The sequence below is a fragment of the Phragmites australis genome, chromosome 7 (genome assembly GCF_958298935.1).
Source record: "Phragmites australis chromosome 7, lpPhrAust1.1, whole genome shotgun sequence".
NCBI lineage: Eukaryota > Viridiplantae > Streptophyta > Magnoliopsida > Poales > Poaceae > Phragmites > Phragmites australis.
Genome location: NC_084927.1, coordinates 1,162,540 through 1,304,444, shown reverse-complemented (window position 1 = coordinate 1,304,444; position 141,905 = coordinate 1,162,540). Strand labels below are relative to the sequence as shown.

Genomic DNA, 141,905 nt, shown 5'->3' with positions numbered 1-141,905 from the left:
CATGGGATGACATGTAGACCCGTCATTTCGGTGGGCCTGCTTGCCAGCGACAGAGGCACACCCACCGCGAGTCTGGTTGACAAGCGCCCCCGTTCCCGCCTCCGCGTGTGCTCTTCGCAGGTACGTACCCGGACCCGGTCCATGTGGACCACGGGCTTTCAAGCGGGCAGGGCCCATGCATCAGCCGGCGAGGTCGCCCGTTCCTCGGTCGCGATCCACCGTGCACCTGCCCGAGCGAGGATCCCATGCTCGCCGCGCCGCCGCCACTGGCCTACACGCCGGCGGTTCGGGTTTGATGAGATGGCCTGCGTCTGCGTGCATGGAGCATCACGGCACATGGTTTTAGTTTTACTCACCCGTTGAGAGCACCCAGACACAAACTAGGCCTTGAGGACTCGTATCCTGCAGCGCTATTTATTTGTTCTCCACAAGCATACACACTGCGGTTACCAAGCATCAAATACCTCCTCATCCTCCTTGTGTATGTTTGAATCAAGTGCCAAATACTGGGGTGGAGTGCGAGAAAATTTCTTCCATCAAAATTGCTATTAACCTCACTTGATATTAATTTATAGCGTACAATGTAAAATGCTGGATGTCTCATGCTACTCTAGCTATGGGACGAGAGTTAAATCAGCGAAAAAATATTATATCGATAGATGGGAAATACAGTTAGAGTCGTGTTTGCACGACAAAATAGACATTCTCTTATTATAATTCTTTATTATGCCAAATCATCTACGTTAATTATGGATTTTATAATCATCAAGACGCTCGAATAAGGATATAAATCCTATATATAATATAACGTGAATAACCACCATAAACGTATATCACTCCAACTTACGTACTAAGATTACTAGAGTAACTTAAAATTTTCAACCGACAATGACACAAAGACCCACCTGTTCCAATTCGGCATGCCAACTCAAACATATTTTGTACATGAATCAACTCCCACACACAAGATTATGCGTAAAGAAATACATCTCAAAATAAGAAGAATATCCACGATAAAAACCCCTAATGAGAGACGAAAAATACAATAGCACGAGAGGGAGAGAGAGAAAGTTGCCGAGTTGTTTTCCCTCTCTCCCCCGCCCGCAAGCTTCCCCGCCTCCGCTCCCGCTTCGCTTCCCTCCCCCCGACCAACTCGCGAATCAAACCCTACTCCCCGCCGGCCACCGCCATGGACGGCGGCTCCTCCAGCCTCCCCCTCTCCCCGCCGCCGCCTCCGCCGCAGGCATACCTCCGCCGCCCCGTGCCGCCGCCCGCCCCTGCTCCTCCCAAGGTCCACTTCATCCGCGCCGCGGCGCCCATCCCCATCTTCTCCTCTCGAGCCCCCGGGACCCGCGCCGCCTCCAAGCCCCCGATGCCTCCTCCTCCCGCTCCCGCTCCCCACGCGCCCACCGCGCAGGCTCCACCTCGACCGCCGCCACCGCCACCGCCAGCCCCCGCCGCCACCGACCAGCCACCTCCTCGGCCGCCCCAACCGGGTGCGATGCTGCCGCCTCCGGCTCCGAAGGCGGTGGCAAGGGGGAAGCCGAAGGCCAAGGCACCGGTGAGTCAATGAAGCTTCGCGGGTTTCTTTTTCCTCTTTGTTTTCATTTTCAGCTATTGTTCGAGTAAATTACTAGCTCATTTGTCTTTGGTCTGCTGTGATACTTGTGGTGGCTCATAGTGTTCGATCACCACACGGGATCATGTGATTATGGATGCCATGTATTGGTATGCGGCAAGTGAATTGGGGAGCCAGCGTGATTGGGAAATTTTCTGGAAATATAGGTTTGTTTGATAACGAATATAGCTAGCATATTCGACGTGCAATGCCTGGATCACTCAAATTCATTCATTGGCTGCATAGTTTGTTGCGATGTTTTGGGCGGTAAAGGCGATGCACTAAAACAATCGTTTCAGGGGTAGCAGCTAGGAAGCTAACTGAAACCTTAGGTTTGCTCTATGATGGATATGAGTAGTATTTTCAGCGCGCAATAGCTGATGCAGTCGAGTTCGTTGGCTGCATCAGCAGGTCTATTGGTGATGTGTGCAGTTGACCATTTCAGGAATAACATTAACGGCTGTATGGTTTGTACAAGCCTGTGTCAGATCATGCTCTGTTAGGTGCATGCCATTTTCGAATTAAGCTGCACGCTACCTTGCTCATCTTTATGCAAAGCTTCTGTATGCCATTTGCTTTGAGCATATCGTCGAAACTTGTTCAGCAGGAGTATGTGCATAAACAATTGTTATTTGTTATGTGTTAAAGTTTAGAGGGATCCCAAGTTTAGATCATTTACTGCATATGTGTCTAGGGCTGTGGGCTATATACCTTTGCTACTTGCCATTGTGAGATTGTCCTGGTACTAGGAGGACTTACCCACCCATAATTTGCAAGATCTGGCAACTATATGTGCACGGATTTTTATGCGCTTAACCTAATATGGTGGCCACTCTTTAGATTGAGGGCTTCATACTTAGAGACATTGCTTTGCTTCATTTCTCTTCTTTTAATCATCTTTAACATAATGTACCAGTTCCAGAATCATGGATGTATTGGTTGATCTTCAGGAATAACTTAATATTCTAAGATGGTTTGGTGATTGGGTACATTCTGTTAGCGTGTTATTATTGTAGTATGTTTGTTGACATTATCTTCTTGTGCATGCTCCTAATATTGTAGTCCATTGAACAAAGCAACGGGAGAGAAAATTCCCAAGCTGAAGTCAACAATGGAGAGACTGTGAAAGGACATGATAAGGAGAGTACCATTGGACCAGTAAAAGCTATCAAGCGGTCAAAAAAACTAAAAGCTTCAAAACACACCTTGGGCACCTCAGATAGTTTCAAAGCCATTGAAGGTGCGCTATTGCCAATTTCTTTACTCAGCTTACATAATGTGCATTACAGTGATTGTAGAAGTTCCATGTTGTCATTTCAAACCAGATTAGTTCATTCAGTGGCCATTTATAGCTTTTACTTATAACTGACCGGCTCAATTTTTCTGTTCAGGAGATGCTGGGCCTTCTTTGTTTTTGTCGAACCACTGCCGCTATGACAGCTCACTAAGTAAGATTGCTACGTTTTCCCCTAAAAATTAAGATGGTATCTTTTCTTGTTTACTTATTATTAGCTTGATGCCAGGTCTGCTGACAAAGAAGTTCATCAACCTGCTTGAAGGAGCAGAAGATGGGACCCTTGATTTAAATAAAGCAGCTGAGACATTGGAGGTCTGGATCAGTATAACAACAATAATAATACTAAAAACCCTGTTTTGCACTCTCCTCAGGTTCCTGGTCTTATTTCGTAATTTGGGGGTGAAGTTCCTTGATGTATTGTACTTTTCTTAATTGCAGGTGCAAAAGAGGAGGATATATGATATAACAAATGTTCTCGAAGGTGTTGATTTAATTGAAAAGACGCTTAAGAATATGATTCGCTGGAAGTGAGTATCACCTGTCTCTGTTTTCCAACACATTTTACAGTTATTTTAGCATTTTACTCATGAAATAAATACATTGAAAGGGGATTTGACATGTCAAAGCCTAAGGAGATAGAACGCCGAATTTCTGCATTGAAGGTACACTATGCTACTTGATTGTATGATCTCCGCTAACTCTTTTCTGCATATGTTAGTTCCCTGATTATGTTTATACTATAATTTTTTAACTAATAGAGGGAAGTTGTGTTGCTTATTTTTTGGTGTTGTGTTTTGTTCACAAATCTGAAATTCGGGTAACAAAAATCAAATCATGAACTAAGAGTAGAGTAGGTTAGACTGGCTTCACCAGAACTTCCCCCCTTTCTTTGTACAGTTAAGCTAACAGAACAATAATTGTATATAAATAATTCTTTTAGTATCAATCTTCATTAAAGTGTCATTTATATGCAAACAAAATATATTGAGCCAAGATACATATTGCTAAGCTTGGACAATTGCACCGTGGCTTAACTAATATTTGTTTTTTTACTATGTTAAGTAAAATAGATAAGTCAGAATAGTTACAAGTTTGCTGAAAGTGAAGTCAGTCATCATCACTGTTTCAGTACAATTTTATCTGACATACGTTGAAGCTTGCTACGCTGTCTGCTTTCTGCTAGTATTTTTGGGCACGTATATAGGATGACAGATCAAATGACAAATGTGGCCTCATCTCAATATTCTGAATAGCATGTGAATATTCAGTAGTGGATAGTGTATAGCGATGATTTAGTGGATGCAACTTACTCTGTTATGTCTATAAAGAAAGAAAGAAGCCATCAGCCCATCTTAAAGTAAACATCCAGAAGATTCAAGCCAATATGAGCACATCAAGTATCTTACGTAACCTCAAAACATGTTCTGTAAACATATTTTCTTTTTTGAGGGCATTCAGTTCAGAGTATTGGCAATGCGTTGCAAGTTAACATACCCATCTCCTGACAGTTTGCACGTCATTACATTTGAACATTAGCATTTCCCCCCAGATTTATCTAAGTTTCCATCTAATTATATATTTATAACTACCTGGTGGGTTTTGATAATCTGCAGGAAGAACTTGAATCTCTTTATGATGAAGATGACAGGTTGGAGGATGAAATAAGGTAATTTCTATCATTAAAGTAATAAAAAAATATGAGCTGCCTCCCCCTCCCCCCCCCCCCCCCCCCCTCCTTTTTCCCTTCCTTTTCATTAGCAGTTGCTTGTCCGCAGGGAAGCACAAGAGAAACTACAAGCCCTCACAGTAGATGAAGACAAAAGAAAGTAAAATTCTCATCTCTTGTATCTGCAATTATTTTTAGTGTTGCTACGGTTAGCTGAGTCCTTCTATCTGTCTGATTAGGTTCTTATATCTTTTGAAGGAAGATATCAATAAGATTCCTCACTTTCAGGTTAGAACTCTTCAGACCTAATATTTGTCTCTTCTTCTTGCAAATTTAAAGTTATGTCATAAGTTCCCCATTTACTGCAGGAATCCACTCTTATTGCTATAAACGCTCCTCATGGAACATCTGTTGAAGTTCCAGACCCTAATGCGGTACAAAATCTTGATTTTCCATTTGCTACGTGGTCGTAGACTTGTAGATGATGGAACTTTGTGATTTCTAACACTTATATCTTTTCCAGGATCTATACTTGTACGGCAACCTGGGGTTGCAAGAGAAGCATTACCAAATTCTCTTGAGAAGTTCAATGGGCCCCATTGATTGCTATTTAATAAGGTAAGCTCCCATCAGCATTTCAATTGTAGACTTCTTTCCTATGACGTATGTCTTGAAAATACTAATTGTTAGCCAATTTTTAATGTTCCTCACTAGTGACCATCAGGAGATATTCAACCCAGACCACCCGGTGGCACCAGACAACTCAGAACCTGCGGTCGCTTCTGGAAGTTCTCAAGCTGCGGATCGGATGGATTGTGATCCAAATCAGGCACCAGAGAAGGGAGAGAGCAATGCTGCATGCACGCATACAGTGGAGCCGTCCAGAAACCATGAAATCATGTCTGGCATTCTGAGAATTGTTCCATCAGATGCTGATGTAAGGAATCCTACTAAACCACCTCAGAAATCAAGGCTGTATCGTTGACACTTACAGTTCTTGCTTTTGCAGGTTGATGCTGATTACTGGTTCACTTCTGACCTTGATGTTAGTGTGACAGATGCATGGGGCACTTAATGGATTGATCCTCAGACTCAGGGCTCTTAATCTGTCTCATACATAGACAAAATAGAATGACTCCACAGTACACATTTGCATTGAGGAAGGAGCTGGATCAGTAGGACACCTTCAGCTATGTTCATGTCTCGGTAGCTGCGAATTTTATTCTTCCCTGTCCATGTTCTGGCCCCATTAACCAACAAGGCACAGGATACATCGTAGGAAGTAGATCTTGTACATTTTAGCAGCATGATGGTAGTTGTTAATCTGCTTCATCGATAATTCAGATAGGATCGGCAACTGCAGTAGGTCTCAGCTTAAATCTCACTGGCCTTTGCCTTCCTTTGAACGGACTGTGTATGTATATCGAGTTAGAAGGCAACACAGTCCGAAATAAGGCCATCCGGTTTTCTTGCCTTTCGAGGGCAGTAATATTGTATATCCTGACTATCACCAATAGCATATCTATAGAGGCTATAAAATTGCTGTACTTTTTGGTTTTTCTCTCCCCTGTTTCTTCATTCATGCGGCCTACAGTTCTCCTTTGGTGCCTTCAAAAAAATATCAATATAAGTTATTTTATTTCCTTCTATGGATCTCCAAATTATATACTTGAATGAATTTGCCTTTGGTGCCTTCAAAAAAATATCAATATAAGTTATTTTATTTCCTTCTATGGATCTCCAACTTATATACTTGAATGAATTTGAGTGCCACTGTTCACGTGTTTCTTTATTCATGCGGCTCTAGTTGGAACACTGCTAATAAGCGCGCACGAGTAGTCGTCCGTATGAACCAACCCGCACCCCGACAGTCCTCACTTTTTCTTTTTTGGAAACTTTTTCTTTCACCTTTTTTTTCTTTTTTGGAAAATTTTCTTAAAAGCTTTTTAGTTAAAACTTTATAAAGAAACGTTTTTTTTCAAACTTTTAAGGAAAAACTTTTGAGAAAAAAATTAGCTCACAACTTTGAAGAAAAAAGATTGTGAGAAAAAGGTTTTAAAAAAAGTTAATAAGAAAAGTTTATATCAAACCATTAGTATGCTCTGTGGGCATCTTGGTTGGCTGCACGTAAGTTGGATTGCTCGCGTGCAACCGCGAAACAGGAATTTCGCTCTAGTTGTCTTGTCGAGGAGCTAGGATGTTAATCCAAACTTTGTTGGTGTGTCATCATGAGGAATCGGGCTCCTGTATTAAAGATTTGCTGCTCGGGCCCATCCAATGGAGGCTCCGGGCCCGAATTTCCTTCTAAGTTACCCATTAGTTTTTCTTCCACGCTCTACTGCTATATCAAATGATTGTCGAGTTTTAGCCCGACCTTACGAATTTAGCATATCTGGGCCTGGGCCTAGGCCTGGGCCGACCTTGGTGGACCTAGCAGATCTGGTGGCGGCCCTGGTTTTAGCCCGGCTTACCAATTTAGCATCAAACCAAATGATTGTCGAGTTGTAACAAAAAATATATATGCAAACTATACATGTCCCTATTTTCTTTTTCTTCTTTGTTTGGTCGGGCGTGTGTGCTTCTTGGCTGCTGCCCCTAGGTGCGAAAACGTAGTAACACCACCCGTGACAAAAAAAAAAGGCAATCCATTCACTTCGCACCCTCTTAGCCTTTGCGCCCAGCCTACAATTTCGTTGCTTGGCGCAGCTGTAAAGGACCAGCTATGATCGCTAGCGAGAAATCGGAAAAAGAAAGTGGATTGAGATCTGGAAGAGAGGAAGGAGGGAGAATCAGGTAGAGGAGCACGCCAACAAGACGTCTCCGATCATCTCAGTTCATCCACGATGCCGTCGTTTTCCCAGCTCGGATGCAAGGCACGCTTACAGATGGGCCCAACTTCCTTCGCTCTCTTACATGTGGGCCAAACTCAAACCACATCATTCTCCTGCCACCCGTGGTCCTGACATTCTCCTCCCCTTCAAATCCGTCTTGCCCTCAAGCCGTTGAATTGGGAAACCGACGACGCAGAGCAGCAACGTCTTCCCATGTTGCCATGTTCGGCGCCAAACCGCGCCATTGTACCAGTAGCCTTGGAACGGTGGCATCTCCATGCTTCACCAACTTGTGATCCAGAAAACGCTCGGGTTCCTTGCTTGCCTGCAAAATAGATGGAGTCGGTGGCAAAACTGTACTTGCAGGTGTTGATGGACTCACCGCACGCTTCAACTGGGAGACATGAACGACAGTGTGCATCAGTGATCCCTCCGGCAACTTCAATCTGTATGCAACGGTGCCCACGCGCTCAGTGATCAGGTAATTAAGGACCATAATAGCGGAATGAAAGATTCTGGTTAGAATGTTGAGCGGCCGACGACTGGATGTATGGTTGTAGTTTCAGGTAGACATGATCGCCGACGCCCAACACACGTTCTATGTGATGCTTATAGGCCTGATATTTCATTTCCGGTGAAGTTGTTGATGCAATAGTAAGTTCATGATCTTCCGCTCTTTCAGCCAAGAGAGCAAGTTGGGTACCGTAGCCTCCACCAACTGAATTATGCCAAAGTCACACGGTTTCCTGCCATATATAACTTCAAAAGGGGTCATTTTCAGAGATGTATGATACGAAGTATTGTATGAATACTCCGCGTGAGGTAGCCAATGGAACCAATTGTTTGGGCATGAATGAACGGAGTAGCGGAGGTAGGATTCTAAATATTGATTCACATGCTCCGTCTGACCGTTTGTGGGTGATATGAAGAGCTGAGGTGCAATTGCGTGTGTGATAACTTGAACCATTCCTGCCATAGTTAGCTTGTGAGTATCATGTCCCTGTTCAACACAATCGCTTGCGGCAAGCCATGTAATTTGAAAATGTTGTTGATGCAGAGCTTGGCGACTTGCAGTGACGTGAAGGGGTGAGTGAGGGCTAAGAAATGTGCATACTTGGAGAATAGGGAAAAACTTACCGCCGGTAAACCGCCGGTAAACCACCGGTAAACCCGGTTTACCTCTGGTCCCCGGTAAAAAAACCAAGCGGACAAAAAATTTCGGCCAAATATTCATTTTGCCGCCAGCCGGCCCAACCAGATCCTGCGCGCGGCCTGACCCAAAAAAAATTAGGTTAGGTGCTCTGTCCAGTGCCCAATCGTCCATCTCGTTCCCAGCAACCCATTATCGTGCTCTCGCACACCCAGCCACTGGCCCGCCGCCACCCGTGTGCCTCTGCCTCCTCCGCAGCTCTGCGCCCTGCTCCGTGCCTTCGCCTCCGGGAGGCCTCCGCACGCCGCGGCTCCAGGCTCCAGCAGGCCTCTGCGCGGCTCCACGTCCTGCTCCGTGCCTTCGCCTCCGGGTGGCATCCGCATGCCACGGCTCTGCACACTTCTCCTCGCCGCGCCTCCAAGCTCCAGCAGGCCTCTGCGCGCCCGGCAACCCGTAGGTCGCTACCTTGCTCCCAACTGGAAGAGCACGGATCCTGGCTGAGGATTTGATTTTTCAGTGGTTCATGCTGCTGAAATGAATTGACTCGTGTTCTTGCAGTGTTTCAGGATGTCAACCGGGCTTTCCCATTGTTCACGGATGCCGAGAGGGAGCGTTTGTACCGAATACTCACCCACGTGAGTCTCTTGATCTACTCCGGTTTAGGATTCAAAATAAAATGTAAATCTGTCAATCCTTGTAATACCAACCAATTTCAATGCCGTGCAAAAGTTAAGTTTTGTATTTGAAGATGAATGCGTGCGAATCCTATAACTTTATTTTCAACTAGTGTGATTCTTATACATTTATCCCCCTTTTCGTGTGTTTTTCAAGTGATCAAGTCTATGCATGCCAGCATAACAGTACAAATTTTGTTCCAAGCTGTTTTCTGTTGTATTATAAAGAGTTAAAGACTGAAGACTCGTTTCAAAAATAAACAAGGAATTAAAGACTCGTTTAAAAAGTACAAAAAGAAGTTAAAGACTGAAGACTGCATTGCACAATTAACATTTTTAGATATGTGGAAATTGGGGTGGATGCAGCATTACCTTCAGAGAGATAAATATTCCTTTCAACTGTTCTCAGCTACTTTTTCATTACTTGCTTTGTTCCTGAAGGAGTCTGTTTCTGAATAACGTATCATCTTAGTATTCAGATTTTGTTCCAAATGCATGTCTTTCTACAATTTTGACACACCTCCCTTTCATAATGTTATGGACATTGCATTCCTAACTATAACTAATAACAAGGACATTTCAAAGGCTAAAAATAAAATTATGAGCTAATGATTCTCTCTATTGTTAGTTTATTATTCAGTGCCTTGATATTTTGAGCTCACTCGTTAATACCTTCCTTCCTCTATAACCTTTCCATCTGCCTATTGCGATGTTTTGTGCTGCTGACTTGCACAGTTAAACACTTGTATCTTATTAGCATGCATTGTTGAATTACGAAATTGGTATAACTTCTGTTATGTTTTCCAAACCTGATACTGTCAGTGTAGTATTTAGTTGGTAGGTTGCTGAGAGAAACTGAAACCAATTGTTATTCTGTTGTCATTCAGATATATGTCAACCTTTGTCTGTTACTTCCCATTTAAGTTCATTTTACTTTCCAGTTATATTAATGCATGCTTTGACTATGCAAATCCTCCCTCCCCAGAAGATAATTGAAGGATCTTAATTTGGCCGATACCTAGAATTTCCATTGAGCATCTGCTATATATATATAAGGGGGACCGCCATGGAGGGAGCAAGGGGAAGGATGTCATTGGTGCCAGCGGGTCGTCTATTGATGGTGCCAACACAGGCACAACAGTGATCACTAAATCAGGTGAATAATGTGGCAATTTAGTTCTTGTAAATTTTGAATGAGGTTAAGTAATTTAATGTGATTGCTTTGTTGTACTTGGTTGTTACATGTTTTCTATTTCTTTTATTGCAGGGAGACATAGGCAAATATTAGGACCCATTGAGAATCCATGGAGTCATGGTGAGAAGTGGGGTGCTGGCTTCAAGTGCGGTTATTGCCCTGTTACCAACAAGGGTGGAGGTTCGACCCGTTTAAGGTTCCATCTAGCTGGATTACAAGGAGATGTAGTGCCGTGCAGAAATGTGCCTACAAATATTCAGGAGATAATGTTGACTCAAGTAGCACTAGGGAAACAAAAGAGGAAGGAAACCAAGGAGCATCGACTCTTTGTTGACACTTATGGAGAATGATTATGGGATGGGTAGGAGGATAACTGATATTCATCTTGATGAAGAGGAGCAGATACATATGGCAATGAGAGAGTCATTAAGGGATCTTGGCATGCAAGGTTGCAACACTTCGCAATTTAGTAGAGCAAGTGGCAGTGGTAGTGTGAATGCAAGTTGCTCTAATCAAACTACACTTGATAGGTTCTGCCGAAGTCCAAGTGTTTCAAAAGCTCCATTTGATATCCATATCTATATATATATATATATTATATATATATATGAAGATTGACTTATATTTAACATTGTAGGTGATAGTGGTGAAGGTCATGGTGAAGGAGCAAGTGGTAGTGGAGCTTGTGTTGGTGGAGTTGATGGTTCAAGTGAAATAATTAAATGGTATTTGTGACATAGAAAATTATATAGTGTTGGTGGAATTAATGATTGTTTTATATTTGACATTGTAGGTAAAAAGAAGGAGGAAACAACCTCTTTACGCCCAAGATCAACTAGGAATAAGAGGAAGCCAACTATTCTCAAGAGCGTATAACAATGCTAAAAGGTAATTCCTTTGCAAACATTGCTTTGAGATTTGATTTTGTGACTACATTTTGAACATTTTACATGTTAACCTTTGTAGTGATGCAAGTCTTCAAGGAGAAGATATGTCAACCTTATTGGTGGATGCTTATGTGAATGTTTTATTGGTTCTTAAGGGGACTACTATATTTTGTAATGTGATTGATGTATAATTTGGTCTATGTCCATCATTTTGCTTAAACATATCCAACAACTTTTGCATGAAGGGTGATATTGTTATGATTGATGTAATGAACCTTTTTAATGTGTTATTAGTTTGTGATATTATCTTATTTGTTTGTTTTTATGTGTAATTTGTGATGTTAAATGGATTGGAACCAAATTCAAGGGAAATCATGCTGAAATTTTTTTTTAAAAATATTTTTTTTGAATTTGTTCGGTAAATTTCCGGTAAATCCGATATCTTCTAGAAATCGGGTTTACTGGTGATCTTCGGTAAATTTTATTTATCGGTAAATTTCCGGTAAATCCGATATCTTCTAGAAATCGGGTTTACTGGTGATCTCCGGTAAATTTTATTTATCGGTAAGGTTTTCCTTGTTGGAGAATCGATCGACCACTACCAAGATTGTGTCATGATTGGCTGACCTAGCCAGTCCCTTGACAAGATTGAGTTGGACAACAGTCCATGCTTGTTCAGGAACGCTAAGAGGTTGAAGAAGGCTCGATGGTGCGACGTGTTCTGTCTTAGCCTGTTAACAGATACAACACTGTTGAACAAAAGCTCGAATTTGAGATTTCATACCTTGCTGTCGGTGGATGAACACCGCGAGCAGGGATCCTGAGGGACCTCCTTTGAGATTCGGCCGGGGGACTGGTCTTGGAACTACCTCGTATGTGAGATTAATGCGAGTGGGACTTAGGCGGGATGGATCATCGTTGGTTAGTAGAAATGAATGCACCAAGAATTAGACAGCTTCAGGCCGCACGGAGGCGTAATACCCTACTCCTGTGTGTCCAGTATGTTATCAATGTTCCTCTCCTTTCGTCCCTCCTTTTCCAAAGTGCTCCCCCCCTTTATCTACCGGGGGAGGCCCTTTAGGGAGTGCTCAGAACGAGGGCACAAGTTTCCGTAAACAATAAATAGAAAGTGACCATAATTGGTCTACAATTGATGTTAAAGAGGGTTGAAAATATATCCTTCGGACAGTTCCATCGGTCTTCGCGTTCCAGCTTTAGCAAGCGCAGGGGCGCCCACTAGCCAGCTTCTGAGTACTCTCTCATGCCCATTTGATCAGAGTAAGTCTGATGCGGTCTGATGTAACAGGGCGATAAGCGATAAGCCTCAATCCCATCAAAGATATCTTCAAGCCATCTTTCTTCATGGGCCCCACGAGGGGACATACAATGGAACCCGACGTATTAATTGTGCCCACGCCTTCCTGCCAGGTGGTGGCAGGGACTGGCGTATTCAGTACGGCAGACGTGGGGGAGAGTGGTTGGATGTGACCGTCCACGCTCCCCATTAAATGCGGCATCGGGCCTCCCACCGACCGACACCTCGTCGTGGAGTCCCTGGGGGGTCCACCGACATGGGGCTTGCCGGGTGCTCGGGGCTCTCTGGGTGCTCGGGGACCACCTGTTCTTGGCCCCGAGCACCCACTCCCGGATCTTGCTTCTCTCGGGTCCTCGGGGAGGTGGTCCCCGAGGGAAGGCACCATGTGGCACCGCACTGTCCTGGCCTCGAGACTCGAGAACCCCCGGATCCTATATCACCGACACTTGCCAAGCAAAGAGATGTTTAACTCGATAATATGTTGCATAAAATCTGGAGTGACCTCCTAAAGCACTATCATGCAATGCTCCAATGATGTTTTTCTAAATCTCAACATCTTGCTCCCACCCACACGCGGCCTTTATATCTCACCACACCATCTATTAGAGTAAAGTCCTGATGAGTCCCACCCGAGGTGGATAACGTGATTAGGATGTTCTTGGTATACTCATCTTTCTTGTAATTGAGTTGGACAACCTCTAGCCATGACGGTCGACAGATAGGTGTTGCAAATGGGGCCGGCAAGATAGGGCATCAGCCACCTTGTTGAAATGCCCTTGCTTGTACTGAATGATGAAGTTCAATCCTAATAACTTTCTCTTATACTGATAGTCCTTGATTCTTGACACAAAGTGCCTTACTCAGAAAAGAAGTTGGGTGATCTTCCTGCATAAGCACCGCACTGATCCCTTTTTCACTTGCATCGGTCTCAATCACAAATCTTTTGTTGAAATTAGGTAATGCGAGAACGGAGCATTTGTCATTCTCATCTGCAGTTCCTGAAAAGATGCTGCTTCCACTATTGTCTAAATGAAAACAACAATTTTCTTCAGTACATCGGTGAGAGGTTTGCTGATCAGTCTGTAATCACGCACAAACTTGCGGTAATACCTCGCTTGCCCCAAAAAGCTACGCAATTCCTTAGTGTTGTGCGGAGTTGGCCAGTTCTTGACTTCAGCGAACTTGTCGCCCGGCAATACACCGTCTGAAGAAATGACATGCCCCAAATACGATATAAGTTGGCTGGCAAACAAACATTTGGACAGTTTTACCTTCAAGCCATTCTGATGTAGTAGTTCTAGCACTGATTTCACATCCTTCACGTGTTGTTTCAACGTCGGGCTATAGATCAGAATATCGTCGATGAAGACGAGCAAACACACGTGTAACAGTGTGCCAGAATCTCATTCATAGCTGCCTGAAACATAGTCAGCGCATTGCATGGCCCAAATGGCATTACCCGAAACTCATAGTGACCGTGATGGGTTTGAAATGCAGTCTTACACTCATTCTGCTCCTGCAAACGAAATTGGTGATAGTCCGCTCAGAGATCCAGCTTGGTGAACCACTTGGCTTCAGTCAGCTCGTCTAGAAGCTCATCAATGATCAGAAGAGGATATTTGTTTTTCACCGTGATAGCATTCAGACAGCGAAAATCCACATAAAAACACCAGGATCCGTCCTCCTTATTAACTGGAAGCATCGGAGATGAAAAGGGGCTAGAACTGGTCTTATCAGACCTGACTTCAACATTTCAGTGACTTGTTTAATTTCGTTCTTCCATCCCAAGGACATCATCATAACACCCCAATTTCAGCACTCAAAAGTCCGTGGTGAACGAAATTCCTTGAACCCACCACTCACAACTAGTCAACTCGAGATGACCGCTTAATGGCCCTTCATCGGCAATTCTGACAGAGCTATGAGGAATAGGTGTCTTTGGATGTTTCAGCTGAGTAGCCAAGGCTTCGTTGATGAAATTGTGGGAGCTACCGGAGTCCACCAAAATCAACACCTCTTTGTTTTCCATCATGCCCCCACAATCTTACTGTGCAGGGACCCTCAGCTCCTTGCAGTGCCAATTTAGAAATGGTCATCAAATTTCCCTCTACTGCATTTTCCATCGGGGTATTTTGAATTGCTTCGTCCGGCTCTCGTAACATCTCCAATAGCTCTTCCACCATGTTTAATTGAACATGAGCGGCACATTGGTGTTGCTGATTCCAACGCTCGCCGCATTTGAAGCACAAACCCCGCGCTCGGCGATAAGCACGCAGGGCCGCCAGTCGATCGTCAGATGAGCGACGGTCTGTTACCCATGCATTGTCCAGGCCTCGTCTGTCCACAGTTGATTGTGTTGTAATATTTGCGATATAATGAGCATATATATATATATATATATATATATATATATATATATATATATATATATATATATATCCCAGATAACAAATAAAATGAGCAGAAGGAACCTCTGAACAAATACAAGAATATAGCAATAATTTCTGTCATACTGAAATAACAGAACATAATAAAAATGTATCTGAATCTGAACTGAACTGGATGCATTATTGCAATGGCTCTCAGATTATTATTATCAGGTGGCCTCAAATCTTTAAAGATTTGTACCATAACTGATCTAGACAGCATTTCATCGATTAAATTAGAACATGAGATCACACCTAGATAGTATTCTTGATCTACTAAGCTCTGAAAATTGCATACACTTGGGCAAAAAAACAGTACCAGAATAAACTGATGACAGAACAGTATATTAACAAAAGGTCTCTCAACAGCATAAGCCATAGGCGCATGGAACATACAAGGACAGAGATGAATCCATGATATGCTGTGATCTAAAGCAAGGTCATCAAAGCTCATATCACAGAACAGAACATATTATGATGTTCCTGCCCAAGTGTATCTCTCAAGACAGTGACAGCAATTGAACAAATCAAAATCTATAGACAGATAGTGATCTTGACAACCAAACTCAAAACAGGTCACTGCATATGATTTAAGCAGAGCTTCAAGAATACATCTATTGTACTCAACATCCTAATTTAATATCATCTAACTAAATCATCACAGAGCATGGTATATATAGGCATCCAACAGTTCAGATCTGAGAGGAAAACTCACAGGGAGAATGATGCAATCGAATCAGTCACAGAGGATAAGCACGGCGAGGAAGCCGCTGCCCTAGAAATCCAATTCGCCGACGTAGACGCCGACGTGGAAGACGGAGGTACAAATCCTCACCGCACCGCGGACGGCGCGTGCGGACGAGCCTTGACAATCGCAGCACCAGAGAGCACCAAAACAAGGAACTCACTCACCAATTCCTTCCTGTATCACTATCATCAACACTTAACCCAAGCTTCACTCGGATTGTGCTCGGGAGATGATTCCCAGGACCAAAGAGGTGAACCAGTGAGAAAGAACAGGAGTATGGAGGGGAAAAAACTCATCTACACAGAGGAGTTCGGCGCCCCTTTAAAGCAACGACAGCCATGGCGCCCTCCAGCCCTCGTTCCCGAAGGAATCGGAGGCAGTTGCGCCTTCCGCCGCCCCTGCCGAGCAGCCGCCAGCTCTCTCCCTCGCGCAACCCTCATCTTCCAGGGATGCCGAATGTGCTAGAAGCCCTAGCCAGCTCCCTTTAGCAGGCCATACAAAGAGCTCGGCCCAAATGGAAGAGGAAAGCCCGTCGGTCAAAGCAAAATGAGCCCATGAAAGGAATATTAAAATTTTCAAGAAAATACAACAGATTGTTCTGTCTGTGCTCGGCTCAACGTGTTCTGAACAGCAGGCACACGCTGTGGTTGGCGCGGTGTCGAAGATGCCCCTTGAGACCAGTCCCCACGAACCCGAGAGAACGTTGCTATGCTCTCCTGCAGAGTAGATAACGAGCAGACGGTGTCCAAATCCTTGGGGCGATGAAGAAGCATTGCCGATCGAATATCCTCTCGCAGCCCATCAATGAACCTGGTGGTGAAAAACGCCATGCTAGAATCAAATGCATCAAGGGTTCAAACGCTTCTCGGTACTCAGCCACTGATTGAGTTTGCCGGATTTCAAACAATTGTCGGATGTGGTATTCGTATTGCTCTCGACCGAATCTATCCACTAACCGAGCACATAAATCCTCGCATGAACATGAACGACCTTGACTTTGCAACCAAATTGCAGTGGATCCCGAGAAATGGTACGAAGCAATTCGAACACACTGCTCCATGAGCCAATCTCCGGTGATCTGAAGCCTCGCGGTGGCCAACTGGCCCGGACCGGTTGTCCTTGGGTGGCGATCCCAATACGGAGGAAGCCGGCACAGCCGCTGACGCTGAAGCTCCCATGATTCCCGGTGTCACCTTACCGTTCAACGCCGGATGATCCTCGAGGTGCTTCACTTGAGCTCGAAGTTCGTCCACAGCTTGATGGAGATGGTGTACGTGAGCTTCGAGACCCCGGCTTCCATGACTCGAACAACTGCTGGATCGCCTCGAGGCGCTCCTGCATCATCCGATTGCAAGCCTTCTGTTCCGCGCCATCTTCATCATGTCAGCAGCCCGTGGTCCTGACAGCAGCCCTGGACTGGGGCTGCACCATTTTTTCTCGAGACTTGCCTGTTGCCCTAGGTGTCAAAACAAACAGATGAGCATCACCCATGACAAAGAAATCCAACGACCAACTTCCTGAAAGGAGAAAAGGTCAAGCAAAAAGAAGCATTTCAAAAAGACCACAATAGCCGTCCATTTAGACAAATTGAAGGGCTAAGAACGTGAGGTACCTCTTGAAAAGTACTTTAAGTTGTGGGCTGATACCTAAAAGCGTGGGTCAGATATCAAGTTAAAGAATAAGTCACAGGGTAGATTAGTAATTTTGTTACTAAGATCAATTAGACACAAGGGTAGTTTAGTAATAGCGCATATATGGATATCAACTTATTTCGGTTCGTGCCCGTGTCGTTTAAGACTAAAAATATCCCGATCCGGCACGTCCCGCTGCCACCACCGCGTACGCCACCCTCTTGCCTCCTCCACCTCCACCTCTTCTTCCGTTCCTTCTCAGAACCCCTTCTCAGCCCCCCAGTGTCCCGTCGCCACAGTTCTTGGACGACCATGGACAAGGACATGCTGGTGTCGGGACAGGGGATCGGCGTAGGCGTCGGCTTGTTCGCGAGCCTGCGCGCATACGGGCGTGCGCTGGTGCAGACGCCGTGGCAGGTGGTGCAGTGAGCGTGCGTGGCGACGGTGCTGGGCGAGGAGATGAGCCCTGCATGCGCGGGGTCCGGCACCGCCACCGCCGCGTACTCTGCCTCCTCCACCTCGACCTCGCACTCAAGTGGGAGCTCGAGGAGGAGGATGAGGCAGCCGCGGTAGCCGTGGAGGCGGAGGAGGGAGGGTGGGGAGATGGGGTTGTCAGCGAGGACGATGTCGAGAGGGAGGCAGACAGGAGTGCTGGTGGCACGATGACGATGCGGCGATGGCGGAGGCAGATGGCGAGGCGGTTAGCACTACTTGCGAAGCAGGTGGTCAGTGTGCACTCGACGCGGAGGCTCGGGTTCATGTCTCAGCTCTGGGTCGATGCCTTCTCCGTATGTACGGGCCGCTGCTCTCTACACTTGTGTTTTTTGGGATTGGACAAGCTACTTGTTGTAACTCTGGGCACTTCTTGGGTGGAAAGAGTTCATGTTGGCATGTTGATTTAGTTGTTTTCATATTTGTATCAGTGTCAGGGCCAATGATCACAGCGTGATTTGGTAGTGTGTCTAGGCTAGCCGAGATTGTTGGATTGCCGTAACTCTGATATTAGTGATCTAAGTGCAGTGGTAATGCTAGGTGTTTGTTTACCCCCCGAAAGATTTAAATTTATCGTTCAGATTTGAATTTAGTACTGATATTAAAGGATTAAAGGCTGTTAACTGCCTCAAATGTGTGTATCACAGTGGTGTTTCTCCTTTATATGCTTTAGCAGAGGTTGCAGGTTCAAATCCTATCTCCACCTATTTATTCTGCTCTATTTTTAGTCACTGGAAAACCTAAGGAAGCAACAAACATCTGCATTCGCAGACCATGCAACTTAGTGACTGAAAAATATTCAATCGCTATCCGCGAACATAATAGCGACTGATTTTCGTTCATAACCAATTTGAGCAGAACTTTGTCGAGCATACTTTGCCATTTGATAGTGCTGGTCAATACCAAAGCTTATGCAACAAAGAATCAAATTTGGAAGTTGATCTGTCGCGGTCCCTGCCTGGCGGTGCCGCCCTGGCGTGCTTCTCCGTCAGCCTCACACGCCTCCTCGTGGCCAGCCGGCCGGACACGGCGCGGGAGCACCTTGCCAGCGCCGCCGCGTTCACCGACCGCCCCGTCCAGGACGCCGCGCGGGAGCTCCTCTTCCACCGCGTCGGCTTCACGAGGAGGATGGCTGGGGAAGGGAGGCGGCGGAGGAGAGAACCGTCGGCTAGCACTCGACCAAGGCCTCGGGCTGTAGATGAGAGACAGAGAGGTGATACGTGGGTTTAATTAGATAAAAGATCAATTACTAAACTGCCGTTCTTTGCAACAAATGATGTTTTTAAAGTGTAACAAGCCTCTAATTCTTGACCATGGATGCCCAAATGAAACGTCACCTCTCATGGATACAACCACAGAGAGAGAGAGAGAGAGAGAGAGAGAGAGAGAGAGAGAGAGAGAGAGAGAGAGAGAGAGAGAGAGAGAGAGTATGTAATGTAGGGCTCCCGTTTTTCGTCAGCTCCATGTCTGAAAACCAAGTGAAAAAGGGGCCGGCCCTTTCTATTCGCTTTTGTCTCTGTGGACGTGAGCGTCGCGAGGCTCATCGGAATCGCTTTCGAAGCTGCGTCCTGACATCCACAGGAAGGAACCCTCCCAATTTCGGCTCAAAATACAATTACAACACTCTGATTTTCGGCTAGTAGCTGGAGAAAATTTTGTTCGAAATATAGCTCCACGATATTGCAGGTTTACTATGTTTCATAGATATAATTTGGAGATCAAACGTGCGTATTACACGTGTTAGAATCCGTGTGGTAAAACATTTTCGAACTACACAAATAAGCTTGATGATAATTATATTATCCGTGGTCACAAATGTAGTTTTATATAATTTTAATTACACGTGTTAGAATACATGTAGTTTTATAGAAGGCTGCCGAACCGACTGGTTAGTGTGAACCTTCTTTTTTAAAAAATATATATATATATAATTTTAATTTTACTACTGTATTTTCATATAAAATTAGACAGGAGGAGTTAAAAACGTCAAAAGAAATTGAATGGAAATTATTTGACAAACATCAACATTTTTTTACAACTCAATTGCAAATCCTTGCTGAGATGGTTGTACGAATAGCATTGCTGGTAATCCGAGGAAATATTAGGGTGAAGTGTAGAATGTATCTTTTTTTAATCTCAAGTCATTTTCAAAGACTTGTTGAGATGCATTTTCAAAGATTTGGTCAAAGAGTAAAAACATTTTATAGTGTCGTCCCCCTATAATACTGCTCAACCCCATGTAGACAAATCAGCTCGCTTGGAGCCGACGCCTCGTGGCCGCACCGCACCGCACCGCAGCGCGCGCGCGCGGTCGAACACCTCGCGCGCATCCATGGCCACCCACCTCCTCACTCCTCCCAGCCTCCAACCCACCCTCTCCTCCCCCTCCGCCGCTCGCCTCCGCACCGCCGCATCTCTCGCGCACCCGCTCCTCCCCTCCCGCCTCCGCCTCGCCACCCCCCGCGCCCGCCCTTTCCCGCGGCGCCGCGCCATGTCCGCCACGGTCCGCAGCTCCCTCATCGACCCGGACGGCGGAGCGCTCGTCGAACTCGTCGCCCCGCCCGACCGCCGCGCGGCGCTACGCGCGGAGGCGGAGGCGCTCCCGCGCGTGCGCCTCGCCCCCGTCGACCTCCAGTGGGCGCACGTGCTCGCCGAGGGATGGGCAAGCCCGCTCCGCGGGTTCATGAGGGAGGCGGAGTACCTGCAGAGCCTACACTTCAACTGCATCCGACTCCCCGATGGAGGCCTCGTCAACATGTCGCTACCCATCGTGCTCGCCATTGGGGACGCCGAGAAGGAGCAGATCGGGGACAAGCCCGACGTCGCGTTACAAGGGCCGGAAGGTGGTGTCGTCGCAATCCTGCGCAGGTCCGTGCTCCTCCGTTTCTTATTCTTGTCCTTTGCCCATTTTATATATCTATCTATTTTGGTGCCATTTTGGTGCTTCTTGGTTCGATAAAATCCATCTTGGTCCGAGCAAGGACATAAAGGCATAAAGACTCTTTGCTGTTGTTGTTGATGGTTCGATCAGAGACAAAAGCCACCACTTTCATGTACAATTAACTGCGTTATTTGTGACAATTTTGGAGGTGAAAAGTTTTGTTTTTTGGATGATAAATTTGCAATCCAATGGAAATTCTTTGCATCATATTTTGATGTATATTGGTGATTTAGTAAATGGGTGTATTAGAGGAATGCAGCAAGTATTGTCTGATAAATGGATTATGTCTCCACTCAACCAACTTTATCAGAACTTAATCGTGGGAAAATTCCATCGAAGCATCTCAAGTGCTGCTGCTTGTTCTCTCTAGTCCACATTTTGGCGGGTTTGGGGACCATAGCAGCACTAGCAAACTCAATGGACGAGAATTTTTTGACAAAAAAGTTGTTATTGTCCTTGACGGTGCTGTCGCTTTTCCGTCACGTTGCTCTCATTTTTATTGCGTAAGGATTCCCTCGTGATGCGTATTTGACCATTTGATTAATGAACAACTTGATTTTAACATCTTTTTGAATGGTTATCAGGATATGTGACCATTGATCAAATGATACTGTACTGTTTGTTGTTCTGGATATAACTTAACTTAGCTGCAGAACAAATATATTTATAAATAACTTGATTTAAAACTAAAGACCTTTCTGCTCAGTAATTATTAGCTTATTACGAGTGCAATGATGTTTGTGGCCCCTGCAAAGTGCCATGTTGGCGCGGCCTCATTTCACGTATGAATGTCTCTTCATGGCATTTTCTTGCCCTTTTTTCTGGGGTAACCTGTCACCATCATCTTGTCACTCCCTTCCATTAGTATTTGAACTATCCATTATCTACATAAGTATAATTATAATTTTATGTGTTTTAAAAACTACTTTTCTACGATTTTGCCATATAACTCATCACTGCTTTTCCTTCAGGCTTAACTTTAAGCTCAGTCAATCTTTCCCTCCCTGATTGGACTGAATGAGGCTGACATTACTGGATGTGACATGCTGATGAGGAATATTCCCAAGTGATAGCTCAAAGATGCATCTAATGTTCAATATTTTGAAAATTTTCCTTTTCTTGGAAACACACAATCACAACTTCCTTAGTTAAACGATTAAATCAGGCACATCATATATTTGGTTTTATTAAAGCATGAAGGTACATACCAGAGCAGATATTGTATAAAAAATGCATTTGTATGCTGATACTTCACCGCACATGGGTAAAATTGGTCAATCTCATTTGGGCAGAGGCACCGGTGTAGAACCGCCCCTGACACAAATGTCATATTCTGGATTTTCTTGCTCAGCTTTAGGACGATTCACATCTGACAGAAAACCCATTCCTCTTTCCTGTCATCCTGTGCATATACAAGGAGCTTTTTCTTTGGAAAGCTTGTAGTCCATGAAGTGAAAATTACAGCTAGTTATTCACGGTGTCACTGTCTGTTGTTACAAACTAGTGTCAATGTTTCCCTTTTCTTTTACTTCGCTTTTTTTTTTTTTTTGCTTTTACTCTGTCACTAATACTATTGTAGCCATGCGTTACATTATATACCATGTCGATGCAACTTAGTTGAAATTGTGATAAAATTTTCATGGCTAGCGTAGCTTGTTCTTTGTGGTATTACTTCTGTGTCCATTTCTTGTCAAAACGTTTAATCATGATGCGCTCATTTCTGTTTCTCAGAGTTGAAATATACCCCCACAATAAAGAAGAAAGAATTGCAAGAACATGGGGCACAACTGCACCTGGTTTACCCTATGTTGATGAGGCGATCACATCAGCTGGGAACTGGCTAATTGGTGGTGATCTGGAGGTGCTGGAACCCATCAAATATAATGATGGTCTTGATCACTACAGACTTTCACCCCGGCAACTTCGGAATGAGTTTGACAAGCGGGCAGCTGATGCTGTGTTTGCCTTCCAATTGAGAAATCCAGTACACAATGGGCATGCACTATTGATGAATGACACTAGAAGGCGTCTCTTGGAAATGGGCTACAAGAACCCCATTCTACTGCTACACCCTTTAGGTGGTTTTACGAAAGCAGATGATGTCCCACTGCCTGTTAGAATGGAACAACACAGCAAGGTATTTATTTGCTTAGCTGTTTACTAGTTTGTATATGCAAATTGCTGAAGCTGATCACGTGACAGGTCTTAGAAGATGGAGTACTCGATCCCGAGACTACTATAGTGTCTATATTTCCCTCGCCAATGCATTATGCTGGTCCAACAGAAGTGCAGTGGCATGCAAAGGCCCGGATCAATGCTGGTGCCAATTTCTACATAGTAGGCCGTGATCCTGCTGGGATGGGACATCCAACAGAAAAGAGGGATTTGTACAACCCGGACCATGGGAAGAAGGTCCTAAGCATGGCTCCAGGTTTGGAGAAACTCAACATATTGCCCTTCAAGGTATTTGATTCACAGAACTCTCCTTGAACATTTAATATTGTTTTCATTAGAAGATCAGAGACCCTAAAGAACCGACAGTATGGCTCAGAATTTGATTGGATCAAACTCATCCTTGTGTCTTTTTTTTTCATTGCATTAACCCCCACAGTTGTTATTAGCGGAGCTGAGTGAGAAATGGCCACCATAGATATTACACTGTTTATTCTGTTATGGTAGGAAATTGCTTTCATTGAGAAAAATGTTGTGTACAGCCGACTCCAAGAAATCTCTGTATTTCCTAGAAAAAAATCCTGAAGTTTTAATTCTCAGGAACAGATAAAGTTTCATTGCTGCATGTAGTATAGGTAGTTTCAGAAACCTGAAAAAGAAGCCAGTTATTATTGTTTCAGTTTATTTGATTTACTATAAACTTGCTCAGTTTTTCATCTTCTCTTAACTTGAATGCACTCTAGTTTTGTTATCCCTTCCCACTTCCTGCTGTTAGATTTATATTATAATCATCTGTTCCAGGTAGCAGCATATGATACTGTGGCAAAGAAGATGGCCTTCTTTGATCCTTCCCGTAGTCAAGATTTCCTGTTCATCTCAGGAACCAAGGTAGGCTTATTAGTTGTCATCACATTTATCATGTTAGGTTTCGTAGCGGCGACAGATTAGTTTTGCTAACAATTAAGCTTCCAAATGAACCAGATGCGTACTTTCGCAAAAAATGGAGAGAATCCTCCAGACGGTTTCATGTGCCCTGGTGGGTGGAAAGTTCTTGTCGACTACTACAATAGCTTGCAATCTGAAGAAGCGGTTCCGGCTCCTGTATGAGACAAGCTGCTGTTTGGCTATGAAATTATTCAATGGCCCATGATTCACACATCATTTGAGCTTTTCCTTATTTTTTAGTTCTTTTAGGTTGATAGTTGATTGATGTGATCACATCTTTCGCATTGTTCATTTTTCAACACATGAGATTGTGAAAGCTTGACAAACCGCATTATTATTGTTCTGTAATCGAGCCAGTTCTCTTATGCAATAAAAGATGAATCTCTTTACATGCCTTTCCTTGTAATTCTTGTTGAGGGAGTTGTACCTTCTGGTTCGAACTATCACCACGAATCGAGACTTAACGGAATCAAAGGTCAAGTGTAATTAATTATTCTTGCCTTTTTTTTGGATTTGATGTTTATCGCTCAACTTGTGGGTGGCATCCAAATCAAATGAACTGAGACTTGAGAATGCCGATAACAATGTCGGTAGGCTGCTGCCTGGGCTCCATGAAAACAATCTAGTTTAAATGCAGCGTCTGTTTCATGAAAACAATGGGAATAAGGACCACCTGAGCGGGCCTTTTTTAATGTCCGAACAGGACACCCTGCAAAATGACGCTGAACAGTATGGCTCAGAATTTTTTCTTCTTCTTTCTCTTTTCTTTTTCCTTCTTCTCCTCTTCCTTTTTCTCTTTCATACCCCAAATTTGAAGAGGAGCTTAAGAGACTATCAAGTGTTTCCAGAGATAGAGGGCTCAAGCCCTCCGGTTGAATCCGCCCCTGGACAGACGTGCATACACCTAGCAAATTAATGCATACCCTTCCGTGCCACGACAACGTGTATGTGTGTGCTTCCTACGACACACCCGGTTGTACACCTATAACCTTAATTTCTGTGCACCGTTTTCTAGCCCGAACTTCTCGTATGATATCATTGATTGTTAGAATCTTAATTCTTTCTTGAACTTAGTTTTGATCCATCGTCATCGACCATATTTGCTCTCAAGACACACATACACATGATCAAACCATCAAATTATTTTTTAGCACAAGTTCTTCCCAATTTGGATTGATGTCAGTTAACACAACACCACTCGTACGAGTATATTGCATATATCAAAATCACAAATATTACTATGCTACTACGGGCATATTCAAGCAACATATTAGCAACACATATACAACATATTAGTTCGTTACGCCACTCCTAATGCCTTATGTCTTAGATGATGTCTAAGAGGAGAGGGAGAGTAAGACATTGATATTAAGAAATAAGCTTTCAATGCATGCATGTATATTTCTAGTTTTTTTAAATCTTCCAAGGTAATTAATTATCTCATAGTTATTTAGGATTACTCAAAGAGCTAGTGTCTTCTATAAGAAGCAAGCTCATTCTTTCTCCTCTTTAAATTGCTTACCGCATCAGATTTTTGCTTAGATGAATACTTAATTAATCCTTAAGACATAAGATAAAGTGGAGTATTGGGAGATGCCTTATGCTAAACAACTTTGTCTTCCCAATTTCAACACTAATCTAATTTTTCATCTGGTCCTGCGGACGTTGTAAAGCTAAAGCCTGCCACAAGAAATACTCGAAGGGACATCTCCCAGCCAAGATCTTGTTTTGGAACCATCCCCGATAATTTTCTTGCTGCAAGCAAGGAACAAAGCCTTATTTTAGGAAACCAGATCCATTTGGAGGATAAGAAGTGTTGAAACTGGCCCATTTATAGCCCATTTATGAAATTTCAAAGCATATACACTTTAGTCCTATATTACTAGTTCAAAGAGAGTTGGATAAGCTTAAAGAGATAGATATTTCCTTTGTCTAAAATAGAAATACATGGGAGAGAGAGAGGAAGAAATGAACTTTGGCTATACAGGTGCACGCATTTTTCACGTGACTTGTGATGAGCGCGGTGCGTTCGTGTACATATGACAGTCGTAATATTCTTTTTTCCTTTATTGTGATGATTCTATTTTAGTGGGATTAAAGTGGACATTTAAAATCAGAGATAAATAAGACGGTTTCTGCTGGCAATTTAATGTGATTAGAATGCCTGATTTGATGGCGTTATTTACCATTTGCAACAATTTTCGTCTTCTTATTTTTCCCTATTCCTCTCCTCTCTTGCAAGCGCACTGAACTTCTGTTGCCAACGCGTCCTCTTCTCTCAACGTGCATGGAGGAAGAGAGTGGGATCTCCAAAACCAGTGCCGCATAGAGACTTGCACAGGGTGGCAATCAAGTTTTTAGGCAATGCTTGGCGCAAGCACTTGGTGACAACAGCGTATACTGCGTTCTCATCTTTGACTACTTCCTCGACGTCGACTACGTCTGAGGAGCTGCTTCCACGACATTGACTAGATGGCCCTTGTAGAAGCTCGTGTTCATCAATCTAACAAGTAAGTTACGCGTGTAATTTTTAATCATGAGAAATATCTTTTATGATCTGAAGTACACAATAGACCTGCTAGTTTTGATGCTTACATCATGTTTATCCTGTGTACTATTTTTCCTAATAAAATCTGAACTTAATATTTGTCGCAATTTTCCAACCAGAAGGAATCACGACATTTCTTTGTAAGCATGTCCTGCACTGCTGGATTTGTGATGTCCGATAATGGAAGTCATTCTTTGCTCTCTGCCGGTGAACAGGTAGCTGCCATTGAAAAGGCGAATGGACTAATTTTGCAAGCTTGGAATGGAACTGGTTGCCGCCTTTGCTTTTATGGCCCTCCAGTCCCTTGCTGCATGACCTTGCAGCACGTCCAACTAACCATCAAGAGAAGAGATGAGAAGAGAAAGAGAAGAAAGCGATGGCCGGCACCGCCCATGGCGCCGTGGACTCACTGCTGGGCCGCCTCTCGTCGGTGCTCCTGGAGGAGGCTCAGCTGCTGCGCGGCGTCCGGGGCGACGTGGAGTTCATCAAGGACGAGATGGAGAGCATGAACGGCTTCCTCCTGGACGTGGCCGCCGCCGACTGCGCCAACCAGCAGGTCCGGGCTTGGGCCAAGCAGATCAAGGAGCTCGCCTACGACTCCCAGAACTGCATCGACTGCTACGTGCAGTGCCTCGCCGCCGCCCCCGCCGCGCCCCGCTGCTGCTGCGCACCATGCCGGCCAGTCACCGCATCGCGATGGGGATCAGGGAGCTCAAGGCCCGGGCACGCGACCTGGGCGAGAGGCGGCTCAGGTACGACGTCACCGTCCCGCCCGTGGCGCCAGCAGCTCGCGTCGAGACCACTGCCGCGCAGGAGGAAGAACAGAAGAAGACGACGCACGGAGGCGAGCTCTAGCGAACGCCACCGACTTCTTGAATGACGACGTCCGGGAGGTGATCGGCAGGCTGACCAAGCAGCTACCCCGTGAGCATCCACAGCACAGTGGCAATGCCAGGAAGACGAGTACCCACTCGCAAGGAAGGTGTACGAGCATCCGTCCGTGCCCAGCAGCTTCGATCTCAAGGCCTGGATCAATGGCGTCGAGAAATACACGGCGCGCAAGGCGACGCTCCAGTGCATACTGGAGCCAGGGCCGGCTCTGGGCCAGGGCGGGAGGTGCGACCGCCTAGGGCCCAAGCCGGAAGAGGGCCCCACGGCAGCTGTCTCGGGACGTCCGGACGTGGCCTGCAGCCTGCCTCGTGCCTGCTCTGGGCTCTGGCTCCCGTAGTCCGCAGACGGGCAGACGCCAGACAGGCAGACACTAGCGCCCGCCGCCCAGGCCCTAGCGCCCCAGCGCCGACGTCGCAGATCGGCAGACGGGAGACGGCCAGACGCAGACGGCAGGTCGGTAGCGCAGTCCGCAGACGCCAGAGTGCCAGACCGATCACCGACGGCCGGACGGCGCAGTCGCGCGGGTGAGCGGAGCAGTCCAAATACTGGCGTACCGCGTACGGCAATCGGCAGACGGCAGACCGTGAGACCGACGCTGTCGCCGAGACGCCGACTCGCTGTCTCGCTGAGACCGTGAGACGCGAGTCACGCGACGCGCCGACGCCAAGTCGAAGTCCGGAAGTCGACGAGTCTTGTTCAGTTGTTCTTGTCCTGCTCCGGCCTCCAGTGCACGCAGTGACGCAGACGCAGACGCAGCAGTGCAGGTGCAGCACGCCTCACGCAGAGTCACAGACACTGGTTAGAAGATCCCTTATTCCCTTTTTTTCTATTTACCTATTTTGTTTGACTGGATGGCTAATTTAATTGTGCAAATTGCAATTCGCTGATTTAATTTGTACGGTTATTCGTAGATGAAACAGTACACATTGGTTAGGTCGTTAGTGTTCTTGTTGCTTATTTTCCTTTCTAATTTCAGGTGTTAGAATGTTGCCTAAGAAGCATTTGTCGGGTGCTGAGAAAAGGAAAAAAAGAAAACGAGAAGATCAGTTTATTGAATCGCAAAAGGGTGCTATACATAAGTTTTTTTCAGTTTCAAGTAATGTTGTTTCCGGTGATAATCCTGAAGATATAGATGATTGTAGTACAGAAGATCAAGGGCAGGAACCTAATCATAATTTAAATGCAGAAGTTGATGTCAATGAGGATGGTACAGGGGAACAAAATTTATTGCCTTCATCTGATACTGAAAATTCAAATGCTGATGAACAAAAAGATTCTTTGTTAGCTATCTATGATCCTAGAACATGGGACAATCTTGACAATAGGGGAAGAGATATCTTAATTGAAAAAGGACCTGTGAGAGAATTGAATTTGCAGTTTCCTTCGGATAGTAGTGGTAGACATTTTTCATATGCTTACTACTCCAGGAAGTTAAGTAATGGTGAGGTTGTTGATAGAAAGTGGTTGGTTTACTCTAAGCATGTGGATAAAGTTTACTGTTTTTGCTGTCGATTGTTCAAATCAAATCAGACCAAAACTTTGTTGGCATATGATGGATTGAGGGACTGGAAGCATCTCAGTGGGAGACTCAAACAACATGAGAACAGCGTTGAGCATATGACAAATATGAATACGTGGAATGAACTTAGGTTGAGGTTAAGGAAAAATCAGACAATTGATGATGATTTGCAACGGGAAATTGCAAAGGAAAAAGAGCGTTGGAGACAGGTTTTGGTAAGAATAGTTTCTGCTGTGAAGTTTCTTGCTAAACATAATTTGGCCTTTCGAGGATCCAATGAGAAACTTTATCAGGATAACAATGGTAATTTTCTAGGCACAATTGAAATGATTGCTGAATTTGATTCTGTGATGCAAGAACATATTAGGCGCATTCAAAATAATGAAATTCATCATCATTATCTTGGCCACAATATTCAGAATGAGTTAATTTCTATTCTTGCTCATGCCGTGAAAAGTTTTATTTTAAGGATCATCAAGGATGCCAAGTATTTCTCTATTATCTTGGATTGTACCCCAGATGTTAGCCATGAAGAACAAATGACTCTAATTGTGCGGTGTGTTAACATGTCAAGTAACATTCCGAGAGTGGAGGAGTTCTTTCTAGAGTTCTTAAAGGTGGATGACACATCAGGATTGGGGCTTTTTAATGAATTGATGAATGCATTGGACTCTCTTGATTTGAATGTCGCTGATGTGAGAGGTCAAGGTTATGACAATGGTTCTAACATGAAGGGAAAACACCAAGGTGTTCAGAAGCGTTTGCTTGAAATTAATCCAAGAGCATTATATATGCCATGTGCATGTCATAGTCTAAATCTCACTCTTTGTGATATGGCGAAATCTTGCAGCAAAGCTATTTCATTCTTCGGTGTTATACAACGGATATATGCATTGTTTTCATGTTCTACTAAAAGGTGGAAGATTTTGCTTGACAATGTTCCAGAACTAACTGTCAAATATTTGTCTAATACTCGTTGGGAGAGTCGAATAAACAGTGTACAAGCTATCAGGTACCAAACTCCCCAAATAAGGTCAGCTTTGTTGGAACTGGAGACATCTTCTACTGATGACCCAAAAGCAGTGAGTGATGCTCAATCTTTGATAACTGCACTTGAGAATTTTGAATTTTTAGTTGGTATGGTTATTTGGCATGATATTTTATTTTCTATAAATATGGTGAGCAAGAAGTTGCAGTCCAAAATTGTGTGTATGGATGCTACTCTCAAACAAATTGATGGGGTCATCTCATTTTTTAAGAGGTACAGAAATGAAGGCTTCACTTCTAGTATTGATATTGCAGAAGCCATTGCATCTGAATTGGATGTAGAGCCAAAATTTCCTACAAAACGTCAAGGTAAAAGAAAGAAGCATTTTGATGAAGAAAATGACCTAAATGAAGAAACACAGTCAGCTATAGAATCCTTCAGAGTTAATTACTTTCTAGTCATGATTGATGTTGCAATTGCTTCATTGACTAATCGATTTGAGCAGTTGAAGGCATTTGAAAATGTGTTTGGTTTCTTATTCAACTCAAAAAATCTAAAGTCCTTGGATGATACTGATCTACGAAAACATTGCACTACTTTTGTAGAAGCTTTTTCTCATGTTAACTCATCTGATGTTGAGTTAAATGATTTTTTCTCTGAATTAAAAGTGCTGCAAGTAATTTTGCCAGATGTTTTGATGTCAGCACCTGAGATTCTTCAGTTTGTTATAGCTGCAGATTGCTATCCAAATGTCTCTGTTGCCTATCGGATCCTCTTAACTGTACCTGTGACTGTAGCTTCAGCTGAAAGAAGTTTCTCAAAATTAAAATTACTGAAAAACTATTTGAGGTCAACTATGTCACAGGAAAGATTGAATGGTTTGGCTATGTGCTGCATTGAGAAGAATGTCTTGGACAGCATTGATCTCGATATTGTCCTTAATGATTTTGCATCAAGAAATGCCCGAAGGAATTGTTTTTTATGAGAGACATTGGGTATTCATCGTCTCATCTTTTATGAAACATTGTCAATGGAGTCATTTGAGTTTGGTTCTCGTTTTTATTTTAGGTAATCTTACTAGTTTTATTTTGCTGTTCTTTTAATTTTTCTATTGTAGTATCGACATTATTCATCGAGATTTAAGAATATGTTAGAAGTTAATTTTTACTAATTACTTCTCGGTTTATCATATTAGCAATGTTCATTTATATCATCTTAAAAAATAAATGATTTATAAATTATACAAATGAAAATAATATTTAGCTTTAAGGGCCTATAGTGCCGCGGTCGCCTAGGGCCCTCAAAATTGTAGAGCCGGCCCTGACTGGAGCAGCTACCCCCACTTGCTGGGGATCATTCCGAAGAGCCGGAGCCGGAGCCGGAGCTGGAGGGCGTACCAAAGGGCGGCGACATGGATGAGGAGGAGAAGTTGGTGAAAAAGCTCAAGGATCATCTCAACGGCAAAAGGTTCTTGATTGTCGCCAACTCGCCGCTAACGATCCATGAGAAATCCGTCGCGCTGGTCGGTAACCGAGGCGATGGGAATTCTGATCTGCAGGAGAGCATGAGAAAAATTCTGATGAAGCGCGGCGGGAACTTCTTCTCCATGGAGACGTTCCTCCGTGCCCTGTATGTCAATCCAAACAGAAGCAGAGAAAAACTGCAGCATTTGCTGGACATCCTGACATTTGCGAGCATCATTGCTACACATATGAAATATGATACTCTCCTGCTACAACGACCTACCCAGCCATTACAAGAGCTGCCTGTTGTATCTGTCCATTCTTTCTTAAAGGATGTATCCTATCTGCAGTCCAGCTCTCCCCAGGATTTCAGAGTCAAGAGGACAAGCATAGCCAGGCGATGTGCGGCTGAAAACCTCATCACCAAAAGGGATGGACTAGATGCAGCTGAGCGCTGTTTCCATGCGCTTTTGGTTCGTGGTCTAGTTCGTCCTGACGACATTGGCGCTGCTGGCAAAGGGAAGAGCTGCACGGTGCATCATCGTGTTCTATCATCCATTACCAAGATGGCGAGAGATGAAGGCTTGGTTGACACAGACCTGCCCCCTGACTTGGCTTGCCGGCTTTCCATCCGCAATGGAATCAGGCGGCAACAGCAACAGCTCCAGCTCCTTAACAAGAGGAAGAATGCTCAACAATCCACCGCCTGCTGGAACATCCGCAAGCCTCCCACTACCGCAGATTCAGATGAAGAATGCAAATGTTCCGTGGAAGCATTTCTCGAGTCGCTGCCAACATTTCTTCCGTTAGGATTGGTGGAAGTGCTGGACCTAGAAGGATTCAAAGGGTTGAAGAAACACCACCTCAAAGACATCTGCGACAAGGTATTTCAGCTCAAGTATCTGAGCGTAAGGAACACGGACGTCACCGAGCTTCCAAAGGACGTTGAGAAGCTCAGGTACATGGAGACGCTTGACATCGGGCAAACCAAGATACGGACATTGTCCGCAGAAGCCATCGTGCTACCAAAGCTATTGCATCTGCTCGCGGGCCACATTGAAGATCAAAGATCAGGCAAATCGTTCTCCACTCTGCATATGCCTCGTGGAATTGCGAGCATGACAGATTTGCCGATTTTGTGCCATGTTGAAGTTTCCAACAGTGCTGATGAATTGATGGATGTTGGACGGCTGCAGCAACTAAGGAAACTGAGTGTAGTTCTCCGTGGCAAGGAAGCTCATCTCGGTCATTTTCTGCGGGTAAGAGGCTGAATGAATGTCGCTGCTCCTTCTCAATCCGAATTGAGCTGACTAACAACAGCGAGACTCCTGACTTGAACATGGGGAAGACAGCATTCTCACCGAAAAGGCAACTCCAAAGGGGGTGTGATGTGAACACACGGATTATCTTAGCTATCCATCCCTTCTTCTTGATACTCATTCATCCGTTGATTTTCTCACTTATCCTATAATTTTTTTCACCTACACCTTAGCACAAATCTCAACATAAATAAATGATCCTGATAAAATAGAATTTTCCCTCCGGCATTCTCACCCCCAAAACTTGGAGAGCCTAACCATCAACGGCAACATAGCTGGGCTGCCTCATTGGATTAAGGAGCTTCGTCAACTTGTCAAGACAACTCTCTGTGGAACCTCCTTGATGGACAATATCATAAGGATTCTTGGTGAGTTCATCAGTTTGCGCTTCTCAGGCTTTGGCGCAAATCATATATAGAAATGAGGCTTACCCTCCAAAATCTCAAGTATCTTGTTGTCGAGGGCTCTGACATCACCACCATCCATTTTGAGAATGGAGCTGCTCCAAAGCTTGCAAATATAGTTTGGGCTTTCACTGAGATCGTATCTCTTTGCGGAGTCAAAGGCCTTCCAGGTCTGAAAGAGATTGAGCTCAATGGTGACTTCAAGCCGCATCCGATCACAAAGACCTGGAAGAACATCCAAACCATCCTTTTGTCATACATAATGCCATCCTTGAGGCTTCAAAGTAATTATTCCAAGTGTTTGCATCGTTGTTCATGCTATTCATGGTTATCCGAACAAATGCTGTATGTATTGTACTACTGTGCTCTGTGCTTTATACGGTCTGAGTGCGACATGTGTAACATGGCACTGATCAATAAAATGCCATTCAATTGAAATCGCTAGTTTAGTAAGTTATGCGAATGCCATTTGTCAGTTTGTGACATCGTGTAAAGTCTTGAGCAAGCTATGCTGCATGCTAAAAACTGATGTGAGCAGATCTAGTAAAGATATCAGCAAATCGGATAACAACGCTAGTATTGTTTGCACTGACATATTCTAGTTTTCATATGATAACAAATGCATATCTGGTATTGTTTGCACTGGACCAAAACAAAAGAGTATTCCATAAGTGGTTCTAACATTCTACTCCAATAAGGTAAACTTCATTGCGAATGTAAAAGGGTTCCAAACCGCGAGAATAACAACGCTAAATGGAGCCAAAAAATGATGGCGAACGACCAGCATCTGCATGAGCTTTGCAAATGAGTGCAAAAGATGTGGTATATGGCATATAGTTGTGCTCTAGACAACAAATTGGAGGTCTCAAGCATAATGTTCTGACCCATGAAATAGTCAAGCATACTGTATGAGTGTACAACATTACAGTCCATCGCCATTGTCCCATTACTAGAGAAATAATTTAATTATTTCAAAATTCACATAGTACACTCATACACTCCGGAGACATTTTATCCAAGCGCTTATCATAAATAAATGGAAAACTTCAGTAAACTCTAGTACAAGTGTAAAACACCAAGGCACGGACATTAAAGAGCAGCAAAAGCACTGCAGAAACAGAGTTCAACGCAACAGTCCTGGCAGGGCAGCTACAAACCGGCAGCAACATATCCTCGAAACTTCAAAAATACTGCAACGAGCTACAAACCAGCACAAGCAAGCTATAGCACACCAGGGTGAACTGAAGATTCTTTCTGAGTCTTGCACCTGAAACACAGATTTTCTTCCCAGTCAGAACAACAGGGCAACTTGCTTCGGTTGGAAAAATAAAGAGCAAAGAGTAAACAGTGAGAATGGAGAAATGGTATTAGAACATCAGTTTAAATGATAACAAGGTAATGGATTGATGCTGTTTGGTGTCATAAATTCGTATATCATTGAGGTCACAGTGAATTCTTATCTAGATATGTCTGACGGTACAGATTTGACCTAATATGGTTCCTCGATAAGGATAAGAAATCGACTAAAAAATCGTAAATTTTTGTAAGTATTCACCGAGCATGATAAATGCAGATCTCAAGTCAAATACAGAAACAAATTCGATTCGAAGTTTTGGATTTGCATGTGCCTATTGATTCTTTTGTCAATATTCGTTAAAATGTTGGAACAGGGATTCAGATAAAAAAAAATTATACCAAGAACTAACTTATCAGAATCAGTAGTTCAAAGAAGAAGGTAAAACTATAATGTTTTCTCTCCAGTATTGAAGACAGATTTGCTAAGAGGAAAACCTCAGCAGCTACAGAGGGGAAATAAGGCAAAATATTAAGTGAAAAATGTGGCACCAAATAGTCTCTTTGATATTGTAGCTTCACATATATTACTATGAACCTCAAAAGTCACATAATATGCTGGTGGAGAGCTAGTGCAATAGTGGCGATTCATGCCTTCAATGGAATCATGAAACATGATGATCCAAGCAGACTTGTATGATTCTATCTTGAGTTATCGACTGTAGACATGGGGAACAGAGCAGTGCACTGTTGCACTCTATTTCTGAAGAAAATATTCATGAAGAATAAAACTCCACCTTAGTTAGGCCCAGTTTTAGGGAGCTTCTGCTTCTCCAAAAGCAGCTTTTCTGAGAAGCAGCTTGCTCTTGGCTTTTAGCATCTAATTATTGAGTGGCTTTGGCTTTTGAAGATAGTATTCCATCAACAACCAAGCGGTAGATTCATATATGCCACCTATGAGAGTAAAGCTGTGCTAATGAAAACATTACATAGTTTCCTTCTTAATCACCCAAGGGTCAAGGGAGAACATACAATGACCAACTTGAAGTGGCCTATATATACATTATCCAGCCATGGACAACAAGGCCAAGCCAACATATAGGTGTACAGAGGAACACTCCATAATCAGTTCAGCTAGCCATGAGTGGTTCAATCATAATAATGCAAGCACATTTGGTGCAATAGTTTTGTAAAACAGAAATATGAATTTAAAATGCATCATCGAAAGGGGGGAAAGAACTACAAGCACACAAGTTTAATTCAACAGATTCCGAGCTTGTTAAACAAAACCATAGATGAGGGCATGACCTAGGAAGTTGAACAGAAAGAGGCCAGAAAATAATACCTGTTGCAAAACGCACGAGATGCATAATTGTGATTGTTGCAGTTACTGCACATCCAGTCTCCCTCGCGCCATTTAGCCCTGGTAAGGGGAAAGAATATATGTAGTCCAGTTAGCTAAGCAAAGCTTTTGTTTAGATGAAAGAAAACCATTCATGCATGTCATGCACTACATCAGTGAAACATATTTTCATAAAGCATCCATTCTAGAAGGGCTGGAACCAAGATTGAAAGTCATGGAACTTCACGCCTACAGCATATTTTTTGCATATTTACTAAAAATCAGCTATGGCCTATCCATTACTCCCAGTCATTTCAGTTGTATTGTGCTAAGTGCTAACAACATAAATGACCATGCCTGTCACAAAATGAACTCTAAAAGATTGAGTAGGCACATTTCTGGTTACCACCCCACAAAATTCTATACCTAGGCACAACCTATTCTTAACCACCCCACTCAAAACCTTTACCAGATTTGTTCAGGCATCAATTTCCTTTACTCCTAAACCGATCTGTTGAACCTCCAACAGCCATAGACTCGTAAGCAGTGCTACCTGGACACCCGTGTCCAAATTTCCAGTTCTCTTTTTCTGCAGCAGCTACACCTATTCAACACTATTTATAGTGAAAATCTTCCAATCCTATTCTTGCTATAGAGAATCACATTTCAATAGTTCTCCTAGCTGTCATTACACAGGAGGCTGTTGAGACATATGTAAGCCACTCCTACATTACCATTGTAACAGTGATGCTAAGATCTTATTTCTACCCTGATCAATATCTTGCACATATAAAATTTCCCAAAGCCCTCTAGTGCACTGAACATCAAAAACAATTTTTGGTATCACTTGGTTGAATCGCCCTTCCCTAATGCCCACCGGTTTGATGAAGTTCATATAAGATTATAACTCATATAATGTATTTGATTTGTAACATGAGCATCTTTGATTTAGGATGAAGTTTTACCCTTTTCCCATAAGACCAGGCATCGCCTGCCCAGATGGTAATGTTATTGAGCTCCCATTGTCAAACTTGGCATAAGGTGTCTGGCCATTGCTGCTTCCAGCTCCTTGCTCAATACCCATAAACAAGTTATCTGAGCCTGCTGTCTTTGATAAAATGAAAACAAAATCAATACAATGAAGCATTTAGGCAATTCAGACATCAACTAAAGAGGCCCAAAAATACATACTGAAAGTGGATAATTTGCATTTCCTGGATTTAGCCTTTTATTATCCCAGTCATTGGCAAGTTCCTCTGATGCCAACCGCTTAGTTCCTAATGCTGAAGAAGCAGAGATTGAGAATCAGAATAATATAATCTGTCCGCACCGATTGTAAAAGCAACAAGAGAGTTGCCACTGTGATAGCACATGAAGGAATAAAGCACAACAAAGAGTACATAAATGTGACTAACAGCCAAATCAAAAGATTCAAACTGAAGCATGACTGCATGGTTATAAATTTACCATCAATTTATGTGGATCATGAAAAAGGTGTGTTACAGATAGACATCTTCCTACACAAGCCCATAGATGCCCCCCATGTTAAAGCAGTACACATAAATTTGCATTAATTAACAATTAAAGTGATTAGAATCTGCCTGGCAGAAAACTCACAGAAGGCACCCTTTTGGAATGGCAAACATGAAATAGTTACAAACTATTAACCCAATGTTGGAGAAGTTAGTATTTTGCATAGTTAAGAGCATGAGGTAAAGAATAAAGTTGGAACTGAGAATATGATTGTCTTACTGGAAGAAGTGTCTGACGTAGTTTTCATTGTTGTGGAGGGAATGCCTGATGGTACAGGGGCATTACACTCTTTGCACTGGAAAATAGAAATTAAAAAGGAAGTTAACCACTCACTTTATATATAAAAGACATACTGCAGAGAACCTAAAACGCAAGGGTAGGTTGAGATACAAAAAAAAATCCACGCAAAATTGCAAATCATATACAGTTTTGAAAATGAAAGCAAGAAAAAAGAAATAGAAACTTAGAAGAGAGGCAAAGCAATACAATCTGACATCTGACAAAATGTTCTAATATTGACCTGCAAACTGGCAATTCCATTAGCTAATCAAATTTGACAACCAATCAGATTTAGCATTTAGCAACAGATTGTTATTCCAGTCTCTAGAAATAGTGTATTGAAAGGAGAACAAATGCATAAATAACAATGTATTATGGTTCAGAAAGCAGGACAAAACTAGAATAACAATGATAATTGGCAAGCCTAACTATGATATCAACAAAAAAAACAGAATAAAATATAATTACCTGAGTACGAGATGAATAGTTATGAAATCCACAGCTGCAGAGCCAATCACCATTACGCCAGTCTTTTGGGACACCTGGGAACTGATTTGTATTGCTACTGCCAAATGGCCAACCAGAAGACTGCATTCCATATCTACCAGCCAACCCATAGGGCCAGTTTGCGTTTGCAAATAGTTGCTGCTGCAACACTGCATTGCTAGCCATCCCAAAGTTCATCTTAAAGCCAGAAGCAGCAAGGCTTTGTACTCTGGCAATATAATTTGCATAAGCTGGAATAGCCATCCCTGCCATTTGCAATGCTGGCATTGCTGCTTCCTCCTTGGGCAGGCCACACTTTTTGCAGTTCTTTCTGGATGCATAATTATTGTTACTGCAACCTATTCATCCATTTGCCGCATAAACCAACCAGCACAGCAGGCAGCAAGACAACGCACCGAAGCACACGCACACCCACCACCACCACCAGCCATCCCGCACAAACCCATAGAAAGGAATAGACACACGCACACTAGTTATTACTCAGCACACTAACTGGTAGTTTTCTAATCTCATCTACGATAAAAGTATTCAGTAAAAAAATAAACAGCAGGAATAATTTTTTAAAAAAAATCTAACAGGTAGCAGCAACAATTCAATTAGAAACAAAAAAATCATTGAAAACACATTTCCAGAAAGCCAGAAGTCAGTACTTAGTTTATAGTTTCCGTCTTTCCAGTTTACTTCACCGTTTTTGTTTCAAACTAATCAAGAGTTCGACTTATTAGCATCTTCTCCAGACCCCCTAGGCAACAAAAAATCTAGATAAGAAGGCACTAAGAATTGCTGGTATGAAATTACGGCCATATACGTTATTCTGGAATTATGCCGGAACCTAAAATGTTGCAAGCACTGCAGCAGTAGACTACTAGGATCTGGTGACAAGGTCAAATAAACCTACACAAGAGAGAAGAAGAAGATAAAGATATGCTAGGCCACATAAACTTTTGATGCGTGCAGAGTAGGAAGATCACGAGCTTGATTAATTTACATACCCCAGGTAAGTAGGGGAATAATCGAAGCATGTTAGTTACCCATTTGAACATCGAATCCTAGCCTAACCTTCTTTCCCTTAAACTTTTGAGTTTTGACTTCATCTCAGGGTGGATATATGAGAAATTTAGAGACCTTGTGGAGAAGGAAAATCCACATCTAGGGACGGCAAATCAGGGGAAAGTGTGACTAGAGCAGGGTAATCAGGGTGTGGTTGGAGAGTACCGGTGCAGATCCAGTCCCCAGCGCGGGGGAGCCACTTGGAGTCGCGCGGGGTGTGGGGGTCGACGAGGAGGCGCGGCTGCTTGCAGCGGTTGCAGAGCGATCGGAAGGCGTAGTTGCGGTTGCCGCAGCCGCCGCAGTCCCAGTCGCCCTCTCTCCCCCCGCTCCCACCCCCGCCGCCCGACGAAGAGCCTGCGCCGCCGCCTCCGGCCATCGCCTTGACACAAGGGTGGGGGTGGAAATGGAGAAGGTGGTGAGAGATTTGGTTATGGGGGGATTGGATTTGGGGGAAGAAGAGAAGAGAAGAGAACAGGAAGGATCCGGGGGAAGCGACGAGGTATATTCGGTTCCGACTTTGTCTAGTGTAGGGTTTGAATTTCTCCCTTTTTTTCGTTCGATTTTATCTTTTCTTTTTTCTTTTGGGTATCCTCTCTTGTTTCAAATACAAGGGCATCGAGCGTATTTTGATCATATATAATCAACGAAACCTGGTCCAAAGTGCTCGGGCATACACAGTAATACTCATGTACAGTAACAAAAATATAAATATTAGACGTGGTAATATCAAACATAAACTTAAAGTATGAAGATGAAGATATTAATATATTATAAGAGCGCCATGAAACGAATACGTCAAGAACGATATCATGGTTTGATTTTAAATAAATTCAAAAAATGAGAAATTATCAGTTGATTTTTCTTCTAATTTATTTATTTATTTTAATTAGTAAAACGAGTTTTATATCTGTAACCGAGAACGCACCAGGATGTTTTTTCAAGAGTATAAATAGTAAAAATGGATAAATTATTTGAATTATATAGATTTTTATTAGATAGGTGAAGAGTAAAAGAAAAAATGATATGAGAACCAACTTATATTTTATATAGTAAATATATTATAACACATTAGTAAAATTCACATGGCAAAGTATCTACTGAAGAGTGCGAGAAAACCATTCACACCATCGGCACGGATAGCCGTCATCAAGCTGAACATAGCCATCCTTATTCCTTAAGCCATGAAAGGACGAGGCAAGTTAGAGGAAATATATTAACCATTTAAAGAATTTAGCAATAGGATAAGAAAATGGTTCCAAGACAGATAAGGAATAAAATAAGCAACCATACTAAATCCTGAATTCGATGCCTGAAACTTTACTCTGGGGGTTAGGTCTCCCGCCGTTACATGCACATTTGAACAGATTTCATAGGCGAGTAGCAGATAGATAGACAGGTTGAGTGAGCTCGGTCGCTCATCAGGCCAACGAGCCCGGGGCAGCGTCGTCGGGATCGGGGGTGTGGCAGCAGTAGCATCCGTCGCCGTGCTTCATGCTGCACCTGCCGTGGATGAAGCCGTGGTGCTTGCAGCACCGCATGCAGCTGCCGGACCTCCCGCAGGACGGCAGGCAGAGCTCGAAGAGGATGTCGCACACCAGATCGTCCGCCACAGCGACCTCCACCAATATCCCATCAACTGCCGCACGCATGCCACAGCTCAACAATTATAATTAGCAAGCAATGCAATCAACCCAAGAAGAGCTGAGCTCAAAGATGAAGCTTGACTTACAGGAGGTGACGACAAGGAACAACAGCAACAATGGGGCAAGCTTCATCTTCTTCGCCTCGATTCACTGCTTGCTTGGTATCTCTTTCTTTCGATCGATGCTTAGCTTCACTGGTATATATATCCCAGTAGACCTAGCTAGCTAGGTTCTAGTGATGGCTGGTAGGAGAAAGATGACCTAGCTACTTGACAGTTCGAACACACTAATCGTATGAGCTCGACGGTTCAGATGGTTAGTTCCATGAAATTCTTATAGCTGCCCCGGAGAAACTGGTCCTTCTTTCTGGGTATGTGCCTGTGCTCATTTTCAGTTTGGAGATCGACAAGCTCTGGTTTCAAACTTTGCAAGCTCATATTGATATCGGGATGTCGCATTTTTCTGTCTATCAAGTTCACAACAGATATCTGCAAATCGTGTCTGTACATCGCTTCATAGTAAGTACTGTCTTATCTTTTTTTTCTAAGAAAACAGAAGTAACATAACCATTCTGCTCAACACCATATATCAGCTTCATATCATGCACACACAGAACCATGGTCCTGGATATTTCTGACCATCGAACATGACCAAAGTTAGTGAATATGATCTAAATGGACGGCGACTGACATCAGAATCCCACAAATGCTGCTAACTGTATTTCCATAATGGAGGGTGTCTGTTTTTCTCCTGTAACACACAACACTTGGATTGTTTGAGCTAAGTTTCTACCGGTCCCGTTTATTACATTTTGCAGTGGACCCATGGGCATAACTCCCCTTGTACAATGATCTACACTCTACAACACAATATTCCAAAGAATCATGTATTTGTCATTTGAGTCTACAACTAAAAGGTTCAGTAACGTCATCAGCATCATTGTCTTGAACCTGTGGATGAGTTGAATTTTAAATAGGCTTGCGCCAACATGTCACCCAGCCGGAGTTGAGCTTCTGTGGAGAGGTGTAATTGATCCTCTCGGAGTGGCAATCCCATAGCATCCACAAGAATGACATTAGGAAGGTTGATATTTTTCTGAGCTTCCCTGACAATGTCGGTGTAATTCCCCTCTCCTGATGCAAGGCCAACCTGAAAGGAAGAAGCACTATATAAATTTCTTATTTCCCACTCTAGATAAACTGATAAGAAAAAAAACACCATTATATTTACAATGTTTTCACTAAAAGACAAATTTGCATGCGAGATTACACAAACCAGAGGCAAGTGAGCCTAGATCAGTATGAGTGTGGGGTTGAAGAGCCCATAACACTTGCTTACACAATTTGTAGGACTTCACTAAGATATAAACATTTCCCAATGCATGTATGAACTGCAATGTGTAAAAAAAGCTAGTCATAGAGGCAAGAAGCAATCATAGAGAATGTTTTTTCTTTCCCTCGGATCAAATTCACTAAAGTCTCATTAGGACGAAGTAAGTATTGTACTGGACTTTGATTCATATCTCAACAAAAGTCCAGCATCACAAACAATATGCGCATCGATCGCTGGTTGCTAGGTAGATCACTACTCACTAGTGCCTTAAAGAGTAAACCACAGAGTGACTAGCAACAGCCTCCTGTCTCCTGGTGGTAAAATGCCCTTCTTAGACATTTGGATTAATAGTTCTGATAAAATAGATATATTATATTGTTATCAGAAAATGTCGAATTGGTCACCAGTCCTGCTATCTTCTCATAAAGACCACAAACATAGTCACTTTGAGTCAAAGGCAAGAAAAATGATAGTGATATAAAAGACATACCTTGTTATTAGGTAGTGTGTACTATAATGTGCTACTTGGAGGAAGGAAAGCATGTTTCAAGATAGTTTGACAAGAGACATAAAAGTTCTCAAACATTCTCTATGGCACCACTGCAAGTTATGGAGTTCGTATATTTCTGTGAGCAATTATGATTAAATTCGTGGTGCCTGGTATGCTGTCAATTTTAAATGACATGAGTCACTTGCTTTTGGTAGGACGTAGTGTTTCGTAGAAGGCCTCATAGCTAAATGACTTTTTCCTTTCTAAATTCCAAAGGCCCACATGAGAGTAGTTCACCACTGCAATACTTCCAGTGGGTCACAAGAACCTTTTCATTACTTATGTTGAAACTTTAGTAGCACATATAGTTTGAACCATTCCATCCTTGTGTGGAGGCTTTCACATGTACTAGATCAGTGATACTTCACATCATCACTAACAATCTACTGATTAATTTATGTAAACCTGCAGATATGAGATAATGATAACTTTGTGCAGAAAAAAAAGAAAAGGTTTATGATAACTGATCCGCTACAAAAGTTGTACCAATTGCAGATTCTCGGTGTGATGTTCCATTTCCACAAAGAGCGATGGCCAAATATATTGCAGATTTCTACAAGAAGTCTAGAACTACTAGAATTCTTGTGATACTATTATGCATATCAATCAATATTTGGGTCATGTATCTCTGAACATTTTGCAGTACTTTCATGTGGATTGAGTTCTATAAACTCAAAGGGGCATACTTTCCCAATAGGAGTATGTCCCAGACATGATCCTTGAATCTGGCTGGAATTCAAATGAATGTAAGAGAGCAGTGAAGTGAAAAGCATGGTATGAGACTGACTAGCAAGTTCACCATCCCTTGTACTTGGCCAATTGGCAAAGTAATTATAGAACTAGTTAAGTGAAGTCAGTCACAATTCAACACTTTGAGATTGCGCTAATCAAGATGAACACCATAATCACTAATGCATCCAAATTCAAGGAGTCATATGGTCCATAAAGCAACCATATTTGGTTTAGCCCGGTTCTAATTCCTGTAGCAATCGAATTGCTTGGATAGAAACCCAAGTGAAAGCTTTATATATCCACCTCATAATAACAAATACTACGATCTTCAAAACAAAAGGTTTGAGCAAGCTTTCAGCATCCACATTGTTTGACTGGAAATGGCATTTGCATTCTTTTCCCCATATAACCAAATTTCGATGAAGTTCCTCCAAACGAGCAAACGGATGATTGAAATTGGTCGAGTTTGTCAACTGCTTTCAGTAAAAGCAGGGTTATCCTTTGTGTAAAAAGAATGTTTACGCTATGAAGCAGAATTGGCGCTGACGTTAGTCAGAAAGAAGCTAACTTTCAGCTCAATCACGCCAAATTAGACGACTTTTATGAAACAATTGGGGGCTGAATTCGAGCTGACGCCACCGAACTGCATGGTGGGGGAAGAAAGAAATTAAGAAAGAAACCCAAGAGAAGAAATTGACCTGGATGACGAGCAAGTTGGGGATGCCGAGATCGGCCCTGAGATCGGCGACGAGGCGCTCCATCCTGGCGCCGTAGGCCGTGGCGTCGTCCAGCTCGATGGTGTCGCTCTCCCCCTGGAACCATAGCACGGCGCCGAGCGCCCCTCCGCCGGCGTCCACGGCGGTGCGCGTCCTGGCGACGGCAGTCTCGTAGAGCGGCTCCCCCCTGGCCCACATCCAGATCCTGGTGCCGCCCACCGCGCACGGCACGAGCCCCAGCACGAGGGAGCCGGAGGCGTCGAGGAGGCGGTGCGCGAAGGGCATGGCGGGTCCGAGCCCGCAGGACTTGTGCGTGTCGATGTCGGCGTGGAGCGGCGGCGCGGCGGTGACCCAGCGGCGGGAGGCGGCGAGGCGGAGCACGTGCGGGTGCAGGCGGAACGGCGGCGGGAGCGGGGACGGCGCGGCGCCGCGGCCGGCCATGTTGGACTGGCCGGCGAGGAGGAAGAGGAGCTTGGAGCGGCCCGCATAGGGCGAGGTGGGGAAGGGAAGGAGGAGGGAGGAGAGGCGGCCGGTGAAGGGCGGCGCTAGGAGGAGGTAGGAGAGCAGCGCCGCGGCCGCGAGCGCGCCCAGCAGCAGCGGCGGCCGCGCCAGGGGCTTCATGATGTGGCACGCGGATTTCGCACGTTTGGCTCGTGCGCGGAGGCCGTTTTGACTTGACGCTTCGGTTGCTGCAAGTGAGCCTCATGAAACAACTGCTGCAAAGAGTCAGGAGTGATAGTAAAATCAAATGCTCATTGCATCACAAAGAACTTAGGGGTGGAAATGAATGGTAAAAAATTCGAATTATTCGATATCTGTATCTGTTAAAATACAAATATGGATATCCGTATCCGTATTCGTTTCTGAAATGGATACTAAAATGGATATATTCGAATTCGTTTTCGAGATTCGGATTCAAATGTGGATATCCGAATTCGAGATATCCGATTCGTATCCGTATCCGCCAACCAGGGAACCAAATTTTGCTAAAGTTTTAGAAATTTCAGATACGAACGAAATTCCAACCCAATCAAATTGAAACAAATTTCAGTCAAATTTTAGTTAAATTTGATCAAAAATTTAAATTTTGAACATGAATTTTGAACAATTTTTTTAAAATTCTGGCCCAATCAAATTAGAACAAATTTCAGTCGAATTTTATCAAATTTTAGTCAAATTTTTTCAAAAAATTAAATTTCCGACCTGAATTTCGAAGATCGAGTAGATATCCGAATGCGGATTCGTATTCGAACTATCCGATTCGTATTCGTATTCGAGGATATTCGGATCCGTATTCGCATTCGGATTAAAATATGGTAAATTATACTATCCGAATTCGATTCCATACGTATTCGATCCGTTTCCACCCCTAGAACTTAGTCCTTGAACACTCAAAGAATAAATAATTTATTGATTCATCACTTTCGTTGACTCCCCTTTCATCCCCTTTTAATTAGATTATCTTTAGTCAAAATATTATTCTTCAGTATCAACTAAATAATTTTTTTACTTTTAAAGGAAGTTTAGTTTTTCATAAAACTTATATGAAAACTATATTGGACTTGTTTTCAAGGCCCGATAGAAATATTTCACAGTGAGTTGCCTATTTACAGTTAAATTCTATACAAGTGAATCTCTGTCTTCTGACATATACAAATGGGTGGAATAAACTTAAAATATCACCCTAAAGTAGACGTTGAAAACATATGCTACCCCAACTAAAATATTTTTGGAGAAAATTAGATTATACAATTTAGGAAACTGAGAAGCTAATGTTGATCTATTAAGCCAAACATCCTTCCAGAACCTAGTTTGCTCTCTATTTCCCACTTTTCTCTTACAAAACTTAGATAAAGTATCTTTAACCTATCCATAAATGAGAAATTCTAGTTTTTCTGCTCAATTTGGGACAAAAGTTTGATATTTCCTTCCTCATTCTCTAATTTCTAAATCTATTTCCCAAGTAAACACGTGTTTATGGTATCCAAATATAAAACTCCCAATCCCATCTGATCTTTAGGTAACCAAATTGTGTCCCAATTTACTTAGATGGTTTTTTTTTTTCACACCTGTTTCTTCTTACCACAAAAGCCAAGCTCTGAAATAATTCATTCTTTTAAGTACTCCTCTCGGTATCTCTATGAAAGAAAGCATATATAGAGGAGTCCTACTAAACTAGCATTTACCAGTATATTTTTTCCTTGAGCGTGCAAGAGAGTTGCGTGTCGTTTTATTAAAGTAGAAAGATCAAACAAGTACATCATCAAACCACCCACTGTAACCTTAGAAATACATGCCACAAACTAAAACAAAATAAAAACAGCAACAAAGAAAGCTAGGAAGGGGACTCTAGACTACTTAGCACACTCCGGAGTTCTTTAGCTTCGGCGGCACATCACAGTATGGTTTCATCTTCTACTGTCCTCAGGACCGAACTCACATTCGGCACATCACCGTCGAAGACACATCTATTGTAGTGCTTCTAAATCTCGCAAGCAACAAGGATTATGAGAGAGTTGAGGCCCTCCTATGTTGCTTATTGACCCCTCCTATGTTGCTTATTGACCATCTTGAGTACTCGACACCACTAGCTAGAGAACACAGCCACTCCTGGCTGCTAAGTCACCAATTTTAGCCGACCTTCTGTAGGACAGCAAACCACACTTGTCTAGCAAACACACACAACACTAGCAAATAATTGCATTGATTTGTCGGCTTGATAACAAAGGGGGTAGGACGCCGGATGTGGTAGCTCTCTCTTAGTCAATCTATCTGTCGTCCAGCAACGATAAAGGATTGCAAGCCATATGAAGAACTTGCAATGTAATGGTATCCAATACTTCCACACCCGTTTCTATGGTGCAAACCTAATTGAGCCAACAAAGAATGCATTGTAAGCCGACTTACTTGAATAGACCCCAGAACCTAATATTTTCCATATGTGTTGGTCATGTACACCTTGAAGGAGAACAATCCCTTCCATCAAATCTCAAATCTGTAAGTATTCCTTAATTTCCCTCACCGATAAGGTGCCCTTGATATCAGCCACCCACCATCAGTTTTCCAACGCCTAACCCACTATCCTTTGATTGATCGTCCAGCAATATAATTCTCCCACCAATAGTCAGCAATCTACTCTGACAGCCATCAAAGTATTTTTTTTTTCAAGTTTCTCTTCAGTTGGTTTCCATTGACTATTACCTAGATTCTTTCTATCAATAGAAATACCGAAGTATTTCAGAGGAAGGTTACCCTTAGGACTAGTAAAAAATACTACTATAAAGCTTATGTCTCTCTACTGCTCCTTCCAAGCAAAACAACTAGCTTTTATAGAAATTAATTTTTAAACCAGCTAACTTTTGAAAAAGACATAACACAAACTTCAAGATTTTAGCACTTTCATGATCATACACCCTTAGGACTAGTAAAAATACTACTATAAAGCTTCTGTCTCTCTACTGCTCCTTCCAAGCAAAACGATCCACTTCTATAGAAATTAATTTTTAAATTAGATAACTTTTGAAAAAGACATAACACAAACTTCAAGATTTTAGCACTTTCAGATCATCCACTATTAGAAAAAATTGTATAGCACTGTATTGTAAAATAGATAGACCCCTATCTACTAAGTTTGGCACTACTCCTTCGATCAAGCCTGTTTCTTGAGCTCTCTTAATCAAAAGTGCAAGGCCATATGCTCTCAGGTCAAACAACAAAGGTGCCAACAAGTCACCTTGCCAAAGACCATTAAATGTTGTCAAATATGGGCCAACTTTATTATTAACTTTTACAGCTACATGACCACCTCTTGTCACACCTATTATCCAGTCTATCCACTTATCATTAAAGCCTTTGAGCTGTAACAATCTTATCATAAGCCTTTTGAAAATCTATCTTAAGCAACAGATTCACACTCTTTTTCCAATGGATTTTATGAATTTTTTCATATAACACCATCACACTATGTATTTGCCTTTAACAAAAGCTGTTTGTGCTCCAACACTATAGATATTATCTTTATTAATCTCAAGGAAAACACTTTAGTGAAAATCTTGAAATAGCATTTAACAAACAAATGGGTATGGATTTTTTATTCATGATAGAATCTTTGGTTTGGGGAACTAAAGTGATAACTCCATAATTTAATCTATTTATGGTACCATTTGGTTTGAATATATAGTTTTGTCACGTGTCAAAGAATTTGACAGTACATATACAGATGTAAGTTAGAATTGGGGTAAAACATGGCCGAACGGCTGCCTCAACTTTGACTTGTCACAAGTGAGACACCATTTTTTTCCATGAATTTGGCATATCCAAAATTTTAGCTGGGGTACTTAGGAGAAAAGTCAAGTAACTTTTTTATTTCAATGTATGTAGTTGTGATGTCATTGCTCGCAAACCCTTCAAAGAAGGGCTTTGGATTATGATCGTGTGTGAAGGATTGACTCACATGCTCCTCGCGGTGTAGGGAATGAGACACCACCTTTGCTTGTCATCCTATTTCCAAAGTATTATTTCATTGGCCAACAACAATAGCATTTACCCTGTTCTCTAATCTACATGTGTCATTGGTCATGTTGGTGATGCTTTTGCTTCAACATTAGCATCTTGGTCCAAGCGCAGAAGAAGTCCAAGATTTTATTGGCTTTGGCTCCGGGCATGGGACCAAAAGTCCTTAAAAATCAATTAGAAGAAAGGAAAAGAATCAAATAAGAGTCCTGACTTTTGGTTCTCATCTTCTTGTTGTGGAGTGGCTTTTGCCTCACTGAACAATAGATCTAAAAGCCACCAATTTGAAAGAGAAACTACTTACCGGATGGAAAAAGGTGGATACTTTCTTACTCTGATGACCAACTGCGTGGTGCATACATTTGCAACACAAACAGAATATAACTTATTTACTCAACATTTTGTTACTGAATTGTTGTAATAATTGAATTGTGCTTTGTTGCTCCATCCTGCTCAGATTAGGGTTTCTCGCTTTGTCAAGGCTGTCGACATGCAACTCATCCACGTGAGTTCATAACCGGGATTGACTTGGTGTTTCACAGGTTTTTTACCTAGTTTGATAGGTATACACGCATGCGCATTCAATGAGAGGTAGTGTTGCCCACGCTTTAGTTATTTTTTCCTAACGTGTGTAAGAGACGGGCAGACCAAGTTTGTTTTGTCGCAAGATCAAAGTTCACACACTCGCATTGTGGAAAAATAAGAGAGAGAACATTACTTAAGCCACATCGCTAACCATGAAAACATCTTAAGTGAATCTTCATTTTCAGTACAGACATCGTCACTACAGCTAGACACAAAGCTAACAAGTCTTCAACTGCCCTATTTTCCTCCCCTTTTCACACTTTTAAACTTTTTTCTGAATAAACTATAGTACAAATTAAATGAGCAACAGTTAATATTTCACCTGTTTTCGTGATCACCACAGTTGCGGCTGTTGTTCCTCCTGTGCATCTGCCGCTGATACCGCGACGATGCGCTGGAGCAGCCACCAATAGCTTGACGCTTCCCCTTGTCCCTGCCATGGAGCCCCCCGTCTCCCTCTGTTGCAGCTCCTCTGACGGGAGGATACTCCCCACCTCCCCCTGTCGCCATGGGGAGTTGCAAGCCATCAATTGTGCACCGTCAAAAGTCAGTTTTGTATTTATCCTGGGAACATAGAATCATCAAAGGAATAATTCAGGATTTCACGCTCTATAGAGTGGTAATTCAGGATTTTCGACTCAACAAACCATGAATGGTCACTCTACTTAATGGCATATCCTGAATTCTCCCGTCATCGAATTGCAATTTTAGAAAAACAATTATAGCTACTAGGTGTGACTTTAGCACGACATCCCCAATAGTGCCCAATATGAATTAGATTGGATTAACTTTCTGTTCTTAGTTTCTTACCATGTGTATCATTTATGCCAGGTAATATAGAACTGGACAAAAAATTGAGTATCATATATGCTATGTTAATCAATCAATCATAGCAAACCAACAACCTTCCACGTTTTGAGCACCAAAGCTCCTAGTGGCTAGTACAGCTGCAAGGGCCGGGCACCTAGGCACGACGGATCTGCATCGCCGTTGTGTGCCGGAGGGGGCGTGGCGCTCGGCCGACCTCAACCGAGCACTAAGCAAGGCCGCAGACAACACTCGGTGCTTGTGGCAGGGTGACACCATAATACCAGATGACCAGAAGACCAGAAGCAGACGGCGGGTGTGGTACAAAGCAGCGGGAGGTCAGCGGTGGGGGCGGCACTAGGCAGTCCAGTGGCTGAGCCCGAGGCCCCGAGCGTTGTCACGGGCCTTTTGGGGGGGGGGGGTGAAGTCATGAGTTCACGAACCAGTAACGGGTGGGTTTTGGGGATAGCGTTTCGACGCCTAGGTGGCTGGGCATCGACAGTTTTTTGGCGGGTTTTCAAATTTTGGTCGAATTTTTTTTGACCGGCATGGTTTTTTACTGGCCCACTCTGGTAGAACCGAAGACCGGTTTTTGAATCCCTGCTTGTAAGTCAATACCTGTTGTTGTTCTATTGCCATTTAAGAATAACATGTCATGCAGTTCATACTTATATTTTAAGACCTGTCTTTTGTGAGTATTGGAATTTCTGTAGGCTGTCTGTACGATGCAATACATGCATGTTAAAATTGTTTATTTGGAATTAAATTGCAGAATGTCAATTTTTAGCCTAATTTAAATTGAAGAAAAACAAGGACATACGTGAGCATTCAGATAAACCATAGCATGGGACGAAACTGAGATGCAATGAAATGTTTGTTGCTTATTGCATCTATACGTACAATTGGGATGGGAATGTAGGCTGTAGCTAGTAGCAGTTTAATCGCAACTAGATACTAAGAACTAAAAGTGATTCCTTACAAGCATTTCAACAAACAGGACACCCTCGCCAAATCTGATGCTACAGTACTGCTACTATAATATTTTTGGCTGCAGTATATTTTACTACAGTATTTGAAGTCACGGTACTATTTATCCTCTCATATTTTACTGTTTATCCGTGACTTCACCGTGCTGAAGTCAAAGGATTTCGATCCTTAAGATCCATGACGAAGCGAGAGTTGCGAAACTGCAGTGCGCTACTGTTGACTCTTGAGTCGTTAGGCTTTTCCACCTGACATTGACTCGAGTGGTTTGGTGGGGTATGCTTAGCCGTTTGACTGACCGGTGGGACCTCCTCTACCGGTGACTTCTCCCTCCATTCATTTGCGACAGGATTGGTGAATTTTATGGTCTTCATCGTCATCACTCGCAGATTTTGTCAATGCTCTATTAAATTTGATAGATCCGAGGAAGATAGTGATAATTTTTATCATTTACTTTTTCTGATGGGAATACTATAGATATTCGTTCAAAGTCTATAATAATCAGGATAGAAGAAGGTTATGTTGTCTTTGTAATCTCTTTATTTTCTAAGGAACATCGGGATGAATACTTTAATATAATTTCTGCTCTATTAGAAAGAAAAAAAAGTTGGTCAAGTAATTTACTTTTGTATATTTTCTATTATTCTATCCGCAACAAAACACGAGCATGTAACTAGTTTGAACGATGACATGATAACAAATCATGATGCCAACAAAATTGCCACTACGAAGCAATGGCAGCTCCCTTCAGATCAAAGCATTTACCCCTTCCATGCAATTCATTTGAGTCCACTGTTAGCATGCGAAAGTGAAAGAAAAATGTAAAAAAGAAGAAAAAAACTAATCGATTAACTGACCAAAACCAGCTCGGCAGGCTGACATTATTCAGGGCAGGTAGTGCGTGAGCGCGTATGCGACGGTGGATCCGTAGAAGAGCAGCCCGCCGACGACGAGCGCGGCGAGCACGAAGGTTGCACCGACGGCGAGCGGGATGCCGCAAGAGACGAGGCCGAACTTGAGCTGGATGGCGTCCACCATGGACAGCAGCAGGAAGAAGGTTCCCATGATGGAGCACCCGGCCGCCAGCAGCATCATCGGCTGCGCGAACCGCAGCACGGCGCGGCGGCGCTCCCGTGGCCCCGCCGCGCGCCACTCCGGCATCTCCTCGCAGTCGTCGGACGGCGGGGGCTTCCGCTCGTCGTCGCCGTAGAAGTGGTCGGCGGCCAGGAGCGTGACGGCCAGCTTCATGCCCTGCGCCACCAGGCTGGAGAGGAGGTAGAAGCCGAAGGAGACGATCTCGAAGAGGAAGAAGCTGCGCGCGATGTCGTCGCCAGCCACGCAGTTGGGAGAGATGGAGGAGGACGGCTTGATGGTGCCCGTGATGCCGATGAAGACGGCCACCGTGAAGAAGGTGTTGGCGGACACGATGCCCTCCAGCGCCTTCACGTGCACGTCCGGGTTACGGCGGCGCAGCGTCGGCATTCCGGAGGGGCCGGTTCTCTTCTCTAACTTCACCGCTGTCGAGGCTGCGCTGTGCTGGGTGGGGGATGGAGATCGGAGAAGAGAGCAGTGCTAGCAGTGTGGCCTATACTAGTATATGCTGCCACTCCCAAGTGAGTGAGCGAGCTTAGCATGCACAAAATCTCTTGATTTTTTTTACATTTCTTATAATTTTTTTCATCTAATTTTTCTCGATGTTTCATTTGTTCCATCTAATATTCATTCTTTTCACATGTCTTATTATTTTTTTCACACATCTCTCTATCACGGATCTCAATATAAATAAATGATCTTGATAAGTCATATGCGCAAACCTCTCTCTCAACATAAATGAATCATCTTGATAAGTTATATGCCTAAAGTGCATGTGAACATTCCGTGTTAGCTTGGCAAGTCTCGTCGATGATAGGAAAGGTGTTGGGGGAATAATCATCTTCTAAGGTGGTTTAACTACTCTCATTCCATTAACTACTCTACTATAATAATGACACTAGCTTTTGAGAGATGAGAATCATGTGTGCGACACCACTTTTTTGGTAGGGTGAATTTACATCCAAAATCTTAAAGAAATTAGTGTACATAGAATCGAACAAAATCCATGTACTAATACGAATCAAACTCATGTGAAAGCTCGCAATAAACCAAACATATTGTGAAAAAAAAATCTGGCAATAAAACTCATGGAAAAACTTGGCCGTGACAAGTCATGCTCATGATTAAAAAAAGTGTGACAATTAGCCAGGCACTTGTTTGTGAAAGTTAAACCGGCATATTGTGGATGGATATGAACCGGAACAACGCCTTTTTCTTTTTCGAGCAAAACTGGAACAACCCGTGAATAGATAGATTAATTGAAAGTTGTTCTAAAATGAAAGCTACAAGTTTTTCTAAGACAATGTCGACAAGTTAGATCAATCAAGCTCGATCGATCATGCTCCTCTACTCCAAATAATTTACTCCTTACATTATAGATGTGGCACAATATATACTTGATTCATACTTAAAGCTCCACGGAGGAACCTTTGGGGTTGGGCAAACCCGAAAGGCGCCGCATATGATCGATCCATTGAGGTCTCAAGATATGGCCGGCCTCATCGATTCGATCGATAGCTGCGTGCCAACCACCCTGGTGGTTTCTTCGGCAACACAGCGATCGACCTTCTTGCCCATGGCTGATTCATTTTGCATCAGTAATCCACTGGTTAGTAGAGTCATCGTTGGGGGCATGCGACATCAAACTGCACCCAATACAGTTAAGGGCCGGGGAATCAAACTACATACAACATCGTCTTCATAATGCTTGGATATGATGCGGCCATGATGTGAGTCTAAGGGGGAAATCCAAAACAAAATTTACGACATGTGCCCCACATATATATCACAACTAACAGTCCTATTTATAAAGCAAATTTGTAGTAAATTTTAGCCTCAACAATTCAATCATGATCAATGGCAATGCACAATGATAAATGTTAAGGCACTTACCAAAATAAAGAAATTGTGGTGACCGGACTTTTTCACTTTCGAGGTGTAAAAATGTAGTGGATCCATAGACGAAGTCACCAATTACTTGAAAACATCTCCAAACTAGAGTATCATTAAGGTACACATGGCAAAATATATTACACAAGTTCTCAACCTTCTCAGTCTTAAGACTTAGGTCATCAGGGTTGTCCTTCTTCGTACTCCTCTGGATGGCAAGCCCTTTGTTGGACACCTTCCTCTGGGTTCCAAACCTTCATTACTACTCCAGGACGACTGACATTAAGATCTACATCTTGACCCTCTATAATAAGGAGGTTTACGAGTATGAATACAAATGTAAGGAGGGTTTACGGTGTTATCAGTGCATTATTAGTGTCATGAAGGGATAACCTTCATGCATGATTTTTCAAATAGTGTGATCGTAAAATAATAAAGTTTTAATCATTTATTCAATTGAAATGAACATTAGAGGATAGAACTTAGAAGCAGCTCCCTTTCCTACCGCGAACATGCTTCATTACCCCAAAGCTGGGAGTGGAATTACAATTTAAGACTCTGATAAGAGGTGTATAACTTTACATACATAACGATATGCTTGATACTCTATGTCTCATATACCGAGATGTGCATGACATGGCCAACGCCAACAAGATCTTTCTACACACTATTGGTTGGTGAATCCGGAAATGGACTGGCGCAAATCAAGACCAGGATAGATAGGTGTTTGTATTCTTGCTCGTCCTTGGTGACAGAGGGTGTCAGAGATTCTATTTACTAGCCATCGCATAAATATAGCAATCAGATCATTTTGATATTTATCTCTACTTTAGATCATATTTTGGAGGACGTTAGGCTACCTGATAGACACATCAATAAGTGATACTTGGTTAAACCCGACTTAATCAAGTATTTGTGATTAATGGGCTTGTTATGGCGTTGGATGTTCAATCACATGTAGTTCTTAGCTTAACCGAACAAACAAGGAGGTACTAGTGAGACATTCAAGGAAATGGATAACATACATTGTCTCACTAGCAACCAAGTAAGTAAGGAGATACTAGTGAGTCATTCAAGGAAATGGATAACATACATCATCTCAATAGCACTATTATGTTCATGATCTTGTTGTATAGTCATTAGTCATGATTAAAATGGTCCTCTAACTTGGTTTGCTAGAGTACCGTGATTATGTAGGTGATGGTCATATAATAAGTTCAAAGCCTCACTTTGAAAATAGCTACTCAGCATCAGCATGAGTAAGGATTGGAACTTGCTCAAAACTTGACTGAGACATTATACTAGAATTTTTACCTAAGCCTACATGTGCTATTTACGAACTGGCATGGTAGAAGAAATCATGATATATGTGTACTTATGTATGTCATGGTTGTATGCAAGGCCTGTAGAACTCTAGAGATTGGATTGTTCATCGAAGAAAGATGGAGGTTGTCGAACTTGTCATGTCTGCTTCCCCAACTAGTACATTATAGCTTTGTATATACTCCTACTTTAAAAAAATCTATACGCCCCTCCCTACCTAGTAACTATGAGTCTTGAAGATAAGTAGTCCATACCTAGTAACTAAATCATCTAGACGAGTAAAGAAACATTGTACTTTTTTCTCGAGTAAGGTTTTTAACCAGGCAACGTGTGTAGCATGATAATTATCGAAGATTAGTTCTCAACAATATGTCCGTAAATTGACTGTGTACTTTCGAGTGCAGGGATTAATCACGAGACAAGACACATGATGTATACAGGTTCGAACCTCCGATTGGAGTAATACCCTATGTCCTATGAAGATGTTGCTGCTGTATATTGATGATCTCGAGTACAAACAACGTGGCTAAAACTATTACAAGGAGTAGATCGAATCTAATCTAACATATAATTAAAGTTATCGAGTAACTCCTCTGCTAGAGTCTTGATGCTCGCCTCTCTTTCGTCCTCTTCGTCATTTTCTTCTCCCCCAGCCTTTCCGCCTTATATAGGGGTGAGGTATCGACTCTTATCCAACCGTAGTCGATATGGAGTTGTCTTCCTTGACGTCCAAGTAGATATATCAGTTCTGAATACTGATCGAATCGAATTAGGTAACCAATCTAAACCTTCTTAGTATGTACTTTCTTGATTCCGGGTGTATCAGGTACCGCTGGTTCGATTCCGTGATATCTAAAGCCGCCAAATATGTGTCGTATATACCCTGTCTGTATATAATATACTCCTTATATACATCTATCCCTTAGTTAGATATTCGACAATAACGATATCTATATACCTTTCTTTTTTTTCACTGGATTTTAGATCAGACATATGCATTATGATATTAGCTGATCTCCCATGTCAGGGGCGACCGACTCGGCTACAGCAAGGATGGGCAACACGCACGGGTGGGTGAATGGGACCTGCATGTCCCTGTCCGTATCCGTTTAGAAGTGGGCTTGTACCAAACTTGTCCCTCAAGTAGATGGGCTCCACCCATCTATCTGTACGTAAGGAGTTCCTGCCCTGGTAATGTAGAGAAAAGAAGATAAATAAAGAAGATAGCTGCATCTACATCTTATGTTTTTGTGTTCTTTCTTGTTTGGCGATTCATTATGTGTTGATTAGAGAGAGAGAGAAAAAGTTCTAACCAAGGATTAAAATTTCGCTGAAATTTCGAAGGGGAATGAAATATCTAATTCTAAAATTTTCTTTTACTGACATGTGAGGCTCACAAAGCAGATGACGAAAAGTGACCAAAATTTTGACGAAGTTTTGCGAACTTCTGTCTTTTCACCAGTAAACGAAAAAAATTATAAAATGAAATTGAAATCCCCTCTCTAACGGCTAGCATCGTGATATACAACAGCAATAACCTCTAGCTATCCACTTAATCATAAGGTTATTCCTTGGTGTGCTATATAAGTTTGAAAACAAATACTGGATTCGTCACTACTCTGCACTGGGTCCCTAGTACCAATTTCTAGCCAGCTGTTGATAGTTACCACTGAATCTGCAACTACTGCGGGCAGATGCAAGAACCTACAAGTTTTTCCTACGTCACAACAAAACTCGCTGACAGAACTCACCTGGGACAGTTAAGTCAAAACTCAAGACTGTCCGAACTGATTCATCAGACAAGACAAGCTATTCCCTGAACCGACAGATGCACGTTATATTTTTGGTAAGCCAGAACAATTTTATTACCTGCAATTTTTCTGGCACGTTCCCCATTCCCTTACCAAACAAATTCCACGTTTGTCGATAAGGTAGAATTCATCAACAGAGTTCCTTTCAAAAAATAACATTCATCAACAGAGATAGAATTACTAGTAGTAAAATCCAGCTTCCCAGTTATCTGATAGCTCGAACTACCAGAAGTTCTACAGCTTCAACTTTCAAGCAGTCGACACATCACTAACCAAAGGAAAATGCGGAGGCTTGCACATAACAATAACATTATGCATGAGAGATCAAACATAATTACTTGAAAAAGATGATATAGTGTTTCATAGAGGCTAGGCAAGTTATGCTCACAGAAACCACAAAATAAAGGAGAATTCAGACAACCTATTCCATGATATCCTCATCGATTTCGATGGGAGTGATCTCCCCATCCTCGAACTGGTCCTTCCTGGGAGGCGCAGGAGGGGCGAAGAGCCGTGGCGGGCCAGTTCCCTTCTTCTTGTTGCGTGGCCTCGCCTGACATGATCAAGCAGCTAGATAAGAAAGAATGGAATGGAAGTAGATGTACGAGGTAGAGGACTCACATTCCCATAAGAATGGTTGAACCTTTTGCCCCTTTTCGTTTTCTTATCCCCTCTCCCGCAGTAGACTGAACATAGAAAAGAGAGGTCAAACAAGCTTCAAAGTTCAAACTGCTAGAAACTTTTTCCAGCTACAGAAATGTATATATGTTTATCTGTAACATTCAGCATTTGAAATTGTTACTAATTTAACTCAAATGCTGTAAACTAGGAGATGATTTGTTCGGTCAATCATTCCATACATACATGTATTGGTATCGGTCAACAGGAAAAGATGTCTTATCTGAACAACTTCTCTGTTGGTGAGCTGGGAAAAAATCCTATCTCCCAGAGAGACAAATTGGTGAATTACATATCCTTCCCAGAGCGATTTGATTTGCACAAGAACGCCAATTCTCACATTAAACCGACAAACCATTACTAAGAAATTGGACAGGATCCTTATCGAGCCGTTATTTGTTTCACTTTGCAACCAACCAACGAACCGATGTTTCTTTTTCTTGGTAGGAAATGTGGAGAGGGGGGCTGTTACCTTGGAGAGCAGGAGCGAGAGGGGCCGAGAACGCGGCGGTGGCGAGGCTGGTGCGGGCGCGGGGGGAGGCGGCGAGCGCGTAGGAGGTGGGGAAGGAGGCGGAAGAGACGGCGCCATGGTGGTGGTGGTACGGGAGGGCGGACGTGGCCATGCCCTGGATGGCGAGGAGCGCCATGGCAGGCAGCGAGAGTGTCGTGCTGGTGTGTGTGTGCGGGCGCGGAGCGGAGCGTCTCCGTGTGGGGATCAGGTTGGGATAAGAAGCGAAGGTGAAATTGGGCTGGGCCACGGCTGAATTCATGGGCCAAAATAAGCCGCCCATCAATCCTACTGAGTTTGTGTTTGCATTTCGTTTCCCCTTCTTTATTGGATATCATAACTAAGGCTGATGCTAAAATATAGGCGTATGTTTTTTTAAAAAAAATTCCTCAGGACGGTTGTGAGCCATTGGACTAGTATTCAATGACTCAAAGTTATCTTCAACCTTCGTCCACAGTTTCGCTCGCGCTATAGCTCCGGTGACGTAACTCGCTCCCGCTTGTTGCCCTTCTCCACTCGTCTCCAGCGGTGCTACCCTTGCTGTATCCTCTGGCATCGCCCACCGCCGCGCTAATGCGACATCCTTGCTTTCCCCATTGACAGCACTAGCCCACCAAACAGGCTAGTCTGCTTCCTCAAGTACCTCTAAACTCGGGAAGCACACTGGCGACTCTGAACCCTAGACCTCACCGGCCACAGTCGCATGATTCACGCTCCTATATTTTAGACACTGAAATTTAGAAAGCGTGGATAATTAACTGATAGTATCAGCAGCCTTTTGTGATGTTTTCATTCATTATTAGGCACTGCACTGCACAGAGTTGCTTTTCATAATATTTTGCATTTGGTCCTCTGAAAATGTTGAGCTGGTCTTGAAACACTATTCATCTCCAGCTGCTTTGAGTGTTTGACCAATCCATGTCTGCCTTGAGATCTGCCTACCAGGTCCATGCTGACAAGCACTCCACCAGCTTAGCTAGCTGCTTTGACAAGTACTCTGGCTCAAACGCGTATCTCATATCTCATGCTGCCGATGTTGACATTTCGCCCACGCGTCCGTGCTTTGATTCTGTCGCGTTACGGAAGAAGCCGTAGCGGCTATAAAATCCGACCCCATCTCATTCTCATGCATATCTATTCATCAGAGATGAGACCAACCATGGTCATGGCACGCTCTGCTCTCAAGATTAAGCTTGTGCTGCTGCTCTGCGCAGCAGCAGCAGCAGCGGCGGCGTCCGGCGACGTGGTTACCTACAGCTTCCCCGCCTTCGACGCCACAAGCACCGACCAATTCCTGGTGGCCACCAACTCGTCCATCCTCGCGCCGGCCTCCCTCGTCTTCGGCTCCCCGTCGCTCCTCTTCCCGGGGTTCAACCGCTCCGAGGGCTTCCTGCTCCTCTTGCGGACCGTCCACGTCTGGCGCGCCGGCGCCGGCGGGATCCCTGACCGCGAGGCCTCCTTCAACACCAGCTTCACGCTGAGCGGCGCCTCGCCCGTCGCGTTCGCCATCCTCCAAGACAGCTTACCGCCGTTCAACGGCCCGGACGGCCTCCGCGGCGCTGCCAACTACAGCTCGTTCGACGATGCTGCCTCTGGCAGCCTCGCGTCCGTCGAGGCCGGCGCGGTGAGGTCGTACGGCCCAGAGAACACGGCCGTTGGCCTCAACGTCACCGTCACGCCCAACCGCACTGCGCCGAGCAGAACAGTGTGGATCGAGTACGACGCCGCCGCGCACCGCCTGTCTGTGTACATCGCCGGCGCGGGGCAGCCGAGGCCGCCCAAGGCCCTCCTCGACACGCCGCTCGGCCTCAGCGGGCGCCGCACCACCGAGACCGCGTTCGTCGGCTTCTTCGCGGCCACGATCCAAGACATCATCGTCGGCGTCCGTGACTGGGACCTGACGGTTGACAGGATCGATGGCGACGGGAAGAAGGGCACCTCGTGGTGGGTGATACTAGTCGCGGTGCTCGGGTCGGTGGCTGCCACGGCCGCCATCGTCTCTGCGGTGGTGTGCTACGTTCAGTCGAGGCGACGTCGGCAGCTCAACATGCAGCCCAAGATATAGCCTGTGATTCATTGCCATGTATGTAGGCCGCTTAGGTGTCAACGATTTGGTTCTTTGATTCAATTCCTAGCTTGTTCACGTCTCGACTGAAAATTAACATAAATTTGGCTTATGTATCTCTTCTATATAAAATACAAGTTGATTCTTATATATATTTTTTTACTCTCCTTTCGTCTGATAAAAACCTATAAAATTCAAATAATTTATCTATTGTTATCATCCATCCTCGTCTTCTTAGTCTCCCGTGTCACGTTACTGGCTACATATATGACCCGTTTTACTAATAAGAATAAAAGAATAAATTATGAAAATATTAACGAGTAATCTACTCCACCTTTTCGGATCTTCATTCGAAATCAAACTACGATATTTTTTTCCGGCGTATTCGTTGGGCGATGCTCCCATAACGTATCTACGTCTTCATACCTTAAATTTATGTTTCGTATTACAATATATAATATTTATGTTTTAGTTACAACGCATGTTGCATCCGCATTATTCACAGACCGTCGGATCCGTCTGCGTGGCGCACCTCCTAGGCGTCGGATCCCTAGTTGAGCCGCAGCACGGGCTCGCACCGTGGCTCCGTCACGCTGGGCGCCACGGATGGGCGGGTCCAGGTACGGTGTGTGGCTTGGCTCCCGAGCGTTGTGCGGATCCGCATCAGACCCATTCAGAGGTGAATCAGTTGTCCCTTCACACTCAAGTTGATGTCCAAGCCAGACCCATTCAGGAGGTGAGCGTGGATTTGCCACTGGACAACTGGGGTCATGGCTCCGGTCATGATTCAGCTGTACTGAGTGGCATAGCTACTGTTTGGAACATGATCTAAGTCGTGGCTCAACTGCATTTCTGAAGACGCCATGCCATGTTCCAGTGGTCAGTGCCGCCGGGGTGGCATCGAATCCTCCAGCGACGCCCACATAAGGAGAACACATTGGTCAGGATGAAATCACCCGGGCCACCAATGGATTCTCAGCCGCGTCAGCGTTCACGAGGGCAAACTTGATGTCTGTGGATGGGCAACACACGCCTTGGGAGTCCATGGTTATGTTGCTGCTCGCGGGCAAGGGAATAAGAGCGTTCGTCACCACGTTCATATACCGACGAGACACGACCGGTTGCCTTCAAAATGAACTAGGTGGCCAAACGAGAGAGGGTGCCAAGCTAAACTTTTGTACGCAACCAAACGATTATCAAATTTGGTCAAAGCTACCAAATTTTAGCTTGGTCATATTGAGCACATTAGGGTAACAAACCAAACAAGCCCTAGTCTCTAAGTATCCGAGAACTAAAGGCAAAGTAAAAAGAAAAAAGAAAACTGAAACTGAAAATTAAATAAAATGGGCGGTGCCCGTCCAACCCATACAAGAAAACGGCCCGCATCGACCTTGCTTGACTTATATTTTGGATTGGAGGGGGCACCAAGCTATTACTTTTCCTTGTCCAATGCACTTCTTTCCCACGTGTTATGAGCCTGAGCAAGACTAGCACAAAGAATGCATCCATGGATGTAGAATGTGAGGAGGGAAAATTGAAGAAACAGCAGCCTGCTAAGCTATTGTGCTCAGGTCATGTGCGTGCCGTGCCGTCCCAGGAAAGGTGTCGAGACGGCACTAAGAAATAGTATGACCTTTTACCATATATTGAGCTAGAAATCAATCTCAATAAACAAGGGTTTTATTGATGATAAAAAATAATATGATCAACTTAAATGTACATCCGTTCTTAAAAAAGACGCATAGACCTTGCTTGACTATAGCGAAACGAAGTGTAGCCTTCAATCTTCTGCGCGACTACACATGCAATCGATGAGGATGGTTGAGATATCTTCTGCGAAATCCTCAAAAAATTTCCTGACTGAGCATAGTTTGGATATAGCAATTGTGAGTAAGTGTTGCACTTTGCAAGTTGTGATAAAAATATATATGGCTTAACATAATAATAAGGCTAACAAAGGTTTATTTATATAAAAACATAATTCAATTAAAACAATAATTTAAAAAGTGAGTAATTACACCAGAGTCAAGATTCAACCATCTTGATCCAACTACAGGTTCCCACAACTTGTCTCAATTCAAAGATTCCAACCATCCTTCCATAACAAGGGTTCTGATCACCTCAACAATGGTTCCCAACACCAATGGTTGGCCAAAACAGTTTACCATCAAGTTCTAATCATGTGAGAGTTCCTCCCTGCTCTTGATTGTGGACATGACTGACTAATCAATTTTACACTATGTAGAGGTTGTACACTTTATCCATAAGACGTCTCTTTCCTCGAGTATCCGTTGGTCGGCGAAAAGCTTTTACACACTTTCGATTTATGAGTTAGGAATTCATTGCAAAGCCTTTACAAAGTCCCTTCCAACTTAAGTCTGCCTGCTAAGGTTTCACCGCTGTGGGAGCACACCCTCCACTCTAGAAGCCCTCTCTTGTGTTGGATAGTTCCGAAAAGTAGACCCTTCCGTCCATATACCATCATCTAACCTACACTATATTGTTAATTACTCGGCTAGACCAATCCCATAACTTAACTTGTGGTTGCTCTACAAACTTAGAATGATCACTCCATGAACCGATCCTTAAGATGATTTGAGCAAGACTACCACCAACCTCAATCCGTGCAACATGCACGGATCTCAACCATCCTCTTGTTTAAATCCTAAGTTCCTTAGTGCTAACAAAATAATCATCCAATTTTATTAAGGTTGCATATGACCAAAATCACATTTAGTTGAATAATGATGATTAACTAAAGTCCTAAGCAAGGCTAAGCATATTCTACTTTTCCCAAAATTTCCTCCAAAACAGTTGCGACAAGGAAAATAAGGAAAGTCTAAGGTATAATCTAATTTGGGTTTCCTAACAGATTATTAGCATGCAATTTTGTAAACAAAATATTTGTAATAATAGGTACAAAATGCGTTAAGGACAACTTTTCTTCCTGGAGCTCAACGGGGTATTCAAATTCCTAGTCTTGAAATCCTAATAGTTCCTCCTTCGGGACGTCGGCATCTAAACACGAAAAATAAAATAAGCCAAATAAACACCAAGAGCAAAAAAAAAAAAACAAATAAAAATCAAAACAATTTAATTAGTTGATTGAAGATTTTTGGTGAATTTGTGGCCAAGGAAAGATTGAAACAAGGTTACAACAGGTGAAAGCTGGCTCTCAAAATATTAACTCAGGAGAAGAAGGAAAAAGATGGGATGATATAAGGAAGTGAAAAAATTCCTGGAACTTCTAGAGTTTTCCAGTGCGATCGAGGAAGTCTTGGGAATTATTAGCATTTGTTAGGAATTATTCATCATGAGTTAATAGGGATTTAAAGCAGATTAAAAAGATTTGAAATGGATTAACAGAAATTAACATAAATTATTTTACTAAGGAAAACCATAGTTATGGAATTAGCAAATTATTTAGCAATTTTCAGAAATATTCCTACTGCTAGAAACCTTTTTTGGGTGATTTTCAGATTTATCTGAATTGAATTACTACTGAAAAACCTCTTCATTGCGTCATCCTACTCACTTATGATGTCGACAGTCTATTGGTTTAAAAAGGTAAAAGAGAGCGCTGATTGGATGGCCACGTAAACAAGAGAGGTGACGTGGCCCCGAGCTAGCGATGACATGGTTTGGCTATTTGGGATTAAGTGGTCATTAAATCTAGGCTCTTTGTTGGAGATCGGATGGTTGATGTTTGCAAGGGCTTCTAGACAGCCGGGTTTCGATCGGATGGCTTGGACTTAACATGTCACGCACCGACATAGGATCCAGTAGTGAGTTGCCACGTGCTTATACGAATCTTGACAAAACATGTAAGGCTTAAACAGAAATTCAAATTTTATTACATCAATAACTCCTTTGAAAGTACTTTATTCATTACATCTGATATTACATAAGCTAAAAAAATATGTGAAAAACATATCAACTACTAGATGGATTTATTTCCCCTCAAGTTGGCTAGGCCTATGGTTCATTTTCATGCCCCGACATTGGTTCGGTGGAATGACCATCACTGCTACCAGCTGCAAATTTTTTTATTAAATCAAGGGTGAGTATGATAAATCACACTCAGCAAACAGACACACAAAATAATAGATTATTTCACAAAGTTATTTTCTAATAAAACTATGGGGTTACACATGACCGCAAGCTTCCCACTTTTAATCTCTTAAGAGGAGGTACTCCGACATCAATAGTCTCTATAGAACCTAAGTCTCAGTAGAGCTGAGTCCTTAATCCCACGAGTAACAACAATCTAGACTTATTAGTATCGGTCGCTTCTACGAATCCATCACCAATTACGCTATTATGTACAAGAGTTATTCTCTACGGAGAACTCAAACAATCCCACACCTGAATTGTGATCGGTATAATATGTTTGCTATCGTAACACCAGCATTTTACGAGATAAAATAAAATTAAACTGCACATAATACATACTATAAAATTACTCACCCATATATCAACATAAGAACAAGGAGACAACATGAGCTACTAGGGTGGTTTGCTTGCCTGCTCAGCGCAGCAATTGGCCAACACAGAACGAGCTCATTCCTGCTCTCTGTTCCTTCTCTATAGAACTTCAGCTAGTTGGTTGCTGGTGTGTGCGCGCCTGCTCTCTTAAGCCTGGCCGCCCCTCACCCCTATTTATAGATGGGAGATACTCATTTCTACGGTAATCAGGGCTCTTGAGGTTGACCCTTGAGAAAAGGAAAAGCTGACCTTTAAGGTGCATGAAGTGACACTAGGGACACCTACATGAAACAGACGTGTAGGTTAATTAGGGCAGTGTCTTTGCTGGCTCATGCTAGACCATGTAATGGAGTGAGAAGTTACTACTTCGGTTGTTTTGGAGGAGTCCAGAAACTAGACAGTATGCATGCTGACTTACTCTTACCGCATGGCCAGGTGCATTGCTGTTCAAATGGGTCTATTGGACCAGCCCGACATGGGTCTAACTAGATATGATCTGACTATAACATGGTCTGATAGCCTCGGTGAGTTTAACGGGCTATATCGTGCCGGCTCGTGTGCCGCACCCTCGGTCCACGGCACGGTTTGTGAAGCATAATATCATGCCAGACTAGTCTTGGTATGGTTGCAGCATGATGAGCCATGCCGGGCGGCGGTGTGGGGGCGGGGAGCTGCCATGGCGGGGCGGGGTGGCCGGGTGGTGGGGGTGGGGTGGCTGGGTAGGGTGGAGCAGGGGTAGGGCAGCTCGGGTTGTCCTGGGTCATGTTTGTGCCAGTCCATCTGGCACGGTGTGCCGTGCGCTCGACCCAGTCACAACCTACCACCTCGTGCCGTGTGGGTCTAACCAGTCTCAGTTCGAGCCATGCCATTCTTAAGTCATACCTACAGTGATGTCTCAAGCCGGTCCTGTAGATACGATTCATTTAGACAACACTAGTTAATTGCATAGCTACGTCAATATCATAATAACTAATGTACTAGTATTTATCTTTGTTAGTTCTCATCCTTGTATCTTTTCTATTTCTCTCTAGTACAACACTCATGACAAGGTACGAGAATTTTCAACTGACAATTTGTCTTCTTGCTTCTCTCGGACAACTAGGTTTGCTTCTTCTAACTACCTCTTCTTTGTTTAAATTGCCTCAACACCGTACTACTGCTAATTATTGTTAAACAGGGCACATTAGTGTATTAGTACTCCACCCTTGTCTTTACCTGCGACATATACTAGCTATTAGATAGGCATAAAAAGTGAGTGGTTTTTGGTTATTGATCTTGACATTAATGCTCACGTGGCCCTTATCAGCAGCTGGCAATGCATAACATTCCATTATAAAACTAATGTATATGATTTACTCATGCTATGAGATGCATAAATAAGCAAGGCTAGTAACTATATGTTTTCTCTTTTCTTTTCCTCTCTATTTTTTAAGTGTTTTAGCTAAAAAAATCACTTGGGTAAACACATGTTATAATAATTACTAGTAAAGTACTGTGGGTATTACATAACATAACCGAAGGGGTATTCTCCTTTCTAATCAAGGCCGTCAGTGGGGAATCGAACAACTGTGGATTACCTAGTACGACTCCGATTGATCCTGACGGTGGCGATGGCTTGTCGCGGTGGTGTAGTCATCGACGACTTCGATTTTGACGCTGCAGTGGTTCAACTTCTCCGGCGAGCGGCAAGTAGCATCGGGAGGTGACAATGAACTCAATTGAAGGATTTGTGGGTGTTGGGGACTTCGTAAAAGGTCAGACTATTTCATATATTGGCTTTGAGCTTTGAGTTCATTGTCCTCGGTGTAGAGGCCCGGGTAACATCGTGCTACTTCGGTAACGGCAGCAGCTCAGTGTAGAGGCCCTCGGGTGGCGATTTGGCAGCGGTATGATGTGGAAACGACTGCTAGGGTTGGCATAGTGCTCGGGGAGGGGTGAGGGGTGCCTTTTATAGGGTGAGGAGGTGAGGGAGTGTCTAGATAGGGTTTCCCCTCTGATTCCGCGACATACTCTCAATCCTAGTCGGTTTCCACGATTTGAGCTCGGATTCTTCGCGTAATTGATCGAGGACATCAATGCCATTCCATTTGAATGCTGGGGCAGTTTTCATCCTTTAAACTTGAGGAGCAATCAGTGGAGCGATTAGATTTCGTGTCAGGCATAAGAGAAAGGAAGGGGATTTTAGGAGGAGGGAGATGATACTAACGGTAGGGCCTCATGGGCAGAGAGAGAGAGAGGTAGCTGGCAGAGGGAGATGAGTGTGGCATGGGAATAACTAGGCTACAACCAGCTTTAGCCCAATGAGGAGCACGCACGGTTTCAGTTGGTGGAGCAAGGGAGTTGGTCGGCCCGATCGGGAGGGAAGAGAGAAGAAGGTGTAGGCGGGCCGAGGGAAGAAGGGGAAACATGATTTCAGCCCCGGGGAGGAAGGAGATGGATTGTTCCTAGAGAAAAAGAATGGGCCCAGGAGTGAGAGTGAATGGGAGAGAAAAAAGGATTTCAGCCCAAGCGTAATTTCTTGTTTTTGTTTGTTTTCTTGTTTCCTTTTTTTCGGTTTCTGATTTATTATTTCTCAATCATTTTTCTAAACTTTAATTAATTAGAAAAACCAATAAAACCAAGAAAGAGGACAAAACTCCTAACTGAACAAAAAGAAACAACAAACACGCTGAGGAGAATAAAAGAAATTAAATCTAAGCAGAATTTTAATTGATTTTTTATTTTCTTTGTGCAATTAATTTCTTAGAAATTTGGGTTGTTACACAATACCCATTTATTATGCCGTGTTGGGCCGCCCATCATGCCTCATATTCAGGCCAAACATGACCCAATGTTTGTGCCGTGCTAGCCTGATGCTTTTCGTCTCCGTTACGTGTTGTGCCTACGGGCCATGGACCAGCCCAAAATAGCATCGCTCAAGTCTCATGTCTCGTTAGCCTACAATGAGGCATTGTAATTGAGTAAAGGGGTGCTAAGATATCTCAATGGGACAACTGGCATTATTAATTTTTATCTCAAGGGACAAGATAACATGTTGTCGGGTCACTCGGATGGTGGCTAAGTCTTATAACATAATACAATATCACAGACTTGATATATATTTCTTAGTAGGAAGACACCCATCTCGTGGAGATCTATTAAACAAACAACTGTTGCCACATGACCAAATCTTTCCAAAATTATAGCTTCCTATGAGACTACGAAGGATTGAGTTTGGTTGAGAAGGTTGATACACCATATCTTAAAATCAATTAGTGTAGAAATGAATAAAACATGTACTATCATCTATGAGGATAACTCGACTTGGAGCTGCACATATGAAGAGTGATGTCATGAGCAACATGACAAAGCACATTCAAATAAAATATTTCTACCATTTCAGCAAGAAGGAAAGGAGATACAAATTGAATGGGTTAAGTCAAGTAAGGATCTTGTTGATCTATTCACTAAGTCCTCACCTAGTCTTCTATTTGAGAAGCATATCCAATTTATAATAACAAGGAAGCTACAAGAGTTACTTGCTTGAGAGGGAGATTCGTGATCTTCATCCAATAGTTCATCCTCAGGACAAATTTGTGTGTTGTACATTTTTTCATTGGTTGAGTTTATCTCACTGAGTTTTCTCAATGTGAGGTTTTTAATAATACAATAGGTGCAATGTCAAGACATGCTAGCTATGTATTCTTTCTTTTTACCATTTTTTCCATTGGGTTTCTGGAAGGAGTTTTTAACGAGGCATGAGCATGACATTGTTAGGTGTCCAGGGGGAGTGTTGTGATATGGGGGGGGGGGGGGAGGTTTCCCTATATACGTGGACACTTAACTAAACAAATCCTAGTAGAAGATTTAGTTCAATTATATCTCTTAGCTCACTTAGAGATCTTGCGCGCTGCTCCGGAGCGGCACTTTTGCGGTTTCCTCCTCCTTGTTGGCTTTTGTAGTTTTTTTTGTGTAGTTTTTTTTGTTGTTATTTTTGTTGTTGTGGTGCTCTAAGCCCATATCTTTAGCTTGGTTCTTAGCCCGTTTTGTTGTGTGGTTTTTGCTTAGTTTTCTCTTAATTAACTGAGCTTCTCAGCCCGTCAGGTTTTTTTCTTATTAATATAATGGTTCAGTTTCAAAAAACACTTGTTTGATTAGTGCATGGTTAAGGCCCGGCCCACCATAGAGGATATACCCTAGTCCAAGAGCTGGAATTCTTATTTGGGCCGAAGACCATAGGGCAAACCTGCAAGGCGCAATCGCAAGACCTTCCAGGCCGACCTCTGAGGCTCTGAGCCGCAGAAGGTCGCGCTGCACCGCTGCCGACCTGGCCCCGCTGTGCGCCATTCGGCTCCGGCTGTTCCGTCTCCGCGCGCCGGCCTCTGAAGCTACGAAAATTTGCTGTTATATCTGGAGCCCCTGGACGTGTTGTGCAATCATTCACATTGCTTCTAGCGCAGGTTGCCGTGGTTGAGCTTGATGTAGTGGTTGCCCCAGGTAGCCACGAGAGCCGTCGTTTTGTGGTTGCTCCAGCAGTCCTCCTTGTAGGGCAGGTTGGGGTTGGTCGGTGGCAGCTTGCCCCCTCCTCCACCCGCCACGGTCGCTGCAGCCAACGCCATCTCCTTCACCTCCATATTTAATTAGTTATTTTTATTATTAAAAGTTTGCCTAGGCTCTCTGAATTTCCTGGCTCCGCCACTAACTACGATTTCACAACATATGAAAATGGACCCCCTATATCGGCATCCTCTGGTAATGCAATATTCTACATGAGCAAATGAGCAGTTTCTTCATGCAATTCAACTGTCTCCAACTATGAAAAGGAATTGAGGACAGAGTTGAACATCCTATCAACTAAACATGTTGCAAAAGCAACCAACTGTCAAGTTCATTTACTTGGAAATTTCTTCATTCCCGGAGATACAATGTGCTATCTGAGTTGAGTTACATGAAACACATAGCTCAAGACAGAGTAGATAACTTCAACTATTGTAGGTTCCAGGTGTTTACCTAAACAATAGGAATTTTCAGAAGAACAAGTGAGCAGCAATAGAGGCACACAAAGATGACGATCCCAGCAATAAAATTTTGATATAGACCATTGTTATCCTTAGTGGGAATGAAAGCCTCCTTCAGTACGTTTGTGAGCTTAAACATCCGGTATGATAGCTGCAGTATAAATCATGTAATGAATACCTTTTTGATAATTCTATTGAATGAAATGACTTTGAAGTTTGTAAGCTTACCAAAAGATATATCGTTGTAGTAAGCATGAAGTTAAGCAATGGATAATTTGGTATGAAACATAGAAGTAACTTTGGCTGTCCATTTGGAATACCAGACCTGTAAAAGAAGCCGCTGATTGGTCAGTGTGAAAGAACAACAGAAGCTCACAAAAGTATATGAACATTTTCTTTTGGATTCAGTTTAACACGATTCTACTACATAAAAGAAAGATCGACTGGAACACGTCTGATTTCCATTTCTTGAGTGTTGACCCTATATCCACTTGCTATAGGATACACATTACAACATTACTGAATTAGGAAATGGGCAACGTATGTAGCAGGAACTCAGTCCCATACTGAGTCAAAAAAAAAAATCAGTCCCATACCTGAGCCATATGTGGTATTGAGAAATATAAGTCTCCATTGTGATTTTGCCAAGCCAACTATAAAAAATTGAGATTTACTTAGAGATGGAGTAAGCGAAACAATACGAAACAAGGTGCTAAAGATTTAGAGCTTTTTTATCATCCTTGAAAAGGCACCAAGAAATACCACAAAGTTTTAACTCGGAGGCACATTAAAAATTGGTAACCAAATTTTGGTACCTCTCAGGTTATAATTTTGATAGTTCTTGACACCTTTTCAAGGACCGTAAGAAACCTCAAAATTTAAATGCTTACACAAAAAGCGCCAAAGAGGAACTCCTCAACTGCTGGGTGCAATTGCGTAGGCAGATATAAACACTGTAAGAAACATGGGGCCAACTGCAATCAAAAGTTTCTGCCATATGCCATATTGATTTGAAATTTATGATAACATTTTCTTATACATACGTTATAGGAATCCACGATGTGTAGGGATGGTACTTGTTGTATGTAAGTTTGTCTAGCTTGTAGATATATTCGTACCACAGATAGCCAGCCTAGAAGAAGGAAGAGAACACCTACTTAGTTACTACAAGAAACTCATCCTAGTCGGCACAACAACAAATCGAAGGTAAGAAATGATCATGGAACTTACCATCAAGGAAATTGTCACAATGGTTCCCTTGATTGACAATCTAACCTTAGTCTCAGATTCTTCCAGCTTCTCCATCCATCTTTCAACCTGTTTAGGATAGAAGGTTCTATGTTAGATAGACAAAAGGGGCGAGCACTTGAAGTATAGACAGACTAAAGAGAAAGAACTATATGAAAAATAACTTTGAATATCTAATACTCATGCATGCAGTTCAAGGGGGATAAAAGATATATCTCTGTTTGAAATACTTACATTAGGATGCAAGTAAGCATAAATCATTCCAAAGATCCATATGTATCGATCAAGGCCAGAACGGAAATGCCACTCGTGTAACAGGGGTAAGTTTACCTTAGAAGGCTCTGGATTTTTATAGCCTGAATTAAAAGAGCATTTATGTAATTTAGTCCTGATCCCTCACTGAAAACGACAATGCCATACAGAAAGAAATACAGGAATACCTTACCTATCAGAAATGTAAATGGCGCCCACAAAATTTCAAATACCCCAGGAATTTCCCATATCAAAATGACAGTCAAGAAGCAGAAAGCAATCTTAATAGCCATGACTGATGGTATCCCATTGTACTTATTAAAAAGACAAAGTGATCCGTATACCATAAGAGTAAATAGAGTGTGCATTGGAGAGATATAATACAGCATGTAATCATTGTAAAGGACAATGCAACAGAATGCCGCAAAGAAATTTACCCTCCACATCATCTGCATTAAAAGTATATCAGTTAGTATTCAGTGTTTGAAAGGTGGAGTTATAAGAAATCTAGAAGACTTAAATTTATCATAATATCGAAGAAACTAAGGTCGGGATAGAATGGGCACCTGAGCAAATCTTGCAATACTAAAATCTTTCTTGTTATAGTAATAGGAGAAATTCCCAAATCCAGTCATCCAGACATAGGCAGCAATGAACACACGAATTGCATTGTATATTTCTGAGGCAGCGAAATAGTGGTACATCAGAAATAAGACCTGGAAATGCAGATTGAACAAAATGTATGTAAGAAAAAAGCCAAAAAAAAGTATAACTAATACAAAATGTATGTAAGAAAAAAGCCAAAAAAAAAAGTACAAGAGTGATGCTGCAGTAATCACATATTTCTTTGGCATGCACTCATTGTAACATACAAGAGAAAAGTTATTGCAGTAATTCTGCAAATAAAATCATTTCATTATATAAGGTTATAAATTGAAATGGCAGTCTGTATACAAAATACCAAATTGTTGCCGATGAAGGATAAAAGGAAAATACTTTCTTTAAACATAATGCATCAAACATGTATGGAAATTTATTAACTTGGTATTATGTCTCCTCATTCAATAATAAAGAACATCAGAAGGATTCCCCTCAAAAAATGATAGAGCTTACTTATGGTAATCTAAAAAGCCCAATGTCTAACAAGTGCATTTTATATGTCATCATACTCAGATCTCGAAATCCCCGTTGATATAGATATCTAAAAAATCACATTACAAAAAGAAGTGAAGTAAAATCACCAACCTGCATCCACCCTCTCCATTCATCAGTTTGGTGGCGATTAAGATAGAGAATGGACTTTCCTGAAATTGCTGATTTTTCATGGTGCTTCGTAAGTGAAGTAAGTGTTGATGCTATGATGAGAAGAATGTATAAAAACAGAAACAGGTCACGGTTGTAGCTCTGTCAGAAAACAAAACGGTGATTACTATATAAGCAAAAGCCAGTGCTAGCCATGACCAACATGTTGGAAACAGGCCATAGTAGATCAGAAAACTAAAAGTCACAAGGACAGTCTTCAGAGATCAGAAGCACTCTATAACCACAGTTTAACCAACAGAACCCCTGCTACATCTACGTCATACTATTTTGCCGAGAGTGTCAAGAGTAACAGGACTCTTACCTTCTTGCTTTCTGGAAATATGTTTGTCCGATCACAGATGTAAAAGTAAACCATAATAATGCCAAATTCAGCCCTGCAAATGGTTTAAACGGCACATAAGTACCAACAGATGATCTCACTTAGCCAGAACGCCGAGAGCAGATATGCCATTAATTCGAAATGATCGATCTTACATGGCTCTCAGTACAGCACGGTTTTGAAGCAGAAAAGACTCGTCCAATGTTATAAACCTACAGCTCACAAGTCACAACCACAGAGACATCAACATTTCACAACTGTATATTTGTGTTATATATAATCCTGATGGCTTCTTGTATTAGTCCTTTGTATAAATAGTACCGTATTAAATTTGCTTTGGTAGACATGTTGCGGAACTTTGTAGATGATGGTGGTTTCGACTGGCCATGGCCTCCTTCAAGTAGTACTGCCTTGTCATCTTGTTTGATGGTTTCGTTATCCAAGTGAGCATCCGAGTGGCTGCAGATGATGAAACATTGTTGGAAAAGAATATAATCCCGGCAAAGTTAGGGCACCTGTTCTTCAACATGTTCGTGATGTAAGATCTAAACAAGAATTAATACTCCTGTTGCAGTCGAGTTATTTGGAACAGCATTACAATACGATGCTGTCGGTCCTTGAACATTTACTAATTCACAGATCTTTTAATTGAAGAGATCTAGATACTGATTGAGATCTACGATCCCAAATAAAGCTAACTAGAACTAGGGGTTTCTGCAAAGATATGTCTTACACTTTTTCATGAGATAAAGATTCCCTGTATCCCAGGATTTCGGAGTAGATCCATGCGGCGAGGACATAGGAAAGACCAAGCAGAAATGACACCTGAAAGAAAGCAAAACTATGAGTGCTATGAGCCTAGCAATTAGTTCATCAAAAGCATCAAACTAGTTAACCTGAGAGGCCATCCTGAATTCCTGATTCATCAAGCGTTGTATGCGCTGCCTGGTATGCTCACTGCTTTCTAAACATTGGTGATTATATAGTTAGTTGGCTCAAGCAAGAGGATTCCTCGATCGTTAGAATCGATTAGCTAACCTGGTACAGTTCCAAATACTATTCTCAGTATATATTAATGTCAGTGATGTGTTTGCTAGGTGGTATCATCCTTCGCAGAAATTGCTATTAGGTTGAACAAGCAATAGACGGAACTGATTTATTCCACACGCATGCCTAAACCTACTACGGGTGACGAAGTCCATGCATGGACATCAAAGGTGACTTGTGAGCCTGTCAAGACACGACTAATGTGCAATGACTGATTCTCAAAGAGAGATAATAGAGAGATTGTGACTCCAAATGCAGAATATTGTGTTGTTATATTCAAGATTGCCAGCTTACAGGAAGATCATTAAATTGATGCGTAGAGACAACCTCTTCAATGTATTGTAGCATGTTGTTTCTTAGGTGCTCCCAAAATAATTAATTATTGTTGTGTTGTGTATATCAGAATATACCTAAAACATTGGATTTCGTGCCAGAGTTGTATCTTATATAATATAGCATAATTTTCTTCTCTCTCATATTTAATTATTTGCCACATAAAAAATCATATATAGCACCTAATATATTTGTATGATACCACTCATTGGGAGTAGCATAATAGCTTATTGATTACCCTGTGCCCCTGCTGCTTCGAGCTCTGTTCAACCATTGAGAAAAATAATGGCTTGTTTGACATGGGTTTGGATCCAAATTTTTAGGACTTATTACAAATTTGTGGAATGAGCCCTAATACATATTGGGGGCGGGGGTGAGGGTTTTATTTCAACCTTTTCATTCCCGCACTAAATTAGTTTTTGTAAGAAAAAATTGCTATTTCTGTTTTCTCAAGGAAAAATCCTCGTTCAATTACATTTTCAGCCTGTGCCACTACTGCTTTTCATCTTATTGGCCTGATGCTAGTGTGCCACCTGACTGCACAAGTTCTTCTGAAAATACCACTATGGTTACTCACCGTTCATCTATATCATTGTTTTCATTTTTGACAGGCAACTGACCGAACCTTTATAAAATAAAGAAATACCCAGAATGCCCCTATTCAATATATAGCATACCCTCAACCACCCCCACATCTCACTACTTATTCTGTCAAGGCCCTTGGGCGTTGAATACCTAAAAATCTAGTTTGGAAACTATACTAGTGCTATGATTAGTGGCAAGTATGAGCAACTTAAGATGTGTTTAGTTAGATAGGATATGATTATTCATGTTTTGTTGGATGTCACGATCTAATTTTTTATTTGATAGTATGGTTATGACAATTCAATTTTTTATTTGATTGGACGGATAGAAATTAGACAGAACTATCCAAAATTTTGTAGGACTTGGTATATATTTAGTGTTTATCAAAATATAATCATGTGAGATCTTGTTTTGTTGATTTAATTATAATAAATAATTTCCACTTAATATGTCTATTTCTTAATATGCAATGTGACCTAATTTTTACTAGGTCGGTTAAATTTTATGTCTTGAATTTATCTGTATATTCTTCTTAATACGCAAAGTCACTTCCCCACAGGTGATGAGTCTCTCCCCCCTCCAAAAAAAGATCGCCCATATACTTGGACGCAGTCTCGCTATGGTCCACATCGTTGACCGTCGTGCACAAAGGTCGCTTGCGTCTGCCTCAGCTGCCGCCAGGAGCAAAATACACACAGAAGATGCAGGGGCTCCAAAAGTTGGCGTCTGCGTGCTGCAGAAGCTTGGCCATTCTATTTTTTAGTGTTCAATTGAATGGATGAGTGAAGGGGTGAATGAGAAAAAGAAATATATTCTACAGATACTGGATGGGGATCCGGGCAAAAAGACCGGACGGAGCATGTTCGCCTTTGTACGCTCGTTTCTGCTCGTGATATTTTTTTATTTAACTCTCAATTTTATTTAAGAGTATAGAGTGGTTCAAAAATTTTAAACGTGCACTAGCAACCTATTTTAATTGGTTACATATAAAAATTTAAGTCAATATTTAATTAAAATTCTCCATGTTGAGGTGGATTCAATCATTTAATCGCTTCTATATCAAGTAAGCAATTCTTACCATGAGAATAGACTCATCACGAGCAACTTAATTTTAAGTTGGATTAATCCAATGAACCACTCATTATCTTAATTTCACTAGAGTTGTATTTTAGCGCTCCGGCAAGGCGTGCACAAAGTCTCTCATAATCACATTAGACCTTCTCACAAACTTCTTTAAGAAGATCACCGGATCACAACGCCGCCACGCGCATCTAAGTGTTTGCAAACACCAAGAGTAATAAGCCAAGATAAACTTGACTCTCACCAAGTATCTAAAACTCAATCTCTAATGCAAATGCATTTTATTCTTGCTTCACAATCCTCTCTATGTGCAACACATGTACACATGTGTGGGGAGAACTTTAGTTTGCTCAAAGATGCTCAGTGGGGGTAGGAGTGTTTTTCTAAGTATCTGGACTAGAGGTATATATAGGCTACACTACCAAAACTAGCCGTTATACCCGAGATGACTTCTCTGCGGATCTAGCGGTCAGACCGCCATTGGCAAACAGCTCTAAAACTAGCTGTTATAGCCTTTACAGGTCTTTGATGGTCAGACAGACCACCTTGGCAGTCAGATCTCCAACCGTTACATAGAGATGAAAGTTCTCTACAAGCTCTAGTGGTCAGACCAGCCATCTTGGTGGTTAGACCAACAACCTCTCTAGGAAAATGAAGTTTCAATTTTAGCTCCAGTGGTCAGACCGGCAATCTTGACGGTCAGACCGCCACTCCCAGATCAGCACAACTGACACTCAGATAAACGGCGATAACTTTTGAACCGATGCCCAATTTAGATGATCTTAGACTCTATAGAAAGCTTATTCAGAGGGCTACACATACCAACTGATTGCTTAATCTTAAACACATTAGATAAAACCTAAAACATAGTACAAAGATCCACTACAATGAAAACTACATAAACCTTAATCTTTTACAAAATAAATTTGCAATCTAAAGGTTCCATACAACTAAAGGTTAAGTAATTCACTATGAAAACTAGCAAAACACCTTTGCAACCTAGTGACATGACACATAAAGTAGGAATATGGACTTGAGCTATTTGCAAAACCCATTTAAAAACTATAGCATCCTACCAAACAGAGTATGCACATGCAAGATTGAACTTATTAACACATGGTAAAAACTCAAGCAATCATCTAGACCCCTCTTAATAGTATTGTATTTATCCTATCAATCCAACCATTTCTCTTCTCTAATTAGCATTGACCGGTAAAAGATAATGCCCTATATTTTATACCTTTACATTGAGCTAGTCATCCTGTTGAACTTGACAAACACATCATCCGAGTCCCAATGTTTCTTCTAGGCTTGTCATCAACTCTTCACTTGAGCTTGATGATGATGTTCATCCTTACTTCCCATCTTGATCCTCTATTGACCTTCTAGAAGGTTGATAAAGCTCACTTGATTGCTTCCCATGCACTAAGCATGGAAGACTTTTCTTTTCACACCTCATTCAGTTCACTACCGAGGTATGAACCGCAAGCATCAAGAACATAAGTTGTCCACTAAACATTGAATATCTCAATTCAATATTTGCCTTTATATAGAACCTAACCCCAACTTACTCTCAAGCACATAGCATATGGGTTAGTTCACAAAAATCAATTGATAATTCCATACCTTTAGTCACTTGATCTCCATAAGTAACTTTGATCTTCATGTTTATTATCAATATTCTTAATACCATCCTCAAACTCCAAGGTCCCTTCCCTCTAGCTTCTTCTTCATCACATGAGCATCACCTAGAGCTCAATGACCTCGATGCATATCTTTTGATCTCATGGAATTCCTCAACGAATCCATGCTTTATCACTTATGCATCTCCTACGGAACAACCTACTAATAATTCTCAATATAATTGTTAGTCTATGGGTATTATCACCACTTACCCGAGCATCAATTAGAGCTCATTCATCTTGATGAATTTCTCTTAATCATATGGCATTCCTCAATGAATTCATGCTCAATCCTCCATGCATCACTTTTGGAGCAACCTACTAATAATTCTTAACACAATTATTAGTCTATAGGTATTATCATTAATTACCAAAACCATACTTAGGTGCTAGATGCACCTTCACTCGGCCTGGAATTACTTGAATTGCATAAATAATTACAATGTATGCACATGTGGATGTTTTGGGGCACCATCCGAGTGGGTGGAAGTGGGAACACCTGAAACCGCCTGAACTGTCGCATGCTGGAAACTGGTACATGCTATGGTCGACAACTGGCTAGCCAATAGCGAACCTCTCGTAGGACCACAGTTGCAGCAGTAGCGGGCACCAGGTGAAGACCACGTTCGAATTGACCTTCGTGTAGGAATTGCACAGGCCCCTGTACGTAGCAGCCAGTACAACTGAAGCCTAGCTGTATTGAGGGACCTGCCCCAGACCAGCGTCCGCAATCTCTCTGGCGTACGGGACCATGCTCCATGAGACCGAGTTGTCGTGGGTCTCAGTGAACACGATCCAACCAAACTACTATAGCAAGTGCGCCTCCAAGTGGTGGGAGACATTGCCATCGCCTACTAGTGATTGGATGTGCTCTGTCTATGAATTACGAAATGACAAATAATAAGTTAATCAGTTAGTAACTTGAATGACATGAAAAACATTACATGAATGATGTACCGCAAACTGTACGAGGAAGACCTTCATCAGGCCATGCTTCTCTGACCCTAGAATCATTCTCAAGGGGGCCAGGCTGTCCCTTCGGACAACGACTCCGAACTGGGCAAGGAAGTAGTCGTGCCACGTCACGCCCATGACCCTCGCACCAACTGTAGCACCCGCGCAAGGCAGGCCTAGTAGCAGGGAGACGGCCTCAAGCATGGGCACCATCTATCCACAAGGGCTGCCAGGAGGGTCCTATTGATGAGACCATGTTCATCATGGATGCGACCACAGCTGGGGAATCTAAACAACCCATGCAACAGGTATATTTTTGTGGGCATGATTTTTTAGGTTTCCATGACGATAAGCTTGCTGCAAGGATGAACAATAGCACACAACTCCTTCCCTTACTTCATGATGATCATGATGTGGTGCTACACGGACACGATTATGACTACTCCAACGTGTATAACTACTTTCACTACATGGCCGAGCCTACCTCTACTTCCCCTACATCGACACGACTGCAACCAGTTCGGGACAAACTAACAGCATCACCTTCCGAAGGCCATAATTATTTAATACAGAGTCCGATAGAGGCGTATGAGTACTTGATGGAAAACTTCTTTCCTCAACTTTCTAATGGATCCATCCCCACAACCAAATTTGTCTAGGAAGGCCTTCAAAACATCGCGACAAGTTGCTGCTATTTCTGTCAGGTGTTGCATCACCTTTTACCGGGCCTTGGGCCTTGTAATTTTGTTAGGCACCCAGTCCCAAGTTGGTGTGCGCCACCATCACCAGGAGCACGCCCAAGGGGTGCCGTTGGACGTCCACCTATTTCCTTATATAGTTTGATGCCACCACGTTTAGACTTGGGTCTTTATTGGATTAATATTGCCAAGACAGTTTTTGTCGTTTCATCGGTTAGAGGAACCCCACCTTTGGTAATTCATCTTCATTAGCAATTCAGATTGCGTTCACCTTTTTGTTGTGAGTTCCTTCGATTTCTTGTAGGTACGAGTAACCCTTGTGGTAAGGTCAATCATGTGTGAGCATGGTTGATAATGATAATCTGGTCGATCTGTTCATGGTGTGTTATCTACATTCCCCATTGGTATGTGGCGCCGGCATTCTTCAATTCGAATGGCATCTTAACATAGCAATAGAATCCAGACAGAGTGATAAAGGGGGTTTTCTTCTCATCTTCTGGATCCATGCTAATCTGGTGATAACCGAAGTAGGCATCGAGAAGTCTTGGATAGTCATAGCTAGAGGTGGAATCAGCTATCTGATCTATTCCTGGTAAAGGAAAAGCATCCTTAGGGTAGACTTTGTTGAGATCGGTAAAGCAACGCACATATGCCGTTTGCTGTTTGATTTTTTGACCATGATAGGGTTAGCAAGCCACTCAGGGTGATCCACCTCCCAAATGAAACCTGTCTTGGTGAGCCTTTCAATTTCTTCTTTGATGGTTTCTTTCCAGTCGAGCGTGAACTACCGAACTTTTTGCTTGATCGGCTTTGCGTCGGGCCAGATAGCTAGTTTGTGCTCAATCACCTCCTTGGGGATCCTAGGCATGTCTGACGGTTGCTATGCAAACTCGTCGATGTTTGCCCGGAGGAAAGTGATGAGCGTGAGTTCCTGTTTGGGATCCAGATTGGAGCCGATCTGGATTGTCTTGAAAGACTCTGCTGGGTCTAGGGGAACTTCTTTGACTTCGGCGTGAGATTTCACGGCTGCCTTAGGCCTTGAGTTTTTTGTCTCCTTATCGGGTTGATGCTACATGGACATATCTAGACTTCATTTTTCACAACATAGGCCTACTTTTGGGCAACCCCAAACAATAATGACTCGGTTCCGGGATCTTCACGCACTGAAAAGCATAATGCTTGGCAGCCATGAACTTGGCTAAGGTCGATCGACCTAGGATGACATTGTACGCCATCTCGAAGTCAACCACATCGAACATAATCTTTTCCTTCCAGAAGTTGTCATGCTTCCCGAAGGTTACAGGGAGTGATATCTGGCCGATGGGGGTGACCGAAGATCCAGGTACTATACCACAAAAGGCTTGTGTAACCGTCTTGATAGTAGATCGGGAGATCTACATCCCTTTGAGTGCATTAGCAAAGAGGATGTTCAGGAAACTCTCCATCGATAAGAATTTGGGTGACCCTACAGTTATTGATCATAGGCTCGACCACTATCGAGATGCGGCTTGGCCATATGAAGTTTTCAGGGCAATCATCTTGGCCAAATGAGATGTCAACGTTTGACCACTTAACGGCCTGACAACCAATGGGATGGTAGCTAAGATTTCTCAGGCTATTGTCTTGTATAGCCTTTTGGACTTGTAGGAAGTAGAACCACTGAATATGTGGTTGATCGTCATTTCATTCGGCTGAAAAGACATTGGATCCGTGTCGTCCTCGCTGTCGCCGGATCTGGAATCCCTACTCTGGGCTGTGACCTGGGTCTTCTTTCCTTTGCCCACTTTCTTGACCTTCTCCTTGACCATCTTCTTCCAGAGATAGCACTCGTGGAGGCTATGGATGTCAATCTGGTAGAGGTCATACCAAGGCTTGTTGTCACGTTCGACGAAGCTTGATGTAAAATTCTCGGCCTGAGAGGAACCAGGATGCTTATCGAGCAGATCTGCAATGACTTCCTTAGAAATATTTTTCTTGCCCTCCCCCCTAGCATTCTTCTTGTGCTTGATCTTGATGTTGTCACCTTCGAGCTTAGATTGAGGGCATTTGATGCCATGAGTCTTCTCCTTGACAAAGAGGAGCACGTCTTCAGTCTTGGCGGACTCATCAACAATCTTCATGAGCTCTTTGGCCGCCTCAGGCTCTTGGATGGTGGTGTCCTCAACGCACCTCCAGCTCTTGACCCACCGAGTAAATGCATGCATGACATCGTAGTCACTGACCTTGGGGATGTTGTTCCAGATATTGTTGAAGCAGTGCACGAACTCACATAAGGTTTTGTTCCCCGTCTGCTCGCAATGATATAGGTCATTTTTCACGCCGAGGCGAACATATGTACCCTGGAGGTTAGCTCGGAATACATCGCCAAGCTGTTCCCATGAGTAGATAGTGCATAGAGGTAAGTTGGTCAGCCATGTTCTGGATGCCCCTTCAAGGGTTATAGGAGGTAATTCATCATTACCTTTTCGTCCCCACCAGCCACTTGTATGACCATGGTATAGATCTGGAGAAATTCAACGAGGTTCATTTTTTTGGAGAAGGAACCTTTATTAACTCTCATCATTACATCAAGCTGATACAATTGCACAAGGGTTTACCCTTGGCCTCTGCATAAATAAGATGCACACAACCGTGATATTATAAACATAATCTTGGTACATGAGACACACGCAAAGCAAAATTCTAACAAGATAAAATTACATCTCCCCTGCTCAGGTTATTCTTCTTAGGCTTAGATGCGGAGTCTAGACTGCCATCCAAACTAGGTAAAAAGCTCCCTGGCTACTCACTCTAGTTGAGTACATGCTGTAGTAACCATTTTGCGATACTCGTCCCGATGTAGTATAGACCACGTACGGAGCCAGCGTGTACAAGTAAAAATAACTTGTGAAGGAGAAAAAGAGTTGCTCTTGTTAAAGACAATGTCATTCCGACATAGCCATAGAGACCAACAAAATGTGGCCACCGTCATCAGTATGTAGCCTTTTAAGTTTTTACTAAGACCCCAAAGCCAATTCCCAAACATTTTTTGAACATTTCGTGGTTGGTAACGGTTTGATGCTACCTGGAATATTAGCCATGAAGAGCGTGCGCAGTGGCAATCAAAGAAGATGTGCTTAATTTTCTTAGGTTTGTGGCAAAAGCAACACTTCTGATCACCATGTCATTGTCTTTTACTTAGGTTATCCTTTAATTTGTTAATAGAACACCTTTCTGCATCTAACAAAGGAAGATCTTTTTTTTTGTCAATGATTTGTGAACTGCCGATCTAACGAACTTGTTGAAGAAATAGGGGATGCTTTGAGTAGACGAATCACGAGGGAACCGGTAGGGGTTTTTATATAGGTTCGGGCCTCCATGAGGACAATAACCCTACATGTTTGACTTGTATTGATTTGAGCCTGTTACTATGGGGTATGTGGCTAGCCTAGATGGATCTAAACCTAGTTGGCGACTTGCTCAGCTTCTTTTGGCTTGTATTCGATTTGTTTGGGCTTTTGTCTCTTCATTTGGGAGTGTCCTCCGTAGGGCCCCTGGCTCCGTATATTTATGGGGGTGTTGTATGTCCTTTAGACTCATCTTTCTTGTTCTTGGAAATAAACCTTCTCATTACAGGATGCCTTAGGTACCTATGTATAGTTTCTTTTCATCTAGGGATCCCTTTCCTAGAGATAGAGATATGCTTCGGAAATTGCAGAAAACCCTGGGGTGCCCGGATATGGTAACTATCCAATATTCATTGTTAAGCCCCTCATCAGTATGCGAAATGAGGCTTCAATGGATTAGGTATATGGCCAAAAAAGATAAGCTTTTTGTCCGACCATATCATTGAGTAGGACTCGAGTCCCGATTAGGATAAAGCATCTAACCGTGCTTTCTGGACTCTCAAATTACCTACTTGGGATTCTGAACACCTCAGAGTTCTCGAAAAGGTGTTCCATTTGGATAGATTTTCTAGTTGGTCTATAAATATCATCTTGTCCTTACAAAGGTAGGAGGGGGATAAGACTCATCGCTGGCTAGGCTCAGAAGTTGAACTGTTGCAGCAGAAATTTTGTGCAGTGGTGAAAAGATTCTATGTCCTCCTTTTCTATTAAAAGATCAGGATGGTGTTTGGAAACTAAGCGCATTTGTTGGTGTAGTGCACTAGCTCTCCTGGTCTTTTGTACCAACAGTCCAAGCATGCACCGAAAGAGATCTTGAACAAAAAATGCAATGGGACCTTGTTACAAAAAATCATAGCCCTGAGTAGCACTCGGAACCGCCGCGGTAGCTAGTCAGAGAATTGACGAGTCCGTTTAAGCTTTTTTCTGTGTCATGTGCTTGGAAATAGAAACTTATTCTTTTATTAGTAAAAACAAAAAAATTTAAATGAAAACAGTGGGACTACTTGGGAATTTGATATTGAGGAGATACCGGTAACCTAACATGCTCAGTGCTACTCACTTTCTCCTCCGGCTAGCGTAGGATGACTTTGTTACTAATAGAGGAGCTTAATCGGATCAACCCTAGGTCTAACGTGAGTGGGAGGTGTCGTAGACCCCAGACACTCGAGGACGCGATAGGGAAACTTCGTCAGATCCCACGAGGTCTTAACTTAGAATATCATGCCCATGCGAAGGAAGTTGCTTTGGCACATACATAGTCTGTTATCATTAGTTCTTGGTATACTATATTCATCTAGCCCCCGACTGGTTATCTGGGAAGAAAACTTAGAGATAATAAGATAAAACCGTTGACCGACCAGTATGAATTAGCCAGCCGGGGTCAGAGAAAAGAATTGAATACTCATATTTCCCCTTTAGTAGTAAAAACTCTTGTTTCCTAAATTCGATTCATGTGTGACCTTGTTCGCGCTTATCTAAGTGCGCGTGATAGGTAGAGGTACCTGGATTGTGGCTTAGCGCTTGTGTACCCGTTTTACGAGTGTCAGACATTGAGTTTAGGGAAGACAAAAAGAGAGCAAAATCTACTAGTGGGAGCAGCTTTGCGATGTATTCTAAGCCAGCTTCAATGGTACATACGTTCGCTCCAGCATGAAAAATGATCTCTACTGTTGCGAGCAGAAGGGAAGTGAAACCTTGTGCAAGTTCGTATGTCGCTTCACCAATATCCGGAACAACATCCCTAAGGTTAGCGACTACGACATCATACATGCATTCACCCGGGGGGTCAGGAGCTAGAGATGCATTGAAGATATTGCCATCCCAAAGCCCGAGACAGTTAAGGAGCTCATGAAGATCATCGATGAGTCCTCTAAGACTGAAGATGTGCTTCTCTCCATCAAGGAGAAGACTCAGGGCATCAAGCGCCCTCAATCCGTGTCGAGGGCGACAAGGCAAAGGCTAAATGCAAGAAGAACACCAAGGGAGGTAAGGGCAAGAAAAATAATTATGAGAAAGTTTTTGCAATATGCCTGACGTCCATCCCAAACACACTGATAGGCTCTGATGCGACCTCCACCAGATCAACAACCACAACCTCCACGAGTGCCACCTCAGGAAGAAGATGGTCAAAGCGGAGGTCGAAAAAGCGGCCAAAGGAAAGAAGATCTAGGTTGCAGCCTAGAGTAGGGATTCCAGCTCCAGTGGCAGTGAGGACAACATAGATCTGATATCATTTCAGCCAGATGAGAGGATGATCGACCACTTGTTTGGTGGTTCTACATCCTACGAGCCTGAACAACAGTACAAGGTGGTGACCCGAGAAGTCCTAGATGCCATCCCTAAGGGTCGTTAGGCCGTTAAATGGTTAACCACGGAAATCTCCTTTGGCTAAGAAGACTGCTTAGATAACTTTGTATGGCTAGGCCGCTTCCCAATAGTGGTCGATCCTACGATAATTAACTGCAGGGTTACCCGAGTTCTTATCAATGGAGGGAGTTCCCTGAACATCCTTTTCGCAAATGCACTTGAAGGGATGGAGATCTCCCGGTCTGCTATCAAGCCGGTTACTCAAAACTCCATGGTATAGTACCCAGATCTTCGGACACTCCCATTGGCCAGATATCGCTACTCATTACCTTCGGGAAGCACGGCAATTTCTGGACAGAAAAAATTATGTTGACGTGGTCGACTTCGAGATGGCATACAATGTCATCTTAGGAAGACCTACTTTCACCAAATTCATGGCAGCCACGCATTACACTTATCAGTGCATAAAGATCCCAGGACCTGAGAGAGTCATTACCATCCGGGGCTGCACAAAAGTAGGCCTACACTGTGACAAACAGAGTCTGGACATGGCCACGCAACAGCAACCCAACAAGGAGACAAAAAACTCGAGGCCTAAGGCCATCATGAAGTCTCATGGTGAAGTCAAAGCAGTTCATCTGGAACCAATGGAGCCATCCAAGACTGTTTGGATCGAATCCAACCTGGATCCCAAATAAGAACTAACGCTTATCACCTTCCTCTGGGCAAACACCGACGTGTTCGCCTGGCAACCGTCAAACATACACAGGATCCCCATGGAGGTGATTGAGCATAAACTAGCTATTCGACCCAACGCAAAACCGGTCAAGCAGAAACTCTGATGGTTCACACCCGACTAGAAAGAAGTTATTAAAGAGGAAATCGAAAGGCTCACCAAGGCAGGTTTTATTCGGGTGGTGGATCACCCCGAGTGGCTCGCAAACCCCATCATGGTCAAAAAGTCAAATGATAAATGACGAATGTGTGTCGACTTCACGGATCTCAACAAAGCCTGCTCTAAGGACGCCTTTCCTCTACCATGAATAGATCAAATAGTTGACTTCACCTCTTGCTGTGACTATTTAAGCCTTCTCAATGCCTACTCCTGTTATCACCAGATTAACATGCATCTATAGGATGAGGAGAAGACCTCCTTTATTACTCTGTTTGGAGTCTATTTTTATGTTAAATGCCATTCAGATTGAAGAATGTCGATGCCACATACCAACGAGGAATATAGATAACACCCTATGATCAGATCGGCTGAAATGTCATGGCCTGCGTCGATGATCTTGTCATCAAAACCCAAAAGAATGAAGATCTCATCTACGATCTACAAGAAACGTTCAACAACTTGCACAAGAATCAAGTCATACTGAACCTGAAGAAGTGCACGTTTGGAGTTAACACGGGGAAACTGCTCGGTTACCTAGTGTTCTACCAGGGAATAGAAGTCAATCTCGAGAAGATCAAAGCTATTGAAGAGATGCAAACTCCCAAGTCAGTGCGAGAAGTTCAGAGACTAACCGGATGCATGGCAGCCCTCAGCCGGTTTATTTCCTAGCTCGGAGATCGAGGACTTCCCTTCCTCAAGTTACTAAGACAACATGACAAGTTTGAATGGTCAAAAGAAGCAGACAAAGCATTCAAAATTTTAAAGAGATATCTTTCTTCCCCCCTGTGCTAATCGCTCCTAACCCTAATGAAGATTTACTCTTATATGTCGTGGCCAAACCACGTGCTGTAAGTGGGATATTGGTGGTGTAAAGAGAAGTGCAAGACAAACGAGAGAAAAGCCAACGACCGGTGTACTACATCAGTGAAGTGCTCCACGGTCCTAAAGAACTCTATCCATAGGTGCAGAAGCTATTGTATAGCTGCTATACTGATGGCCTCTCGTAAGTTACGATATTACTTCCAGGCTCACAAGATTATCATACTATCAAAATTCTCACTAGGCGAGATCATGCACAAGAGAGATACAATCGGTCGAATCGCCAAGTAATCTATTGAACTCGGAGAATTTGACATATGTTTCATGCCTCAAACAACAATCAAGCTACAAGCGCTCGCTGAGTTCATGGCCAAATGAACAAAACTAGACCAACCCCATGATGACCGTGGCCACTTATCAGATGTATGAACTTTATTCTTCGATGGATCGCTCACGCTTCATGGCACGAGGGCTAGGATTATACTGATCTCTCCAACAGGAGAAAGCCTACAATACGCTTTGCACATTGATTTTCCGGCCATGAATAATGTAGCCGAATATGAGGGTCAGCTCGTTGGACTCTAAGTAGCTTCTGCTCTTGGCATCCGCCGCCTACATGTGAAAAGGGATTCACAGTTGGTGGTGTAACTATCACTATCGGTTCATGTCATGAATCAGTAGTAATAAGGGCAGTTCTACCACCGATAGTGATAATCTTTAGTGTCGGTTCAATAGCCGGCAATGATGCCAATTATGAACCGGCATAGATCAAGTGTTTTTTTTTTTGGTAGCGTGATGTAATTTTTTCGTACATGTAAGTGCATAAACAATTTTTTTTAAAAATATTATCATAATGAAATTTGAATTATGTAGATTTGCTATAGTTCCAACATGTGATTTAAAGATAAATAAAGTTTGCGTAGCTCAAAATCGGATTTTTTTTTTTTTTATCCGTTGTGTTGCCTCAACGCTCAACACACACACACACAAAGTTCTATACATCCTACCAATTATAGTAATTTATAGACTAGCAGCATTTGTGTGTTCCAGTGAATTGAAACGCTAATACGTGTATAGATTAGAAATGAAACTGCTTTAAGCACTATTCTTTATAGACTTCTCTATAAATAATACCAGGAGGTAGCCATCCAGGTTTGAGCATGGACGGGCAGGGGTGGTTGACTACATTTATGTTATACCATACAGTTAGCATGAATTAAAAGTCCCAAGTATTAGTTTCTACATGCATATATTTTAATGTAGAACAAAGAACTGAAATAGACACAAAAATTATGAACTAAGAATTCCCTAAAAAGATATGTTCGATTATTGAATACTCCAAAGATCGAGTAGATAATTTTTTATTTCACAAAATTTAAAAGTTAAAAACTAAATACTAAAATTTGTCTTTTGAACTTTTCTATCCAATTATATATGAATTCATCATAAATCTTCCAACGGAGACTTGTTGAAAAAAATAGCTAAAAGTTACCGCATTAATCAATGAAATGGAAAGGCATCTAGCCATCACACTTGATTGATTTCTATTTAAATGGTTTAGATTAACTTACCAGCGTTTAAGGGACTCAGACTTGTCGTTTTATTTGCCGACTGATCCCATCTGAACAGTAAGATGTCCGGGAGATTTGCCACTTTGTCATCACCAGTTAAATGTTTGACTTAGAGATGGAAACTTTAAATGAAAAGTCGGTTGCATCGACTATCAGCTGCAATTGCAAGCTATGGATCTTCAAATTAGGGTGATAACTGTGACCATTTTCATAATTCGCCTAGCTGCTTCCACTTGATATCAAACATGATACCTTGGATTTTATAGTCAGGTATTTAATTCAGCAAATTTGGAGGTGATACTTGCAAAATTCGGTAGGGTACAATGGACGAGAAGGGTTGTATGGGTATTTGAGGAGAATATCCATTTTTTTATGGAATATCTCACACGATTGTAGAATGGTGTACGGAGTTAGAGAAGAGAAACAATTTGTTAATTTGGTTCCTTTTTGTCTATGATTGTCAAAGTATTCCTTCTACTGCCTGTGCTGCTATGGCCGTGGTATGATTGTCTATGATTTGCTGATGACTGGAACTGGTTTCTAGAGCCTTGTAGCAATTCCATCCTCATCTCAAAACTGAGTCGTTGATCATTAAACTTGCTCCGGGAGATTGGTTCTGCCCGTGCTGCTATGACCGACACCAGAGGATTGTATTCGATGTCAAGGCCAGCAAGGATACAGGAGACAATCTCTTCATCATCATGGGGCTTCCCGGCCGATGCCATCTCATCGCCGAGAGCCTTCATCTTGGTGTAGTATTCCGTAGTTGACATACTTCCCTTCTGCGTGTTCACGAGAGCCATCTGGATGTGCATCACCCGTTCTTCACACTGCTAGGAGAACATCGCCTCCACAGTACGCCATACTCGTGTTGAAGTTGTCATCGGCACAACATGCATCAGGACTTCCTTGGAGAGAGTGTTAACCCAGTAACTCAGGACCTGCTGATCTTGGGCCACCCATTACTTATAGGCTGGATTCTGCACCATCTCGGTACCCTTGTCCTTCTCGATCTCCAGAGTCTTGACCAATTCCGTCATCGTTCGATCAAGATACCCGGTAAGCTGTGCTCCACGCACAGCTGGAAGAATTTGTGCCTTCCACAACAAATAGTTTTCTCTTGTGAGCTTCTCAGAGATAGGATGGCCAAGAGGGGACGACAGAGATGATGAAGTGGTGCTAGATGTATTTGGAGGAAGACTTAGGCTCCGGTACCATGTAAAAGTTCAACGAACGCTACCACATAATTATTGAAAGCAGATGGTATATTACAGACGGTTTCTTATGACCTATCACAGATAAAATATCCTCAGACATTTATTAAGATAGACGTGTCTATAATAAGATCGGAGTCCAGGTGTGAATGAATTCACAGACGGTTTTTATAAATCTGTTTGTTTCTATCATAAAGAAACATACAACTTTTAGAAAAATTAATCTGTGGTATTATCACAGACGGTTTCTTGTAAGATCTGTCTGTATCTATTCGATAGATACAAACAAATTTTATAAACATTCGTCTGTATTTAAATACACACAAATATTTTCAAATTTGACAGCCCGTCTCCCTTGGCTCTTTTAGCTTCCCACACACACAACCCACTCGTCTCCTCAGACTCTTTTGGCTTCCCACACACACAACCCCTCAACTCCCCTCAATATAAAGCGACGATGAGTGTTCTTATTCCTCACTCGCTATATCCAAGTGTTCCATTGCACTGAGAAGCATCCTCACTCGCCATCAGTGTTGGAGAAGCAAGATCTTGGCGGGAGCCGAATCCCTTTCACTTCATTAAGTTCCCTTTGCGGTTTAGTTAGAGTTTGTTAGGTTTTCATTGCTTCAATCTGTGCAATTGATGGCACAACCTTGTTCCCATTGTAGATCTAAAATGGCGCAATTCACGGCAATCAAGAGGTGACAGAATGCGGTTGTCCCTATGGCGTCTTCGACGCTGCGGATGTTTGGCGTCAACTTTGGTATGGTGGACTTCGTCTTCTTCGCTGCTGTGAAGGTCCCCTTTGTCGACCTTGTGTACGCCGTCAACTGCGTTCTCCATTTTATTCTATCAGATGAAAAAAAATTTCATTGTTGTTCGTCAGGATTGAGACATTTTTGTCAACTGCAAGACATGCTTGAATGCTCATTTCTTACTAAATTATGGCTGGTGGTTTGGTAGCAACGTAGTTTGGTTTTGGCTCATGTATGAGATAGTTAAGGTACAACCAGATCCGGATGACTGCGAGCTGCTAATTGAAGATGGTTTGGGTTGATATTGCGCTTAAACGCATGAGATTGAGATAATGTCTTTCATCTCATCTTTTTGAAAAATGGCGTCGATCGACCCAAGTTTGTTGATCACTTTTCGTCTTTTTGGAATAGTGTGTCATTGTGATGTCAATCATTTCATCCTTTTATTTGTTCTGAATAATGTGTGATTTGCATTTGTGTGATGTTCTTAACCTTTGTGATATGTAAATATCTGTGTTTTGTGTTATGAATAATGTGTGATCGATGTTATGAACAAAGTGTGATCGATGCATGGTCTGAACAATGTATTTAATTTGAGAATCGTAAAGGTTTTTTTAAATCCGCCTGTGACAATTAACACAGATGAGTTCGAACAAAACATGTCTGTAACTCTTAGTACTCACAGATGGGTTTAAACAAATACTATATGTGACTCTTACTACGCATAGACGATTATCTAGAAAATCCGTCTTTGTTGTATTACAGATGGTTCTGCAACCGTCTGTAACAAGTTCGATATCACAAACACTTTTGCAGAGACGGAATCTATAATAATCTATGATAGAGTTTAAAATCCGTCTGTAAATACCCATTCTAGGGCAGTGGAACAATGATTGAAACGTATAACCCTCTCGGGCCGCATGCCATTTATTTATAGAACTGATCAAAGTTGGTTTAAATCATGTAGAAGATTTTGTTACATACTTCTATTATATTCCAAGTCAGATTTATTCAAAGAAATCCTATCCTAGAAATAAAACGAGATATATCTAGAATACAAGAGATCTGCTTAGAGATAGAAAGAGATAAACAAACTTAGAAAGAGATAAATAAACTCTAACAATATACATGCAAGTTGAACTCTCCAAGATCAGACTAGGATACGTATATGACTCTGGTTAGGAAACCTACTTTGTTTATGACTCTTTTTCCTTTTTCAAAAGAATAGCTTAACTCAACATAACCCTAGCTATAAGGGTGGTAGAGGCAAAGCCACAACCAAGCCTTCCACGCGCGAGAGAGAGATAGAGAGAGAGGAATCTGCCATGCCGTCCACTGCCGCCGGTGGCAAGCTAGAGCGGTCCGCCTCCGCCATCATTGCAGACGCCACCAGCGGACACCACATTCTCAAAATCGACGGATACTCCCGTACCAAGGGGACCCCTACCGGAAAGTTTGTCAAGTCCCATCCTTTCACTGTGGGCGATCATTGCTGGTGCATCTTTTATTATCCCAATGGCGACGAGTCGGAGTCGGCAGATTACATATCACTTTTTCTTTTTCTTAATGAAAGTGTCACCAAGGCGGTGAAGGCGCAATATCGCTTCCGTTTTGTCGACGACGTGGAGGAGCAAACTCTGTTGTTGAAATCAGAAGACATACGCGACTTCGAGAGCAACCGCGGTTGGGGACAGGCAAGGTTCATCAAAAGGGAAGCTTTGGAGAAGTCCAAGCATCTCAAGGATGATTCTTTCATGGTCCGCTGCGACGTCACCATCATCAACAAGATCCACACAGAGGAGATACCGATGGCTGAGGCCGCCACCGTCCCGACCTTCGTCTCCGTGCCCCCGTCCGACTTGCACCAACACCTCGGCGACCTCCTCCAGACCAACAAGGGCGCTGATGTGGTGTTCGAGGTCGGCGGTGAGACATTCGCGGCGCACCGGTGCGTGCTCGGGGCCCGGTCGCCGGTCTTCAGCGCGGAGCTCTTTGGCACGATGAAGGAGAGTTGCGCTGCAGGTGCCGTCCGCATAGACGACATGGAGGCGCCTGTTTTCAAGGCGCTGCTCTGCTTCATCTACACCGACTCATTGCCGGAGATGAACAAAGAGGACGAAGCTGCCATGTCCCAGCATCTGCTTGTTGCTGCCGACAGGTACAACTTGGAGAGGCTAAAGCTGATTTGCGAACACAAACTATGCAGGTGCATAGAAGCGAGCACTCTGGCGACTATCTTGGCGTTAGCTGAGCAGCATCACTGCCACGGGCTGAAGAAGGCATGCTTCAACTATCTCAGCTCTCCAGTAAACCTGACGGCGGTCCTTGCAAGCGACGGCATCGAGTACCTGAATAGAAGCTGCCCTTCTGTTATAAAGGAGTTGATCGCCAAGCTTGCCCTTCTGCAAAAGTAGTTTCGTTTTTCTCTCCATCTGTTATGTTTTTCTCTCCCTGTTTCCATGTTAGTATTTCATTGCACATCTAAGTCCTAAGTTGCTAGTACTTTGTTATCAGATAGTTTTTTATTATCTAACTGCATCTCCAAGGCGCCTGCAACCTCTGTGCTCTGTGTCGCTTACGTGTGGTCGCCGCATGGAAGGAGTGTGTAGTGTAGATGGCTGTTTGGTTTCTTCCAATATCTGATGGATGGACTGTCCTTCGAGATAATGAATGGTAGAAGCAGGTAGGCCGCGTGTAAACATGTTGTGAGGCTCACAGGGCATGGTAAAGGGCAGCCCCTCACCCTTCTATACTGCGCTAGTGCAAAAGATGTTGTAAATCAACTCACCGAATTCACTCAATCGCTCAACACTCAAGAATTCGCTCGCTCCTGAACTCTGAAGTATACAGCCTGTTGCCGGCAATACGCACTACAGTAATTTCGAGGATTCAGGCTCAGAAGTTTTTGGTGCTGCGCCCGAACATCGCAGCATTTTCTTGTGATCTTTATTCCTTTAAATAGACAAACGAAGTACTGGCCATTGAGGCCGATGTACCCGCCATGATCTCCACGACTTATGCCATCCCACACGCCCGATCAAGCCGCGCATGTGCTAATTGAAGATTCGGTAAAACAAACTGACTCTGACTGAACTCTAATAGCCTAAGACTCAACAGACCCGACTAGAATCCTGGAAAAAGAGAGGAAGGAGACCGAGATATATGTAAGAATTAAACCCTGTCAATCACCCCCCTTAATTAGGATTTTATCCATGTACTGTGCCCAATATAAATGTGTCGGTCCAGCTACATTACCGAATAGAGGTGTAACAGTACCGAGAATTTCAGATCAGAGAGGAGACTAATCTAGGGTTAGAGTTTCGAGGAGAAACTTTTTAGGGATACTTTCATATTCATTCTGTGAACCTATCCATGAAATGAAGATTAAATTTCGTAAGTTTTCCTCTATGTTCTTAGTGTTTGCCATTTCACGTTGATTTTCGATGGATCGTTTGATCGTCGTAATTTGTCTTAGTTTGATTCATCCAAAATCATCCTAGAACATCAAGGTAATCTTCTAAAAAGTTTGATTGATCAAATTTTCATAATTTTTGCACAGTTACCAATTTAGTGTTTAATCTATTTTCGTCACCATCTGTTACAGTCTTCTTACAAATTTCATAACTCCAAATCCAGAGATCTGATTGACTTGATTCTTATTGAAATGGTTTCAAATGATTGTCTAGTTTCTACAGTAAAATTGAGTGCAATCGTACGGTCGGATTATTTCTCTAAATTATTTTTAGTGACATGATAGCAGTCTATCCCAAATTGATTTCAAGATTAAATTGAATATTTGATCGGGGTGATTTAATTTTTGAATTTAGCTTCAGCAATCATTCACCCCTTTAATTGAGTATTTTACGCGTAATCGATCCTACATCCAGAAAAGTGGACACGTTGCATGAAGAGACTACTCCTGCTGCTGCTGCTGCAGAGAGGCCATCGTCTCCGCGGTGGTTTGCTACTTTCAGTCCAGGCAGCAGCGGCAGCTCAACATGCAGCCGAAGATATAGCTTGCCGTTCCTTGCCACGTAGGCCCTGGTGTAACGAATTGGATCTTTGATTATTTGTTCATATTATAGTTTGTTAGACAAGATTAAATAGTTTGACCGACCCGGCCTCCTGCAGCTCCCACCATCAGTTACGACAGATAGTCTTGATTAGTTATTGTTTTAACCATTACGATCAGTTAGTATCGGCATCAACGTGTAATCAATCAATCAACCTATTGCGTGGGATTACTCCGCCCTCACAGTTGAAATTTAATGTAATTTTGACTTTTTTAGTAATTCTAGTTCAGGGGGTTTGCTTTGCTGAAATTAAGGTTAAGCTTCTGGGCTTATAATTAACATGTTTTTCTCATTTCTCACAACACATTGACATAGGTCAGGAACACATATGCGCAGACATTTGGGGACAATCCTAACCTAAAAATTCCAGCGCTACTTCATTCTTTCAAAACGGTTTCAAATTCTCAGTTCAAATCTAAATTCAATCAGCCCGAATTGTCCAACTTCAATCCTACCTGCTTAGTTTCATCAAACGAAGATCATCGATACATTTAGCGCGCTAAATCAGTCAGGCACATAGATTCCATGCGTCAGAAGGGAAATGCGACACATGTCAGAAAGATTTCGAATGAAGTATTTGGACTGAAAGCGGAATAACTCACGCCATAATTTGGTATAAGTGTGTCCCTTCCATATCTCAACAACCGATTTATTGAAACAAATATCCGGGAGATAAGGTAGAGGCCTGATGGGATACCGGTAATCCACGGCACGTATTCCGTGATGTGCGGCAGCACATGATGACATGGACCTTACCAATTTGCTGCAGTACATTAACTTTGTCTGCTGTGCACCAAACACTTGCAGCTTTGAGACACGCAGCTAAAAGTTGAGTTTTGTTACGAAGATCCGAAGTTCCTGTTCTGCAGTTGCACGCGACGCGAGCAGCTCAACTCGAGTGTAACTGATCGAGACGGCCTATAGAGCTCATTAATGGTCTGATGTAAACTTTTTTGTTAATTTTTTAAAAAGATTTTCTCATAATTTTATTCTCAAAAGTTGTGACCTAAACTTTTTCTCAAAACTTTTTCCTCAAAAGTTTGAGCGCTAAAAGTTTTCACAGAAAAGTTTTTTAAGAAAACTTTCCAATAAAGGGAAGACGGGGGAGGCAAAAAGTTTCCGAAAAAGAAAAGGTGGGGGCTGTCGGGGTGGTTTGTGTGGATGGCTACTTGCGCACGTTGATTAGTAGTGTCCGTGAAGATCGATGAAGCCATCTTGGCTGCTGGGCTCAAAAAGGAAACTTGAGGGTGTTAATCTTGGTATGGTTGGTGCAGAAAGAAGCTAAACTAACCAAGGATCTGATGAACTAGAATAGGTGAGAGGAATGAACATTGCATTGCCTCGATCTACTCGAAGTTCCCGATAGCCTGTGGCAACGCCGGGAGCAATGCAGTTGCCGTGTTCTGTTCATATTTTTCTCTTATACTATCACAAAGATTTGTTATGATAATATTGTTATGGTAAGCAATGGGTAATATAGGTCTTATAGGTATATGCAAAAAAAATCAAATACAAATTGCGCAATCTACAATTGTAAAGTTTTCCATGTACTTTAGGTAGGAGAAATCTGAGCAGGCTCCATTTGCTGAGACTTAGAAATAGCAGCGAGCATTCAAGAAAAATCTGTGTTTGTCTACCTGCCAAATAAATATGATTCAATTATAAACCATGATCGAAATCAAGCACCGATATTTTCGTCAAGACACATGACATGATCGCATAGCAATACTCCTGAGTATACCTGGGAGCCCTTCCCGTAAGCCCCATTCAATTTTTGGTATAGAAGAGAAGAAGGGGAGGAGAAGGAAGAGAAAATAGAGAGAGTGCCCCTACATGGTGGATCTAGAACCGTTACTGTGTGTCAATACTGTTTTCTTTCAATAGCCCACAGAAAGAACTAAACATGGCCAAATGGGCCGTTCGTGCCGACCCGGCACGGGCCCACTCGGCACGGCCCAAACGGTCCATCTACAGTAACGGGCCGTGCCGTGCCGGGCCGGCCCGGCCACGATTTCGGCCCGATCGGCCCGACGGGCCGAAATAGATGAAAAAAATATAAAAAAATGAAAAAATATAAAAAATATATAGAAAATAGATAAAAAAAAATATAAAAAATAGATAAAATATTAAAAAATAGCTAAAAATTAAATAAATATATATATATAATAGAAAATACGTGCCGTGCCGGCCCGTCGTGCCGCACGCTCGGCCCAGGCACGGCCCGTGACCTCATGCCGTGCCTGGGCCGTGCCTACAGTGTCGTGCCTCGGGCTAGCCCAGTAGGCACGGCCCATTTGGAAGTCTTTAGAAAGAACAACGATTTTTCGATCTGCGTCTGGCGACGACATGAGTTGATTGATCGATGTGCCCGCTGGCTTCGCTCCTCCACGCACTGCTCAGGCACTGGGGTAGGATGGGTGCATGCATGCGCTTCCTGCCTGCGAGGATCCAGGGGCCCCAAGCCTTCGCCATTATTGTCATGCGTGCATGAACGGACCCGTGCTCCTGCTAGTCAGCCAGCGGTGATGACAACGGACAATGACTAATTATTTTGATGATTTTTGCTGAATTATTAACGAAGGAACCGGTTAGATTAGAGTTGTGACGGTGGAGGTATGGCCTCAGAAGGGTGAAAGAGGAGCGTTAGGCATTTTCTTGGGATTTTTTGGAGGCTCCTGGTATTTTCTGGAATTTATCTAGATTTTTTAGTATTTTTTAGGAATTAAAGAAACACTTAAAGGATTAAATTATATTATTAAAAAAACTCATTTAATAAGAACCTTTTTTAGTTTTATGTTTTTTTCTAAAGAAAAAGGAAATTATTGCGCAAGCTGATGTCAGCATAGGAATTTAGAGAAAATAAGAAAAAGAAAAGCTGACGTTGCGCTAACTAGGCTAGTGGTGTTGACGTAGGTGTGCCACGTGGGACAAAAACGTCCACTGCCACCCTGACGTGGATCAAGAGATGCTGACAGGGCTTCAGCCGAAGGGGGTATCCACGATCTAATCGTAGCCGTTGTTGTGAGATCGGATGGTTGGGAAGCTGTCTAAGTAGGTCGAATTATCTTTTCTGTCATACTAATCAAGCGATTCGCTGCCACTTTTTGTGAAAATTTTGAAACAAACTTTTAGCAAACAGATGGGCCTATACTGCTAGATTCGGTTTGCTTTTTCAGCTTTGGCAACAGAGTGATTATCCCAAAGTTGAGTCTGTGAAGGGGGAGGTTGCCAGTATGTAAAATATGAAACAAGATCACAAGTCCTCCTTAATGATGTGCCAGAATACCTAGTAGAACTCTGCTAGAAACCCATCAGAGTTGGTGGCTTTATTGTGTTCTATTTGGAACACTGCATCATGTACCTCCTTTTTGTAAGAGAGGTGTCGTAAGAAACTCGTTCTTAGCGTTAGACACCTGGGGAATGAAATCTCTATGGGATTCTAGCATCATGTGTACGATAACATTTTGACATATATTTGCACCGTACATGTATACGTATATAACATCATACACTAAAAAAAGGAAAGAAAAAGAAAAGGAGCAAACGAGCTCAATTTTCCTTCACGGCCCACCTATCTTTCCTTTTCCCTCCTTCCCCTTCCTTTTCTCCAAGTCCGAGCTCAATGGCCCAAGGTCAACCTGCTCTCCTCTCTTTTCATATGGCCTGGTCAGGCTGGCCCGTTTGGACCTCTCCTTTGCGCCAGCCCAGGATGGCCCGTGCTCTTCCCTCCTTTTTCTTAACGATGAGACGACGATGGCGATGATTCCCACGGCGGTGCGCTTGTCGGAGTTGGCGGAAAATCTCATTGTGGCGGCAAAGGAGGTCCGACGAGCAGCAGTAGAGCTCCCAGGGGCCATGGCGAGTTCATTGGGTGTACATGTCAACATTGGGGCGGTTTGGAGCGGCTCTGCGATGGCTAGGGGTGGTAGAGGTTCATCAGAGAGAGGCGGAGATGGCGATGCGCGGCTCGGTGGTCAATCATGAGCGGTGGGAAAACATCCTGGGGTGATGGCAATTCTGTTTGGGGGACGTGTTGGTGTCGGAGAGTAGAGAGGTGGACTGGCAGCGGCGAGGGGTGCGACGGTGGCTGGAGCTGGCGGTAGAGCTTCTCGGCGGTGCTCTCGCTGGGGAGAGCGAGGGGAAATGAGGCGGGGGTGCTTGTAGTGCTAGGGGGAGGGTCTCGAGGGCCTTTTATAGCTCAGGGTCTCGGAATCGACGTCGATTAGGGTGCAGCAGCTAGTGGTTCCGGAGGAGCAAGGAGAAGAAGAATCGGGAGACTCCGGTCCTATCCGACGGTGGTGGTGATGGTGGCTGCGAGGTGGTGGTGCTAGAGTCAATGTGGTGGCGGGTAGGCATGTCAACGGGGAAAATTCCTGCGGGGAATGGGTAACCATCCCCGTCCCCGACTGGGAGAAATTTCCCCGTCCCTGCTCGCGGGGAAAAAAAATTCTCCCATCCCCACCCCCGCACGGGGAATGGGTACCCGACGGGGTCCCCGTCCCCGCTATCAAGAAGGAATTTTGGGCTGGGCCGATTGGAGTTAGGTAGAAATTTTTGAGCTGGGCCGATTGAAGTTAAATAAGCCCAGCGCAATAAAAATAAAACTTAATATTTGGGGCCTCGCGGGGAAACGGGGACGGGGGATGGGGAACCATCCCCGCCCCCGCCACACCCAATGGGGGGAAGGGGATTTTTTCCCGTTAAACTCCCTGTGGGGGAAAAATGATCCCATCTCCGTCCCCTAATAGGGGAATTCTCCGTCGGGGAATGGGGAACGGGCCCCGTTGACATGGGGATGGTGAAGACGGGCAGAGCGGTGCGGATGCGGCGGTGGCAGATGCGGCTTTGCTAGGAGGAAGAAGAAGAATTGGGACACTTTATACTCACTCGATCTCCTTCGTTGCTGGCTTGATTGGACGGCTCACGTTTTGATGCTGACGTTGCTCAACGCCTGTTGAGAGAATGGACGGCATTTACTATATATAGATATGCTCGATTCAATGAAGGTGGCAATCAACAGAATGAGAAGCCACGAATAATTCCATTGGCGACCAGCGATTGCAGTCTGGCAATGCGAACAAGGCCCTAGCTAGTATTTACTGAACTGAGACCGAACCGATTGCCTATACAGCAGGAGCGTATGTGTAGATGGCTGTTTGGTTTCTTCCAATATCTCATGGATGGACGGTCCTTTGAGATATGAATGGTAGAAGCAGGTACGCCGCGTGTAAACATGTTGTGAGGATCACAGGGCATGGTAAAGGGCAGCCCCTCCCCCTATACTGCACTAGTGACACGATATGATGCGACAAACTAGACCACATCGACACGCTTTAATTTGAGACTCAATAAAGAGAGAATGCTATTTATTCACTACGTAACTCGTGCAAAGAGAGGCCATGGCAAAGTTGAGCTCAACGGCGACTGCTCCTCCCCAACGGCGAGTGAGGCTTGGTCGGGCAGCTCCAATGGATCGCTTTCGGGGTCTAAAATACTGTCGTGAAGAAATTTTTGTTTTCTTTAGCGTTTCAACAATTTTGCTTTACGGTTCTTTCACGACGGGTTTTCAGGTTTATTCTCTTCAGGACGAGATTTTCTCTCCTTTCGTTTCGCGATTCCTTTCGAAGGAAAACTGTCGGAGATGAGAAAAAATAAAAAAATGAGAAAAAAAATCAGAAAAGGAACGAAACCAAGAAAATATAATTGGGAATGATCAAATACAAACGACGACTATAGAAACCACCAGAGAGGCCAAATAATAAAGGAACGATACTGTCGGAAGAAAAGAAGAATCATACTCCATCAATAAAGAAAAGGACTCGGTGCCGAAAGAAGAAAAGGAACCGCCGAAAGCATACAATAAAGAACATAAAGTAATTAAGTGCGCCGTGGAAAGTATGCATTTCCGCGAATCCTTTGCCTTAATTAAAGAACCAAATCCTCAAAGAGGCTACGCTATTTGTCTCAAACGATACGAAGATGTACTGCTTTCTGCTATAGCCTACATATAGTACCATGAGTCTATAGCTTAGGGATGTTGGACAATAGCAAAACAATAAAATTATTATCGGTATAACAGCTTTATGTTGAGCTATATAGTTATACGAAAATGATACCACTTTTGACAAAAATACAACAACTTCTTTCATGCGTGTGCTATTCAGAGTAATATATATATATGCTTGGGCGTTAGAGTTTGCTACAGAAAGGTAAAAGCAAGGGAAGTTGCATGGAAGGTATGTCAAAGATTAGAGATCTCGCTATGCAGATATTCGCAAAAAGTAGATAGCGATCTAACAACAACTATGTGGCGGATGATTTTCCTTTTATCATATAGTTTGTTTCATTTTAGCAGATTTTTGAAATAATGATGTAATAATAAACTAGGCCGTGTGTACTTCACTGTATAAGATGCTGAAAACTCTTATCCACTATCTTAAAAAAATGAGTATGGCTATATACGTGCCAAATAATTATTGCTACAGTATTTGAAGCAGAGGGCGAAGGAAGCCAGCGAGCTGAGGTGCGTGGCCTTTGACTCATCTCCTTCCCCCTCCTTTTCCAGTCTTCTCCGATCCATTCCGCGGCCCAGCACAGAAGCCAAGCTATAAGGGTGGTAGAGGCAAAGCCACGACCAAGCCCTCCGCGCGAGCGAGCGAGAGAGAGATAGAGAGAGAGGACTCTGCCATGGCGTCCACTGCCGCCGGTGGCAAGCTAGAGCGGTCCGCCTCCGCCATCATTGCAGACGCCACCAGCGGACACCACATTCTAAAGATCGACGGCTACTCCCGCACAAAGGGGACCCCTACTGGAGAGTTTATCAAGTCCCACCCTTTCACTATGGGCGATCATTGCTGGTGCATCCAATATTATCCCAGTGGCAAGGACTCGGAGTCCGCAGATTATATATCACTTTTTGTTTTTCTTAATGAAAGTGTCACCAAGGCGGTGAAGGCGCAATTCAAGCTCCGCTTCGTCGACGAGGCGGAGGAGCAAACTCTGTCGTTGACATCAGAAGAGATACGCAACTTCGAGAGCTACAGAGGTTGGGGGCAACCAAGGTTCATCGAAAGGGAAGCTTTGGAGAGGTCCAAGCATCTCAAGGATGATTCTTTCATGGTCCGCTGCGACGTCATCATCATAAACGAGATCCGCACAGAGGAGATATCGATGGCTGAGGCCGCCACCATCCCGGCCTTCGTCTCCGTGCCCCCGTCCGACTTGCACCAACACCTCGGCGACCTCCTCCAGACCGAGAAGGGCGCTGATGTGGTGTTCGAGGTCGGAGGCGAGACATTCGCGGCCCACCGGTGCGTGCTCGGGGCCCGGTCGCCAGTCTTCAGCGCGGAACTCTATGGTGCAATGAAGGAGAGTCACGCTGCAGGTGCCGTCCGCATAGACGACATGGAGGCGCATGTCTTCAAGGCGCTGCTCTGCTTCATCTACACCGACTCATTGCCAGAGATGAACAAAGCGGACGAAGCTGCCATGTCCCAGCATCTGCTTGTTGCTGCCGACAGGTACAACTTGGAGAGGCTAAAGCTGATTTGCGAACACAAACTATGCAAGTGCATAGAAGCGAGCACTCTGTCAACTATCTTGGCGTTAGCTGAGCAGCATCACTGCCACGGGCTGAAGAAGGCATGCTTCAACTTTCTCAGCTCTCCAGAAAACCTGACGGCTGTCCTTGCAAGCGACGGCATTGAGTACCTGAATAGAAGCTGCCCTTCTGTTATAAAGGAGTTGATCGCCAAGCTTGGTACGTAAATTCACTGATACTTCTGTTTCAGCAGTTTGTTGTCACTGTTTTCCAGAATTTTGTTATCAGGTTTTCTCTAGTATTCTAGCTAGTATATGATGCCAATATGACTCTATATGTACTGTAAGTCCTAATAAGTAGCTCCATGCAAAAGTAGTTTCGTTTCTTTCTCTCTGTTATGTTGTGCCATTGCAAGTCTACAGCTCTACCAATTAATCTGGAATGACTTTTTTATTATCGCATTGGACACAAGATCTCTGTTTCGTAAGGAAAAGGCAAAATACTGAAAAAGATATTTGGCTGTTTTCATGTACTACTAAGTTGCTAGTACTTTGTTATCAGATAGTTTTGTGTTATCTAACTGCATCTCCAAGGCGCTGCAACCTCTCTGCTCTGTCTGTTTGGACTACTTGTCATCAGTTTACTGTAGCAATTATTGTATAATTTTAAATATTTGTAAATTTTTTATGAAAAAACGTAAGATCAAAATTACTATAGTAAAAAAGCTAGTGATAAGTAAACGAAACGGAGGTAGTGGTTTTTTTTGGGAACTCTGTTTGTACTAGCTATTCGCTGGCCTGCCTGCCTGGCTTTCTCTTTGCAAAACGGGCCAGATTTGTTTGGTCCAGCTTATTATGGGCTTAACTTGGGCTTATTTGATGTATTTTGTGATCTTGCGAACTTTCTTTATTTATACATTTTTTAATTTAAAATTTTGAAAAATTATAAGGCCATTTTAGGAATTTATAAAAATAGATATCTTTCGTCCGTTCAATGGGCGAGAAGCACGCACCGAACGAGCGAGAGGTTTAGAAATCATAAAAATATCGTGTTACAATGCTCTCAATCTTCAAAACACTATCAAAATAGTCATGAAAGATTTAAAAAAATCAAAGGTGTAGCGGATGCTATCATTTAGCTATCCACAAATTCTCAAACAAAAATATGAAAATTTTTAGGGATGGTGAAATTTATCTTTTTTTTATTTCTCAATATACAAGTAATTATTTTAGTTGAAAATTTTTAAATTCTAGATCATAGCATTCTTTACACCATATTTTTTTCAGAATTTTTTATAACTATTTCAATAGTGTTTTAAGGTTGAGAGCATTTTTAAACTTATTGTCCATCTATGGGCATGTTGTCTAGGCTATTGCCAGACGGGCAACAATATGTGCCGGTGTAGATTATTGTCAGACTTCGGCGAGGCTTCAGCGTGGGTGTTGGGCTGGCTAGGCCTGATGTATAGTATATTTTAATACTCCATTGTGGGAAGATGGCCGGACCTCAATCAGTTTGGTGCCGCCGCGGTCAGATGTTTCGGGATCGAGATCTCGATGACGTGGTCAGAGCTCGCTGTGGACACAGATTGCTGCAACACTTTTTTATGTTGCTCATGTTATTTTTGGATGTTGCGGTGATACTTTTTTCATATTTTTTTTTGATATTGTAGGAATTCTTTTTCCATGTTGGTAATATTATTTTTTGATGTTGCACCAATACTTTTTACATGTTGCAATTTTTTGATGTTGCAACAATACTTTTTTCAACTAAAAATGATGTAGTTCAATAAAATTTGTTGCAAATGTGGTTCTCCATTGTTGCATACATAGTGGAAAATGTTGCAATGCCTTGAGCCCATTATATTAGGTAAGTTACTATGAATTTGGATCTTGTGTTGAATTTGGATCTTGTGTTGCAAGCGGTTTAAACAGATTTTGCAAACGTGCTATTTAAATGTTGTGTCCGATCTTGCTCCTAATTTGATGATTTTTAGGGCAACAATTGAGAGAGGAGACACACAAATGGATGATTTTTGTAGTGGGCACTCGTTTTTTGCGGACATGAGACATCTTTTTTGCCTTAATTTATGTTGTTGGGGTGCTAGGGATATAGCTCTAGCCGTCGGGCCACTCCTCAAGCTCGCCCCTATTGGATGTTGCATGAAACAAAATATTTTATTGCAGTGGGATTTTTTCACATCACATCTAATGGCAACGAGACTATGAAGCTTGTCAGATAGTAAGTACATCAGAGGAGCATCTAGGCGCTAGCAGCACCCCAAGAAAAATGATTGTACCCTAGCTAGCTAAGAGCCCAAGAATTGGAGGACATGTTTGGTTTACTTTGTCACCCTTGCCTACCTTTGCGGATGGGAAAGGAAAGCTTTTGCCTATTTTTGTTGAGTATGCTGAGTCATATCCGATTTCACTGATTCTATATAAACCATTTTTCAAAACTGGCAACATATAATAGCACAAGTACTGTCCCATTTAGATTCTGTTTGGCACACACGATCTTTTTCTTCATATTCCCGCGGGAATTGAATTACCTCATTTGAAATCATCCAAAAGCAATTAAGCAAGCAAACAGAGTTCGTACACATAAACAGAGGTCCAAACCGGAATGTTTGTAACAACGAAAAATTACACATGCATATTGACGCATTGGGTCCACAGGCCAAAGATCGTTTGTAGCTGCTGCGTTCTGCTCCGTGCCTCCTCGAAACGACTCTCACTCCCAGCACGGTCGCCACTCCGTCGCTGAGCTATAAACGGAGCCATGTCCTCCGAAAGCAGTCAATGGCGGCTGCTCCTGGCTGACCTGCACCAGCTCGACCGTGCTCTCGTCCCAATTAGTCGACACAGCCGTGCTATACACAGAATTGCGTGAACGCCATGTTGACGCGAAAAGGTGCTACGCTAAACACTAAGCACATCATGTGCAATATCCAGAGCAGTGACGGAGGCCATGTCCTCCGTGAAAAGATGCTGCCGCATCTTCATCGTCACCCATACTCGAAAGGGATTCCATCGGAGCGCGGATAGCCGATAGCTTGTCCTTAGTTATCGATATCAAGAACAAGTAGTAATGTAGATTGGAAAAAGAATGAGACTATGAGCTAGGCAAAAGAGATAAAAATAAAATCTCTATCTATTTTTCAGACTGTTTTTAGAATGTGTGTTCTGTGGAAATCAAACTCGTGACGACCCCTCGCGCGCGTAGCTGCCTAACCACCTCAACATCGCGTGCGTCCTGAAGGGACTCGGATAAAAGATCATTTTAACTATTTTACCGAGGGTCATAAGTGACGGGTCACAGTTATGACTTGTCACCAATGTTAATTTTACAATAGACATAAAAATCAGTTAACTCAGAGTGCCTTCGGTTAAATGGCCATAACTTTTGCATACAGACTCCGATTTCGACGTTTTTTGACTCTACGGACATCTACAGAAAAAGTTACATCCGTTTCTCCCCGACTATGTCGGGTTCGGTGAATTTTTTGAGGCCTAAAACGCCATGAACGATTGTGTTCTCGCCTCTGAAAGTTTCTGCCCCGTTTTCGGAACGAGCGTTTGTGTCCATAGCTGTTACCCCTTACATCAAACTTGAGCAGAAATGTACAATGATTCATATTCTAGTGTAATGTAAATTGTGTTCGATGGATTGGATTATTTTTCTCAATCGGCCAGCACCTTCTCATATTTATAGGACGGCAGGTCTTAGCCGTAAGAGATTATGACTCTTAATTCAAACCAAATAAGACTTACATATATGATTTGGCTATGCCTTTTAATCTCTAAACTTTCTATAACTAACATATCTTTCCTAGTTGACTATGTAAACTCTCATATATCTACCCGAGTATCCTTTATTACAATTCAACCTTCTTGGTTTCAACTACGCACTCGACCCAAACATCTTGCTCGCGTATCGCCTGCTCGATCCGAACATCTGCTTGAAGAATGACTGCTCGGTTCAATTATGTGCTCAAATCTGACCAATCTATGCTCGGTTCGACCAGCTCCTCAGACTTAACCAACTTTCTTGGTCTTGCCCAGCTCCTTGATCTTGATCACCTAGTCGGAGATCACCATGGTTAGAGATCACCATGGTCGGAAATCACCTGGTCAAAGATCACCGTGGTCAAAAAGCACCTGGTGAGAGATCATCGTGGTCGAAGATCACCGTGGTCACTTGGTCGAAAATCACCGTGGTCGTCTGGTCGAAGATCACCTGGTCAGAGACCACCTGCTTAGTTTGACCACTCCCACGTTCGACCAGTTTCAAAAATATCTCATTAAGCCAATCATCACTTCAATGATCATTATAGATGACAAATCTTGTCAACACATGCCCCTGTCTTTTGGTAAAGTTTACTTTAAAAAAATATAACTGCATGACAGAACTGGTATAGATAATGCATTACCTCTCCTCTTACATTTCTTATGATGATGATCATAACACAGGCTTAAGATGCTCCTTAGTGCGATGACAAGCAAAACATCGGCCATATAACTTCACATCACATGTGCTCTAAGCATCTTGCCGTATACTAAGATAATATTTCTTCAAGTATCGTCCATTAATAGCTCTATGCAATTTCTCTTCTTCCAAAGTTTAACAAATAATAATTTTCAGGGAGGATACTTACAACTATGTATGGACCTTCCCAGCTCGGAGATCACTTGCCAAACTTATTGTCTTTTGATCTAGTCAGTAGGATAGTTTTCCGTACAAGACCTCTAATTTGAAATGACTTTGCTCTTACCTTCTTATTGTACGCTTTGGCTACTCTTAATTTTCCTTTCTTAATTTCTCTCAAAGCATGTGGTCTTTCATTCGTCACTTCGTCAATTATGTCTATCATTAAATCATAATAACCTATAGTCGACAGGTTATTCTGCTCGGCTAGCCCCAAAGCACCAAGGTTTTCTTCAACAGTAGTACAACCTCTTGTCCATAAACAAGTTCATACGGCGCTACTTTAGTGGCAACATGTCTAGAAATACAGTGTGCCCATAAAGCCTCCGATAGAACCTCATGCCATCTTTTGGGGTGTTCCTCTATTTTCTTCTTGATAAGTTTAATCAAAATTTATTACTAGTCTCGGCCTAACCATTGGCCGGAGTATAATAAGGAGATGAATTGAGAAGCTTAATTTTCAATGATTTGGCAAGTTCACGTACCTGATGTGACATGAATGAAGCACCTTGACATGAATGAAGCACCTTGATCTGTAGTTAAAGTTTGCGGAATGCCGAACCTATGAATAATATGCTCTAAAATAAAATCTGTCACCTCCTTGTGTGTCATATTCTTGAGAGAAATAGCTTCAGCCCACTTGATGAAATAATCAATAGTCACCAAAATAAAGCGATGACCTTTAGACAATGGAGGATGTATTTGACCAACGAAATCCAAGCCCCATGATCGTAACAGCCATGGTTTGATAATAGGATGCATCATAGCAGCAGGAACTAATTGAATATCACCAAATTTTTGGCATGCCTTGCATCCCTTATAATACATGAAGTAATCATTAAGCAAAGTAGGCCAATAGAATCCAGCTCTTTTCAATAACCACTTTATCTTATTTATTTGCTTCTTCCCAGTGGTTCTACCATCCAACCGCTGCTATTTATTTGCTTCTTAAGATCCTTGAGGTCACCTTTGTAAGATGATTTAAATTTGAATAAGTTGGATATTGATTTGATCATCATCTATGAAGTTAATATGTGTTGGGATTGATTATTGACTGAGCACATGGCTGAGATTGGTCGGTTCCTTAGACCGATCTCGACTGATAATGCATTTAGATAAAGTAGCAAGAATAGACCACAATGTTAAATTGTTTTAAGCGAAGAGAAATTTAATCAACAAGTGATATGAACATCAAACATTGATTAACAATATATACTATATCCAAATGACATAAAGTGCATAAACATAGCCAACATAATACATAAAGGAACCATCTCACATACATCTACATCACCAAACCGAACGAAACGCTACGATTGATGCCCAATAGACATTAAGCATGCTCATAACCAAGAGCACGTCTATTACACCCTATAGAGGAGTACTTCTTTACCCACACGATATGATCCTATCATCTTGGCACTTGCGACAATCTTTTTCTCACCCATCCCCTATCGGGTTGACCAATTTTTAGGATGTTGAGGTTTACCTAGCTCTCCCCTTGGGGCACATACTAGGCTCCCCATCACCACATAAATTCACAGGCACGCATCACACACACCATGTGATCATGGGTCCAATAACTGTATAGCATAAGATAATCAACTCATTCGTACTATATTAGAATATGTGGAAGTATGAAAAGTACATAAATCAACGTCACCAATGATTGGTGTTTAATCGATTCAAACGAGTCTATGGCATTTGGATTACTTCTCCCAAACAAGCCCTACCACCCGCTCAAATCTCATATCAAAAGTAGCACTCACCACCCGTAACTGATCATACTCGTGAACAATTAATTAAGGCTCTATAGCTCGCGAACGATGGGACAATCGACCACTCGAATTTTACCAGTGACCTATGAATTGCTAAGCAAGTTCGTATTAATTTTAAGTTGTACATTAGCAAGATAATACCCAGGTTACAAGGATAAATGTCATTAATAATATCAAGGTAGGTACCATGCAATAAATAGGATCTACCCAAAATCCCAATATCGACTAGCTAGACATGCATATACGATATATAGCAATTATAACAAGATTAAACCATCAACAATTCACCAAAATAAAGGAGAGGTATGGATAGATGCTTGCCTTGATGCTCACTAGCTTTATAAACAAGATCGCAATCAGGTTCAACATCAAGAATACCCCATCACACTTTGGCTCATCTATCGCTAAAAGAAAGACTAATGCATCGTAATTAACATGATGAAAATGCTATGAGATATGCTCCAAATGACATGAAATTTTAATGAGAGATAGTGTACTGAGTTACAAACACAATTCAACAAGAATCATCGAATTTGGAGTTTATTTTCTCATGGTACAAATGATTTACTGCTTCGTTGTCTAGAGGGAAGATTAAATGAGTTGACGCTTTGAAAAGCTTAAATTCAACCCAAAACTCATATTAGGGAAGAACTTGAAATGTTAATCCAGATTTTTCCTGAGTAGAGGTTAACTAAAGATGATTTTCTGAAGTGGATTCACATCTGAATTTTTTTATTAATTTCTGTACAATTTTTACAAATTTACAATGCGTAAAAAGCTTAGTCTAAAACAGGAACTTAAACAAGTGTATTATGTGTTTAGTCATTTTTCCAGGATAGTACTAATAACAATAAGAATAAAAAAATTGGTTTCACCATTTGTTTTACAAGGTACGAATTTATGGTGATTTTAATAACTTTAATCACATTTAATTCATTACAGAAATTACAGCATACATTTCATGAGTGCTAGCATTTTTAACCTGTAAAACAGGACAATACTGTAACAGCCATATTTCTGAAACTGAATAAAAATTATGTTTTATAGAAAGAAAATAAAAATACAAGATAATAAAAACCTAAGAAGTATATGTATGTATATGTGCACATATGAGTATACATATATGCATATACATATGAAAAGGTTTATTCTTTTTATTGGATATATAATAAATAAATATATAAAATATGTGTTGGTCGGAATTTTTGTATGTTTATATGTGTGCTTGTTAATATGTGTGTATATATAGAATACATGCTATATACATGTATGTATATGTGTAGAAATACATAGAAATAGAAAAGAAATAAAAAAGAATAAAACCTGAGCCGGGCCGACCTTACCTCAATCCGGCCCAGCCTCTCTTTCCTCTCTCTCCTTCCCTCTCGGCCCGGCAGCCTGGCACCCCGCGCTCTCCCTCCCATCCTCCTCTTTCCCACCTGGGACGCATCAGCTTGGTCTGCCCCAGCCAGAGTCGTCGTCATCCTCACGCCAATCCCGGCACGAGGCCAACAACGTGAAGATCCGCGATGGCCACGCCGTATCCAAGACGGACTCCATCGAAGGTCTTCCAGATGAGTTCGCAAACGTCCCTCAGAGCTGCAGCCTAAGCTGGTTTCCAAGGAGCTCGATTCTGTTGCGACTTTGAGTTTGAACTCAATCCGCCGGCCGGCGCAACCCTTTCCAACATGAACCAAATCCACATGGGATTTCCCCTAAGAGATGCCCTACCGAGTTCGCAGGACTCACGTGACCTTTTAGTCCGATCAAGCTGTGGTTGAGCGCGTCTCAAACAAGGAAATTGAACCCTAGATGAATATCCGGAATTATTAGAGGCAAGTTAAAGTTCATAATGCCGCCCAATTATCCGATCACTTGAGAAGTAATTTAATCTCCTAAGTCCACATCAAGAATGTTCTCCAAGCATGTTAATTAGAGGTTTGTCCTACTCCTACCTCACATTATGTATGGTTCTTTGTAAGTGAGGTTTGTTCCAATGTCAAGGTTTATCCTACCCCCACCGCCCCCCCTCACCTTACAAGTCATATACTTAGGTCCTCAAGATAGAAAAAAAATACTAGGGCTCAAGGTGTTTTAGGATGCCACTAGTTAAATTCTTAGGGAGAAGTCCAGTGGTTATTCTCCTAACATCTTGAATCACTACCATATAGAAGGTCTTTAATTATTACACAAAAGTTTTTGTTTCTTACAAATTTCGAACTAGGGAACTCAAAACTTACTAAACCTACTTAACGAAATTTGGGATCACAGTGTCTCCTCGAAACTATTCTCAGTATGGCCACCACTTGTCGATGTGATATAAACGGAGGCATGTCCTCCGACGGCAGTCGACGGCGACTGCTCCTGGCTGACCTACACTAACGAGCAAACTCGATTGTGTTCACTGAGCTCTCGTCCTAGTTACTCATAGCCATTCTATACACAGAGTTGTGTGAACGCCAGTCTCCGGGCGACCACACGAACGTTGGCCTCGAGCAGCTTCCCCTCCTAAAGATGCCAAACCCAATCAGTAATGTGGTTTTGGCGCTGTTCGAAAAACTATCCCATCGAAGGGGGTTCATCCAGGCAAAGAGAGGAAGTCGGGGGCGGAGCCCCTCGACCCTTGACCTTCTAGGTCCTTTATATAGGTAAGGGGGAGAGGTGAAGTTTCCTCTCTAACCCTCAAATAGTACAAATATTATAGGGGTGGCTCTTGGGGCTTTACACGGGCTGCTATGTTGCACATGAGCTTCCCTCAATAGTAACCCCTCCGCTGTGAGCTCTGATGGAACAGCTGGACGAACAACTATACCTAGAAAAGGCTTAGGTTTATTGTTGATATGTACATATAACTAAACACTCTATCCCAAAAACCCAGTGGGAAAAAAGGGTATGGAGAAAGAAGCACATACATCGTGCTAGTTTTTCTTTACAAGATTGCTAGAGCTAGATAGTCTTATAGCTATGCTTCTTCTTGCTCAGTGAAGGAGTCTTTGGTAGAAATTTAGGACTTTGAGGCTTGCCCAGGCGCGGCTTCAATGTAGTCGACGTAGCAGAGGTTGAAAGCTATTGTCGAGGCTCGCCAAAGTCAAAAATGTCTTTGTGTCTTCGCTCTTGTGCATCGGCCAAACTCTTAGGACCTAGGATGGGACTTTAACCCATGTGCCCTCTGTAACCCCTCTTGGCTAGTGTTCATGAGCGATGTGGGATGCCACATGGTTGACATAGTCGAAGTCGATGCGAGCGAAGTCGTCGTAGATGGAGCAATGGTCAACGTGTACTTCCAAGTGGTAGAGGTAGACGAAGGCTAGGTGATTGTGGCCGAAGTGCGTCTAGATGACATAGTCAAAGTCGACGAAGGCGAAGTTGTCATAGACGAAGCCCCTCTTTCGACGTCAAAGTCGATGAAGGCGAAGGTGTTGCGGCCAAAGCTCCTCTTTTGATGTGGTCATAGTCGACGAAGGCGAAGTCGTCGCAGTTGAAGCCCTTCTGTCAACGCCAAAGTTGATGAAGGCAAAGCTGTCATGGCCGAAGCCCCTCTGTCGCCATCAAAGTCAACGAAGGTGACCATGTGGATGAAGCCGAAGGTAAGGATGACTCTGTTTGAGTCGATGCCGAAGGTGACGACGACTCCATCTAGATCCTTGTTGATGTCGATGTAGGCGAAACAAGAGGGGAAAGCAACTCCCTCAGAGTTGACGTCGAAGACAAATTTGAAGAGGCCAAAGTCGTGGCCGTTGCCGATAGTGGTGGTCGGTGATGTACCATACACGAAGGAATCTTAGGCTTTGCGGCGCTCTAAGGGCCATGTTTTCTTAAGACTTATCGTCTGAGATTCGAGTGATGCGTTGCCTTTATTACCTCAGGCCACGTGACACCTCAATTCTGCATCTTGCGGGCCACAACCTGCTCTTTAAGTCGATTGGTGCGCTACCTTTGCTCAAGGACTAGCGGCACTTTGGCTTCCTGTCCTGCAGGACAAGGGGTGCTTCACATATTTTTTTTGAAACAAAAAACGTAATAGTCCACGCATGCTTTGGTGTATGTACATGAAGAATGAATACTTCAATGCATTGATATAATGCATATGTGCAGATTTAGAAGACTTACATGCATATGGAGAATAGTTATTTTGATAAATTCAAGTAATGCAATACATGGTGCAAGTACTTGACACTTAGAGTTTTTCTTTCTGCAGGGGTGCTTGCCTCTGGCGAGGACAAGCAACACCTTGACTTTTTTCTGCGAAGGTGCATTGCCTATGTTTGGTTGAGCAACACTTTGAATTTGTCCTTTCCGAATGTCTGTTTTGACTTTGGTACGGGATTGACACTCTTAGCTCCCGACTTGTTTATGATTCGAAGAATTGATTGATCTTCAGAGCGAGGGCAGACACTCTTAATCCGTGTCTTTTGTAACTTAAAAGAGTGAACTGCCTTTGGTGCGGGGCATCCACTCTTAGCCCCCGTCTTTCTATAATCCAAAGGCACGAACTACCTTCGGTGCGAGGACAGCCACTCTTAGCCCCCGTGTTTTGTAATCCGAAGTTGTGAACTGCCTTCAATGTGGGGGCAGCCACACTTAGCCCCCGTCTTCTGTGTATGTGTTAAATAGATGCACATAGCGTGTAATCAAAGAGTAAATGGTTTAGCATAAGAATAAATACAGTAGCAAAGGATAAAACCTTCGGTAAATGAGGGATAACTCCCATCCTACGAAGATTAAGAATTCCTGCATATAAACAATAAGATTAATAATTCCTGCATATGAGCAATAAGAGCTTTTTCATGCAAAGGCTAAAACTTTCTTATGGGGAATAAATATTCTATAGAGTGAAGGGTAAGAATCTATATATGAAAAGAACAAATGCTTCAATACATTTATATAATAAATACACGGAAAGTAATGTTTCGGTATTTATGTGAAGAATATGTGCTTCGACATAAATGTAACGCGAGCACGTGAAAAATAAACACTTCAACATACGAGAAAAGGGTAAATAGTTTAATGCATATGTAATACAAATGTGTGCAGAACAAACACTTCCGCATGTTTGTATTGATGAATATTTTTCCTTATAAACATGATGCACGGATGTAGAGATAAATATTTTGACACGTAGCTTTAACGCTCGTGTGAAAAGAAAACGCTTGGATGCACGCAGATGCGATGCACGCTTACGAAGGGTAAATGCTTCAGCTCGTGATGTGATGCGCAAGCACACAAAAAATAGCAAGGCAAGAATAGATATCATGTCGCATATGTAATGCAAGTACGTTAAGAGTAAATACTTTGGTATGTAATAGTGAACTATCTTATGCAAAAGGTAAAAACAAGTACTTTGGTGCATATGTAATACAAGTGCGGGAAAGGTAAACGCTTCACCATATCTGCAAACAAATTTGGTACAATCATGCAAATGTAAGTGCATATAATGTAATGCAATTTGGTGCACACGTATATATAGAGTAAAATTCTCGGCGTTTGATGAGATGCTCATATGTATGAATGCAAAAAAAAATAATCATTTCGGTGTAAAGTAAGCACGCAAAAAATAAATACTTCGATGCACTTGAATGACGCAAACGTGCAAAAAGTAATTCCGTGATGCAGTGCACGCACGCGAATAGCAAATGCTTTGGCGTACTAAGGTCATGAACGTGAGCGAAGGGTAAAATCCTGTGGATTTGAGTCTTGGCGCAGCCGGCCAAGAGTTAAGCTAGCTAAGTTTCTCTTCAAACCCAATCAATAGCAGAGCGCTCAGCTCACTGGCTAGTGACGCATAGCACTTGTGTACTTGACGCCTAGCTTCAGCGCAGCTTGTACTCGTGGCGAAGTTCTTGGCGCCGTGCCGCCGAAGCCCGTGGAATCGCAGCCGCGAGATGGTCGGAGGAGCCATGTCTGCTAGGCCAACGCGGGGTCCCCTCGGCGCCATGCACGCGAAGAGGACGCCGAAGCCTCCAGAACCGCCGCGCGCGTTCGCCTGCTTGCGCGAAGGGGTTGGGTCGTCGAGGGCGCATGCACGGGGAGGCCCGAAGCTGTTGATCGCTTGCCTGGGGTCCTCTCGCCGAAGGGGCGGTGAAAACTGGCAAAGGTCTGCTTAGCCAGCTGGTTTACTGCCGCGCCTTAAGGCCACGGCAGCCCATCTTTCCTCGCAAAGGTTTCAGCTGGAGCTCTGGTGAGTCTTGATTTGCCCTTCGGCAAGGGTGCTTTTGGATAGCAGCTAACCTTATAGCTGGATGTGAATGACTGAAACGTTCTTATCTGCTGCAAATTTTGTTAAGGGTTGTTTGTACCGATTTAAGTACAAAGGACATGTTTAAGAGCCATTGTAAGCGTAAATAATATTTTTAATAGCCAATTTAGCACAAATTACCTGTTATTAATCAGATTTAACTGAAATTGTATGATTTGACTGTATAAATTGCATATTTTGATTTTACAAAGATGAGATACTTCAAAAAAAAAAATAGAATTGCATATAATTTCTGACTTTCTGTACACTATAATCATCAGAGATGTGGAACTGAGCACGCTGACTAGCCAGACACTACCAACACATAAATGCAACCCCAACCATAGGCAATACATGAACGTATTAGTTGCTCTCTTGACGAGCAAGACTACAGGAATGCTACTACAACCCCACTTCTCAAGAAACCGAATTTCAGGGATCAAACAGGGGGGGGGGGGAGTAGCGAACAAAAGAGCAAACACTCCAAATAGAGGCATCTGCCTCAGAGCAAACTAAGAACATAAGGCTATTGACAATCGATACCGTACATGCAAAATTAAAGATATAAGTTATAAGTTTATTATGTCGATATATTACAGCATAGTTACACCAAAATATAGCTATACACATCATCCAAAAGTATTGTATCGTTCTCTTGTCTAACTATTACAAAGTTTCTATCCTCTTACAACCATCAAAGCATTAGCAATATTTTCATGAGTCGTATTCATGTCTCCATCACCACCCCTATCATAGTTTCCCCCAAATGTGTTGATCACATGACCCGGAGGAATGTACTCCTCGTCACGATCATATCTAGCGAAGTGACTATCAAACAATGCACTATCCCTAATAAAATTATGCAATGCCACACATGCAATGATAATCCTTGTTTGCTTCTCTATTGGGTAGCTAGGCACATCTCTATTGTAACCGGTGGGACTCAAGAACTTGGTAGCCTATTTCCAGCCGTTACCTGAGCGGCACAAATTTCACAAAAGACCCTCACTGTATTTGCATCCCAAACTGCTCTGTCTGCCTTATCTTGTTCCATCTTTATATATGTTGCAGTTTATAAATCACATCTAAATCAATTAAGTTTGTATGGTGCAAACATCGATATGTTTAAATCCAGTCTCTATATACTGTCTGACTGTAAGCTAACATGACAAACATGGCAGATATCTTATATACTCAGAGAAGACTGAACAAATACAACATCAGAACACAACAAAATTGACATAAGCGATAGCTATCCAGTGGTCGTCTATAATTCTGAAACAACATAAGCGAAAATGCAAGAATGCCACGGTTCATAGGAATCACAAATTAGGAAATAGTGCAAGGAATCAGAATTCTGCAGGCACAAATTCTGAATTGTTTTACTCTAATGCCTAGCATTAGGGTAAGAACTGAATTGTTTTACTCTAATGCAATCCTGCGCCACATCAGATCTAACTCGTGTTGGAAGAAAAAAAAGGGAAGGTGGAGGCCAACAACACAACTGGTAAGATAATAAACAGATGCAGTAGCCATGTCTGATGCTTCTGCTACGAGCAGAGGGATAGTAAGCATATAGAGAGTTTGAGCTCCTAGGTGTTCATACAATGAATTATACAAATCTGCAGTGAATTAAAACGTCTAGCTGCTATGGAATGCTGAGGTCTATGGCATAAGCTAATAGCAACACAATACAAAAGAAATCTGCAAAATCCTAAACACCATAAAAAAATCAACTAAATACGTTCACATAATCCATACAAATAATATTAGAAGAAATAGAAAGATTCAAGGTTTCTAGCAGACCTTGCGGTTTGTCGTGGAAGCGCGGGTGCCGAGAGGCTGAAACCAGGGCAACAGTAAACAATTAACCAAATCCTGATAAGGATCAAGCAGACGTGGGAGAGATGTGTGCTCATTGTTGAGAACCTTCGATGAGGTCGTGAAACACACGCGAGTGCATACATGACTTTTTTGTTGCGCTAAGACTACAGCTTTTCCATTTTCTTGATCTCCTATGTAAAGGAAACAAACAACCAGACATGGCCTACATTCATACCCATGCAGATCCCTTATTTAAACGAATAATAATCGTGCAACAGGGCACGCCCGGCAGGTTCGCCAGGCCGCCGATGAGGTCGTGGTAGCTGTTGCCGAACGGGAGGGGCCTGGACGCGGGGAACGCAGATGCTTGCTGCCTGGGAAGGTGTGCCAATGGTGGCTCCAGTCGGCGAAGCCAGCGAGGGAGACGTCGTTGGTCCTCACGGCCAATTTGGCCTCGTCGCCGTCGCTGCCCTTCAAGGTGACGAAGGCCAAGCTGTCGGCGGGTGGATGGCGGCGTTGCACCACTGCTACCTGGTAATGCATGCCACCTTCAGGTGGACTGCAACTGATACATGCAGTCGTACTAGGTAGTGCACCACTGCCTCTTGTCACAGTTTGCAGTCGCTGTTGTGGCTTACTGCAGATTGGCCAAAGAAGGTACAATAATTTAGTGATCGAGCAACGTGAAAGACCTTAGTAATTGTGAAGTACCAACGGAACCAAGCAGCCGAAATTCCCTGATCTTGTGTTATATAGATTTGATGGGCTCAGGGTTAGCGCTATCGCCGAAATTCAGTCGAAAATGGACGATTTTCGGGCCTATTGGCCTTCTCCGGCCCAATAAAAGGTTGTACCGGTCAAATTCTTTCGTTTTATTTGAATTTTAAAAGCTAGAAGAGTTCTGATCCGACACAGACTCAATGGTGGTGCAGTAGCAAAGGTCTCCGTGCGTCTATGGGAGGTCACGGGTTTTGATCCCTGCTTATGCCATTCATTTCTCTTAAATTTGGCTCACTGACACGTGGGTCCCATACTTCGAGATGGAAAATTTGTGTTGCACGTTGACCCCTCCCTCGCTGGTTGAGCACTTCCCACCTTGCTAGTTCGCTTTTTTTACATAGTATGTCATCTTTTTCTAACTGCACATATATTTCACGTAAGATATAATTAATCTAGGATATAGTAATATATAAAAGATAAATATTAAATGTTTAGGTATGAAAGGTAATAATAAGATATTGAATATATTTTTAAATATATAGGAGGTAAATATTAGACGTCTAGATATAGAAGATAATTAATATGAGATTAAATATATTTTTGGAAGGAATGAGAATAATCTTTGAACGGTGACTATTTGATTAACTCGGGTGGACGGTGAAGATCGTTCGGTTCTGTTACAACTCGTACATTTTATAGAAATATAGATATAGATTCTATTTTGAATATTTGTATTTGAATCTTACTTGAACGATTTCAGACGAAAAGTTTTCTGGTAACCGCTGAAAGTTGGCCTTACCGGTCCTATCTTTGTCGTATAATAATTTTAAATTATGCCACGTGTCATTTCATAAGTTTGTTTAGCCCTCGAGTGCACGAGACTTGGTATTTTCTAGATCAAACTCCCCGCCAAGACTGACCTCGTATTTTCATCTGGCCGTGGCACGAAGCCGGCGTCAGCGTCAACCTTCTCAACCACGCCCCCTGGCCTCACCCACCTTACCGTCGCGCTCGCATCCGTCAATGTCGTCGCCTCCAATCATCGCTTCGCTAACCACAACCCATCCTACTCCGACGCATCCTCAGGCTAGCAGAGCTCGCTCCCCCCTGAAAACCTGATGGTGGAAGAAAATAATGGTACTTAAATTCACGGCTAAATCATTCATTCTGCCATGGATCGTCAATGGTTTTGATCAGTGAACTGTATATCAAGTTGCTCAGGGACAGTCGTTAATGGCTCTGGCTTCTTCTTTCTCGGAGTCTCTTTCGACGAACCTCTTCCAGAACCAGTGGTGACCCCAGAGCCTCTCAACCTGCTCGATGGGCAGGCCCTTGGTCTCCGGCAGGAGGAGGTACACAAAGGCGGTCATGACCACGAGCCACGCCGCGAAGAAGAAGAAGATGCCGGCCTTCATGTGGCACAGCATGGCCAGGAACGACTGCGCCACGACCGTCGTGAGCAGGAAGTTCACCGCCACCGCGATGCTCTGCCCGGCCGATCTCACCTCCAGCGGGAAGATCTCGCTAGGCACAAGCCACCCCAACGGACCCCACGACCACCCGAACCCGGCCTGATACACGCCGATCAGGGTGATGAGCACCAGCGCGCACGCCTTGCTCACCTCGCCTTGGTCGCCGAGCTGGGTCGCCATGATGCTTCCGATCATGACCTGCGACACCAGCATCTGGGCACCGCCGACGAGGAAGAGGGTCCGCCGGCCGAGCCGGTCCACGGCGAACATCGACGCCAGCGTTGCGCCGACGCCGACCGTCTGCTTGACGACTACTGACAAGAGCGCCGCGCTCTCGCCCATGCCCACGGTGCGCAGCAGGACCGGCGCGTAGAACGCGATAGCATTGATCCCAGTCACCTGCTGGAAGAAGGGTATCATCACGGCCATTACGAGCTGTGGGCGGTACCGCCTCTCGGAGACCATCATCTTCAGGCCGCGCCTGGCTGTGGCCTTGTACCGGTCTGCGGCGACGATGTCGTCCAGTTCGTTCTCGACTCCTTCGTCGTCGGTGCCCCGGATCTTTATCAGAAGTGCTCTGACTTTGTGGCGGTCTTCGCCTTGCTGGACGAGGCTGTTGGGCGTCTCCGGAAGGAAGAGCGCGCCGACGGCGAGGAACCCGGCAGGGACGGCGGCGACGGCGAGCGACACTCTCCAGCCCCAGCCGCCGTTGATCTTCTCCGTGCCGAAGTTGACCAGCTGCGCGACGAGGGATCCTAAGCCGACGCAGAGCTGGAAGCCGTTACTGAACGCACCTCGACGCGACGGCGGAGCCATTTCCGACAGGTACAGAGGCACCGCCTGAACTGAACTTTCGCGCGCATGATTAAGCTACTAAGCACGATGCTATGAGCGGCGTAATGGAGACGAGTGTAGATGATTCAGACCTGATTACCGAAGCCGAGGCCCACGCCGAGGAGAACACGGCCAAAGATCACCATGGAAAGATCCACGGCCGCTCCCCCCAATGCGGCGCCAGCGATAATGGCGGCACCAGCCACGATCATGGAGGGGCGGCGGCCGCACCTGGCGGTGATCGTCGAGGCGAAGAACGTGGTGATGAGGCCGGCGAGATAGAGCGAGGACGTGAAAACGGTGAGCAGCTGGCTGTCGAATCGGCAGTAGTTGCTGACGCGCTTGCCGCCCTTCATCCGCTGGTACACCTCCGGGAAGAACCGCCGCAGGAACGCGTCCATTGACGACACACCGCCTGCACCAACCGTACGTTGATAAATCAATCCATCGAGAAGAACGCGCACGTTCGTCATGCGTGGGAGGAGTGAGTGATATTTATATGTACCGTACCGGAGACTCCGATGTCGTAGCCGAAGATGACGCCGCCCATGCCAGCGGCGACGCACGAGAGCAAGACGAAGGCGGTGATCCGGCTGCCGTAGCGGCGTTGGTCTTGGCTTTCGGGAGCCACGCCGAGTGCCATGACTGAGCTTGAACGGACTGCCATCGAAGGGTACTGTTGAATTGTTGATTGCTTGCTTATCCAGCTTTGTTGCACCAGTGGTTGTGGATTGCTTGGGCGGTTGGGTTGGGCCACAAGCCCACAAGGTGGACTCACTCCGCCCTGTGTTGTCGTGTTGACTAGTTTCAGCTGGTACGTCAGGTGAGGCAGCGCGCACGTTGCATATTAGGCTTGGAAGCAAGTTAGATGCGGTTCATATATATCTGAATTTGGATTTCTTGTTGGACTCCTACCCTGCAAGAATATATATATATATACATATACATATATATATATATATCCACCTGCTATTTTACACCCGGGGCGTAGAATATTATTCTACACCCCGGGTCAGCCCAGCCGCGCTACCCACACGCACCCGCACGTCCAGCCGCGCCGCGCTCACGCTCCCGTGCGCCAGCTGCCCAGCCGAGCCAGCCGCGCGCTCGTGCCCGGCCAGCTGCACCGCGCGCACGGGCCCGCGAGCCACGTGCCCACGCTCTCCCGCTTGCCTCGCGCGTTGCGCGCACCCAGCCGGCCCAAGACAGCCGGTTTGCATGCGTGTCAATTGTCTAATGGCTGTTTCAATTAATTAGCAGCATGTACATTAATTAGCAAATTGAGGTTTGTAAGCATTTCTTCAGTATTAATATGTGCATCGATGACATGCGGCTTTGCTTTTTGCTCTTTGATATGAGTATGAAACCTAAAATTCATGCTTTAGTCTTCCTTCTTTCCTTCAGCTTTTCTTCAGTATCTTTCTTTTAATATTTCTCTTTTCCTTCAATATTTCTTCTTTTCTTCTGTATTCCTTCTTTCCTTTGGTATTACTTTAGCATTTCTTTTTCCTTCAATATTCCTTCATTATCATTTAAATTATGCTTCAATATTCCTTCTTTCCTTCAGTAGTCTACATTTTCTTTTAGTAGTTTATCCTTTTCGGAGCTCAGTAGTTGTTCAGCAGTTCATCCTTTCAGAGCTCAATAGGTGTTCAACGGTTGATCAATAGATGTTCAATAGGTGACCAATAGTTGTTCAATGGTTCATTACCCAACTGAGATGTTCACTAACTGTTAGGAGTTCAATAGCCAACTGAATCATCTTCTTCGCGTTCAATAGATGTCCAATAGTTGTTCATTACCCAACTGAGCCATCTTCTTCGTGTTTAGTAGATGTTCAGTATCTCGATGAGAATGCATTAGTAGCTCAGTGAACTACTGACGACGATGGGTGGAGAAGGCAACTACTGATGCGGATGCATTAGTAGATAGCGAAACTACTGATGTATTCCTTCTTTCCTTCAGTAGTCTACATTTTCTTTTAGTAGTTTATCCTTTTCGGAGCTCAGTAGTTGTTCAGCAGTTCATCCTTTCAGAGCTCAATAGGTATTCAACGGTTGATCAATAGATGTTCAATAGGTGACCAATAGTTGATCAGTAGATGTTCACTAATAGTTGTTCAGTGGTTCATTACCCAACTGAGATGCTCACTAACTGTTAGGAGTTCAATAGCCAACTGAATCATCTTCTTCGCGTTCAATAGATGTCCAGTAGTTGTTCATTACCCAACTAAGCCATCTTCTTCGTGTTTAGTATATGTTCAGTATCTAGATGAGAATGCATCAGTAGCTCGGTGAACTACTGACGACGATGGGTGGAGGAGGCAACTACTGATACGGATGCATTAATAGATTAGCGAAACTACTGACGATGATGCGATGAGACGCAACTACTGATGAGGATGCATCAGTAGCTCGGTGAAACTACTGATAATGATGCAAGAGGAGTCAACTACTGATGAGGAGTGTCAGTACCCTCAGAGGACTACTGATGTGACACGGTAAATCCTATGTTACTCCTTTCAGTAATTCATATAGTGATAACAAATTTTTTGACATAATTGTTTTAGTAAAACATTCCATGCGACACGGTAAATTTTTAGACATTTTTGGTGCATCAGAGTGCAAAAAAATGCTGCAGGCCGCGCTACGCATGCATGGCGCATGCTGCAGGCCGCGCTACATGCATGGCGCATGCATGCATGCCACAAAAAGTTGATGCAAAAAGGAGCGCTAGCTAATTAATTAGCTGCTTCGGTCTTTCGGTCAGACGGTCAGCATGCATGGTGCGCGGGTCAGCATGTATGGCGCGAGGATGCGTGGTCCTTCGGTTAGACGCGCGCGTGGGCTCGCTCAGTCTTTCGGCGGAGCGCGGGGTCAATTAGATAGGTGTAAAATAATGCTTCCGTGTGTACATATAAGTAATATTATATATATATATATATATATGATGTAATATAATATTTTACACTTAGGATCTAACATCTAACCTAACTAACAACCGGTCTAACCCAACCAATCCAGCCCACCTCTCCTCTCGCCATTTACTGTAACACCTGAGCCAACCCACCCCTCACGGTTACTGTAGCAGCTAGCCCAGCCACCCAGCTAAGTCAGTCATGCACCCGAGCCCACGCATGCCTGAGGTCGCCCAGCTTGCTCACCCCCGCACACGCGCGCCGGCTACGTGCCGCTTGTCCTATGCCGTCTGCTCAGTAGTTGTCCAGTAGTTGTCCAATAGCTGTCATCCAATAATTCTTCAGTAGTTGTTCAGTAGCTGTCATCTAGTAATTCTTCAGTAGTTATCCAGTAGTTATCATCCAGTAATTCATGAGTAATTATACTATAGGTTGGATGCTTTTCGTGTACAAGTGTGAAAATTTACTATGAAACGGATGCTTCAGTAGTGTGAGAATTTACTATGACTTGGATTTTTCAGTAATTTTGCTATGGGTTGAATGCTTTCAAGTATGTGAAAATTGTCACACCCAGTTTTATAAAGGGACAAAATCAGATGTAAATCACAGATATGTCAAGATCAAGTTTCATACATGCAGTGACTTCATCAGTGTATCATACGCAGTGCTATTATTATAATATTTAACTTAAATAGAATAGAAAGACTTCAAAGTTTTTAACTAAAATACACTAGCAAAACACAGCGAAGTGGTAATCTTCCACAGGAAATTGACCGGGGGTCCACCAGCCTAGCAATCTTCATCTTCATCGACGTAGTAGTCTAGTTCTCCTTCATTGTCTGAGCAGTGTTTGATGCACATTTTGATGGAAATAGCAAGTGTGAGTACATATCCTACTCCGCAAGTGTGGAAAATAAATGACATGGAAGCTTAAATAAAGTAACAAGCTATAACAGGTTAAATTTGCATAAATGCCAACTATGCTAACGATGATTTATAAAAGCATCCTATTTATCTAGGTGATTCATCATGTTACTTTCAATCTCTAGAAACATTTCCATATATTTTCCAACTACCTGAAAACCACTTCAGGTTTCCAAACCAAACTAAACCTAATCAAATCCATCCAACTAATCATGTGAGGATCCAAATCTCTCATGGCCGTGAGCACGGCGGATATATTAGATTTTACACTCTGCAGAGGTTGTCCAGCTTTCTCCATGAGTTGTGTTTTCCTTGTTGCCGTCCGCGAAATACTTAACACACGCCCATGGTGTCTCGCCCGGAAAATCACTACATGGCCGTTACAAAGTTTTATTTAGTATGTGCACGCACACCATGGGCGTGTGTTAAGTGTTTCTGGGTGGTGTAAAAGCCACTTTGTAACGGCCTTAGCCATCCCCACACATCCACTCTTACGGTTTGGCACGCACAACACTGAAATCCACTAATTAATAGGCCAGACCTGTCTCACACCAGGTCTCATGGTTGGTACGATACTTCTTGGGTTGTTGCTGTGAGAACCCGTCCAAACAGTATTCAAATTAATCATCAGACGGATCATTATTTATAATCCAACCTCGACGATTAACCCGAATACCATTCCGGCAGTCCCGGCACGTGTTTCGTGCCCAAGGATCGGAACACATACCTCCAACATAGTGCATCAAAACATAGCTTAATAAAGAGCAAGTAATAAATATTTATATTACAAATATTAAGCATGCAACAAGTTATCACAATTTACAGCAAAAGAGAGCTAGGAGGAGACTAAAACCTGCTCAACTCCTAACCACCAAAAGAACTAAGCAGCGGAAGACTTAAGGCTATACAACAAAAGGATATAGAGCCACATGCCCTTAGGCTCCATACCAAAACACTGAGTTTCGAAGTAGAGTGTGCTACTCCTGCCCGCCACCCTGATCGGCAGGCACAAAATAGCCAAACACCACCTCTTTCTCAACGACATGAGTACCTGAAAGTGCAGACATGAGTACGAAGGTATTCACAAGACTTAAACCATATAGAGCACATATACATAGCTCGACTCCAAGAATTATGCATTGATCATTAGCAAGGATGAACCACAGGTTAAGTAAAACATATGCACTAAGCATCCTAGACATATGTGTGAGCGACTGAAACTTAACCAAAACATATGAAAACTATCCTACAACTAACAACTGAACAAGTGTATCTATAAACAACATGTATATCAACAAGTAACAAGTGCTACATCACCATCTCCCACATACCAAACCACAAACCATACTCGAAACTCTACGACAGGGGGCAAATGAAACAATAGCATGCTCATGACCGAGAGCGTGTTAATTCGAACTGTTTATACACCATGCAGGGAGATACTCCTGGACCCATACGACTCGGGGACCATACGACTTGTTCCACCCGCTAAAGTGCACACAAGGGGTACCTGTGTCAACCTTTCCCAACCAGCCCCAACCGTGTGCGACATGCAACGCTCGGCGTGGCAGTACTAGAACTACTCCCAGAGCAAACTAGTACCACTTACAAGCCCGCCCACTCACACCGTCGTTGTTCAGGCCCCACAAAGCCACAGTTGCGAAGCTATTCGGCTCGCCTTACCATTAGATCGGCATGTGGTGAGTAAGGTAAGTGCTAAAGCCAACTACCCCGATGATTGGTCTTAAACGATGCAAGCGGTCTACGGTGTCCGGTCTTCCTCTACCGGCCTACCCAGGGGAACTCCACATCCGGGCAAGATAAAACACCATCCTAGCCCCATCCACATCTCATCTCATCTCATACTCACCACTCATACAACCATCCCAACCTCAACAAGTGTGCGTAACCATAAGAAGGTCCTATGCTCGCGAACAACGGAACGCGCCGTTGTTCGACTTCTACTGAATGACCTAAGCATGGCTAAGCATATAAGTCGAACTTGTGTCTGTACATTAATTACACCTCAAGGCTACAAGGAATGTAAATACATAAGTATTCAAGGTAGAAGAATGCAATCGGCATAGGTTCTACCCATTGGTACCCGATACTGACTCACTAAACATGCATACATACATAAGCAAAATTTATCAATTTTAGACTTATCCAATTACACAAGAGGGATCAATATGCTTAGTTGCTTGCCTTGCTGTTCAGGTGGCTACCCAAAATCTCCTTCGCTCTCCTGGAAAACCGACTCGACGTTCTCTAAAAAGAATAACGCGTGCAATGCCATGAGTATGGATGAAATGCAACAATGCATGCCATATGATGCGTAAAACATGTAAAAAGTGCAAACATGCGAATTAGAACAAAATTGAGACTCAAACCCATTTGAAAAGTTACTGAAAGTGTGAAACCTCCGGAGAAATCTCTGGAACCTCCGGACATATGCGGACTATACGCAAAATTCTGCGGAACATCGGGACATTTGCGCAACTCAGGCGAACTCCGGACTATCCGGAGAATTCTCCGGATACTCCGAACATGTGCGGACCCTCCGGACTTTGTCCAGACACTCCAGACATTGACACGAAATGTGATTTCGCTGATTCGTTGATCGATTCAATTTGAACACTAGACACACTTTACCTAAACATGGTCATACACTATATAAGGGGTTTAGATCCAATTAATTACGCAATGTTAAAGATTGAAACCATTTCAATGACTCATTAAACCTTAGCGCGTATTTCATCAACCAACGGAATTCAAACACTCATCTCATAGCTCATAGTATTTTTAATGTGTAGAGCATGTTAATACAAAGCTAACAAAAGTGGTTTCATAATTTTAGCACATGGCAACAACTAACCGTGACCTAAACAAGCCAAAACACATTTAATTATCTCACTAATTCTGAAAAGTATTTTCTGCAGTTCCAACATTTTAAACACATAGTTTATACTTATATGAAGCTAACGCAACTGGTCTCACATCATTTGGAGTTTGGATGAAATTAATTATGAATTTTACAAGACTCAACGTGCCTAATGAATAGTAAATCCGGAACCTCCGCATTTTTCTGCGGAACCTCCGCACTTTTGCGGACTATCCGCACTTTTCTGCGGAGGTTCCAGACTGCGGAACCTCCGAACAATTTTTCGGAGGTTCTGCACTTTCCAGAACTACTCCTATTTGAGGGAAAACTTTGCCAAATCGATTTGCGATCTTTTCTAGTCCAAAGGGGAATATGTTTAGGAGAGTTTAGAGAGTCTAGAACTCACTCATCAACCTAGTAACTCGATTCCTAACTCAATTTAATCAAAATCCTCATTTTTGGTCCAAAACATCAAGAACTCATAAACTTTGCTAAAACTCGAAATCGACCAACCAAACCACAAATTCTTGTCATGGGAAGCCTAAGGGACTTACCCACAGAGCTTGTGAAGGTTGGTGACCATCGGGAAATGGAGGAAATGCTCGGGAGATAATGAATTCTTGTGTTCTTCACGTTTCGACCTAGAACACCAAAAGATACCAAAATCGGTTCGAATCCTTCGGGAAAACGAAAATGAATTGGAGGGATGGATAGCTTATGAGCTCTATAATGCAATGGTACCACATGCTTACCTCCAATCCTTCTCTAGAGCTCTGATTTTGGAAGAAATGGAGAGAGGGAGTGAGAGGGGAGTGAGAGCTCTTGCTCTCCTTGCTTAGGCCGGTTGGAGCATGGGAGTGAGGGTGGGAGCAGGTGGGAGAGAGAGAGAGGGTAGGTGAGCTGCCCCTTTGGGGTGGTTGTAAGTGAAAGGTGTCCATTTTCGTTGCGAATTCAATTCTTTTCCCACCCGTATTTCTTTCTCTCATCCAAATAATTTCATACGCATTGCATTAATATTCCGAATTATAATTACGCAAAATTAAATGTAATGCTTAAAAAGCGTGATTATGCTTAATTGCATGATTAAGAATTTGGGGACGTGACAAACCTCCCCCCCTTAAAAAGAGTCTCACCGTAAGATTCGGCACGAGTCGGGGAAGAGCGCAATGAGTCTAGAAACCATGCTGTGAGAGGTACCACGCTGCAGATACTTTCACGCGGTGAGTGATGGAACCCAATGCGATGCTTTTATTCAACATAGCGATGAGCATAGACATGCAAGAGGTCCCAATTATACAAAACTCACACAACGCTTACAAGCTCGCAAAGAGCTCGGGATATTCGGAGCGGATTTTATCCTCACGCTCCCAAGTTGCGTCGTCTTCCGAGTGGTTGCTCCATTGGACTTTGATGAATTTGATGGAATTTCGCCGTGTCTTGCTCTCGGCTTCATCCAAGATTCGAATTAGCCGCTCACAATATGTCAAGTCCAGTTGCAACTCCTGAGGTGCAACATCAACAACCTCAGTTGGAACTCAGAGGCATTTCTTTAGTTGCGACACGTGAAAGACGTTATGCACAGCGGAGAGGGACGGAGGCAAGTCCAGTTCATATGCCACCTCTCCACGTCGAGCAACAATCTGGAATGGTCCCACGTATCGAGGCGCTAACTTGCCTCGGACTTGGAATCGGCGGACATCCTTGAGCGATGAAACCTTGAGATACACATGATCTCCAATTGCGAACTCGAGGTCTCGGCGGCAACGATCAGCATAGCTCTTTTGCCGGGATTGAGCCGTGAGAAGACTCTTGCGGATATTCAGAACATGATCTTCTGCCTCCTTGACCAAATCCAGACCTAGGAAGGCCCGTTCGCCGGATTCGGACCAATTTAGCGGCGTTCGGCATCTCCGACCATAAAGAGCTTCAAACGGTGCCATCTCAATACTAGCCTGGAAGTTATTGTTGTAAGAGAATTCCGTGAATGGCAGGCATATGTCCCACTTCTTCCCATAAGTGAGAACACAAGCTCGGAGCATATCTTCTAGAATCTGGTTCACCCGCTCAGTTTGACCGTCTGTCTGAGGATGATATGCCGTGCTGTGAAAAAGCTCGGTTTCCATAGCCTCTTGGAAACTCCTCCAGAAATGAGAAGTGGACTGCGTGCCTCGATCAGAGACAATCTTCTTCAGAATACCATGAAGACAAACTATCCTGGTGAGGTACAACTCCGCATATTGCTTGGCCGAAAAGGTGATCTTGACGGGTAAGAAATGAGCGGACTTCGTCAATTGGTCCACAATCACCCATATAGAGTCATACCCATTCGAGGTCTTCGGCAAGCCGGTAATGAAATCCATTCCAATTTCCTCCCACTTCCAGGAAGGAATGGGCAAGGGCTGAAGTGTACCGGCTGGCTTGAGATGCTCGGCCTTCACTCTTCGGCAGACATCACACTCAGCTACATATCGAGCGATCTCTCGCTTCATGCGAGTCCACCAAAATCTCGGCTTGAGGTCTTGATACATTTTTGTGCTTCCCGGATGAATAGACAACAATGAATCATGAACCTCACCAAGGATCTTCTTCCTCAGCGCTTCGACCCTTGGAACCACTAGTCGGTTCCCAAACCACAGAACACCCTGATCGTCTTCAAAAAAGCATACGGCCTGACCGATCTTCATCTTCTCTCGGATTCGGGCCATGCCTTTGTCACCCTTCTGAGCTGCCTTGATCTCATCCAGAAGAGTGGATTTGATCCAGGTTGGCAATGAATCCATCCGTGACCATCTCGAGCCCAAGCCAGCGGAACTCATCACAAAGTGTGGAATTCCCGGGCTTGACCCTAAGACAATGGCAATGAGCTTTGCGGCTCAAGGCATCAGCGACCACATTCGCCTTGCCAGGATGATAATGAACCTCTAGTTCATAATCTTTAATCAACTCGAGCCATCTTCGCTGCCTCATGTTCAGATCGGCTTGAGTGAAAATGTACTTCAAACTCTTGTGATCTGTATAGATACGGCACAAGTTCCCTAGCAAGTAATGATGCCAAATCTCCAGAGCGTGTATGACAGCAGCAAGCTCTAAGTCATGCGTCGGATAATTCTCCTCATGGCGCTTCAATTGACGTGAGGCATAAGCTATGACTCGGCCTTCTTGCATAAGAACGCGGCCGAGGCCCATGCGAGAAGCATCACAATAGACGTCAAAGCCCTTATCCACATCAGGCTAAGCGAGAACGGGAGCGGTCGTGAGCAGCTTCTTCAAGGTCTGAAAGGCGGACTCACACTCACTTGACCACTCGAATTGGTTGCCCTGCTTCAACAATTCGGTCATTGGCTTGGCAATTTTTGAGAAGTTCTCGATGAACCGGCGGTAATAGCCCGCAAGTCCGAGAAAACTTCGGATGTCAGTGACATCCTTGGGCTGCACCCAATTGAGCACATCTTGTACCTTGCTCGGGTCAATTGCAACACCATTCTTTGACAAAACGTGACCTAGAAAAGCCACCTCCCTGAGCCAAAACACGCATTTGCTGAACTTGGCATAAAGTTGATGGTCTCTGAGCCGGCCAAGAACAATACGGAGGTGCTCAACATGTTCTGCATCAGTCTTGGAGTATATGAGAATGTCATCGATGAAAACCACGACAAACTTATCCAATTCCTCCATGAATACCGTGTTCATCAAGTACATGAAGAACACCATCGCATTTGTCAATCCAAAGGACATGACGGTGAATTCATATAGGCCATAGCGAGTCGAGAAAGCTGTCTTCGGAATATCCTTCGGTCGAACTTTGATCTAATGATAGCCCAGTCTTAAGTCAATCTTCGAGAAAACCCGGGCTCCAGTCAATTGATCAAACAGAATATCAATCCTAGGGAGAGGATATTTGTTCTTAATAGTGATCTCATTCAACGGACGGTAATCAACACACATCCGCAGGGTACCATCCTTCTTATTCACAAAGAGTGCCGAGCATCCCCAAGGTGAGGAGCTCGAATGAATGAATCCCTTCTCCAGCAACTCCTTCAACTGCTTCTTCAGTTCCGTTAATTCATTAGGTGGCATCCGGTACGGCCTCTTCGAGATTGGAGCTGCACCGGGCATGAGATCAATAGAAAACTCGACTGCTCGATCGGGCGGCATTCCGGGCAACTCATCTAGAAAGACATCCGGGAATTCGCACACCATAGGAATACTCATCATGTCCGTGACGGGGACAGCCTTCAAGGCAAAAAGACAAGATTTTCCACCCTCAAGCTTCAGTTGAACACGAGTGCCGGACAGACCATTTAGAGTAATTGTCCGCTGAGCACAATCTAACACGGCCTTGTTCTTGGAGAGCCAGTTCATCCCCAATATGACATCTATCCCCTTTGAGTTCATCACCAGCAAGTTGGCCTCAAAATGCGTCTCGTTGACGATGACTGACGCTCTAGGCACACACTGACTCACGACAACCTTGGTTCCGGGCGCATCTATGACATAAGGTGTAGTGGTAGCACTCACTTTCAGCCCGTGCCGCCATGTATAACTTGTTGCTATAAAGCAATGAGAGGCCCCGAAATCAAACAGAACTAATGCAGGGAAGACAACAGAATTGAAGCTCATATTCAACGTATCCATCAGAACCGTGTCGCCCTCCTGAACGTCCTCGGCGGTGGTGTAGTGTGCTAGGCCACGCTTGGGAACGTGGGTCGCCTGAGATGACTGAGGCGTAGACTGAGCCGGTGGTGGCCGTGGAGCTATCACCGCGGCTCCCAGCTTCGAATACACGCAATCCCGTGCATAGTGGCCGACACAGCCGCAGTTGTAGCACGGGCCACCGGGACCACCTGTAACGCTCACTTGGGAGCCGACAGGTCTCGTAGGCTGTCCTTGTGGAGCGGAGAAGGACGGACGCCGCACCAGCCACATCGGCCATGGGGCTGTCGAGGCCGACATGTGAGATGGTGGAGATGGATTCTCCGTGCGGGCGCGTTGAGAGCCCCTACCCACGAAAGGCGACGGACCCCTCTTGCACTTCTTCTCCTCTTGGTGGTTCTTGAGCTTGAACTCCACCGTGAGCGAGGTGCTCACAAGTTTGTTGAAATCAGTGAACTCGTGCGCTGACAACCGGTCTTGCATCTTCGAGTTGAGGCCATTGACAAAGCGGTATTGCTTTCGCTCATCGGTGTCAACCTCATCCTGAGCATACTGTGCAAGGTGGTTGAACACCTGCACATACTCCATGACGGTTCTGCCTCCTTGCTTGAGGTCCATGAACTCTCGCCTCTTGATCTCCATAAGACCCTTGGGAATGTGGAAATCCCGGAATGCCTGGCGAAACTCCGCTCAAAACACCCGATGATTGGCTGGGTGCATGGCCAAGTAGTTGGACCACCACGCGCCCGCCGGACCTTGAAGCTGATGAGCGGCGAAGAGCGCCCTCTCGTGGTCCTTGTATCGAAGGAGAGCGAGCTTCTGCTCGATAGTCTGGAGCCAGTGGTCGGCGTCGAGTGGATCCCCAGCATGTGTGAAGGTAGGTGGCTGAGTCCGCAAGAAATCTGAGAAATCATCTCGGCGCCCGGCCCCACCACCTCCTTGAGGGGCCGTGTTGCACACAAGAGCCTCGAGAAGCGCCGTCTGAGCTTGACGGTTTTGCTCAATTTGCATTAGGACATCCGTCATGCTCAGCGGTGGAGGTGGTGGAGGGTTGTTCTCATTAGAACCCTTGGGAAGATCTCCTAAACTGCCACGGGTTCTCATCCTATTGTGACGATGAGAAGAAAGAGAGACGAATGTTAATTCCTGATATAGGTAAAAAAATCAAACTCCAACTAATAATATTTTGCTATGTCGGATCTCGCTTACTTGAATCCATATACTATATACTGATGAAAATGCATGTCCAAAGGCATAATGCAAAATGAGCAATGAAACATGAAAGTATGCTCGCTTCTAAACTACATGTATCTTTCTCAAATGCATCTCACCTCATCAAGCATCACAACCACATACGTTATACTTAGGGGCATAATATAGCAGATTCATACATATTGACAGGAAAATTCATAAGTAAACTTTAGTTGGTTGCTTAGTGGGTTTGACACTTGCTAAACAACGTTCTAATGGTGTTTAGGCTACTTAATTAAACCAAACTCTGATACCACGCTGTGAGGATCCGTCCAAACAGTATTCAAATTAATCATCAGGCGGATCATTATTCATAATCCAACCTCGACGAATAACCCGAATACCATTCCGACAGTCCCGGCATGTGTTTTGTGCCCAAGGATCGGAACACATGCCTCCAACATAGTGCATCACAACGTAGCTTAATAAAGAGCAAGTAATAAATATTTATATTACAAATATTAAGCATGCAACAAGTTATCACAATTTACAGCAAAAGAGAGCTAGGAGGAAACTAAAACCTGCTCAACTCCTAACCAGCAAAAGAACTAAGCAGCGGAAGACTTAAGACTATACAACAAAAGGATATGGAGCCACATGCCCTTAGGCTCCATACCAAAACATTGAGTTTTGGAGTAGAGTGTGCTACTCTTGCCCGCCACCCTGATCGGCAGGCACAAAGTAGCCAAACACCGCCTCTTCCTCAATGACAGGAGTACCTGAAAGCGCAGACATGAGTACGAAGATACTCGCAAGACTTAAACCATATAGAGCACATATACATAGCTCGACTCCAAGGATTATGCATTGATTATTAGCAAGGATGAACCACAGGTTAAGTAAAACATATGCACTAAGCATCCTAGACATATGTGTGAGTGATTGAAACTTAACCAAAACATATGAAAACTATCCTACAACTAACAACTGAACAAGTGTATCTGTAAACAACATGTATATCAACAAGTAACAAGTGCCACATCACCATCTCCCACATACCAAACCACAAACCATACTCGAAACTCTATGACCGGGTGCAAATGAAACAATAGCATGCTCATGACCGAGAGCGCGGTAGTTCGAACAATTTATACACCCTGCAAGGGGCTACTTCTGGACCCACACGACTCGGGGACCATACGGCTTGTGCCACCCGCTAAAGTGCACACAAGGGGGTACCCGTGTCAACCTTTCCCAACCAGTCCCAACCGTGTGCGACATGCAACGCTCGGCGTGGCGGTACTAGAACTACTCCCAGAGCAAACTAGTACCACTTACAAGCCCGCCTGCTCACACCGTCGTTGTTCAGACCCCACAAAGTCACATCTTCGAAGGTATTCGGCTCGTCTTACCATTAGATCGATATGTGGTGAGTAAGGTAAGTGCTAAAGCCAACTACCCTGACGATCGGCCTTAAACGATGCAAGCGGTCTACGGTGTCCGGTCTTCCTCTATCGGCCTACCCAGGGGAACTCCACATCCGGGCAGAACAAAACACCATCCTAGCACCGTCCACATCTCGTCTCATACTCACCACTCATACAACCATCCCAACCTCAACAAGTGTGCGTAACCATAAGAAGGTCCTATGCTCGCGAACAACGGAACGCGCTGTTGTTCAACTTCTACCGAATGACCTAAGCATGGCTAAGCATATAAGTGGAACTCGTGTTTGTACATTGATAACACCTCAAGGCTACAAGGATTATAAATACACAAGTATTCAAGGTAGAAGAATGTAAATACACAAGTATTCGGCATAGGTTCTACCCATTGGTACCCGATACTGACTCACTAAACATGCATACATACATAAGCATAATTTATCAATTTTAGATTTATCCAATTACACAAGAGGGATCAATATGCTTAGTTGCTTGCCTTGCTGTTCAGGTGGCTGCCCAAAATCTCCTTCTCTCTCTTGGAAAACCGGCTCGACGTTCCTAAAAAGAATAACGTGTGCAATGCCATGAGTATGGATGAAATGCAACAATGCATGTCATATGATGTGTAAAACATGTCAAAAGTGCAAACATGTGAATTAGAAAAAAATTGGGACTCAAACTCATTTGAAAAGTTACTGAAAGTGCGGAACCTCCGGACATATGCGGACTATCCGCAAAATTCTGCAGAACATCCGGACATTTGCGCAACTCAGGCGAACTCCGGACTATCCAGAGAATTCTCCAGATACTCTGGACATGTGCGGACCATCCGGACTTTGTCCGGACACTCCAGACATTGACATGAAATGTGTTTTTGCCGATTCGTTGATCGATTCAATTTGAATACTAGACACACTTTACCTAAACATGGTCATACACTATATAAGGGGTTTAGATCTAATTAAATATGCAATGTTAAAGATTGAAACCATTTCAATAACTCATTAAACCTTAGCACGTATTTCATTAACCAACGAAATTCAAACACTCATCTCATGGCTCATAGTATTTTTAATGTGTAGAGCATGTTAATACAAAGCTAACAAAAGTAGTTTCATAATTTTAGGATATAGCAACAACTAACCGTGACCTAAACAAGCCGAACCACATTTAATTATCTCCATAATTCTCAAAAGTACTTTCTGGAGTTCCAACATTTTTCACACATAGTTTATACTCATACGAAGCTAACGCAGCTGGTCTCACGTCATTTGGAGTTCGGATGAATTAATTATGAATTTTACAAGACTCAACGCACCTGATGAATAGTAAGTCCGGACCCTCCATACTTTTCTGCGGAGGTTCCAGACTGCGGAACCTCCAGAAAATTTTTCGGTGGTTTCGGACTTTCCAGAACTGCTCCTATTTGAGGGGAAACTTTGCCAAATCGATTTGCGATCTTTTTCACTCTAAAGAGAGATATGTTTAAGAGAGTTTAGAGAGTCTAGAACTCACTCATCAACCTAGTAACTTGATTCCTAACTCAATTTCATCAAAATCCCCATTTTTGATCCAAAACATCAAGAACTCATAAACTTTACTAAAACTCGAAATCGACCAACCAAAACACGAATTCTTGTCATGGGAAGCCTAAGGGACTTACCCACGGAGCTTGTGAAGGTTGGTGACCACCGAGAAATGGAGGAAACACTCGGGAGACGATGAATTCTGGTGTTCTTCACGTTTCGACCTAGAACACCAAAAGATACCAAAATCGGTTCGAATCCTTCGGGAAAATGAAAATGAATTGGAGGGATGGATAGCTTATGAGCTCTAGAATGCAATGGTACCACATTCTTACCTCCAATACTTCTCTAGAGCTCAGATTTTGGAAGAAATGGAGAGAGGGAGTGAGAGGGGAGTGAGAGCTCTTGCTCTCCTTGCTTAGGCCGGTTGGAGCACGGGAGTGAGGGCGGGAGCAGGTGGGAGAGAGAGAGAGAGGGTAGGTGAGCTGCCCCTTTGGGGTGGTTGGAAGGTGGGGCCACATGTGGGGCCTACATGTAAGTGAAAGGTGTCTATTTTCACTGTGAATTCAATTCTTTTCCCACCTGTATTTCTTTCTCTCATCCAAATGATTTCATACGCATTGCATTAATATTCCGAATTATAATTACGCAAAATTAAACATAATGCTTAAAAAGTGTGATTATGCTTAATTACATGATTAAGAATTTGGGGGCGTGACAGTTGCTCCATAAACCAGGTCCTTACTTAGGTCACTTGAGCAAATGCCAAACTAACCACATAACTATAATCACCATCACCAACACCTCTTTGCTCAAGACCTAAGGTTTCATATTGCTATACCATTACTAGTATTTTCCAACTCATAGTTGCATAGCTCATTAGTCATGTTTAACCATCAACCCATCGATACCCTTGTGCAAATCTAAGCATAAGCTACCCATCATAATCACTACTAAAACTAAGGTGACAAGGAAAATATGGAACATGGTACTATAAGTAAATGGGATTCAGTATTAACAACATGCATGTTTGAAATGAAGAACGCATTTAAAAACTGGGATCAGAATATTCAAGGACACTTGCCTCTTCCAATTTGCTGCTCAGACTCTTCAAACACTTGGTCTGGAGGTTCTCGAACTGCTCCTCATCTGCTTTTGAAACACACAAAAAACACACAACACAACTAACTAAGAACAGTACATCAAACAATAGCTAACAACTATGAAAAATGTACTAAAATATAGTACACGTCTCTACGAGCGGGAGCGTGAAAATCGTCTAAATCGGAGCTAAAATGAGAAAGTTACGCTAAAAACAAGTTTAGGGTTAAATCTGTAAAAGAAAAGAACTTATTTTGAATAAAACAGAGAGGACAGGGGCCTTTTGTAAAAATAAAGGAACCTACTTGTAAATATGGAAAAATTTAGGGACTAGGATGTAAAAAGATAGAGGCTTTTAGATGAATACAGAAAAGTTTATGGACTAAAATGCAAAATTGCTATTTTTTCTAAATTAAAATAAATAGAAATACGACTAGGTAAAGCTTCTAATGATGACCTCACTGATCATCAGCATGACTTCACCGAATGCAGGTATATCTTATGATTCTAGAGCTAGTAAATATATAATGTTTTGGTAAAATTTTATGGTCTAACACAGCAGGCGCGGCAAAGCTGTTCCACTTTTCTAGTTAATTGCTGCTGCGCCACTTTTCTAGTTAATTGCTATAGTACTATCCTGTATAGAGATACAAGAAATGATTGACAATTGATTGTTTTGGTGTGGTACTAGTACATGACCACCTGCATAGCAAAGTACATATCTTTATTAAGGCAAGGTGGAAGCTAGATCAATTTCACACATGACATTTCGATCAAGTAGTACTTTGGATAAGAAGATGTCCAAAGTGGAATAGATGTATGTGATGTTCCTCCTAAGTAGTCTGATGTTGTTCAATAGTGCTGTGGCATGTCGTTGAAGATGAAGGATATGACATGATGTATGAATCAAATCCATAGTTTTGCATCAATGCTAACATCTGGAAGCTCAGGTGTGGTGGCATTAGTTCTGGTATTGTCGTATCGCCATCGAGGTATTGCCTGACTTGCCACATACTGGGTCTTGCATCTATAGATGGGTGTGAGCACAATAGTCCAAGTTTTAAAGCTAAGCAGACCTCTGCAACATCATAGTTACCTTCGAGCCTAGTATCCACTGTATCAGTGAGTGACCCTTTGTGCCAATGCTCGAGCACCCAGTCCACCAGCATGAGTTGGTTTTCTTGATTGCTTTCTATTATAGGTTTTTTTCCACATGTGACTTCAAGAATGAATATGCCAAAAGAAAAGACATCAGTATGAGGAGTTGCCTTGCTAATGGATGCCAGCTCTGGAGCTAGGTATCCTATGGTACCAACAACCTGTGTGCTTTGTGGTTCAATGTTATGGTCATGCAATCTTGCTAGGCCAAAGTCACCAAGACGTGCATTCATCTCATTGTCGAGTAGCACATTGCTTGGCTTGATGTCTCGATGAATGACAACTTTCTCCCACTCCTCATGGAGATACAACAATGCAGATGCAATGCCTTTGATGATATGAAACCTTTGAGCCCAACCAAGATAAAGATTGTTCTCTTGACTATATAAGTATTTGTCTAGGCTTCCATTTGGCATGTAATCATATACTAAAAAGAGTTCACCTTTTCGTCGACAATAACCAAGTAACTGCACAAGATTGCGGTGTTGGAGGCGACCCAGGCTAACAATTTCCATGATGAACTCCTTCATGCCTTGCTGCGAGCTGTGCAACACCCTCTTCACAGCTATCTCTAATTTAGATACACGAAGCACTCCTTTGTACACCGTCCCAAATCCTCCACTTCCTACCAGGTGCTTGTCCCTGAATCCTTGTGTGGCATCAAATAAATCTTTATACAAGAACCGGTGTGGTCCATACTCGAACTCCCAATCTTCTCGTAACTCAGCATATCTCAAATGCCTTTGAACAAGTAAGAAAATAGTAGTACCAGTTGCAATGAGAACCATCGCTATTGCCATTGGTACACTGATCTCCAGAATCTTTGATCGATCCTTTGTGCTAACATGAGGCAACCTCGGCAGCTTGGTGACGTCGATAGCTGGAGCAGGAGAATTCATGCCAAAACTCCATCCAAGCACATAGTTTTGTGATTTGATTTTGCCTGTAGAAGATGAGAAGCCGACGTATGCCAGCTCTGTGATCAATGTTGAAAGGTTGTAGGTGGCTGAGAGTAGTGGCCTCACTGGTTTCTCCACATGCAATGGAGCCATGGTCACGTTAATTTCTGATGTCTTCGCGTTGTAGTCCACCCAGACTTGCATCGCCGCACCACTGATGAGGCTCAGGTTCTCGAAATTGCCATTTTTACCATCATAGAATCCAGCAGAGTAGGATTGCATCGATTGAAGACTGTTGATGTCAATGCCGACATGGTTGTCATTGATGTCATGGAACTCGCTGTTTTGGACAGGATCAAGCTCAACCGCAAAGATGTGGTTGGTTACGTTGCCATTGCTCTGTTTGTTGAGGAGACCCATGTATTGTACGGCTACTGCGGACGAGAAATTCTTGCTTGGTGCAACAAAAAAGGCGATGCCATGACTGGGATAGGGTGGGAGGATGCCGAACACAAATGAGACAGAGAAGGAATGGACGGTGCTGTTGGAGAACTCACGGAAACGCAATGGAGTCGGGTAGAACGCATGCCCCCTGATCATGGCAGTGCCATTGGTCAAGTAGAGTAGACCATTTGGCAACACAGTGGCCGCTCCATCAAGATTGATGTCGGAGTTGGAGAAGCCAGAGAAGACAAAATGGTCACTGCCAGTGGTAATGGCTGCTAGTTTAAGGCTAAAGAAGAGGATCATAAGTCGTAGAACCAAGGACATGGGCTTCATGTCGAACATGTTTTGTTGACAATATGAAAAGCTAATATGCAAGCGTGCTGGTGGATCTCAGGAGAGTGCCGAAGCTTACATTCAACTCAAGATACTGGAGTTTATAATTTGGGCAGCTAGACCAAGTCAGCTTGTTAGCTACCCAGTGTATTACCTGGTTTTCTGGAGTCCTCTTTTGATGTTGATATGCCATGTCATTTTCGCAACAAATAGCTAGTTTTTCCAGAGTGTCTATGTTCCCGTGTGTCATCGTTTTGATGGTTAGAATAACACAATAATAAATTGGCTTGACCGCATGGCAATGGCAATGTTCCCGAATTCTAATCAAGAAAGAAACAGCAGGAGAAACTAGACCGGAAGTTATCTACAAGTAAAGATCTACATCAAGTCCTTGACAAGTCCTTGTTCGATCCTCTAGACAATTAATGAAAGATATGCTTTGTTTATCTGGTAACTTATATAAATACTCCGTTTGCTAAAGAACGAAAAAATGCCACACATATTGATCGAGGCTTCCACAGTTGCTCCATAGAGATATAAATTACCATGTTAATGATAGTAAAATAAAAATATTTACAACATCATTGATTATGGCGGATCCGGATTATAATTGTCTATATATATTTAATAATTACATGTAGACAACTTGAAGGGGCAGGAAATTATCCCTTGCATCCAAATCAGTGGCCGGCTGGGGTCTCGTGTCAGCGTGTGTCACTGCCAAATGGACATAGATATTACCCACTGTCGTAAGTTGCATTAAAATTCTACTATACATATATAACACACAAGTAAGATTTGGTATAGTTTAATTTATGCCTTAAATGCCGAGCCTCACAATAGATGGGCTAATGTGTTCTTCTAGTACTAGCTTTAACACAAAGATGCAACCAGTGGTACTTCTGAAATTAATTTTAAGAAACTATTGAGTCCTCTGACAAATCAGAAATATGTCCTGTGATTTCTCTGACAAAAAAACTCACTTTCCATGTTCAAGAAAAACAAAATACTAGTCAAGGCAGAGAGAAACATGTGGTCTGGTTTTTGCAGAGTGTGTATAACGCCATTGTTTTGGTGGTTAGAGTAACCACATAATCGTTGGCCGTGACCGCATGGCAATGGCAATGTTCCAGAGTTCTAATCATGAAAGAAACAGCGGGAGAAACTAGACCAGAAGTGATCTAAAGCGAAGATTTACATCAAGTATTTGACAAGTCCTCATTCGATCCTCTAGACACTGCACAAATATCATGAAAGATATGCTTTGTTTGTCTAGTAACTTATATAATACTCCCTTGAGTGCATGCAAGAAAAAAAAACTCACTTTCCATGTTCAAGAAAAACAAAATACTAGTCAAGGCAGAGAGAAACATGTGGTCTGGTTTCTGCAGAGTGTCTATAACGTCATTGTTTCGGGGGAGACTTGGAAAAATGCCACTGCACAGTGAAAATGCCACTGTGTCAGTGACACATGAACAGTGACGTTTTTTTTGTGCAGTGACATTTTTCCAATTTTCCCTTGTTTTGGTGGTTAGAGTAACCACGTAATCGTTGGCCGTGACTGCACGACAATGGCAATGTTCCAGAGTTCTAATCACGAAAGAAACAGAAGGAGAAACTAGACCAGAAGTGATCTAAAGCGAAGATCAACATCAAGTCTTTGACAAATCCTCATTCGATCCTCTAGACACTGCACAAATATAATGAAAGATATGCTTTGTTTGTCTAGTAACTTATATAATACTCCCTTGAGTGCATGCAAGAAAAAAAAACTCACTTTCCATGTTCAAGAAAAACAAAATCCTAGTCAAGTCAGAGAGAAACATGTGGTCTGGTTTCTGCAGAGTGTCTATAACGTCATTGTTTCGGGGGAGACTTGGAAAAATGCCACTGCACAGTGAAAATGCCACTGTGTCAGTGACACATGAACAGTGACTCTTTTTTTTTTGGTGCAGTGACATTTTTCCGGTTTTCCCTTGTTTTGGTGGTTAGAGTAACCACGTAATCGTTGGCCGTGACCGCACCACAATGGCAATGTTCCAGAGTTCTAATCATGAAAGAAAAAACAGGAGAAACTAGACCAGAAGTGATCTAAAGCGAAGATCAACATCAAGTCTTTGACAAATCCTCAGTCGATCCTCTAGACACTGCACAAATATAATGAAAGATATGCTTTGTTTGTCTAGTAACTTGTATAATACTCCCTTGAGTGCAAGCAAGAAAAAAAATGGTGCCCATATTGATAGTGGCTGCCACTTTCAATTCGCTCCGAAGAGATTTAAACTGTCACGTTAATAAGAGTAAAGAAATTACAGCATAGGGCCATCTACCAAATCAGAAATATGTCATGTGACTTCACTAACATTAAACTCTCCATTCATAATACTACAACTTTTTCGAAAGGAATTAGGACAACAAATTAACTGAAGGAGATTCTTGAGGAAATCAGGACAAAAAACCTATTAATTTCGACGCATGTTGAAAACTTAATACTCCAGGAGGTTCTTCCATCGGAGGTTACGTGGCATAAAGCAGTGCGTTTCCAATAGCATGTTGCCACTGCTGCAGAATATACTATACCAACTAATTGATCCCAATGATGGCAAGGCACCCTGCACAACCCACTATTAGAAGCACTTAATTTGTTCTTGCATATTAATCTAGTACTTACCAGTCACGGTTGTGCCTAACAATGAGAATATATAAGTCCATCCTTCTATATAATCTTCTCTTTTCCCTTAGCTTGCTTTAACCTCAGCTAGCCTTCAATAGTTATGCCAATGGAGTTTTTCCTTCTTTGCCTCCTTTCCCTTGGCAATCTCGCAACTTTTGCTACCGGTGACGATAGATTTGCCTACTCCGGCTTCACTGGTGCTAACCTCACCCTTGATGGCACTGCCACGGTCACACCAGAGGGACTCCTTGTGCTAACCAATGGCACGGCC

The 141,905-nt window shown here is 43.1% G+C and overlaps 13 protein-coding genes and 1 non-coding gene across 17 annotated transcripts in view; 6 read left to right on the top strand and 8 right to left on the bottom strand.

Annotated features, from left to right (window-relative positions):
- The first annotated feature begins 1,057 nt into the window (after positions 1-1,057).
- Positions 1,058-6,140, top strand: LOC133923837 (transcription factor E2FB-like). Its single transcript, XM_062369110.1, has 13 exons — positions 1,058-1,561; positions 2,681-2,858; positions 3,010-3,066; positions 3,142-3,227; positions 3,354-3,442; positions 3,523-3,577; positions 4,529-4,581; positions 4,691-4,741; positions 4,821-4,869; positions 4,950-5,015; positions 5,105-5,199; positions 5,296-5,518; positions 5,591-6,140. Exons 1-13 carry the CDS (start codon positions 1,190-1,192, stop codon positions 5,654-5,656), a joined length of 1,440 nt encoding a protein of 479 aa, XP_062225094.1. The 5' UTR covers positions 1,058-1,189; the 3' UTR covers positions 5,657-6,140.
- A 14,017-nt stretch (positions 6,141-20,157) lies between these two features.
- Positions 20,158-24,379, top strand: LOC133923831 (ATP sulfurylase 2-like). The gene is made up of 5 exons (XM_062369104.1): positions 20,158-20,798; positions 22,603-23,008; positions 23,074-23,334; positions 23,845-23,931; positions 24,025-24,379. Exons 1-5 carry the CDS (start codon positions 20,263-20,265, stop codon positions 24,148-24,150), a joined length of 1,416 nt encoding a protein of 471 aa, XP_062225088.1. The 5' UTR covers positions 20,158-20,262; the 3' UTR covers positions 24,151-24,379.
- Positions 24,380-34,066: 9,687 nt separating this feature from the next.
- Positions 34,067-39,718, bottom strand: LOC133923833 (RNA-binding protein involved in heterochromatin assembly dri1-like). 2 transcript variants are annotated; one of them, XR_009910663.1, is made up of 7 exons: positions 39,290-39,718; positions 38,036-38,412; positions 37,508-37,583; positions 36,947-37,038; positions 36,721-36,859; positions 35,759-35,836; positions 34,067-34,387 (listed from the first exon to the last, which is right to left on the bottom strand). XR_009910663.1 is itself a non-coding variant. In XM_062369105.1 (7 exons), the coding sequence occupies exons 1-7, from the start codon at positions 39,498-39,500 to the stop codon at positions 34,342-34,344; spliced, it is 1,023 nt and encodes a 340-aa protein (XP_062225089.1). In that variant the 5' UTR covers positions 39,501-39,710; the 3' UTR covers positions 34,067-34,341. The 2 variants fall into 2 exon arrangements, 1 of the variants encoding a protein (XP_062225089.1); XM_062369105.1 differs by having other exon boundaries at positions 36,721-36,863; positions 39,290-39,710.
- Positions 39,719-41,453: 1,735 nt separating this feature from the next.
- On the bottom strand, positions 41,454-44,788 carry LOC133923834 (probable carbohydrate esterase At4g34215). Its single transcript, XM_062369106.1, has 2 exons — positions 44,080-44,788; positions 41,454-41,916 (listed from the first exon to the last, which is right to left on the bottom strand). The coding sequence occupies exons 1-2, from the start codon at positions 44,716-44,718 to the stop codon at positions 41,704-41,706; spliced, it is 852 nt and encodes a 283-aa protein (XP_062225090.1). The 5' UTR covers positions 44,719-44,788; the 3' UTR covers positions 41,454-41,703.
- A 6,966-nt stretch (positions 44,789-51,754) lies between these two features.
- Positions 51,755-53,983, bottom strand: LOC133923835 (uncharacterized). Its single transcript, XM_062369107.1, has one exon. It carries the CDS (start codon positions 52,465-52,467, stop codon positions 51,871-51,873), a length of 597 nt encoding a protein of 198 aa, XP_062225091.1. The 5' UTR covers positions 52,468-53,983; the 3' UTR covers positions 51,755-51,870.
- A 31-nt stretch (positions 53,984-54,014) lies between these two features.
- LOC133923836 (small ribosomal subunit protein bTHXc-like) lies at positions 54,015-58,495 on the bottom strand. Its single transcript, XM_062369109.1, has 4 exons — positions 58,252-58,495; positions 57,723-57,787; positions 57,523-57,654; positions 54,015-54,271 (listed from the first exon to the last, which is right to left on the bottom strand). Exons 1-3 carry the CDS (start codon positions 58,424-58,426, stop codon positions 57,523-57,525), a joined length of 372 nt encoding a protein of 123 aa, XP_062225093.1. The 5' UTR covers positions 58,427-58,495; the 3' UTR covers positions 54,015-54,271.
- A 938-nt stretch (positions 58,496-59,433) lies between these two features.
- Positions 59,434-60,512, top strand: LOC133923394 (uncharacterized). The gene has a single exon (XM_062368705.1). It carries the CDS (start codon positions 59,435-59,437, stop codon positions 60,350-60,352), a length of 918 nt encoding a protein of 305 aa, XP_062224689.1. The 5' UTR covers position 59,434; the 3' UTR covers positions 60,353-60,512.
- Positions 60,513-69,451: 8,939 nt separating this feature from the next.
- On the bottom strand, positions 69,452-74,118 carry LOC133923830 (protein REDUCED WALL ACETYLATION 3-like). Of its 2 annotated transcripts, XM_062369102.1 has the most exons (15): positions 73,873-74,116; positions 73,710-73,801; positions 73,298-73,435; positions 73,132-73,188; positions 72,959-73,031; positions 72,580-72,738; positions 71,901-72,050; positions 71,528-71,783; positions 71,317-71,438; positions 71,065-71,151; positions 70,878-70,966; positions 70,725-70,787; positions 70,431-70,487; positions 70,063-70,159; positions 69,452-69,985 (listed from the first exon to the last, which is right to left on the bottom strand). In XM_062369102.1, exons 1-15 carry the CDS (start codon positions 73,900-73,902, stop codon positions 69,827-69,829), a joined length of 1,629 nt encoding a protein of 542 aa, XP_062225086.1. In that variant the 5' UTR covers positions 73,903-74,116; the 3' UTR covers positions 69,452-69,826. The 2 variants fall into 2 exon arrangements, with proteins under 2 accessions (XP_062225086.1, XP_062225087.1); XM_062369103.1 differs by lacking the exons at positions 70,431-70,487; positions 70,725-70,787 and having other exon boundaries at positions 73,873-74,118.
- Positions 74,119-88,901: 14,783 nt separating this feature from the next.
- LOC133925671 (small nucleolar RNA Z247) lies at positions 88,902-89,040 on the bottom strand. Its single transcript, XR_009910945.1, has one exon. It is a non-coding gene; the product is annotated as a small nucleolar RNA Z247 (small nucleolar RNA).
- Positions 89,041-91,475: 2,435 nt separating this feature from the next.
- LOC133923829 (BTB/POZ and MATH domain-containing protein 1-like) lies at positions 91,476-92,858 on the top strand. Its single transcript, XM_062369101.1, has one exon. The coding sequence runs from the start codon at positions 91,628-91,630 to the stop codon at positions 92,714-92,716; it is 1,089 nt and encodes a 362-aa protein (XP_062225085.1). The 5' UTR covers positions 91,476-91,627; the 3' UTR covers positions 92,717-92,858.
- Positions 92,859-100,813: 7,955 nt separating this feature from the next.
- On the top strand, positions 100,814-104,311 carry LOC133923828 (BTB/POZ and MATH domain-containing protein 2-like). 2 transcript variants are annotated; one of them, XM_062369099.1, is made up of 2 exons: positions 100,814-102,134; positions 103,912-104,311. In XM_062369099.1, the coding sequence occupies exons 1-2, from the start codon at positions 101,063-101,065 to the stop codon at positions 103,980-103,982; spliced, it is 1,143 nt and encodes a 380-aa protein (XP_062225083.1). In that variant the 5' UTR covers positions 100,814-101,062; the 3' UTR covers positions 103,983-104,311. The 2 variants fall into 2 exon arrangements, with proteins under 2 accessions (XP_062225083.1, XP_062225082.1); XM_062369098.1 differs by lacking the exon at positions 103,912-104,311 and adding an exon at positions 103,284-103,786.
- Positions 104,312-118,301: 13,990 nt separating this feature from the next.
- LOC133923827 (hexose carrier protein HEX6-like) lies at positions 118,302-120,325 on the bottom strand. Its single transcript, XM_062369097.1, has 3 exons — positions 119,996-120,325; positions 119,578-119,900; positions 118,302-119,491 (listed from the first exon to the last, which is right to left on the bottom strand). The coding sequence occupies exons 1-3, from the start codon at positions 120,150-120,152 to the stop codon at positions 118,397-118,399; spliced, it is 1,575 nt and encodes a 524-aa protein (XP_062225081.1). The 5' UTR covers positions 120,153-120,325; the 3' UTR covers positions 118,302-118,396.
- Positions 120,326-135,447: 15,122 nt separating this feature from the next.
- On the bottom strand, positions 135,448-139,067 carry LOC133923826 (L-type lectin-domain containing receptor kinase SIT1-like). The gene is made up of 2 exons (XM_062369096.1): positions 137,220-139,067; positions 135,448-136,171 (listed from the first exon to the last, which is right to left on the bottom strand). The coding sequence occupies exons 1-2, from the start codon at positions 138,967-138,969 to the stop codon at positions 136,071-136,073; spliced, it is 1,851 nt and encodes a 616-aa protein (XP_062225080.1). The 5' UTR covers positions 138,970-139,067; the 3' UTR covers positions 135,448-136,070.
- Positions 139,068-141,278: 2,211 nt separating this feature from the next.
- The window catches only part of LOC133923825 (L-type lectin-domain containing receptor kinase SIT2-like), a 2,994-nt gene continuing 2,367 nt past the window's right edge, over positions 141,279-141,905 (top strand). Inside the window, exon 1 of the mRNA XM_062369094.1 lies at positions 141,279-141,905. This exon is cut by the window's right edge and continues 2,367 nt beyond it. Coding sequence (XP_062225078.1) covers positions 141,735-141,905 — 171 coding nt within the window. The 5' untranslated portion in view covers positions 141,279-141,734.

Excerpts from the sequence above, each read along its gene's own strand:
- LOC133923834 (XM_062369106.1), bottom strand. The coding sequence starts at position 44,718 with ATGAAGCCCCTGGCGCGGCCGCCGCTGCTGCTGGGCGCGCTCGCGGCC. Across the intron at positions 41,917-44,079 it reads CCAACTTGCTCGTCATCCAG|GTTGGCCTTGCATCAGGAGA; the intron begins GTCAATTTCTTC and ends TCTTCCTTTCAG.
- LOC133923836 (XM_062369109.1), bottom strand. The coding sequence starts at position 58,426 with ATGGCGCTCCTCGCCATCCAGGGCATGGCCACGTCCGCCCTCCCGTAC. Across the intron at positions 57,788-58,251 it reads TCTCGCTCCTGCTCTCCAAG|TCTACTGCGGGAGAGGGGAT; the intron begins GTAACAGCCCCC and ends TTCTATGTTCAG. Across the intron at positions 57,655-57,722 it reads TCAACCATTCTTATGGGAAT|GCGAGGCCACGCAACAAGAA; the intron begins GTGAGTCCTCTA and ends TGATCATGTCAG.
- LOC133923837 (XM_062369110.1), top strand. The coding sequence starts at position 1,190 with ATGGACGGCGGCTCCTCCAGCCTCCCCCTCTCCCCGCCGCCGCCTCCG. Across the intron at positions 3,067-3,141 it reads CCGCTATGACAGCTCACTAA|GTCTGCTGACAAAGAAGTTC; the intron begins GTAAGATTGCTA and ends GCTTGATGCCAG. Across the intron at positions 4,582-4,690 it reads AGGTTGGAGGATGAAATAAG|GGAAGCACAAGAGAAACTAC; the intron begins GTAATTTCTATC and ends GCTTGTCCGCAG.
- LOC133923827 (XM_062369097.1), bottom strand. The coding sequence starts at position 120,152 with ATGGCAGTCCGTTCAAGCTCAGTCATGGCACTCGGCGTGGCTCCCGAA. Across the intron at positions 119,901-119,995 it reads CTACGACATCGGAGTCTCCG|GCGGTGTGTCGTCAATGGAC; the intron begins GTACGGTACATA and ends CGGTTGGTGCAG. Across the intron at positions 119,492-119,577 it reads GCCTCGGCTTCGGTAATCAG|GCGGTGCCTCTGTACCTGTC; the intron begins GTCTGAATCATC and ends AGTTCAGTTCAG.
- LOC133923394 (XM_062368705.1), top strand. The coding sequence starts at position 59,435 with ATGAGACCAACCATGGTCATGGCACGCTCTGCTCTCAAGATTAAGCTT.
- LOC133923833 (XM_062369105.1), bottom strand. The coding sequence starts at position 39,500 with ATGGCCGGAGGCGGCGGCGCAGGCTCTTCGTCGGGCGGCGGGGGTGGG. Across the intron at positions 37,039-37,507 it reads TACGTCAGACACTTCTTCCA|CATTAGGAACTAAGCGGTTG; the intron begins GTAAGACAATCA and ends CTGCTTCTTCAG. Across the intron at positions 36,864-36,946 it reads ATGCAAATTATCCACTTTCA|ACAGCAGGCTCAGATAACTT; the intron begins GTATGTATTTTT and ends ATTTTATCAAAG.
- LOC133923828 (XM_062369098.1), top strand. The coding sequence starts at position 101,063 with ATGGCGTCCACTGCCGCCGGTGGCAAGCTAGAGCGGTCCGCCTCCGCC. Across the intron at positions 102,135-103,283 it reads GGAGTTGATCGCCAAGCTTG|GCTATTGCCAGACGGGCAAC; the intron begins GTACGTAAATTC and ends CATGTTGTCTAG.
- LOC133923829 (XM_062369101.1), top strand. The coding sequence starts at position 91,628 with ATGCCGTCCACTGCCGCCGGTGGCAAGCTAGAGCGGTCCGCCTCCGCC.
- LOC133923835 (XM_062369107.1), bottom strand. The coding sequence starts at position 52,467 with ATGCCGACGCTGCGCCGCCGTAACCCGGACGTGCACGTGAAGGCGCTG.
- LOC133923831 (XM_062369104.1), top strand. The coding sequence starts at position 20,263 with ATGGCCACCCACCTCCTCACTCCTCCCAGCCTCCAACCCACCCTCTCC. Across the intron at positions 23,009-23,073 it reads GAATGGAACAACACAGCAAG|GTCTTAGAAGATGGAGTACT; the intron begins GTATTTATTTGC and ends ATCACGTGACAG. Across the intron at positions 23,932-24,024 it reads TGTTCATCTCAGGAACCAAG|ATGCGTACTTTCGCAAAAAA; the intron begins GTAGGCTTATTA and ends CAAATGAACCAG.
- LOC133923830 (XM_062369102.1), bottom strand. The coding sequence starts at position 73,902 with ATGAATCAGGAATTCAGGATGGCCTCTCAG. Across the intron at positions 73,802-73,872 it reads AATTCAGGATGGCCTCTCAG|GTGTCATTTCTGCTTGGTCT; the intron begins GTTAACTAGTTT and ends GCTTTCTTTCAG. Across the intron at positions 71,784-71,900 it reads GTATTGCAAGATTTGCTCAG|ATGATGTGGAGGGTAAATTT; the intron begins GTGCCCATTCTA and ends CTTTTAATGCAG.
- LOC133923826 (XM_062369096.1), bottom strand. The coding sequence starts at position 138,969 with ATGTTCGACATGAAGCCCATGTCCTTGGTTCTACGACTTATGATCCTC. Across the intron at positions 136,172-137,219 it reads AGTGGATACTAGGCTCGAAG|ATGAGGAGCAGTTCGAGAAC; the intron begins GTAACTATGATG and ends TTTCAAAAGCAG.